Source organism: Engystomops pustulosus, chromosome 3 (genome assembly GCF_040894005.1).
Source record: "Engystomops pustulosus chromosome 3, aEngPut4.maternal, whole genome shotgun sequence".
Classification (NCBI taxonomy): domain Eukaryota; kingdom Metazoa; phylum Chordata; class Amphibia; order Anura; family Leptodactylidae; genus Engystomops; species Engystomops pustulosus.
This window is the reverse complement of record NC_092413.1, coordinates 3112487-3256665: the sequence shown is the minus strand read 5'-3', so window position 1 is coordinate 3256665 and position 144179 is coordinate 3112487. Positions and strand designations below refer to the sequence as shown.

General features: G+C 53.1%; 1 protein-coding gene across 3 annotated transcripts; it reads right to left on the bottom strand.

Annotated features, from left to right (window-relative positions):
* Positions 1 to 51980: 51980 nt before the first annotated feature.
* On the bottom strand, positions 51981 to 140500 carry KIF6 (kinesin family member 6). Of its 3 annotated transcripts, none has more exons than XM_072139759.1 (22): positions 140403 to 140500; positions 139577 to 139686; positions 139023 to 139097; positions 131498 to 131645; positions 131317 to 131426; positions 129485 to 129614; positions 128317 to 128523; positions 126242 to 126385; positions 126042 to 126128; positions 125860 to 125963; positions 125368 to 125473; positions 123815 to 123938; positions 121007 to 121150; positions 118551 to 118650; positions 105657 to 105712; positions 101946 to 101996; positions 99672 to 99756; positions 99428 to 99563; positions 55035 to 55149; positions 53730 to 53896; positions 53386 to 53551; positions 51981 to 52680 (listed from the first exon to the last, which is right to left on the bottom strand). In XM_072139759.1, the coding sequence occupies exons 1-22, from the start codon at positions 140421 to 140423 to the stop codon at positions 52478 to 52480; spliced, it is 2589 nt and encodes an 862-aa protein (XP_071995860.1). In that variant the 5' UTR covers positions 140424 to 140500; the 3' UTR covers positions 51981 to 52477. The 3 variants fall into 3 exon arrangements, with proteins under 3 accessions (XP_071995860.1, XP_071995859.1, XP_071995861.1); XM_072139758.1 differs by lacking the exon at positions 140403 to 140500 and adding an exon at positions 140282 to 140395; XM_072139760.1 differs by lacking the exons at positions 51981 to 52680; positions 53386 to 53551; positions 53730 to 53896; positions 55035 to 55149; positions 140403 to 140500 and adding exons at positions 95259 to 95504; positions 96056 to 96147; positions 96284 to 96346; positions 96429 to 96487; positions 140282 to 140395.
* Positions 140501 to 144179: the final 3679 nt, after the last annotated feature.

The window sequence follows — 144179 nt, the reverse complement described above, 5'->3', positions numbered from 1 at the left end:
ATGAGGGGGGGGGCTGTATATAATATAACACATGAGGAGCTGTATATAATATAACACATGAGGGGCTGTATATAATATAACACATGAGGAGCTGTATATAATATAACACATGGGGGGCTGTATATAATATAACACATGGGGGGCTGTATATAATATAACACATGGGGGGCTGTATATAATATAACACATGAGGGGCTGTATATAATATAACACATGAGGGGCTGTATATAATATAACACATGAGGAGCTGTATATAATATAACACATGAGGAGCTGTATATAATATAACACATGAGGGGCTGTATATAATATAACACATGGGGGGGGGGCTGTATATAATATAACACATGAGGGGCTGTATATAATATAACACATGAGGGGCTGTATATAATATAACACAGGAGGGGCTGTATATAATATAACACATGAGGGGCTGTATATAATATAACACATGAGGGGCTGTATATAATATAACACATGGGGGGCTGTATATAATATAACACATGAGGGGCTGTATATAATATAACACATGAGGGGCTGTATATAATATAACACATGAGGGGCTGTATATAATATAACACATGAGGGGCTGTATATAATATAACACATGAGGAGCTGTATATAATATAACACATGAGGGGCTGTATATAATATAACACATGAGGGGCTGTATATAATATAACACATGAGGGGCTGTATATAATATAACACATGAGGGGCTGTATATAATATAACACATGAGGGGCTGTATATAATATAACACATGAGGGGCTGTATATAATATAACACATGAGGGGCTGTATAAAATATAACACATGAGGGGCTGTATATAATATAACACATGGGGGGCTGTATATAATATAACACATGGGGGCTGTATATAATATAACACATGGGGGGCTGTATATAATATAACACATGGGAGGCTGTATATAATATAACACATGAGGGGCTGTATATAATATAACACATGAGGGGCTGTATATAATATAACACATGAGGGGCTGTATATAATATAACACATGGGGGGCTGTATATAATATAACACATGAGGAGCTGTATATAATATAACACATAGGGGGGCTGTATATAATATAACACATGAGGGGGCTGTATATAATATAACACATGAGGGGCTGTATATAATATAACACATGGGGGGGCTGTATATAATATAACACATGAGGGGCTGTATATAATATAACACATGGGGGGCTGTATATAATATAACACATGAGGGGCTGTATATAATATAACACATGAGGAGCTGTATATAATATAACACATGAGGGGCTGTATATAATATAACACATGAGGGGCTGTATATAATATAACACATGAGGGGCTGTATATAATATAACACATGAGGGGCTGTATATATGTAACACATGAGGGGCTGTATATAATATAACACATGAGGAGCTGTATATAATATAACACATGAGGGGCTGTATATAATATAACACATGAGGAGCTGTATATAATATAACACATGAGGGGCTGTATATAATATAACACATGAGGGGCTGTATATAATATAACACATGGGGGGCTGTATATAATATAACACACGAGGAGCTGTATATAATATAACACACGAGGGGCTGTATATAATATAACACATGAGGGGCTGTATATAATATAACACATGAGGGGCTGTATATAATATAACACATGAGGGGCTGTATATAATATAACACATGAGGGGCTGTATATAATATAACACATGAGGGGCTGTATATAATATAACACATGAGGGGCTGTATATAATATAACACATGAGGGGCTGTATATAATATAACACATGAGGGGCTGTATATAATATAACACATGAGGGGCTGTATATAATATAACACATGAGGGGCTGTATATAATATAACACATGGGAGGCTGTATATAATATAACACATGAGGGGCTGTATATAATATAACACATGAGGGGCTGTATATAATATAACACATGGGGGGCTGTATATAATATAACACATGGGGGGCTGTATATAATATAACACATGGGGGGCTGTATATAATATAACACATGGGGGGCTGTATATAATATAACACATGGGGGGCTGTATATAATATAACACATGGGGGGCTGTATATAATATAACACATGAGGGGCTGTATATAATATAACACATGAGGAGCTGTATATAATATAACACATGGGGGGCTGTATATAATATAACACATGAGGGGCTGTATATAATATAACACATGAGGGGATGTATATAATATAACACATGAGGGGCTGTATATAATATAACACATGAGGGGCTGTATATAATATAACACATGGGGTGCTGTATATAATATAACACATGAGGGGCTGTATATAATATAACACATGAGGGGCTGTATATAATATAACACATGAGGGGCTGTATATAATATAACACATGAGGGGCTGTATATAATATAACACATGAGGGGGCTGTATATAATATAACACATGAGGAGCTGTATATAATATAACACATGAGGAGCTGTATATAATATAACACATGGGGGGCTGTATATAATATAACACATGAGGGGCTGTATATAATATAACACATGAGGGGCTGTATATAATATAACACATGAGGGGCTGTATATAATATAACACATGGGGGGCTGTATATAATATAACACATGAGGGGGCTGTATATAATATAACACATGAGGGGCTGTATATAATATAACACATGAGGGGGCTGTATATAATATAACACATGAGGGGCTGTATATAATATAACACATGAGGGGCTGTATATAATATAACACATGGGGGGCTGTATATAATATAACACATGAGGAGCTGTATATAATATAACACATGAGGGGCTGTATATAATATAACACATGAGGGGCTGTATATAATATAACACATGAGGAGCTGTATATAATATAACACATGGGGGGCTGTATATAATATAACACATGAGGAGCTGTATATAATATAACACATGAGGGGCTGTATATAATATAACACATGGAGGGCTGTATATAATATAACACATGAGGGGCTGTATATAATATAACACATGAGGGGCTGTATATAATATAACACATGAGGAGCTGTATATAATATAACACATGAGGGGCTGTATATAATATAACACATGAGGAGCTGTATATAATATAACACATGAGGGGGGGCTGTATATAATATAACACATGAGGGGCTGTGTATAATATAACACATGAGGGGCTGTATATAATATAACACATGAGGGGGGGGGCTGTATATAATATAACACATGAGGAGCTGTATATAATATAACACATGAGGGGGGGCTGTATATAATATAACACATGAGGGGCTGTATATAATATAACACATGAGGGGGGGGGCTGTATATAATATAACACATGAGGGGCTGTATATAATATAACACATGGGAGGGGCTGTATATAATATAACACATGGGGGGCTGTATATAATATAACACATGAGGAGCTGTATATAATATAACACATGAGGGGGGGCTGTATATAATATAACCATGAGGGGGCTGTATATAATATAACACATGAGGGGCTGTATATATGTAACACATGAGGGGCTGTATATAACACATGAGGGGCTGTATATATGTAACGCATGAGGGGCTGTATATAACACTTGAGGGGCTGTATATATGTAACACATGAGGGGCTGTATATATGTAACACATGAGGGGCTGTATATAACACATGAGGGGCTGTATATAACACATGAGGGGCTGTATATAATATAACACATGAGGGGCTGTATATAACACATGAGGGGCTGTATATAATATAACACATGAGGGGCTGTATATAACACATGAGGGGCTGTATATATATAACACATGAGGGGCTGTATATAACACATGAGGGGCTGTATATAACACATGAGGGGCTGTATATATGTAACACATGAGGGGCTGTATATAATATAACACATGAGGGGCTGTATAAAACACATGAGGGGCTGTATATATGTAACACATGAGGGGCTGTATATATGTAACACATGAGGGGCTGTATATAACACATGAGGGGCTGTATATATGTAACACATGAGGGGCTGTATATAACACATGAGGGGCTGTATATATGTAACACATGAGGGGCTGTATATAACACATGAGGGGCTGTATATATGTAACGCATGAGGGGCTGTATATATGTAACACATGAGGGGCTGTATATAACACATGAGGGGCTGTATATATGTAACACATGAGGGGCTGTATATAACACATGAGGGGCTGTATATAACACATGAGGGGCTGTATATATATAACACATGAGGGGCTGTATATAACACATGAGGGGCTGTATATAACACATGAGGGGCTGTATATATGTAACACATGAGGGGCTGTATATAATATAACACATGAGGGGCTGTATATAACACATGAGGGGCTGTATATATGTGACACATGAGGGGCTGTATATAACACATGAGGGGCTGTATATAACACATGAGGGGCTGTATATATGTAACACATGAGGGGCTGTATATATGTAACACATGAGGGGCTGTATATAACACATGATGGGCTGTATATATATAACACATGAGGGGCTGTATATAATATAACACATGAGGGGCTGTATATAATATAACACATGAGGGGCTGTATATAATATAACACATGAGGGGCTGTATATAATATAACACATGAGGGGCTGTATATAATATAACCATGAGGGGCTGTATATAATATAACACATGGGGGGCTGTATATAATATAACACATGAGGGGCTGTATATAATATAACACATGAGGGGCTGTATATATGTAACATATGAGGGGCTGTATATAATATAACCATGAGGGGCTGTATATAATATAACACATGGGGGGCTGTATATAATATAACACATGAGGGGCTGTATATATGTAACACATGAGGGGCTGTATATAACACATGAGGGGCTGTATATATGTAACACATGAGGGGCTGTATATATGTAACACATGAGGGGCTGTATATAACACATGAGCGGCTGTATATATGTAACACATGAGGGGCTGTATATAATATAACACATGAGGGGGCTGTATATAATATAACACATGAGGGGCTGTATATAATATAACACATGAGGGGGCTGTATATAATATAACACATGAGGGGCTGTATATAATATAACACATGAGGAGCTGTATATAATATAACACATGAGGGGCTGTATATATATAACACATGATGGGCTGTATATAACACATGAGGGGCTGTATATATGTAACACATGAGGGGCTGTATATATGTAACACATGAGGGGCTGTATATAACACATGAGCGGCTGTATATATGTAACACATGAGGGGCTGTATATAACACACGAGGGGCTGTATATATGTAACACATGAGGGGCTGTATATATGTAACACATGAGGGGCTGTATATAACACATGAGGGGCTGTATATATGTAACACATGAGGGGCTGTATATAACACATGAGGGGCTGTATATATATAACACATGATGGGCTGTATATAACACATGAGGGGCTGTATATATGTAACACATGAGGGGCTGTATATATGTAACACATGAGGGGCTGAATATATGTAACACATGAGGGGCTGTATATAACACATGAGCGGCTGTATATATGTAACACATGAGGGGCTGTATATAACACATGAGGGGCTGTATATATGTAACACATGAGGGGCTGTATATAATATAACACATGAGGGGCTGTATATAACACATGAGGGGCTGTATATATGTAACACATGAGGGGCTGTATATAACACATGAGGGGCTGTATATATGTAACACATGAGGGGCTGTATATAACACATGAGGGGCTGTATATATGTAACACATGATGGGCTGTATATAACACATGAGGGGCTGTGTATATGTAACACATGAGGGGTTGTATATATGTAACACATGAGGGGCTGTATATAACAAATGAGGGGCTGTATATATATAACACATGAGGGGCTGTATATAACACATGAGGGGCTGTATATATGTAACACATGAGGGGCTGTATATAACACATGAGGGGCTGTATATATGTAACACATGATGGGCTGTATATAACACATGAGGGGCTGTGTATATGTAACACATGAGGGGCTGTATATATGTAACACATGAGGGGCTGTATATAACAAATGAGGGGCTGTGTATATGTAACACATGAGGGGCTGTATATATGTAACACATGAGGGGCTGTATATAACAAATGAGGGGCTGTATATATATAACACATGAGGGGCTGTATATAACACATGAGGGGCTGTATATAACACATGAGGGGCTGTATATATGTTACACATGAGGGGCTGTATATATGTAACACATGAGGGGCTGTATATAACACATGAGGGGCTGTATATATGTAACACATGAGGGGCTGTATATAACACATGAGGGGCTGTATATATGTAACACATGATGGGCTGTATATAACACATGAGGGGCTGTGTATATGTAACACATGAGGGGTTGTATATATGTAACACATGAGGGGCTGTATATAACAAATGAGGGGCTGTATATATATAACACATGAGGGGCTGTATATAACACATGAGGGGCTGTATATATGTAACACATGAGGGGCTGTATATAACACATGAGGGGCTGTATATATGTAACACATGATGGGCTGTATATAACACATGAGGGGCTGTGTATATGTAACACATGAGGGGCTGTATATATGTAACACATGAGGGGCTGTATATAACAAATGAGGGGCTGTGTATATGTAACACATGAGGGGCTGTATATATGTAACACATGAGGGGCTGTATATAACAAATGAGGGGCTGTATATATATAACACATGAGGGGCTGTATATAACACATGAGGGGCTGTATATAACACATGAGGGGCTGTATATATGTTACACATGAGGGGCTGTATATAACACATGAGGGGCTGTATATATGTAACACATGAGGGGCTGTATATATGTAACACATGAGGGGCTGTATATAACACATGAGCGGCTGTATATATGTAACACATGAGGGGCTGTATATAACACATGAGGGGCTGTATATATGTAACACATGAGGGGCTGTATATAATATAACACATGAGGGGCTGTATATAACACATGAGGGGCTGTATATATGTAACACATGAGGGGCTGTATATAACACATGAGGGGCTGTATATATGTAACACATGATGGGCTGTATATAACACATGAGGGGCTGTATATATGTAACACATGAGGGGCTGTATATAATATAACACATGAGGGGCTGTATATAATATAACACACGAGGGGCTGTATATAATATAACACATGAGGGGCTGTATATATGTAACACATGAGGGGCTGTATATATGTAACACATGAGGGGCTGTATATAACACATGAGGGGCTGTATATAATATAACACATGAGGGGCTGTATATAACACATGAGGGGCTGTATATATGTAACACATGAGGCGCTGTATATAACACATGAGGGGCTGTATATATGTAACACATGAGGGGCTGTATATAACACATGAGGGGCTGTATATATGTAACACATGAGGCGCTGTATATAACACATGAGGGGCTGTATATATGTTACACATGATGGGCTGCATGCTGATGGTCCTGATAACTTCTAATGTGATTACCAGGAATGGTCACGCACTCGGCTCTGCTACATCTGAACCTTCCGAAGGAAAGTGATGGAAGTTTTCTTGTTGCTGCTCCGGCTCTTCCAGGTAGGTCTTCCAGGTAGGTCACTGCTGTGGCCACACAATGGGGGATCTGTGCGCTGTGTGGTAGTTTGTTCTGATCTGTCAATAAGCTCATTGTGTGGGGATTATCCTTCCCGGCCTTAGGTGATAGATGGAACCTGTGGTGCGGGAGATGCCCCCGGCGTTGGCCCGATCCCCAACCAATCATCTCCAGGGACAATGGCCCGAAATATCTGCACAAACCCATCATCTCCCAGCACCCGGACCGGAACCAGACACAGAGGAAGAGTATGGAGGAAACTGGGGGGCACCAAGCATAACCCAAAAACACATGTACTACAAGGGGGGAGGGAGCCAACTAACCCCCCCAAGACTACAAGACCCCTAACCTCCTCCTCCAGACCCCCCATCCTGCTCTTCCCCCAGACCCCTCTGTCCTCCTCCTCCTCCAGACCCCCATCCTCCTCCTCCTCCAGACTCCTCTGTCCTCCTCCTCCCCAAGACTCTTCTATCCTCCTCCTTCTCCAGATCCCCCATCCTCCTCCTCCTCCAGACACATCTGTCCTCCTCCTCCTCCATAAACTTCTATCCTCCTCCTCCAGACTCCACTGTCCTCCTCCAAATCCCTCTATACACCACCTCCTCCGGAATCCGCTGTCCTCCTCCAGACTCCTCTATCCTCTTCCTCCTCCTCTAGACTCCTCTGTCCGCCTCCTCCAGACCCCTCTGTCCTCCTCCTCCAGACTCATCTGTCCTCCCCCAGACTCCTCTGTCCTCCTCCTCTAGACTCCTCTATCCTCCTCCAGACTCCTCTTTCCTCCTCCTCCTCCAGACTCCTCTGTCCTCCTCCCCCTCCTCCAGACTCCTCTGTCCTCCTCCTCCAGACTCCTCTGTCCTCCTCCAGCCTCCACTGTCCTCCTTCTCTTCCAGACTCCTCTGTCCTCATCCAGACTCATCAGTGCTCCTCCTCCTCCAGACTCCTCTGTCCTCCTCCTCCAGACTCATCTGTCCTCCTCCAGACTCCTCTGTCCTCCTCCTCTAGACTCCTCTATCCTCCTCCTCCTCCAGACTCCTCTTTCCTCCTCCTCCTCCAGACTCCTCTATCCTCCTCCAGACTCCTCTATCCTCCTCCTCCTCCTCCTCTGTCCTCCTCCTCCTCCAGACTACTCTGTCCTCCTACAGATCCTTCTATCCTCCTCCTCCTCCAGACTACTCTGTCCTCCTGCTCCTCCAGACTACTCTGTCCTCCTCCTCCTCCTGAATCCACTGCCCTCCTCTTCCAGACCCCTCTATTCTCCTCCTCTTCCAGACTCCTCTTTCCTCCTCCAGCCTCCTCTGTCCTCCTTCTCTTCCAGACTCCTCTGTCCTCATCCAGACTCATCAGTGCTCCTCCTCCTCCAGACTCCTCTGTCCTCCTCCAGACTCATCTGTCCTCCTCCAAACTCCTCTGTCCTTCTCCTCTAGACTCCTCTATCCTCCTCTCCCTCCAGACTCCTCTTTCCTCCTCCTCCTCCAGACTCCTCTACCCTCCTCCTCCTCCAGACTCCTCTGTCCTCCTCCCCCTCCTCCAGACTCCTCTGTCCTCCTCCTCCTCCAGACTCCTCTGTCCTCCTCCCCCTCCTCCAGACTCCTCAGTCCTCCTCCTCCTCCAGACTCCTCTGTCCTCCTGCTCCTCCTCCAGACTCCTCTATCCTACTCCAGACTCCTCTATCCTCCTCCTCCTCCAGACTCCAATGTCCTCCTCCAGACTCCTCTGTCCTCCTCCTCCTCCAGACTCCTCTATTCTCCTCCTCCTCCAGACTCCTCTATCCTCTAACTCATCCAGACTCCTCTGTCCTCCTGCTCCTCCTCCAGACTCCTCTGTCCTCCTCCTCCTCCAGATCCTTCTATACCCCTCCATATCCCTGTATCCACCAACTCCTCTAGACTCCTCTGTCCTCCTCCTCCTCCAGACTCCTCAGTCATCCTCCTCCTCCAGACTCCTTTGTCCTCCTCCTCCTCCAGACTACTCTGTCCTCCTCCTCCAAACCCCTCTGTCCTCCTCCTCCTCCAGACTCTACTGTCCTCCTCCAGATCCATCTATCCTCCACTTCCTTCAGACTCCACTGTCCTCCTTCTCCAGACTCCTCTATCCTCCTCCTCCACAAGACTCTTCTATCCTCCTCCTCCTCCAGACCCCCCATCCTCCTCCAGACCCCCCATCCTCCTCCTCCTCCTCCAGAATCATCTGTCCTCCTCCTCCTCCAGACTCCACTGTCCTCCTCCAAATCCCTCTATGCTCCACCTCCTCCAGAATCCGCTGTCCTCCTCCAAACTTCTCTGTCCTCCTCCAGACTCCTCTGTCCTCCTCCTCCAGACCCCTCTGTCCTCCTCCTCCAGATTCTACTGTCCTCCAGATCCTTCTATCCTCCACCTCCTTCAGAATCCGCTGTCCTCCTCCAGATCCTTCTATCCTCCACCTCCTTCAGACTCCGCTGTCCTCCTCCTCCTCCAGACTCCTCTATCCTCCTCCCCCCCAAGACTCTTCTATCCACCTCCTCCTCCAGACTCCTCTGTCCTCCTCCATACATTTATATCCTCCTCCTCCAGACTCGACTGTCCTCCTCCAGATCCCTGTATCCTCCACCTCCTCCAGAATCCGCTGTCCTTCTCCTCCTCCAGACTCCTCTTTCCTCCTCCTCCAGACTCGTCTGTCCTCCTCCTCCTCCTCTAGACTCCACTGTCATCCTCCTCCAGACTCCTCTGTCCTCCTCCACAGACCCTTCTATCCTCCTCCTTCTCCTCCAGACTCCACTGTTCTCCTCCAGATCCCTCTATCCTCCACCTCCTCAAGACTCTGCTGTCCTACTCCTCCTCCAGACTACTCTGTCCTCCTCCTCCTCCTCCAGACTCCTCTATCCTCCTCCTCCTCCAGACTCCTCTATCCTCCTCCAGACTCCACTTTCCTCCTCCAGACTCCACTGTCCTCCCCCGGATCCCTCTATCCTCCTCCTCCTCCAGACTCCTCTGTCCTCCTCCAGACTTCTCTGACCTCTTCCTCCAGACTTCTCTGTCCTCCTCCTCCTCCAGACTCCTCTATCCTCCTCCTCCAGACTCCTCTATCCCCCTCCTCCAGACTCCTCTATCCTCCTCCAGACTCCTCTATGCCCCTCCCCCTCCAGACTCCTCTGTCCTCCTCCTACAGACTCTCTGTCCTCCTCCTCCAGACTCCTCTGTCCTCCTCTAGATCCATCTATCCTCCTCCTCCAGACTCCTCTGTCCTCCTCCTCCTAAAGACTCCTATGACCTCCTCCTCCAAACTCCTCTGTTGTCCTCCTCCTCCAGACTCCTCTGTCCTCCTCCTCCTACAGATTCCTCTTCTTCCTCCTCCAGACTCCTCTGTCCTCTTCCTCCAGACTCCTCTGTCCTCTTCCCCCAGACTCCTCTGTCCTTCTCCTCCAGACTCCTCTGTCCTCCTCCTCCTCCAGACTCCTCTGTCCTCCTCCTCCAGACTCCTCTGTACTCCCCCTCCACACTCTTCTGTCCTCCTCATCCAGACTCCTCTGTGCTCCTCCTCCTCCAGACTCCTCTGTCCGTCTCCTCCAGACTCCTCTGTCCTCCTCCTCCTCCAGACCCCTCTGTCCTCCTCCTCCTCCAGACTCCTCTGTCCTCCTCCTCCTCCTCCTCCAGACTCCTCTGTCCTTCTCCTCCAGACTCCTCTGTCCTCCCCCTCCACACTCTTCTGTCCTCCTCATCCAGACTCCTCTGTGCTTCTCCTCCTCCAGACTCCTCTGTCCTCCTCCTCCTCCAGACTCCTCTCTCCTCCTCCAGACTCCTCTGTCCTCCTCCTCCTCCAGGCAGGTCAGAGCGTCTGTCTTGTGGTACCTTTCAATTATACGGTGACCTTGCTTGAACTGTTCATTCTGAGCCTCCTGGTTCACAGATAAGTGCAGACACCAGTGTCACTTGTGGAGTGAGAGGGCATGGAGTAGACAGTGACCCGCTGACCCCTCATCAGCTGTGTGCAGTGCTCTGACCTCACTGACAGGCGGGTCACTGGAGCTGGATCCTGATTGGCTGCTGTCCCGAGAGGGGGGGGGATTCAGGCCAGGACCAATTTATCCAGGAGATGTAAAGGGTTAATGATTATAAGGTGGGGAAACTCCTGCCAGAATAACAAAACATACGACCTGTATCAGCTCCACACAGAGCATGCCCACTACAATCTCTCCTACTCCAGAGAGCGCACCTTCACCAGGGGGGAGAGGACAGACTAAGGGACACTAAGGAGAGAGGTCCTCCCTGTACCCAGCCTCTCATACTCCAGAGAGCGCACCTTCAACAGGAGGGGAGAGGACAGACTAAGTGACACTAAGGAGAGAGGTCCTCCCCGTGCCCAGCCTCTCATACTCCAGAGAGCGCACCTTCACCAGGAGAGGAGAGGACAGACTAAGGGGCACTAAGGAGAGAGGCCCTCCCCGTGCCCAGCCTCTCATACTCCAGAGAGCGCACCTTCACCAGGAGGGGAGAGGACAGACTAAGGGACACTAAGGAGAGAGGCCCTCCCCGTGCCCAGCCTCTCATACTCCAGAGAGCGCACCTTCACCAGGAGGGGAGAGGACAGACTAAGGAACACTAAGGAGAGAGGCCCTCCCCGTGCCCAGCCTCTCATACTCCAGAGAGCGCACCTTCACCAGGAGGGAGAGGAAAGAATAAGGGGCACTAAAGAGAGAGGTCCTCCCCGTGCCCAGCCTCTCATACTCCAGAGAGCGCACCTTCACCAGGGGGTAGAGGACAGACTAAGGGACACTAAGGAGATAGGCCCTCCCCGTGCCTAGCCTCTCATACTCCAGAGAGCGCACCTTCACCAGGAGGGGAGAGGACAGACTAAGGGACACTAAGGAGAGAGGCCCTCCCCGTGCCCAGCCTCTCATACTCCAGAGAGCGCACCTTCACCAGGAGGGGAGAGGACAGACTAAGGAACACTAAGGAGAGAGGCCCTCCCCGTGCCCAGCCTCTCATACTCCAGAGAGCGCACCTTCACCAGGAGGGAGAGGAAAGAATAAGGGGCACTAAAGAGAGAGGTCCTCCCCGTGCCCAGCCTCTCATACTCCAGAGAGCGCACCTTCACCAGGGGGTAGAGGACAGACTAAGGGACACTAAGGAGAGAGGCCCTCCCCGTGCCCAGCCTCTCATACTCCAGAGAACGCACCTTCACCAGGAGGGGAGAGGACATACTAAGGGACACTAAGGAGAGAGGTCCTCCCCGTGCCCAGCCTCTCATACTCCAGAGAGCGCACCTTCACCAGGGGGGAGAGGACAGACTAAGGGACACTAAGGAGAGAGGTCCTCCCCGTGCCCAGCCTCTCATACTCCAGAGAGCGCACCTTCACCAGGAGGGAGAGGAAAGAATAAGGGGCACTAAAGAGAGAGGTCCTCCCCGTGCCCAGCCTCTCATACTCCAGAGAGCGCACCTTCACCAGGAGGAGAGAGGACAGACTAAGGGACACTAAGGAGAGAGGTCCTCCCCGTGCCCAGCCTCTCATACTCCAGAGAGCGCACCTTCACCAGGGGGTAGAGGACAGACTAAGGGACACTAAGGAGAGAGGCCCTCCCCGTGCCTAGCCTCTCATACTCCAGAGAGCGCACCTTCACCAGGGGGGAGAGGACAGACTAAGGGACACTAAGGAGAGAGGTCCTCCCCGTGCCCAGCCTCTCATACTCCAGAGAGAGCACCTTCACCAGGAGGAGAGAGGACAGACTAAGGGACACTAAGGAGAGAGGTCCTCTCCGTGCCCAGCCTCTCATACTCCAGAGAGCGCACTTTCACCAGAAGGGAGAGGACAGACTAAGGGACACTAAGGAGAGAGGCCCTCCCCGTGCCCAGCCTCTCATACTCCAGAGAACGCACCTTCACCAGGGGGGAGAGGACATACTAAGGGACACTAAGGAGAGAGGTCCTCCCCGTGCCCAGCCTCTCATACTCCAGAGAGCGCACCTTCACCAGGAGGGAGAGGACAGACTAAGGGACACTAAGGAGAGAGGCCCTCCCCGTGCCCAGCCTCTCATACTCCAGAGAGCGCTCCTTCACCAGAAGGCAGAGAGGACAGACTAAGGGACACTAAGGAGAGAGGTCCTCTCCGTGCCCAGCCTCTCATACTCCAGAGAGCGCACTTTCACCAGAAGGGAGAGGACAGACTAAGGGACACTAAGGAGAGAGGCCCTCCCCGTGGCCAGCCTCTCATACTCCAGAGAGCGCACCTTCACCAGGAGGGAGAGGACAGACTAAGGGACACTAAGGAGAGAGGCCCTCCCCGTGCCCAGCCTCTCATACTCCAGAGAGCGCACCTTCACCAGGAGGGAGAGTACAGACTAAGGGACACTAAGGAGAGAGGCCCTCCCCGTGCCCAGCCTCTCATACTCCAAAGAGCGCAACTTCACCAGGTCGAAGAGGACAGACTAAGGGACACTAAGGAGAGAGGTCCTCCCCGTGCCCAGCCTCTCATACTCCAGAGAGCGCACCTTCACCAGGAGGAGAGAGGACAGACTAAGGGACACTAAGAAGAGAGGTCCTCCCCGTGCCCAGCCTCTCATACTCCAGAGAGCGCACCTTCACCAGGAGGGAGAGGACAGAATAAGGGGCACTAAGGAGAGAGGCCCTCCCCGTGCCGAGCCTCTCATACTCCAGAGAGCGCACCTTCACCAGGAGGGGAGAGGACAGACTAAGGGACACTAAGGAAAGAGGCCCTCCCCGTGCACAGCCTCTCATACTCCAGAGAGCGCACCTTCACCAGGAGGGAGAGGACAGACTAAGGGGCACTAAGGAGAGAGGCCCTCCCCGTGCCGAGCCTCTCATACTCCAGAGAGCGCACCTTCACCAGGAGGGGAGAGGACAGACTAAGGGACACTAAGGAAAGAGGCCCTCCCCGTGCCCAGCCTCTCATACTCCAGGGAGCGCACCTTCACCAGGAGGGGAGAGGACAGACTAAGGGACACTAAGGAAAGAGGCCCTCCCCGTGCCCAGCCTCTCATACTCCAGAGAGCGCACCTTCACCAGGAGGGAGAGGACAGACTAAGGGACACTAAGGAGAGAGGCCCTCCCCGTGCCCAGCCTCTCATACTCCAGAGAGCGCTCCTTCACCAGAAGGCAGAGAGGACAGACTAAGGGACACTAAGGAGAGAGGTCCTCTCCGTGCCCAGCCTCTCATACTCCAGAGAGCGCACTTTCACCAGAAGGGAGAGGACAGACTAAGGGACACTAAGGAGAGAGGCCCTCCCCGTGGCCAGCCTCTCATACTCCAGAGAGCGCACCTTCACCAGGAGGGAGAGGACAGACTAAGGGACACTAAGGAGAGAGGCCCTCCCCGTGCCCAGCCTCTCATACTCCAGAGAGCGCACCTTCACCAGGAGGGAGAGTACAGACTAAGGGACACTAAGGAGAGAGGGCCTCCCCGTGCCCAGCCTCTCATACTCCAAAGAGCGCAACTTCACTAGGTCGAAGAGGACAGACTAAGGGACACTAAGGAGAGAGGTCCTCCCCGTGCCCAGCCTCTCATACTCCAGAGAGCGCACCTTCACCAGGAGGAGAGAGGACAGACTAAGGGACACTAAGAAGAGAGGTCCTCCCCGTGCCCAGCCTCTCATACTCCAGAGAGCGCACCTTCACCATGAGGGAGAGGACAGACTAAGGGACACTAAGGAGAGAGGCCCTCCCCGTGCCCAGCCTCTCATACTCCAGAGAGCGCACCTTCACCAGGAGGGAGAGGACAGACTATGGGACACTAAGGAGAGAGGCCCTCCCCGTGCCCAGCCTCTCATACTCCAGAGAGCGCACCTTCACCAGGAGGAGAGAGGACAGACTAAGGGACACTAAGGAGAGAAGTCCTCTCCGTGCCCAGCCTCTCATACTCCAGAGAGCGCACCTTCACCAGGAGGGGAGAGGACAGACTAAGGGGCACTAAGGAGAGAGGCCCACCCCGTGCCCAGCCTCTCATACTCCAGAGAGCGCACCTTCACCAGGAGGGAGAGGACAGACTAAGGGACACTAAGGAGAGAGGCCCTCCCCGTGCACAGCCTCTCATACTCCAGAGAGCGCACTTTCACCAGGAGGAGAAAGGACAGACTAAGGGACACTAAGGAGAGAGGCCCTCCCCGTGCCCAGCCCCTCATACTCCAGAGAGTGCACCTTCACTAGGAGGGAGAGGACAGACTAAGGGACACTAAGGAGAGAGGTCCTCCCCGTGCCCAGCCTCTCATACTCCAGAGAGCGCACCCTCACCAGGAGGGGAGAGAACAGATTAAGGGACACTAAGAAGAGAGGTCCTCCCCGTGCCCAGCCTCTCATAATCCAGAGAGCGCACCTTCACCAGGAGGGAGAGGACAGACTAAGGGACACTAAGGAGAGAGGCCCTCCCCGTGCCCAGCCTCTCATACTCCAGAGAGCGCACCTTCACCAGGAGGGAGAGGACAGACTAAGGGACACTAAGGAGAGAGGCCCTCCCCGTGCCCAGCCTCTCATACTCCAGAGAGCGCACCTTCACCAGGAGGGAGAGGACAAACTAAGGGACACTATGGAGCATGAGAGGCTGGGCACGGGGAGGACCTCTCTCCTTAGTGTCCCTTAGTTTGTCCTCTCCCTCCTGGTGAAGGTGCGCTCTCTGGAGTATGAGAGGCTGGGCACGGGGAGGACCTCTCTCCTGAGAGCGCACCCTCACCAGGAGGGGAGAGGACAGACTAAGGGACACTAAGGAGAGAGGTCCTCCCCGTGCCCAGCCTCTCATACTCCAGAGAGCGCACCTTCACCAGGAGGAGAGAGGACAGACTAAGGGACACTAAGAAGAGAGGTCCTCCCCGTGCCCAGCCTCTCATACTCCAGAGAGCGCACCTTCACCAGGAGGGAGAGGACAGAATAAGGGGCACTAAGGAGAGAGGCCCTCCCCGTGCCGAGCCTCTCATACTCCAGAGAGCGCACCTTCACCAGGAGGGGAGAGGACAGACTAAGGGACACTAAGGAAAGAGGCCCTCCCCGTGCACAGCCTCTCATACTCCAGAGAGCGCACCTTCACCAGGAGGGAGAGGACAGACTAAGGGGCACTAAGGAGAGAGGCCCTCCCCGTGCCGAGCCTCTCATACTCCAGAGAGCGCACCTTCACCAGGAGGGGAGAGGACAGACTAAGGGACACTAAGGAAAGAGGCCCTCCCCGTGCACAGCCTCTCATACTCCAGAGAGCGTACTTTCACCAGAAGGGAGAGGACAGACTAAGGGACACTAAGGAGAGAGGCCCTCCCCGTGGCCAGCCTCTCATACTCCAGAGAGCGCACCTTCACCAGGAGGGAGAGGACAGACTAAGGGACACTAAGGAGAGAGGCCCTCCCCATGTCCAGCCTCTCATACTCCAGAGAGCGCACCTTCACCAGGAGGAGAGAGGCCCTACCCGTGCCCAGCCTCTCATACTCCACAGAGCGCACCTTCACCAGGAAAGAAGAAGACAGACTAAGGGACACTAAGGAGAGAGGCCCTACCCGTGCCCAGCCTCTCATACTCCAGAGAGCGCACCTTCACCAGGAGGGAGAGGACAGACTAAGGGACACTAAGGAGAGAGGCCCTCCCCGTGCCCAGCCTCTCATACTCCAGAGAGCGCAACTTCACCAGGAGGGAGAGGACAGACTAAGGGACACTAAGGAGAGAGGTCCTCCCCGTGCCCAGCCTCTCATACTCCAGAGAGCGCACCTTCACCAGGAGGAGAGAGGACAGACTAAGGAACACTAAGGAGAGAGGTCCTCTCCGTGCCCAGCCTCTCATACTCCAGAGAGCGCAAGCTTCACCAGGAGGAAGAGTACAGACTAAGGGACACTAAGGAGAGAGGCCCTCCCCGTGCCCAGCCTCTCATACTCCAGAGAGCGCAACTTCACCAGGAGGGAGAGAACAGACTAAGGGACACTAAGGAGAGAGGTCCTCCCCGTGCCCAGCCTCTCATACTCCAGAGAGCGCACCTTCACCAGGAGGAGAGAGGACAGACTAAGGGACACTAAGGAGAGAGGTCCTCTCCGTGCCCAGCCTCTCATACTCCAGAAAGTGCACCTTCACCAGGAGAGGAGAGGACAGACTAAGGGATACTAAGGAGAGAGGTCCTCCCCGTGCCCAGCCTCTCATACTCCAGAGAGCTCAGCTTCACCAGGGGGGAGAGGACAGACTAAGGGGCACTAAGGAGAGAGGCCCTCCCCGTGCCCAGCCTCTCATACTCCAGAGAGCGCACCTTCACCAGGAGGGAGAGGACAGACAAAGGGACACTAAGGAGAGAGGTCCTCCCCATGCCCAGCCTCTCATACTCCAGAGAGCGCACCTTCACCAGGGGGGAGAGGACAGACTAAGGGACACTAAGGAGAGAGGTCCTCCCCGTGCCCAGCCTCTCATACTCCAGAGAGCGCACCTTCACCAGGGGGGAGAGGACAGACTAAGGGACACTAAGGAGAGAGGTCCTCCCCGTGCCCAGCCTCTCATACTCCAGAGAGCGCACCTTCACCAGGAGGGAGAGGAAAGAATAAGGGGCACTAAAGAGAGAGGTCCTCCCCGTGCCCAGCCTCTCATACTCCAGAGAGCGCACCTTCACCAGGAGGAGAGAGGACAGACTAAGGGACACTAAGGAGAGAGGTCCTCCCCGTGCCCAGCCTCTCATACTCCAGAGAGCGCACCTTCACCAGGGGGTAGAGGACAGACTAAGGGACACTAAGGAGAGAGGCCCTCCCCGTGCCTAGCCTCTCATACTCCAGAGAGCGCACCTTCACCAGGGGGGAGAGGACAGACTAAGGGACACTAAGGAGAGAGGTCCTCCCCGTGCCCAGCCTCTCATACTCCAGAGAGAGCACCTTCACCAGGAGGAGAGAGGACAGACTAAGGGACACTAAGGAGAGAGGTCCTCTCCGTGCCCAGCCTCTCATACTCCAGAGAGCGCACTTTCACCAGAAGGGAGAGGACAGACTAAGGGACACTAAGGAGAGAGGCCCTCCCCGTGCCCAGCCTCTCATACTCCAGAGAACGCACCTTCACCAGGGGGGAGAGGACATACTAAGGGACACTAAGGAGAGAGGTCCTACCCGTGCCCAGCCTCTCATACTCCAGAGAGCGCACCTTCACCAGGAGGGAGAGGACAGACTAAGGGACACTAAGGAGAGAGGCCCTCCCCGTGCCCAGCCTCTCATACTCCAGAGAGCGCTCCTTCACCAGAAGGCAGAGAGGACAGACTAAGGGACACTAAGGAGAGAGGTCCTCTCCGTGCCCAGCCTCTCATACTCCAGAGAGCGCACTTTCACCAGAAGGGAGAGGACAGACTAAGGGACACTAAGGAGAGAGGCCCTCCCCGTGGCCAGCCTCTCATACTCCAGAGAGCGCACCTTCACCAGGAGGGAGAGGACAGACTAAGGGACACTAAGGAGAGAGGCCCTCCCCGTGCCCAGCCTCTCATACTCCAGAGAGCGCACCTTCACCAGGAGGGAGAGTACAGACTAAGGGACACTAAGGAGAGAGGCCCTCCCCGTGCCCAGCCTCTCATACTCCAAAGAGCGCAACTTCACTAGGTCGAAGAGGACAGACTAAGGGACACTAAGGAGAGAGGTCCTCCCCGTGCCCAGCCTCTCATACTCCAGAGAGCGCACCTTCACCAGGAGGAGAGAGGACAGACTAAGGGACACTAAGAAGAGAGGTCCTCCCCGTGCCCAGCCTCTCATACTCCAGAGAGCGCACCTTCACCATGAGGGAGAGGACAGACTAAGGGACACTAAGGAGAGAGGCCCTCCCCGTGCCCAGCCTCTCATACTCCAGAGAGCGCACCTTCACCAGGAGGGAGAGGACAGACTAAGGGACACTAAGGAGAGAGGCCCTCCCCGTGCCCAGCCTCTCATACTCCAGAGAGCGCACCTTCACCAGGAGGAGAGAGGACAGACTAAGGGACACTAAGGAGAGAAGTCCTCTCCGTGCCCAGCCTCTCATACTCCAGAGAGCGCACCTTCACCAGGAGGGGAGAGGACAGACTAAGGGGCACTAAGGAGAGAGGCCCACCCCGTGCCCAGCCTCTCATACTCCAGAGAGCGCACCTTCACCAGGAGGGAGAGGACAGACTAAGGGACACTAAGGAGAGAGGCCCTCCCCGTGCACAGCCTCTCATACTCCAGAGAGCGCACTTTCACCAGGAGGAGAAAGGACAGACTAAGGGACACTAAGGAGAGAGGCCCACCCCGTGCCCAGCCTCTCATACTCCAGAGAGTGCACCTTCACTAGGAGGGAGAGGACAGACTAAGGGACACTAAGGAGAGAGGTCCTCCCCGTGCCCAGCCTCTCATACTCCAGAGAGCGCACCCTCACCAGGAGGGGAGAGAACAGATTAAGGGACACTAAGAAGAGAGGTCCTCCCCGTGCCCAGCCTCTCATAATCCAGAGAGCGCACCTTCACCAGGAGGGAGAGGACAGACTAAGGGACACTAAGGAGAGAGGCCCTCCCCGTGCCCAGCCTCTCATACTCCAGAGAGCGCACCTTCACCAGGAGGGAGAGGACAGACTAAGGGACACTAAGGAGAGAGGCCCTCCCCGTGCCCAGCCTCTCATACTCCAGAGAGCGCACCTTCACCAGGAGGGAGAGGACAAACTAAGGGACACTATGGAGCATGAGAGGCTGGGCACGGGGAGAACCTCTCTCCTTAGTGTCCCTTAGTTTGTCCTCTCCCTCCTGGTGAAGGTGCGCTCTCTGGAGTATGAGAGGCTGGGCACGGGGAGGACCTCTCTCCTGAGAGCGCACCCTCACCAGGAGGGGAGAGGACAGACTAAGGGACACTAAGGAGAGAGGTCCTCCCCGTGCCCAGCCTCTCATACTCCAGAGAGCGCACCTTCACCAGGAGAGGACAGACTAAGGGACACTAAGGAGAGAGGCCCTCCCCGTGCCCAGCCTCTCATACTCCCGAGAGCGCACCTTCACCAGGAGGTGAGAGGACAGACTAAGGGACACTAAGGAGAGAGGTCCTCCCCGTGCCCAGCCTCTCATACTCCAGAGAGCGCACCTTCACCAGGAGGGAGAGGACAGACTAAGGGACACTAAGGAGAGAGGCCCTCCCCGTGCCCAGCCTCTCATACTCCAGAGAGGGCACCTTCACCAGGGGGGAGAGGACAGACTAAGGGGCACTAAGGGGAGAGGCCCTCCCCGTGCCCAGCCTCTCGTACTCCAGAGAGCGCACCTTCACCAGGAGGGGAAAGGACAGACTAAGGGGCACTAAGGAGAGAGATCCTCCCCGTGCCCTGCCTCTCATACTCCAGAGAGCGCACCTTCACCAGGAGGAGAGAGGACAGACTAAGGGACACTAAGGAGAGAGGTCCTCCCCGTGCCCAGCCTCTCATACTCCACAGAGCGCACCTTCACCAGGAGGGAGAGGACAGACTAAGGGACACTAAGGAGAGAGGCCCTCCCCGTGCCCAGCCTCTCATACTCCAGAGAGCGCACCTTCACCAGGAGGGAGAGGACAGACTAAGGGACACTAAGGAGAGAGGTCCTCCCCGTTCCCAGCCTCTCATACTCCAGAGAGCACACCTTCACCAAGAGGGAGAGGACAGACTAAGGGGCACTAAGGAGAGAGGCCCTCCCCGTGCCCAGCCTCTCATACTCCAGAGAGCGCACCTTCACCAGGAGGGAGAGGACAGACTAAGGGACACTAAGGAGAGAGGCCCTCCCTGTGCCCAGCCTCTCATACTCCAGAGAACGCACCTTCACCAGGAGGGAGAGGACAGACTAAGGGACACTAAGGAGAGAGGTCCTCCCCGTTCCCAGCCTCTCATATTTCAGAGAGCACACCTTCACCAAGAGGGAGAGGACAGACTAAGGAGCACTAAGGAGAGAGGCCCTCCCCGTGCCCAGCCTCTCATACTCCAGAGAGCGCACCTTCACCAGGAGGGGAGAGGACAGACTAAGGGACACTAAGGAGAGAGGCCCTCCTCGTGCCCAGCCTCTCATACTCCAGAGAGCGCACCTTCACCAGGAGGGAGAGAACAGACTAAGGGACACTAAGGATAGAGGCCCTCCCCGTGCCCAGCCTCTCCTACTTCAGAGAGCGCACCTTCACCAGGAGGGAGAGGACAGAGTAAGGGACACTAAGGAGAGAGGTCCTCCCCGTGCCCAGCCTCTCATACTCCAGAGAGCGCACCTTCACCAGGAGGGAGAGGACAGACTAAGGGACACTAAGGAGAGAGGTCCTCCCCGTGCCCAGCCTCTCATACTCCAGAGAGCGCACCTTCACCAGGAGGGAGAGGACAGACTAAGGGGCACTAAGGAGAGAGGCCCTCCCCGTGCCCAGCCTCTCATACTCCAGAGAGCGCACCTTCACCAGGAGGGGAGAGGCCAGACTAAGAGACACTAAGGAGAGAGGCCCTCCCCGTGCCCAGCCTCTCATACTTCAGAGAGCGCTCCTTCACCAGGAGGTGAGAGGACAGACTAAGGGACACTAAGGAGAGAGGCCCTCCCCGTGCCCAGCCCCTTATACTCCAGAGAGCGCACCTTCACCAGGAGGGATAGGACAGACTAAGGGACACTAAGGAGAGAGGCCCTCCCCGTGCCCAGCCTCTCATACTCCAGAGAGCGCACCTTCACCAGGAGGGAGAGGACAAACTAAGGGACACTATGGAGTATGAGATGCTGGGCACGGGGAGGACCTCTCTCCTTAGTGTCCCTTAGTTTGTCCTCTCCCTCCTGGTAAAGGTGCACTCTCTGGAGTATGAGAGGCTGGGCACGGGGAGGACCTCTCTCCTGAGAGCGCACCCTCACCAGGAGGGGAGAGGACAGACTAAGGGACACTAAGGAGAGAGGTCCTCCCCGTGCCCAGCCTCTCATACTCCAGAGAGCGCACCTTCACCAGGAGAGGACAGACTAAGGGACACTAAGGAGAGAGGCCCTCCCCGTGCCCAGCCTCTCATACTCCGGAGAGCGCACCTTCACCAGGAGGGGAGAGGACAGACTAAGGGACACTAAGGAGAGAGGTCCTCCCCGTGCCCAGCCTCTCATACTCCAGAGAGCGCACCTTCACCAGGAGGGAGAGGACAGACTAAGGGATACTAAGGAGAGAGGTCCTCCCCGTGCCCAGCCTCTCATACTCCAGAGAGCGCACCTTCACCAGGGGGAGAGGACAGACAAAGGGACACTAAGGAGAGAGGCCCTCCCCATGCCCAGCCTCTCATACTCCAGAGAGCGCACCTTCACCAGGAGGGAGAGGAAAGACTAAGGGACACTAAGGAGAGAGGTCCTCCCCATGCCCAGCCTCTCATACTCCAGAGAGCGCACCTTCACCAGGAGGGAGAGGAAAGACTAAGGGACACTAAGGAGAGAGGCCCTCCCCGTGCCCAGCCTCTCATACTCCAGAGAGCGCACCTTCACCAGGAGGGAGAGGACAGACTAAGGGACAATAAGGAGAGAGGCCCTCCCCGTGCCCAGCCTCTCATACTCCAGAGAGCGCACCTTCACCAGGAGGGAGAGGACAGACTAAGGGACACTAAGGAGAGAGGTCCTCCCCGTGCCCAGCCTCTCATACTCCAGAGAGCGCACCTTCATCAGGAGGGAGAGGACAGACTAAGGGACACTAAGGAGAGAGGCCCTCCCCGTGCCCAGCCTCTCATACTCCAGAGAGCGCACCTTCACTAGGGGGGAGAGGACAGACTAAGGGGCACTAAGGGGAGAGGCCCTCCCCATGCCCAGCCTCTCATACTCCAGAGAGCGCACCTTCACCAGGAGGGGAGAGGACAGACTAAGGGGCACTAAGGAGAGAGATCCTCCCCGTGCCCTGCCTCTCATACTCCAGAGAGCGCACCTTTACCAGGAGGGGAGAGGAGAGACTAAGCGACACTAAGTAGAGAGGTCCTCCCCGTGCCCAGCCTCTCATACTCCAGAGAGCGCACCTTCACCAGGAGGAGAGAGGAAAGAATAAGAGGCACTAAAGAGAGAGGTCCTCCCCGTGCCCAGCCTCTCATACTCCAGAGAGCGCACCTTCACCAGGAGGAGAGAGGACAAACTAAGGGACACTAAGGAGAGAGGTCCTCCCCGTGCCCAGCCTCTCATACTCCAGAGAGCGCACCGTCACCAGGAGGGAGAGGACAGACTAAGGGACACTAAGGAGAGAGGCCCTCCCCGTGCCCAGCCTCTCATACTCAAGAGAGCGCACCATTACCAGGAGGGAGAGGACAGACTAAGGGACACTAAGGAGAGAGGTCCTCCCCGTGCCCAGCCTCTCATACTCCAGAGAGCGCACCTTCACCAGGAGGGAGAGGACAGACTAAGGGACACTAAGGAGAGAGGCCCTCCCCGTGCCCAGCCTCTCATACTCCAGAGAACGCACCTTCACCAGGAGGGAGAGGACAGACTAAGGGACACTAAGGAGAGAGGTCCTCCCCGTGCCCAGCCTCTCATACTCCAGAGAGCACACCTTCACCAGGAGGGAGAGGACAGACTAAGGGGCACTAAGGAGAGAGGCCCTCCCCGTGCCCAGCCTCTCATACTCCAGAGAGCGCACCTTCACCAGGAGGGAGAGGACAGACTAAGGGGCACTAAGGAGAGAGGCCCTCCCCGTGCCCAGCCTCTCATACTCCAGAGAGCGCACCTTCACTAGGAGGGGAGAGGACAGACTAAGGGATACAAAGGAGAGAGGCCCTCCCCGTGCACAGCCTCTCATACTCCAGAGAGAGCACCTTCACCAGGAGGAGAGAGAACAGACTAAGGGACACTAAAGAGAGAGGCCCTCCCCGTGCCCAGCCCCTCATACTCCAGAGAGTGCACCTTCACCAGGAGGGAGAGGACAGACTAAGGGACACTAAGGAGAGAGGTCCTCCCCGTGACCAGCCTCTCATACTCCAGAGAGCGCACCCTCACCAGGAGGGGAGAGGACAGATTAAAAGACACTAAGAAGAGAGGTCCTCCCTGTGCCCAGCCTCTCATACTCCAGAGAGCGCAACTTCACCAGGAGGGAGAGGACAGACTAAGGGACACTAAGGAGAGAGGCCCTCCCCGTGCCCAGCCTCTCATACTCCAGAGAGCGCAACTTCACCAGGAGGGAGTGGACAGACTAAGGGACACTAAGGAGAGAGGTCCTCCCCGTGCCCAGCCTCTCATACTCCAGAGAGCGCACCTTCACCAGGAGGGAGAGGACAGACTAAGGGGCACTAAGGAGAGAGGCCCTCCCCGTGCCCAGCCTCTCATACTCCAGAGAGCGCACCTTCACCAGGAGGGGAGAGGACAGACTAAGGGACACTAAGGAGAGAGGCCCTCCCCGTGCCCAGCCTCTCATACTCCAGAGAGCGCACCTTCACCAGGAGGGGAGAGGACAGACTAAGGGACACTAAGGAGAGAGGCCCTCTCCGTGCCCAGCCTCTCATACTCCTCAGAGCGCACCTTCACCAGGAAAGGAGAAGACAGACTAAGGGACACTAAGGAGAGAGGCCCTCCCCGTGCCCAGCCTCTCATACTCCAGAGAGCGCAACTTCACCAGGAGGGAGAGGACAGACTAAGGGACACTAAGGAGAGAGGTCCGCCCCGTGCCCAGCCTCTCATACTCCAGAGAGCGCACCTTCACCAGGAGGAGAGAGGACAGACTAAGGGACACTAAGGAGAGAGGCCCTCCCCGTGCCCAGCCTCTCATACTCCAGAGAGCGCACCTTCACCAGGAGGGAGAGGACAGACTAAGGGACACTAAGGAGAGAGGTCCTCCCCGTGCCCAGCCTCTCATACTCCAGAGAGCGCACCTTCACCAGGAGGGAGAGGACAGACTAAGGGGCACTAAGGAGAGAGGCCCTCCCCGGGCCCAGCCTCTCATACTCCAGAGAGCGCACCTTCACCAGGAGGGAGAGGACAGACTAAGGGACACTAAGGAGAGAGGCCCTCCCCATGCCCAGCCTCTCATACTCCAGAGAGCGCACCTTCACCAGGAGGAAGAGTACAGACTAAGGGACACTAAGGAGAGAGGCCCTCCCCGTGCCCAGCCTCTCATACTCCAGAGAGCGCACCTTTACCAGGAGGGAGAGGACAGACTAAGGGACACCAAGGAGAGAGGTCCTCCCCGTGCCCAGCCTCTCATACTCCAGAGAGCGCACCTTCACCAGGAGGAGAGAGGACAGACTAAGGGACACTAAGGAGAGAGGCCCTCCCCGTGCCCAGCCCCTCATACTCTAGAGAGCGCACCTTCACCAGGAGGGAGAGGACAGACTAAGGGACACTAAGGAGAGAGGTCCTCCCCGTGCCCAGCCTCTCATACTCCAGAGAGCGCACCTTCACCAGGAGGGAGAGGACAAACTAAGGGACACTATGGAGTATGAGAGGCTGGGCACGGGGAGGACCTCTCTCCTTAGTGTCCCTTAGTTTGTCCTCTCCCTCCTGGTGAAGGTGAACTCTCTGGAGTATGAGAGGTTGGGCTCGGGGAGGACCTCTCTCCTGAGAGCGCACCCTCACCAGGAGGGGAGAGGACAGACAAAGGGACACTAAGGAGAGAGGTCCTCCCCGTGCCCAGCCTCTCATACTCCAGAGAGCGCACCTTCACCAGGGGGGAGAGGACAGACTAAGGGGCACTAAGGGGAGAGACCCTCCCCGTGCCCAGCCTCTCATACTCCAGAGAGCGCACCTTCACCAGGAGGGGAGAGGACAGACTAAGGGGCACTAAGGAGAGAGATCCTCCCCGTGCCCTGCCTCTCATACTCCAGAGAGCGCACCTTCACCAGGAGGGGAGAGGAGAGACTAAGGGACACTAAGGAGAGAGGTCCTCCCCGTGCCCAGCCTCTCATACTCCAGAGAGCGCACCTTCACCAGGAGGGAGAGGAAAGAATAAGGGGCACTAAAGAGAGAGGTCCTCCCCGTGCCCAGCCTCTCATACTCCAGAGAGCGCACCTTCACCAGGAGGAGAGAGGACAGAATAAGGGACACTAAGGAGAGAGGTCCTCCCCGTGCCCAGCCTCTCATACTCCAGAGAGCGCACTTTCACCAGGAGGGAGAGGACAGACTAAGGGACACTAAGGAGAGAGGCCCTCCCCGTGCCCAGCCTCTCATACTCCAGAGAGCGCACCTTCACCAGGAGGGAGAGGACAGTCTAAGGGACAATAAGGAGAGAGGCCCTCCCCGTGCCCAGCCTCTCATACTCCAGAGAGCGCACCTTCACCAGGAGGGAGAGGACAGACTAAGGGACACTAAGGAGAGAGGCCCTCCCCGTGCCCAGCCCCTCATACTCCAGAGAACGCACCTTCACCAGGAGGGAGAGGACAGACTAAGGGACACTAAGGAGAGAGGCCCTCCCCGTGCCCAGCCTCTCATACTCCAGAGAGCGCACCTTCACCAGGAGGGAAAGGACAGACTAAGGGACACTAAGGAGAGAGGCCCACCCCGTGCCCAGCCTCTCATACTCCAGAGAGCACACCTTCACCAGGAGGGAAAGGACAGACTAAGGGACACTAAGGAGAGAGGTCCTCCCCGTGCCCAGCCTCTCATACTCCAGAGAGCACACCTTCACCAGGAGGGAGAGGACAGACTAAGGGGCACTAAGGAGAGAGGCCCTCCCCGTGCCCAGCCTCTCATACTCCAGAGAGCGCACCTTCACCAGGAGGGGAGAGGACAGACTAAGGGACACTAAGGAGAGAGGCCCTCCTCATGCCCAGCCTCTCATACTCCAGAGAGCGCACCTTCACCAGGAGGGAGAGGACAGACTAAGGGACACTAAGGAGAGAGGCCCTCCCCGTGCCCAGCCTCTCATACTCCACAGAGCGCACTTTCACCGGGAGGGGAGAGGACAGACTAAGGGACACTAAGGAGAGAGGCCCCCCTCCCCCCCCCCGTGCCCAGCCTCTCATACTCCAGAGAGCGCACCTTCACCAGGAGGGAGAGGACAGACTAAGGGACACTAAGGAGAGAGGCCCTCCCCATGCCCAACCTCTCATACTCCAGAGAGCGCAACTTCACCAGGAGGGAGAGGACAGACTAAGGGACACTAAGGAGAGAGGCCCTCTCCGTGCCCAGCCTCTCATACTCCAGAGAGCGCACCTTCACCAGGAGGAGAGAGGACAGACTAAGGGACACTAAGGAGAGAGGTCCTCCCCGTGCCCAGCCTCTCATACTCTAGAGAGCGCACCTTCACCAGGAGGGAGAGGACAGACTAAGGGACACTAAGGAGAGAGGTCCTCCCCGTGCCCAGCCTCTCATACTCCAGAGAGCGCACCTTCACCAGGAGGGAGAGGACAGACTAAGGGACACTAAGGAGAGAGGTCCTCCCCGTGCCCAGCCTCTCATACTCCAGAGAGCGCACCTTCACCTGGAGGGAGAGGACAGACTAAGGGGCACTAAGGAGAGGCCCGCCCCGTGCCCAGCCTCTCATACTCCAGAGAGCGCACCTTCACCAGGAGGAGAGAGGACAGACTAAGGGGCACTAAGGAGAGAGGCCCTCCCCGTGCCCAGCCCCTCATACTCCAGAGAGCGCACCTTCACCAGGAGTGAGAGGACAAACTAAGGGACACTAAGGAGAGAGGCCCTCCCCGTGCCCAGCCTCTCATACTCCAGAGAGCGCACCTTCACCAGGGGGGAGAGGACAGACTAAGGGGCACTAAGGGGAGAGGCCCTCCCCGTGCCCAGCCTCTCATACTCCAGAGAGCGCACCTTCACCAGGAGGGGAATGGAGAGACTAAGGGACACTAAGGAGAGAGGTCCTCCCCGTGCCCAGCCTCTCATACTCCAGAGAGCGCACCTTCACCAGGAGGGAGAGGACAGGATAAGGGGCACTAAAGAGAGAGGTCCTCCCCGTGCCCAGCCTCTCATACTCCAGAGAGCGCACCTTCACCAGGAGGGAGAGGACAGACTAAGGGACACTAAGGAGAGAGGTCCTCCCCGTGCCCAGCCTCTCATACTCCAGAGAGCGCACCTTCACCAGGAGGGAGAGGACAGACTAAGGGACACTAAGGAGAGAGGCCCTCCCCGTGCACAGCCTCTCATACTCCAGAGAGCGCACCTTCACCAGGAGGGGAATGGAGAGACTAAGGGACACTAAGGAGAGAGGTCCTCCCCGTGCCCAGCCTCTCATACTCCAGAGAGCGCACCTTCACCAAGAGGGAGAGGACAGGATAAGGGGCACTAAAGAGAGAGGTCCTCCCCGTGCCCAGCCTCTTATACTCCGGAGAGCGCACCTTCACCAGGAGGGGAGAGGACAGACTAAGGGACACTAAGGAGAGAGGTCCTCCCCGTGCCCAGCCTCTCATACTCCAGAGAGCGCACCTTCACCAGGAGGGAGAGGGCAGACTAAGGGACACTAAGGAGAGAGGTCCTCCCCGTGCCCAGCCTCTCATACTCCAGAGAGCGCACCTTCACCAGGAGGGGAGAGGACAGACTAAGGGACACTAAGGAGAGAGATCCTCCCCGTGCCCAGCCTCTCATACTCCAGAGAGCGCACCTTCACCAGGAGGGGAGAGGAGAGACTAAGGGACACTAAGGAGAGAGGTCCTCCCCGTGCCCAGCCTCTCATACTCCAGAGAGCGCACCTTCACCAGGAGGGAGAGGACAGACTAAGGGACACTAAGGAGAGAGGTCCTCCCCGTGCCCAGCCTCTCATACTCCAGAGAGCGCACCGTCATTAGGAGGGAGAGGACAGACTAAGGGACACTAAGGAGAGAGGCCCTCCCCATGCCCAGCCTCTCATACTCAAGAGAGCGCACCTTCACCAGGAGGGAGAGGACAGACTAAGGGACACTAAGGAGAGAGGCCCTCCCCGTGCCCAGCCTCTCATACTCCAGAGAGCGCACCTTCACCAGGAGGGGAGAGGACAGACTAAGGGACACTAAGGAGAGAGGCCCTCCCCGTGCCCTGCCTCTCATACTCCACAGAGCATACCTTCACCAGGAGGGAGAAGACAGACTAAGGGACACTAAGGAGAGAGGTCCTCCCCGTGCCCAGCCTCTCATACTCCAGAGAGCGCACCTTCACCAGGAGAGGAGAGGACAGACTAAGGAGCACTAAGGACAGAGGCCCTCCCCGTGCCCAGCCCCTCATACTCCAGAGAGCGCACCTTCACCAGGAAGGAGAGGACAGACTAAGGGACACTAAGGAGAGAGGTCCTCCCCGTGCCCAGCCTCTCATACTCCAGAGAGCGCACCTTCACCAGGAGAGGAGAGGACAGACTAAGGGGCACTAAGGAGAGAGGCCCTCCCCGTGCCCAGCCCCTCATACTCCAGAGAGCGCACCTGCACCAGGGGGGAGAGGACAGACTAAGGGACACTAAGGAGAGAGGCCCTCCCCGTGCCCAGCCTCTCATACTCCAGAGAGCGCACCTTCACCAGGAGGGAGAGGACAGACTAAGGGACACTAAGAAGAGAGGTCATCCCTGTGCCCAGCCTCTCATACTCCAGAGAGCGCACCTTCACCAGGAGGGAGAGCACACACTAAGGGGCACTAAGGAGAGAGGCCCTCCCAATGCCCAGCCTCTCATACTCCAGAGAGCGCACCTTCACCAGGAGGGGAGAGGACAGACTAAGGGACACTAAGGAGAGAGGTCCTCCCCGTGCCCAGCCTCTCATACTCCAGAGATCGCACCTTCACCAGGAGGGAGAGCACAGACTAAGGGACACTTAGGAGAGAGGCCCTCCCCGTGCCCAGCCTCTCATACTCCAGAGAGCGCACCTTCACCAGGAGGGAGAGGACAGACTAAGGGACACTAAGGAGAGAGGCCCTCCCTGTGCCCTGCCTCTCATACTCCAGAGAGCGCACCTTCACCAGGAGGGAGAGGACAGACTAAGGGGCACCAAGGAGAGAGGCCCTACCCGTGCCCAGCCTCTCATACTCCAGAGAGCGCACCTTCACCAGGAGGGAGAGGACAGACTAAGGGACACTAGGGAGAGAGGCCCTCCCTGTGCTCTGCCTCTCATACTCCAGAGAGCGCACCTTCACCAGGAGGGAGAGGACAGACTAAGGGGCACCAAGGAGAGAGGCCCTACCCGTGCCCAGCCTCTCATACTCCAGAGAGCGCACCTTCACCAGGGGGGAGAGGACAGACTAAGGATCACTAAGGAGAGAGGTCCTCCCCGTGCCCAGCCTCTCATACTCCAGAGAGTGCACCTTCACCAGGAGGGGAGAGGACAGACTAAGGGACACTAAGGAGAGAGGCCCTCCCCGTGCCCCGCCTCTCATACCCCAGAGAGCGCACCTTCACCAGGGGGGAGAGGACAGACTAAGGGACACTAAGGAGAGAGGTCCTCCCCGTGTCCAGCCTCTCATACTCCAGAGAGCGCACCTTCACCAGGAGGGGAGAGGACAGACTAAGGGACACTAAGGAGAGAGGTCCTCCCCGTGCCCAGCCTCTCATACTCCACAGAGCGCACCTTCACCGGGAGGGGAGAGGACAGACTAAGGGACACTAAGGAGAGAGGCCCTCCCCGTGCCCCGCCTCTCATACCCAAGAGAGCGCACCTTCACCAGGAGGGGAGAGGACAGACTAAGGGACACTAAGGAGAGAGGTCCTCCCCGTGCCCAGCCTCTCATACTCCAGAGAGCGCACCTTCACCAGGAGGGAGAGGACAGACTAAGGGACACTAAGGAGAGAGGTCCTCCCCGTGCCCTGCCTCTCATACTCCAGAGAGCGCACCTTCACCAGGAGGGAGAGGACAGACTAAGGGACACCTAGAGAGGCCCTCCCCGTGCCCACCCTCTCATACTCGAGAGAGCGCACCTTCACCAGGTCACCCAGAATGTTCCTAACCACCTCATCCACCGGGAGGATTTTACGCTGCGTCGATACTAAACACCGTGCGTTCCACGTGTGGTACCTGACCACTAGGCTAACTAGGAATAACGTGCAGCGGTCCCGGCCACCCAGGCCTCTGAATGCTCCATAGGCCCACTCCGCATAGGAGAGACCGGCCAACCCGGGCCAATGGATGGAAGCGCCCACCCGGTTGTACACCTCTGTGTTATAGGGACACTGAAGCAGGAAGTGGTCCATGCTCTCCAGCAGGCCACCGCACTCCTCCCGGGGACAACCCCTTTCCTCAGAGCTCCTACACTTCAGATTGTCCCTCACACACAGCTTTCCATGGAAGCCCTTTAACAGGAGCCACTGGGGGAGCAACCGGACCAACCCCTGCACCCACCACATTAACACTACCCACCTCCATGCCACCCGCACCACCAGTCCCTCCATCACTCATCCCGATAACTTGTAACGGTTCTGCACCACTCAATCCACTCACATTATCCACCACAACATTACTGACACCACTCACACAGGCTGGACCAGCACCAACATCAGGGGACATGACCACCTCTGCAAATTATCGACACAAAACAGAACGTTATGTTTGGGTGGTGCGGAGCCCTCAGCCCATCCAGACTGCCGCCCCATAATCATGATATGCCGGTAGGAGGATCACAGAGATCACAGAGGGTGTGGAGTAGTCACGTCATGTATCCTCAGCTCCGTCTATTCCGCGCCCCAGGAGCCTCTTAGGACAAGGACCTTAGTGAATGAGCCCCGGGTCTTGTAGTCTGCACATGGATACTGCACGGCGCCACAAAACTCTGCACTTAAATGAAGTGGCTGCAAATATTGGGGGTTATTTATCATACATGTGCGCAGACGTGGGGACAGGAGCCACGCCCCCCCCCCCTTTACGCCCCACTGGGGTGAAGGTCCGGGATTGGGGAGAATAATCACCAGTCCTAGTTATAAGCATTTGCAGTTATTTCTGGGCCCCTGATAAATGCCCCCCAGTGACTGCGCTACTACTGATAGATCTGCAAAAGTGTGTGAGACAGGACAATACTGCCACCCGGTGCACAGAGCGAGAACTGCATCAGGATCAGGAGGGAAGTGCAGGAAATCCAGAGCCACACACTCACAGCCAGCCCCTGTACCCCAAACATAGCCAGCCCCTGTACCCCAAACATAGCCAAGCCCTGTACCCCAAACATAGCCAGCCCCTGTACCCCAAACATAGCCAGCCCCTGTACCCCAAACATAGCCAAGCCCTGTACCCCAAACATAGCCAGCCCCTGTACCCCAAACATAGCCAGCCCCTGTACCCCAAACATAGCCAAGCCCTGTACCCCAAACATAGCCAAGCCATGTACCCCAAACATAGCCAGGCCATGTACCCCAAACATAGCCAGCCCCTGTACCCCAAACATAGCCAGCCCCTGTACCCCAAACATAGCCAGCCCCTGTACCCAAAACATAGCCAAGCCCTGTACCCCAAACATAGCCAGCCCCTGTACCCCAAACATAGCCAAGCCCTGTACCCCAAACATAGCCAAGCCATGTACCCCAAACATAGCTAGGCCATGTACCCCAAACATAGCTAGCCCCTGTACACCAAACATAGCCAGGCTCTGTACCCAAAACATAGCCAGTCCCTGTACCCCAAACATAGCCAGCCCCTGTACCCCAAACATAGCCAAGCCCTGTACCCCAAACATAGCCAAGCCATGTACCCCAAACATAGCCAGGCCATGTACCCCAAACATAGCCAGCCCCTGTACCCCAAACATAGCCAAGCCCTGTACCCCAAACATAGCCAGTCCCTGTACCCCAAACATAGCCAGCCCCTGTACCCCAAACATAGCCAAGCCCTGTACCCCAAACATAGCCAAGCCATGTACCCCAAACATAGCCAGGCCATGTACCCCAAACATAGCCAGCCCCTGTACACCAAACATAGCCAGGCTCTGTACCCCAAACATAGCCAGGCTCTGTACCCCAAACATAGCCAGCCCCTGTACCCCAAACATAGCCAGCCCATGTACTCCAAACATAACCAGGCCATGTACCCCAAACATAGCCAGCCCCTGTACCCCAAACATAGCCAGCCCCTGTACCCCAAACATACCCAGGCCCTGTACCCCAAACATAGCCAGGCTCTGTACCCCAAACATAGCCAGGCCCTGTGCCCCAAACAATGCCAGGCCCTGTACACAACAACATAGCCAGGCCCTGTACCCCAAACATAGCAAGGACCTATAACCCAAAGATAGCCAGGCTCTGTACCCCAAAAAAGAGCCAGTCCCAATAGGACCACAACATAGCCAGGCCCGTACCCCACTACAGAGCCTGTAGTTGTAGTAGATGCCCCCTGTCTATGGTGATGGTAGAACCTCCTCTCCTCTAGGTGTAGAGGATGCCCCCTGTCTATGGTGATGGTAGAACCTCCTCTCCTCTAGGTGTAGAGGATGCCCCCTGTCTATGGTGATGGTAGAACCTCCTCTCCTCTAGGTGTAGAGGATGCCCCCTGTCTATGGTGATGGTAGAACCTCCTCTCCTCTAGATGTAGAGGATGTCCCCTGTCTATGGTGATGGTAGAACCTCCTCTCCTCTAGGTGTAGAGGATGCCCCCTGTCTATGGTGATGGTATAACCTCCTCTCCTCTAGGTGTAGAGGATGCCCCCTGTCTATGGTGATGGTAGAACCTCCTCTCCTCTAGGTGTAGAGGATGCCCCCTGTCTATGGTGATGGTAGAACCTCCTCTCCTCTAGGTGTAGAGGATGCCCCCTGTCTATGGTGATGGTAGAACCTCCTCTCCTCTAGGTGTAGAGGATGTCCCCTGTCTATGGTGATGGTAGAACCTCCTCTCCTCTAGGTGTAGAGGATGCCCACTGTCTATGGTGATGGTAGAACCGCCTCTCCTCTAGGTGTAGAGGATGCCCCCTGTCTATGGTGATGGTAGAACCTCCTCTTCTCTAGGTGTAGAGGATGTCCCCTGTCTATGGTGATGGTAGAACCTCCTCTCCTCTAGGTCTAGAGGATATCATCTGTCTATGGTGATGGTAGAACATCCTCTCCTCTAGATGTAGAGGATGCCCCCTGTCTATGGTGATGGTAGAACCTCCTCTCCTCTAGGTGTAGAGGATGCCCCCTGTCTATGGTGATGGTAGAACCTCCTCTCCTCTAGGTGTAGAGGATGTCCCCTGTCTATGGTGATGTAGAACCTCCTCTCCTCTAGGTGTAGAGGACGTCCTCTGTCTATGGTGATGGTAGAACCTCCTCTCCTTTAGGTGTAGAGGATGCCCCCTGTCTATGGTGATGGTAGATCCTCCTCTCCTCTAGATGTAGAGGATGTCCCCTGTCTATGGTGATGGTAGAACCTCCTCTCCTCTAGGTGTAGAGGATGCCCCCTGTCTATGGTGATGGTAGAACCTCCTCTCCTCTAGGTGTAGAGGATGTCCCCTGTCTATGGTGATGGTAGAACCTCCTCTCCTCTAGGTGTAGAGGATGTCCCCTGTCTATGGTGATGGTAGAACCTCCTCTCCTCTAGGTGTAGAGGATGCCTCCTGTCTATGGTGATGGTAGAACCTCCTCTCCTCTAGGTGTAGAGGATGCCCCCTGTCTATGGTGATGATAGAACCTCCTCTCCTCTAGATGTAGAGGATGCCCCCTGTCTATTATGATGGTAGAACCTCCTCTCCTCTAGGTGTAGAGGATACCCCTGTCTATGGTGATGGTAGAATCTCCTCTACTCTAGATGTAGAGGATGTCCCCTGTCTATGGTGATGGTAGAACCTCCTCTCCTCTAGGTGTAGAGGATGCCCCTGTCTATGGTGATGGTAGAACCTCCTCTCCTCTAGGTGTAGAGGATGTCCCCTGTCTATGGTGATGGTAGAACCTCCTCTCCTCTAGATGTAGAGGATGTCCCCTGTCTATGGTGATGGTAGAACCTCCTCTCCTCTAGATGTAGAGGATGTCCCCTGTCTATGGTGATGGTAGAACCTCCTCTCCTCTAGGTGTAGAGGATGCCCCCGGTCTATGGTGATGGTAGAACCTCCTCTTCTCTAGGTGTAGAGGATGTCCCCTGTCTATGGTGATGGTAGAACCTCCTCTCCTCTAGGTCTAGAGGATGTCCCCTGTCTATGGTGATGGTAGAACATCCTCTCCTCTAGATGTAGAGGATGCCCCCTGTCTATGGTGATGGTAGAACCTCCTCTCCTCTAGGTCTAGAGGATATCCCCTGTCTATGGTGATGGTAGAACATCCTCTCCTCTAGATGTAGAGGATGTCCCCTGTCTATGGTGATGGTAGAACCTCCTCTCCTCTAGGTCTAGAGGATATCCCCTGTCTATGGTGATGGTAGAACATCCTCTCCTCTAGATGTAGAGGATGCCCCCTGTCTATGGGGATGGTAGAACCTCCTCTCCTCTAGGTGTAGAGGATGCCCCTGTCTATGGTGATGGTAGAACATCATCTCCTCTAGATGTAGAGGATGCCCCCTGTCTATGGTGATGGTAGAACCTTCTCTCCTCTAGGTGTAGAGGATGTCCCCTGTCTATGGTGATGGTAGATCCTCCTCTCCTCTAGGTGTAGAGGATGTCCCCTGTCTATGGTGATGGTAGATCCTCCTCTCCTCTAGGTGTAGAGGATACCCCCTGTCTATAGTGATGGTAGAACCTCCTCTCCTCTAGGTGTAGAGGATGTCCCCTGTCTATGGTGATGGTAGAACCTCCTCTCCTCTAGATGTAGAGGATGTCCCCTGTCTATGGTGATGGTAGAACCTCCTCTCCTCTAGGTGTAGAGGATGCCCCCTGTCTATGGTGATGGTAGAACCTCCTCTCCTCTAGATGTAGAGGATGTCCCCTGTCTATGGTGATGGTAGAACCTCCTCTCCTCTAGGTGTAGAGGATGCCCCCTGTCTATGGTGATGGTAGAACCTCCTCTTCTCTAGGTGTAGAGGATGCCTCCTGTCTATGGTGATGGTAGAACCTCCTCTCCTCTAGGTGTAGAGGATGTCCCCTGTCTATGGTGATGGTAGAACCTCCTCTCCTCTAGGTGTAGAGGATGCCCCCTGTCTATGGTGATGGTAGAACCTCCTCTCCTCTAGGTGTAGAGGATGCCCCCTGTCTATGGTGATGATAGAACCTCCTCTCCTCTAGATGTAGAGGATGCCCCCTGTCTATGGTGATGATAGAACCTCCTCTCCTCTAGGTGTAGAGGATGCCCCCTGTCTATGGTGATGGTAGAATCTCCTCTACTCTAGATGTAGAGGATGCCCCCTGTCTATGGTGATGGTAGAACCTCCTCTCCTCTAGGTGTAGAGGATGTCCCCTGTCTATAGTGATGGTAGAACCTCCTCTCCTCTAGATGTAGAGGATGTCCCCTGTCTATGGTGATGGTAGAACCTCCTCTCCTCTAGATGTAGAGGATGTCCCCTGTCTATGGTGATGGTAGAACCTCCTCTCCTCTAGGTGTAGAGGATGCCCCCTGTCTATGGTGATGGTAGAACCTCCTCTTCTCTAGGTGTAGAGGATGTCCCCTGTCTATGGTGATGGTAGAACCTCCTCTCCTCTAGGTCTAGAGGATATCCCCTGTCTATGGTGATGGTAGAACATCCTCTCCTCTAGATGTAGAGGATGCCCCCTGTCTATGGTGATGGTAGAACCTCCTCTCCTCTAGGTGTAGAGGATGCCCCCTGTCTATGGTGATGATAGAACCTCCTCTCCTCTAGATGTAGAGGATGCCCCCTGTCTATGGTGATGGTAGAACCTCCTCTCCTCTAGGTGTAGAGGATGCCCCCTGTCTATGGTGATGGTAGAATCTCCTCTCCTCTAGATGTAGAGGATGCCCCCTGTCTATGGTGATGTAGAACCTCCTCTCCTCTAGGTGTAGAGGATGTCCCCTGTCTATGGTGATGGTAGAACCTCCTCTCCTCTAGATGTAGAGGATGTCCCCTGTCTATGGTGATGGTAGAACCTCCTCTCCTCTAGATGTAGAGGATGCCCCCTGTCTATGGTGATGGTAGAACCTCCTCTCCTCTAGGTGTAGAGGATGTCCCCTGTCTATGGTGATGGTAGAACCTCCTCTCCTCTAGATGTAGAGGATGCCCCCTGTCTATGGTGATGGTAGAACCTCCTCTCCTCTAGGTGTAGAGGATATCCCCTGTCTATGGTGATGGTAGAACCTCCTCTCCTCTAGATGTAGAGGATGTCCCCTGTCTATGGTGATGGTAGAACCTCCTCTCCTCTAGGTGTAGAGGATGCCCCCTGTCTATAGTGATGGTAGAACCTCCTCTCCTCTAGGTGTAGAGGATGCCCCCTGTCTATGGTGATGGTAGAACCTCCTCTCCTCTAGGTGTAGAGGATGTCCCCTGTCTATGGTGATGGTAGAACCTCCTCTCCTCTAGGTGTAGAGGATGTCCCCTGTCTATGGTGATGGTAGAACCTCCTCTCCTCTAGGTGTAGAGGATGTCCCCTGTCTATGGTGATGGTAGAACCTCCCCTCCTCTAGGTGTAGATCATGTCCCCTGTCTATGGTGATGGTAGAACCTCCTCTCCTCTAGGTGTAGAGGATGCCCCCTGTCTATGGTGATGGTAGAACCTCCTCTCCTCTAGATGTAGAGGATGTCCCCTGTCTATGGTGATGGTAGAACCTCCTCTCCTCTAGGTGTAGAGGATGCCCCCTGTCTATGGTGATGGTAGAACCTCCTCTCCTCTAGGTGTAGAGGATGCCCCCTGTCTATGGTGATGGTAGAACCTCCTCTCCTCTAGGTGTAGAGGATGTCCCCTGTCTATGGTGATGGTAGAACCTCCTCTCCTCTAGGTGTAGAGGATGTCCCCTGTCTATGGTGATGGTAGAACCTCCTCTCCTCTAGATGTAGAGGATGTCCCCTGTCTATGGTGATGGTAGAACCTCCTCTCCTCTAGGTGTAGAGGATGTCCCCTGTCTATGGTGATGGTAGAACCTCCTCTCCTCTAGGTGTAGAGGATGTCCCCTGTCTATGGTGATGGAAGAACCTCCTCTCCTCTAGATGTAGAGGATGCCCCTGTCTATGGTGATGGTAGAACCTCCTCTCCTCTAGGTGTAGAGGATGCCCCCTGTCTATGGTGATGGTAGAACCTCCTCTCCTCTAGGTGTAGAGGATGCCCCCTGTCTTTGGTGATGGTAGAACCTCCTCTCCTCTAGGTGTAGAGGATACCCCCTGTCTATGGTGATGTTAGAACCTCCTCTCCTCTAGGTGTAGAGGATGCCCCCTGTCTATGGTGATGGTAGAACCTCCTCTCCTCTAGGTGTAGAGGATGCCTCCTGTCTATGGTGATGGTAGAACCTCCTCTCCTTTAGGTGTAGGGGATGCCCCCTGTCTATGGTGATGGTAGAACCTCCTCTCCTCTAGGTGTAGGGGATGCCCTCTGTCTATGGTGATGGTAGAACCTCCTCTCCTCTAGGTGTAGGGGATGCCCCCTGTCTATGGTGATGGAAGAACCTCCTCTCCTCTAGGTGTAGAGGATGCCCCCTGTCTATGGTGAGGGTAGAGCCTCCTCTCCTCTAGGTGTAGAGGATGTCCCCTGTCTATGGTGATGGTAGAGCCTCCTCTCCTCTAGGTGTAGAGGATGCCTCCTGTCTATGGTGATGGTAGAACCTCCTCTCCTCTAGGTGTAGAGGATGCCCCCTGTCTATGGTGATGGTAGATCCTCCTCTCATCCAGGTGTAGAGGATGCCCCCTGTCTATGGTGATGGTAGAACCTCCTCTCCTCCAGGTGTAGAGGATGCCCCCTGTCTATGGTGATGGTAGAACCTCCTCTCCTCTAGGTGTAGAGGATGCCCCCTGTCTATGGTGATGGTAGAACCTCCTCTCCTCTAGGTGTAGAGGATGCCTCCTGTCTATGGTGATGGTAGAACCTCCTCTCCTCTAGGTGTAGAGGATGTCCCCTGTCTATGGTGATGGTAGAACCTCCTCTCCTCTAGGTGTAGAGGATGCCCCCTGTCTATGGTGATGGTAGAACCTCCTCTCCTCTAGGTGTAGAGGATGCCTCCTGTCTATGGTGATGGTAGAACCTCCTCTCCTCTAGGTGTAGAGGATGTCCCCTGTCTATGGTGATGGTAGAACCTACTCTCCTCTAGGTGTAGAGGATGCCCCCTGTCTATGGTGATGGTAGAACCTCCTCTCCTCTAGGTGTAGAGTATGCCCCCTGTCTATGGTGATGGTAGAACCTCCTCTCCTCTAGGTGTAGAGGATGCCCCCTGTCTATGGTGATGGTAGAACCTCCTCTCCTCTAGGTGTAGAGGATGTCCCCTGTCTATGGTGATGGTAGAACCTACTCTCCTCTAGGTGTAGAAGATGCCCCCTGTCTATGGTGATGGTAGAACCTCCTCTCCTCTAGGTGTAGAGGATGCCCCCTGTCTATGGTGATTGGAGAACCTCCTCTCCTCTAGGTGTAGAGGATGTCCCCTGTCTATGGTGATGGTAGAACCTCCTCTCCTCTAGGTGTAGAGGATGCCCCCTGTCCTTGGTGATGGTAGAACCTCCTCTCCTCTAGGTGTAGAGGATGCCCCCTGTCTATGGTGATGGTAGAACCTCCTCTCCTCTAGGTGTAGAGGATGCCCCCTGTCTATGGTGATGATAGAACCTCCACTCCTCTAGGTGTAGAGGATGTCCCCTGTCTATGGTGATGGTAGAGTCTCCTCTCCTCTAGGTGTAGAGGATGCCCCCTGTCTATGGTGATGGTAGAACCTCCTCTCCTCTAGGTGTAGAGGATGCCCCCTGTCTATGGTGATGGTAGAACCTCCTCTCCTCTAGGTGTAGAGGATGCCCCCTGTCTATGGTGATGATAGAACCTCCACTCCTCTAGGTGTAGAGGATGTCCCCTGTCTATGGTGATGGTAGAGCCTCCTCTCCTCTAGGTGTAGAGGATGTCCCCTGTCTATGGTGATTGTAGAACCTCCTCTCCTCTAGGTGTAGAGGATGCCCCCTGTCTATGGTGATGGTAGAACCTCCTCTCCTCTAGGTGTAGAGGATGCCCCCTGTCTATGGTGATTGTAGAACCTCCTCTCCTCTAGGTGTAGAGGATGTCCCCTGTCTATGGTGATGGTAGAACCTCCTCTCCTCTAGGTGTAGAGGATGCCCCCTGTCCTTGGTGATGGTAGAACCTCCTCTTCTCTAGGTGTAGAGGATGCCCCCTGTCTATGGTGATGGTAGAACCTCCTCTTCTCTAGGTGTAGAGGATGCCCCCTGTCTATGGTGATGATAGAACCTCCTCTCCTCTAGGCGTAGAGGATGCCCCCTGTCTCTGGTGATGGTAGAACCTCCTCTCCTCTAGGCGTAGAGGATGCCCCCTGTCTATGGTGATGGTAGAACCTCCTCTCCTCTAGGTGTAGAGGATGCCTCCTGTCTATGGTGATGATAGAACCTCCTCTCCTCTAGGTGTATAGGATGCCCCCTGTCTATGGTGATGGTAGAACCTCCTCTCCTCTAGGTGTATAGGATGCCCCCTGTCTATGGTGATGGTAGAACCTCCTCTCCTCTAGGTGTAGAGGATGCCCCTGTCTATGGTGATGGTAGAACCTCCTCTCCTCTAGGTGTAGAGGATGCCTCCTGTCTATGGTGATGATAGAACCTCCTCTCCTCTAGGTGTAGAGGATGCCTCCTGTCTATGGTGATGGTAGAACCTCCTCTCCTCTAGGTGTAGAGGATGCCTCCTGTCTATGCTGATGGTAGAACCTCCTCTCCTCTAGGTGTAGAGGATGCCCCCTGTCTATGGTGATGGTAGAACCTCCTCTCCTCTAGGTGTAGAGGATGCCCCTGTCTATGGTGATGGTAGAGCCTCCTCTCCTCTAGGTGTAGAGGATGCCCCCTGTCTATGGTGATGGTAGAACCTCCTCTCCTCCAGGTGTAGAGGATGCCCCCTGTCTATGGTGATGGTAGAACCTCCTCTCCTCTAGGTGTAGAGGATGCCCCCTGTCTATGGTGATGGTAGAGCCTCCTCTCCTCTAGGTGTAGAGGATGTCCCCTGTCTATGGTGATTGTAGAACCTCCTCTCCTCTAGGTGTAGAGGATGCCCCCTGTCTATGGTGATGGTAGAACCTCCTCTCCTCTAGGTGTAGAGGATGCCCCCTGTCTATGGTGATTGTAGAACCTCCTCTCCTCTAGGTGTAGAGGATGCCCCCTGTCTATGGTGATGGTAGAACCTCCTCTCCTCTAGGTGTAGAGGATGCCCCCTGTCTATGGTGATGGTAGAACCTCCTCTTCTCTAGGTGTAGAGGATGCCCCCTGTCTATGGTGATGGTAGAACCTCCTCTTCTCTAGGTGTAGAGGATGCCCCCTGTCTATGGTGATGATAGAACCTCCTCTCCTCTAGGCGTAGAGGATGCCCCCTGTCTCTGGTGATGGTAGAACCTCCTCTCCTCTAGGTGTAGAGGATGCCCCCTGTCTATGGTGATGATAGAACCTCCTCTCCTCTAGGTGTAGAGGATGCCTCCTGTCTATGGTGATGGTAGAACCTCCTCTCCTCTAGGTGTAGAGGATGCCTCCTGTCTATGGTGATGGTAGAACCTCCTCTCCTCTAGGTGTAGAGGATGCCCCCTGTCTATGGTGATGGTAGAACCTCCTCTCCTCTAGGTGTAGAGGATGTCCCCTGTCTATGGTGATGGTAGAACCTCCTCTCCTCTAGGTGTAGAGGATGCCCCCTGTCTATGGTGATGGTAGAACCTCCTCTCCTTTAGGTGTAGGGGATGCCCCCTGTCTATGGTGATGGTAGAACCTCCTCTCCTCTAGGTGTAGAGGATGCCCCCTGTCTATGGTGATGATAGAACCTCCTCTCCTCTAGGTGTAGAGGATGCCTCCTGTCTATGGTGATGGTAGAACCTCCTCTCCTCTAGGTGTAGAGGATGCCCCTGTCTATGGTGATGATAGATCCTCCTCTCCTCTAGGTGTAGAGGATGTCCCCTGTCTATGCTGATGGTAGAACCTCCTCTCCTCTAGGTGTAGAGGATGTCCACTGTCTATGGTGATGGTAGAACCTCCTCTCCTCTAGGTGTAGAGGATGTCCCCTGTCTATGCTGATGGTAGAACCTCCTCTCCTCTAGGTGTAGAGGATGTCCCCTGTCTATGGTGATGGTAGAACCTCCTCTCCTCTAGGTGTAGAGGATGTCCCCTGTCTATGCTGATGGTAGAACCTCCTCTCCTCTAGGTGTAGAGGATGCCCCCTGTCTATGGTGATGGTAGAACCTCCTCTCCTCTAGGTGTAGAGGATGCCCCTGTCTATGGTGATGGTAGAGCCTCCTCTCCTCTAGGTGTAGAGGATGCCCCCTGTCTATGGTGATGGTAGAACCTCCTCTCCTCCAGGTGTAGAGGATGCCCCCTGTCTATGGTGATGGTAGAGCCTCCTCTCCTCTAGGTGTAGAGGATGTCCCCTGTCTATGGTGATTGTAGAACCTCCTCTCCTCTAGGTGTAGAGGATGCCCCCTGTCTATGGTGATGGTAGAACCTCCTCTCCTCTAGGTGTAGAGGATGCCCCCTGTCTATGGTGATTGTAGAACCTCCTCTCCTCTAGGTGTAGAGGATGCCCCCTGTCTATGGTGATGGTAGAACCTCCTCTCCTCTAGGTGTAGAGGATGCCCCCTGTCTATGGTGATGGTAGAACCTCCTCTTCTCTAGGTGTAGAGGATGCCCCCTGTCTATGGTGATGGTAGAACCTCCTCTTCTCTAGGTGTAGAGGATGCCCCCTGTCTATGGTGATGATAGAACCTCCTCTCCTCTAGGCGTAGAGGATGCCCCCTGTCTCTGGTGATGGTAGAACCTCCTCTCCTCTAGGTGTAGAGGATGCCTCCTGTCTATGGTGATGGTAGAACCTCCTCTCCTCTAGGTGTAGAGGATGCCTCCTGTCTATGGTGATGGTAGAACCTCCTCTCCTCTAGGTGTAGAGGATGCCCCCTGTCTATGGTGATGGTAGAACCTCCTCTCCTCTAGGTGTAGAGGATGTCCCCTGTCTATGGTGATGGTAGAACCTCCTCTCCTCTAGGTGTAGAGGATGCCCCCTGTCTATGGTGATGGTAGAACCTCCTCTCCTTTAGGTGTAGGGGATGCCCCCTGTCTATGGTGATGGTAGAACCTCCTCTCCTCTAGGTGTAGAGGATGCCCCTGTCTATGGTGATGGTAGATCCTCCTCTCCTGTAGGTGTAGAGGATGCCCCCTGTCTATGGTGATGGTAGAACCTCCTCTCCTCTAGGTGTAGAGGATGCCCCCTGTCTATGGTGATGGTAGAACCTCATCTCCTCTAGGTGTAGAGGATGCCCCCTGTCTATGGTGATGGTAGAACCTCCTCTCCTCTAGGTGTAGAGGATGTCCCCTGTCTATGGTGATGGTAGAACCTCCTCTCCTCTAGGTGTAGAGGATGCCCCCTGTCTATGGTGATGGTAGAACCTCCTCTCCTCTAGGTGTAGAGGATGTCCCCTGTCTATGGTGATGGTAGAACCTCCTCTCCTCTAGGTGTAGAGGATGCCCCCTGTCTATGGTGATGGTAGGACCTCCTCTCCTCTAGGTGTAGAGGATGTCCCCTGTCTATGGTGATGGTAGAACCTCCTCTCCTCTAGGTGTAGAGGATGCCCCCTGTCTATGGTGATGGTAGAACCTCCTCTCCTCTAGGTGTAGAGGATGTCCCCTGTCTATGGTGATGGTAGAACCTCCTCTCCTCTAGGTGTAGAGGATGCCCCCTGTCTATGGTGATGGTAGGACCTCCTCTCCTCTAGGCGTAGAGGATGTCCCCTGTCTATGGTGATGGTAGAACATCCTCTCCTCTAGGTGTAGAGGATACCCCCTGTCTATGGTGATGGTAGAACCTCCTCTCCTCTAGGTGTAGAGGATGCCCCCTGTCTATGGTGATGGTAGAACCTCCTCTCCTCTAGGTGTAGAGGATGCCCCCTGTCTATGGTGATGGTAGAACCTCCTCTCCTCTAGGTGTAGAGGATGCCCCCTGTCTATGGTGATGGTAGAACCTCCTCTCCTCTAGGTGTAGAGGATGCCCCCTGTCTATGGTGATGGTAGAACCTCCTCTCCTCTAGGTGTAGAGGATGTGCCCTGTCTATGGTGATGGTAGAACCTCCTCTCCTCTAGGTGTAGAGGATGTCCCCTGTCTATGGTGATGGTAGAACCTTCCCTCCTCCAGGTGTAGAGGATGCCCCCTGTCTATGGTGATGGTAGAACCTCCTCTCCTCTAGGTGTAGAGGATGCCCCTGTCTATGGTGATGGTAGAACCTTCTCTCCTCTAGGTGTAGAGGATGTTCCCTGTCTATGGTGATGGTAGAACCTCCTCTCCTCTAGGTGTAGAGGATGCCCCCTGTCTTTGTTGATGGTAGAACCTCCTCTCCTCTAGGTGTAGAGGATGCCCCCTGTCTATGGTGATGGTAGAAACTCCTCTCCTCTAGGTGTAGAGGATGCCCCCTGTCTATGGTGATGGTAGAAACTCCTCTCCTCTAGGTGTAGAGGATGCCCCCTGTCTATGGTGATGGTAGAACCTCCTCTCCTCTAGGTGTAGAGGATGCCCCCTGTCTATGGTGATGGTAGAACCTCCTTTCCTCTAGGTGTAGAGGATGTGCCCTGTCTATGGTGATGGTAGAACCTCCTCTCCTCTAGGTGTAGAGGATGTCCCCTGTCTATGGTGATGGTAGAACCTTCCCTCCTCCAGGTGTAGAGGATGCCCCCTGTCTATGGTGATGGTAGAACCTCCTCTCCTCTGGGTGTAGAGGATGCCCCTGTCTATGGTGATGGTAGAACCTTCTCTCCTCTAGGTGTAGAGGATGCCCCTGTCTATGGTGATGGTAGAACCTCCTCTCCTCTAGGTGTAGAGGATGTGCCCTGTCTATGGTGATGGTAGAACCTTCCCTCCTCCAGGTGTAGAGGATGCCCCCTGTCTATGGTGATGGTAGAACCTCCTCTCCCCCAGGTGTAGAGGATGCCCCTGTCTATGGTGATGGTAGAACCTTCTCTCCTCTAGGTGTAGAGGATGCCCCTGTCTATGGTGATGGTAGAACCTCCTCTCCTCTAGGTGTAGAGGATGTCCCCTGTCTATGGTGATGGTAGAGCCTCCTCCCCTCTAGGTGTAGAGGATGCCCCCTGTCTATGGTGATGGTAGAACCTCCTCTCCTCTAGATGTAGAGGATGTCCCCTGTCTATGGTGATGGTAGAACCTCCTCTCCTCTAGGTGTAGAGGATGCCCCCTGTCTATGGTGATGGTAGATCCTCTTATCCTTTAGGTGCATAGGATGCCCCCTGTCTATGGTGATGGTAGAACCTCCTCTCCTCTAGGTGTAGAGGATGCCCCTGTCTATGGTGATGGTAGAACCTCCTCTCCTCTAGGTGTAGAGGATCCCCCCTGTCTATGGTGATGGTAGAACCTCCTCTCCTCTAGGTGTAGAGGATGCCCCTGTCTATGGTGATGGTAGAACCTCCTCTCCTCTAGGTGTAGAAGATGCCTCCTGTCTATGGTGATGGTATAATTGCTTCTCCTCTAGGTGTAGAGGATGCCCCCTGTTTATGGTGATGGTAGAACCTCCTCTCCTCTAGGTGTAGAGGATGCCCCTGTCTATGGTGATGGTAGAACCCCCTCTCCTCTAGGTGTAGAGGATGCCCCCTGTCTATGGTGATGGTAGACCCTCCTCTCCTCTAGGTGTAGGGGATGCCCCCTGTCTATGGTGATGGTAGAACCTCCTCTCCTCTAGGTGTAGAGGATGCCCCTGTCTATGGTGATGGTAGAACCTCCTCTCCTCTAGGTGTAGAGGATGCCTCCTGTCTATGGTGATGGTAGAACCTCCTCTCCTCTAGGTGTAGAGGATACCCCCTGTCTATGGTGATGGTAGAGCCTCCTCTCCTCTAGGTGTAGAGGATGCCCCCTGTCTATGGTGATGGTAGAACCTCCTCTCCTCTAGGTGTAGAGGATGCCCCCTGTCTATGGTGATGGTAGAACCTCCTCTCCTCTAGGTGTAGAGGATGCCCCCTGTCTATGGTGATGGTAGAACCTCCTCTCCTCTAGGTGTAGAGGATGCCCCCTGTCTATGGTGATGGTAGAACCTCCTCTCCTCTAGGCGTAGAGGATTCCACTGTCTATGGTGATGGTAGAACCTCCTCTCCTCTAGTTGTAGAGGATGCCCCTGTCTATGGTGATGGTAGATCCTCCTCTCCTCTAGGTGTAGAGGATTCCACTGTCTATGGTGATGGTAGAACCTCCTCTCCTCTAGGTGTAGAGGATTCCCCTGTCTATGGTGATGGCAGAACCTCCTCTCCTCTAGGTGTAGAGGATGCCCCCTGTCTATGGTGATGGTAGAACCTCCTCTCCTCTAGGTGTAGAGGATGCCCCCTGTCTATGGTGATGGTAGAACCCCCTCTCCTCCAGGTGTAGAGGATTCCCCTGTCTATGGTGATGGCAGAACCTCCTCTCCTCTAGGTGTAGAGGATGCCCCCTGTCTATGGTGATGGTAGAACCTCCTCTCCTCTAGGTGTAGAGGATGCCCCCTGTCTATGGTGATGGTAGAACCTCCTCTCCTCTAGGTGTAGAGGATGCCCCCTGCCTATGGTGATGGTAGAACCTCCTCTCCCCTAGGTGTAGAGGATGCCCCCTGTCTATGGTGATGGTAGAACCTCCTCTCCTCTAGGTGTAGAGGATGCCCCCTGTCTATGGTGATGGTAGAACTGCCTCTCCTCTAGGTGTAGAGGATGCCCCCTGTCTATGGTGATGGTAGAACCTCCTCTCTTCTAGGTGTAGAGGATGCCTCCTGTCTATGGTGATGGTAGAACTTCCTCTCCTCTAGGTGTAGAGAATGTCCCCTGTCTATGATGATGGTAGAACCTCCTCTCCTCTAGGTGTAGAGAATGTCCCCTGTCTATGGTGATGGTAGAACCTCCTCTCCTCTAGGTGTAGAGGATGCCGTCTGTCTATGGTGATGGTAGAACTTCCTCTCCTCTAGGTGTAGAGGATGTCTCCTGTCTATGGAGATGGTAGAACCTCCTCTCCTCTAGGTGTAGAGGATGTCCCTTTGTCCTGGTCATAGGCCTAGGTATAAAAAGATATTTGGAGAGTTCCTTAAGAGGTTTTGTAATCTGTCATTGTATTCTATTCCCCCCATTCCTCTAATCATCTTACAGGTGCCCAAAACTATCCACAATATTCCATGTGTGGTCTGACCAGGGATCTGTATAAAAGCAAAACTATGGGGCAGATTTACTTACCCGGTCCTGTCGCGATCCCGCGGTGCGTTGTCCATCGAGATTTTTTTTTAAATTCCGCGGTTTTTCCGGCAACGCCCCCCCATTTCTGTAGCATGCAAGCTGGCGCCGATGGGCCAAAATCCGATTGCATGCGCCAAAAACCCGGGGCAATTCGGAGCAAAACGGAAATCGTCGGGAAACCCAACGAAAGTACGACATTCTAACCCTTACTAAATGAGCCTGTATGTCTTTATCATGAGAATCTATTCCTCTCTTGATACATCCCATGATTATATTTGCTTTAGCAGCAGCCACCTGGCTCTGGTCACTAAAATTAAGTTTACCCTCCAACAATACCCCCAAGTCCTTTTCAGCTCCAGTTTTACCAATTGACCGTTTAGAACATAATTATACTTATTGTTTCCAGGGCCCAAGTGCATAACTTTACATTTATCTACATTAAACCTCATCAACCATTTCTCTGCCCACTCCTCAAGCTTCCACAAATCCCTCTGTTATGTTATACTATCCTTTCCCCCAAGTGTCAGCGTGTCCCTGTCCTGTACCCCCAAATTTCAGTGTGTTCGTGTCCTGTACCCCCAAGTTTCAGCGTGTCCCTGTCCTGTACCCCCAAGTGTCAGCGTGTCCCTGTCCTGTCCCCCCAAGTGTCAGCGTGTCCCTGTCCTGTCCCCCCAAGTGTCAGCGTGTCCTTGTCCTGTCCCACCAAGTGTCAGCGTGTCCCTGTCCTGTCCCCCCAAGTGTCAGCGTGTCCCTGTCCTGTCCCCCCAAGTGTCAGCGTGTCCTTGTCCTGTCCCACCAAGTGTCAGCGTGTCCCTGTCCTGTCCCCCCAAGTGTCAGCGTGTCCCTGCCCTGTCCCCCCAAGTGTCAGCGTGTCCCTGCCCTGTCCCCCCAAGTGTCAGCGTGTCCCTGCCCTGTCCCCCCAAGTGTCAGCGTGTCCCTGTCCTGTCCCCCCAAGTGTCAGCGTGTCCCTGTCCTGTCCCCCCAAGTGTCAGCGTGTCCCTGCCCTGTCCCCCCAAGTGTCAGCGTGTCCCTGCCCTGTCCCCCCAAGTGTCAGCGTGTCCCTGTCCTGTCCCCCCAAGTGTCAGCGTGTCCTTGTCCTGTCCCACCAAGTGTCAGCGTGTCCCTGTCCTGTCCCCCAAGTGTCAGCGTGTCCCTGTCCTGTCCCCCCAAGTGTCAGCGTGTCCCTGTCCTGTCCCCCAAGTGTCAGCGTGTCCCTGTCCTGTCCCCCCAAGTGTCAGCGTGTCCCTGCCCTGTCCCCCCAAGTGTCAGCGTGTCCCTGCCCTGTCCCCCCAAGTGTCAGCGTGTCCCTGTCCTGTCCCCCCAAGTGTCAGCGTGTCCCTGTCCTGTCCCCCAAGTGTCAGCGTGTGCCTGTCCTGTCCCCCAAGTGTCAGCGTGTCCCTGTCCTGTCCCCTAAGTGTCAGCGTGTCCCTGTCCTGTCCCCCAAGTGTCAGCGTGTCCCTGTCCTGTCCCCCAAGTGTCAGCGTGTCCCCGTACTGTCCCCCCAAGTGTCAGCGTGTCCCTGTCCCGTCCCCCCAAGTGTCAGCGTGTCCCTGTCCCGTCCCCCCAAGTGTCAGCGTGTCCCTGTCCCGTCCCCCCAAGTGTCAACGTGTCCCTATTCCGTCCCCCAAGTGTCAGCGTGTCCCTGTCCTGTCCCCCCAAGTGTCAGCGTGTCCCTGTCCCCCAAGTGTCAGCGTGTCCCTGTCCTGTCCCCCCAAGTGTCAACGTGTCCCTGTCCTGTCCCCCAAGTGTCAGCGTGTCCCTGTCCTGTCCCCCAAGTGTCAGCGTGTCCCTGTCCAGTCCCCCCAAGTGTCAACGTGTCCCTATCGTGTCCGCCAAGTGCCAGCGTGTCCCTGTCCTGTCCCCCAAGTGCCAGAGTGTCCCTGTCCTGTCCCCCCAAGTGTCAGCGTGTCCCTGTCCTGTCCCCCAAGTGCCAGAGTGTCCATGTCCTGTCCCCCAAGTGTCAGCGTGTCCCTGTCCTGTCCCCCAAGTGTCAGCGTGTCCCTGTCCTGTCCCCCAAGTGTCAGCGTGTCCCTGTCCTGTCCCCCAAGTGCCAGAGTGTCCCTGTCCTGTCCCCCAAGTGCCAGAGTGTCCCTGTCCTGTCCCCCCAAGTGTCAGCGTGTCCCTGTCCTGTCCCCCAAGTGCCAGAGTGTCCCTGTCCTGTCCCCCAGACTGCGGTGCAGGTGGTGCCCGTGTCCTCTGGGGGCGCTCTCCTCGCTGTCGCCTCCTCTGGTGATTGATGTCCGTAGCGTCTATTAATGGTGTGTAATGCAGGAAGGATAATTGTAATGAATGTGTTACAAGACAAATACAGGGAGCAGCGAGGCGCGGGGATTGCGGGGATCAGCAGATGTTTAGTGATGTTTGTCTCCCGTTATCTCCCAGCAGATGCTTTACATTTCCATTCACTTCTCAGGCTGAGCTTTAACCTCTTCTGCTCCGCATTGGTCACAGTGGTGATGTATAAGGTGCTGGTGACACGAGTGTAAGGAGACAGCGAGGCCGATCATCTGCTGCGTGTAAAGAGACAGCGAGGCCGATCATCTGCTGCGTGTAAGGGGACAGCGAGGCCGATCATCTGCTTCGTGTAAGGGGACGGCGAGGCCGATCATCTGCTGCGTGTAAGGAGACAGCGAGGCCGATCGTCTGCTCCGTGTAAGGGGACGGGGAGGCCGATCATCTGCTGCGTGTAAGGGGACAGCGAGGCCGATCATCTGCTGCGTGTAAGGGGACGGGGAGGCCGATCATCTGCTGCGTGTAAGGGGACAGCGAGGCCGATCATCTGCTGCGTGTAAGGGGACAGCGAGGCCGATCATCTGCTGCGTGTAAGGGGACAGCGAGGCAGATCATCTGCTGCGTGTAAGGGGACAGCGAGGCCGATCATCTGCTGCGTGTAAGGGGACAGCGAGGCAGATCATCTGCTGCGTGTAAGGAGACAGAGAGGCCGATCATCTGCTGCGTGTAAGGAGACGGCGAGGCCGATCATCTGCTGCGTGTAAGGGGACAGCGAGGCCGATCATCTGCTGCGTCTAAGGGGACGGCGAGGCCGATCATCTGCTGCGTGTAAGGAGACAGCGAGGCCGATCATCTGCTGCGTGTAAGGGGACGGGGAGGCCGATCATCTGCTTCGTGTAAGGAGAAAACGAGGCCAATCGTCTGCTGCGTGTAAGGGGACAGCGAGGCCGATCATCTGCTGCGTGTAAGGAGAAAACGAGGCCAATCGTCTGCTGCGTGTAAGGGGACAGCGAGGCCGATCATCTGCTCCGTGTAAGGAGACAGAGAGGCCGATCATCTGCTGCGTGTAAGGAGACGGCGAGGCCGATCATCTTCTGCGTGTAAGGGGACAGCGAGGCCGATCATCTGCTGCGTGTAAGGGGACAGCGAGGCCGATCATCTGCTGCGTGTAAGGAGACAGCGAGGCCGATCATCTGCTCCGTGAAAGGGGATGGCGAGGCCGATCATCTGCTTCGTGTAAGGGGACAGCGAGGCCGATCATCTGCTTCGTGTAAGGGGACAGCGAGGCCGATCATCTGCTGCGTGTAAGGGGACAGCGAGGCCGATCATCTGCTTCGTGTAAGGGGACAGCGAGGCCGATCATCTGCTGCGTGTAAGGGGACAGCGAGGCCGATCATCTTCTGCGTGTAAGGGGACAGCGAGGCCGATCATCTGCTGCGTGTAAGGGGACAGCGAGGCCGATCATCTGCTGCGTGTAAGGAGACAGCGAGGCCGATCATCTGCTCCGTGAAAGGGGACGGCGAGGCCGATCATCTGCTTCGTGTAAGGGGACAGCGAGGCCGATCATCTGCTTCGTGTAAGGGGACAGCGAGGCCGATCATCTGCTGCGTGTAAGGAGACAGCGAGGCCGATCATCTGCTGCGTGTAAGGAGACAGCGAGGCCGATCATCTGCTGCGTGTAAGGAGACAGCGAGGCCGATCATCTGCTGCGTGTAAGGGGACGGCGAGGCCGATCATCTGCTCCGTGAAAGGGGACAGCGAGGCCGATCATCTGCTGCGTGTAAGGGGACGGCGAGGCCGATCATCTGCTTCGTGAAAGGGGACGGCGAGGCCGATCATCTGCTGCGTGTAAGGGGACAGCGAGGCCGATCATCTGCTCCGTATAAGGGGACGGCGAGGCCGATCATCTGCTCCGTGAAAGGGGACAGCGAGGCCGATCATCTGCTCCGTGAAAGGGGACGGCGAGGCCGATCGTCTGCTCCGTGAAAGGGGACGGCGAGGCCGATCATCTGCTGCGTGTAAGGGGACAGAGAGGCCGATCATCTGCTGCGCTATAGAGAAGAGGATAGACAACAATGACCATAGGTGATGTCTGTATTCAGATCTCTGCCCCCTAGTGGCTGAAATTACACTGAAAGGAGGAGATAGGAAAAGTTTTATTAATGAGAAGGTGATGAGACGTCTCCGAGTCAGAACTACAACTAGAAAGAAAAGTCCAGAAATCCTGGACACAGAGAAGGAACAGATACTCCCACCCGGTGCAAATGTACTATAACCCCCAACCCTATGCTGTACAATAAACATATAGACCGTGACATAGGGAGGTCCTGTCATGTGGACATGTTTGGGGGAAGCCTCCTGTCCCTCTGCCCCGTGATGTATTTTGTCTGATGGGACCAGTGTGGGGTCTTCTCCTCCCCACAGGGTTGTCCTGCAGCAGTGGCCTCCAGATAAAGTGTTCATCTCCGCTGTCTGGTGACATGTGAGGGGTCTCCTAGAGCAATGCGGTGATGTCACTGGATGCGGCAGTGATATCCTTCTGAAGAAAGCTGGACATGTGTCAGCACATCTGATGACATCTATGAGGGGCTTCTTGGCGCTTTGGCCTCGGTGTCTCCTAAGTTTAGGAAAGTCATGTGACCTTATAAGTGAGCGGATTGTGTCCCTCGCGGGGCCTAGATGCGGACCCTCCGCTCCTCTGTCTTCACAGCCGCCTCCTCCCTCATGACATGAGCTTTGTGCATCCGCAGTTGGACGAGCTTCTCCACCATCTCTGCCACCAGATTGAAGACCATGGCGAGCCAGGCCAGGCCGAAGATGATCCACAGCGCCGCCAGACTGCGGTAGATGGAGATGTAATGCTTGTTAGGATCCGTACCTGGTGACAGCAGGAGAACAAGTACAATACATCACTCCTCTAGTCACAACCAAACCTGCAATTCTAATTCTTCCCCAACTTTCCCACACAACCAAAGGCTCAGCCACAAGACACCTTTGTTCTCCATCAGACTCCCCTGTCCCTCCTCCTCCTCGTCCAGACTCCCCTGTCCCTCCTCCTCCTCGTCCAGACTCCCCTGTCCCTCCTCCTCCTCGTCCAGACTCCCCTGTCCCTCCTCCTCCTCGTCCAGACTCCCCTGTCCCTCCTCCTCCTCGTCCAGACTCCCCTGTCCCTCCTCCTCCTCCCCGTCCAGACTCCCCTGTCCCTCCTCCTCCTCCCCCAGACTCCCCTGTCCCTCCTCCTCCTCCCCCAGACTCCCCTGTCCCTCCTCCTCCTCCCCCAGACTCCTCTGTCCTCCCCCTCCTCCAGACTCCTCTGTCCTCCTCCTCCTCCAGACTCCTCTGTCCTCCTCCTCCTCCAGACCCCTCTGTCCTCCTCCTCCTCCAGACTCCTCTGTCCTCCTCCTCCAGACTCCTCTGTCCTCCTTCCATCTTTTGGATAATGATATGTCTACACTCTTCTATCCTTCCATGTGACACATGGAAAGGTTTGGGTCCTAGTGAAGGGACATCCAGGACCCGCTCGGAGGCTTTTGTGAAGTTCTCCTCTTCTGTCACTTGTAGCAGGAGCTCAGCTGATTCTTACCCAGGACGTAATCTCCAAAGCCGATGGTGCTGAGTGTGATGAAGGCGAAGTAGAATCCCTCTCCGTAGCTCCAGCCCTCCACGTAGCTGAAGATCATGGGGGGGAAGACGAGGAAGAGGAGCGAGCCGGTGGTGAGGAACAGGCCCATGATCATCACCTTCATCACCTGGGGGGGCAGAAACTTATGGTCAGGATAGAGCAGGATGCATCTACTACTATGTGCACAGTTCTGGCCAAGGCTGTGTGTTTCCATGGTTACAGACTACAGCCGGATATGTATAGTGTCTGCAGCTCCGGTGCAGAGCAATGTTCCCTCACATCCCATGATAGAGCAGAATAATTACCCCGGAGCCTTCGGGTTCCTGCGAGCAGCGGCCCAGGGCGAGGAGATGAGCGTTCAATCCTTTACCAATCTGGTTGAGGAAGGCGACATTCAGGGGGATCCCGAAGAGGGCGTAGAAGACGCAGAACACCTGACCCCCCATCGTGCTGGGGTAGAGGTTACCGTAACCTGAGGACCAAGAGGAAAGTGCAAGATCAACGGGGATCGGGGCATGATATGACCTCTGATGGGTGTATGATACTATGATGATACTATGACCTCTGATGGGTGTGTGACACTATGATGATACTATGACCTCTGATGGGTGTATGATACTATGATGATACTATGACCTCTGATGGGTGTATGATACTATGATGACACTATGACCTCTGATGGGTGTGTGATACTATGATGACACTATGACCTCTGATGGGTGTGTGATACTATGATGATACTATGACCTCTGATGGGTGTGTGACACTATGATGATACTATGACCTCTGATGGGTGTGTGACACTATGATGATACTATGACCTCTGATGGGTGTATGACACTATGATGACACTATGACCTCTGATGGGTGTATGATACTATGATGACACTATGACCTCTGATGGGTGTATGATACTATGATGATACTATGACCTCTGATGGGTGTATGATACTATGATGACACTATGACCTCTGATGGGTGTATGATACTATGATGATACTATGACCTCTGATGGGTGTATGATACTATGATGACACTATGACCTCTGATGGGTGTATGATACTATGATGACACTATGACCTCTGATGGGTGTATGATACTATGATGACACTATGACCTCTGATGGGTGTATGATACTATGATGATACTATGACCTCTGATGGGTGTATGATACTATGATGACACTATGACCTCTGATGGGTGTATGATACTATGATGACACTATGACCTCTGATGGGTGTGTGATACTATGATGATACTATGACCTCTGATGGGTGTATGATACTATGATGACACTATGACCTCTGATGGGTGTATGATACTATGATGACACTATGACCTCTGATGGGTGTATGATACTATGATGATACTATGACCTCTGATGGGTGTATGATACTATGATGACACTATGACCTCTGACCTCTCATTACTTACATTTAACTGAAACCTTAAAGTCTAAAACATTCGACTAACTAGAAACCATCAGTGAGTAGGGATCTTCTGCCGCTGCTGATGAATCTGTTTTTGGTGTCTTTCCTGTAATGACTCGTTTGGCTTCGCCAGGTCACCGCTTCCTCAGACTCCATAGGTGACCGCCATCAGGTACTTACCTATAGTAGTGATAACAGTCCCAGCAAAGAAGAAGGAGTTGCTGAAATCCCAGTTACTGGGGTTTGTGGCGTTGCCTTTAGGGTTCAGCCCCTTCTCCCAGGCCTCCATTATAATCTGTAAGGAAAAGGAGTCACAGGATGAGATCTGTCTCTGTAAAGAACACATGGAAATCATAAACCAATACAAAATCTTATCGGAGGCCAAATCCAATCTCCTACCCTCACACCCCTGCTCTCTCTTCCCTATCCTCACACCCCTGCTCTCTCATCCCTATCCTCTCACACCCCTGCTCTCTCTTCCCTATCCTCACACCCCTGCTCTCTCATCCCTATCCTCTCACACCCCTGCTCTCTCATCCCTATCCTCTCACACCCCTGCTCTCTCATCCCTATCCTCACACCCCTGCTCTCTCATCCCTATCCTCTCACACCCCTGCTCTCTCATCCCTATCCTCACACCCCTGCTCTCTCATCCCTATCCTCTCACACCCCTGCTCTCTCATCCCTATCCTCTCACACCCCTGCTCTCTCATCCCTATCCTCTCACACCCCTGCTTTTTCATCCCTATCCTCACACGGATGCATTTCCACTTTACAAAGTCTCAGTCATGGTGTGAGGGGAGAGGAATATACATCCAGTATATACACTCACCGGCCACTTTATTAGGTCCACCATGCTAGTAACGGGTTGGACCCCCTTTTGCCTTCAGAACTGCCTCAATTCTTCGTGGCATAGATACAACAAGGTGCTGGAAGCTCCTCAGAGATTTTGCTCCATAGTGACATGATGGCATCACACAGTTGCCGCAGATTTGTCGGCTGCACATCCATGATGCGAATCTCCCGTTCCACCACATCCCAAAGATGCTCTATTGGATTGAGATCTGGTGACTGTGGAGCCATTTGTGTCCAGTGACCTCATTGTCATGTTCAAGAAACCAGTCTGAGATGATTCCAGCTTTATGACCTGGCGCATTATTCTGCTGAAAGTTACCATCAGATGTTACAGGGTACATTGTGCTCATAAAGGGATGGACATGGTCAGCAACAACACCATGACACCAGCACCACCAGCCTGAGCTGCTGATACAAGGCAGGATGGATCCATGACACCACCACCACCAGCCTGACCCGCTGATACAAGGCAGGATGGATCCATGACACCAGCACCACCAGCCTGACCCGCTGATACAAGGCAGGATGGATCCATGACACCAGCACCACCAGCCTGACCCGCTGATACAAGGCAGGATGGATCCATGACACCACCACCACCAGCCTGAGCCGCTGATACAAGGCAGGATGGATCCATGACACCACCACCACCAGCCTGAGCCGCTGATACAAGGCAAGATGGATCCATGACACCACCACCACCAGCCTGACCCGCTGATACAAGGCAGGATGGATCCATGACACCACCACCACCAGCCTGACCCGCTGATACAAGGCAGGATGGATCCATGACACCACCACCACCAGCCTGAGCCGCTGATACAAGGCAGGATGGATCCATGACACCACCACCACCAGCCTGAGCCGCTGATACAAGGCAGGATGGATCCATGACACCACCACCACCAGCCTGAGCCGCTGATACAAGGCAAGATGGATCCATGACACCACCACCACCAGCCTGACCGCTGATACAAGGCAGGATGGATCCATGACACCAGCACCACCAGCCTGACCCGCTGATACAAGGCAGGATGGATCCATGACACCACCACCACCAGCCTGAGCCGCTGATACAAGGCAGGATGGATCCATGACACCACCACCACCAGCCTGAGCCGCTGATACAAGGCAGGATGGATCCATGACACCACCACCACCAGCCTGAGCCGCTGATACAAGGCAGGATGGATCCATGACACCACCACCACCAGCCTGAGCCGCTGATACAAGGCAGGATGGATCCATGACACCACCACCAGCCTGAGCCGCTGATACAAGGCAGGATGGATCCATGACACCACCACCACCAGCCTGACCCGCTGATACAAGGCAGGATGGATCCATGACACCACCACCACCAGCCTGAGCCGCTGATACAAGGCAGGATGGATCCATGACACCACCACCACCAGCCTGAGCCGCTGATACAAGGCAGGATGGATCCATGACACCACCACCACCAGCCTGAGCCGCTGATACAAGGCAAGATGGATCCATGACACCACCACCACCAGCCTGACCCGCTGATACAAGGCAGGATGGATCCATGACACCACCACCACCAGCCTGAGCCGCTGATACAAGGCAGGATGGATCCATGACACCACCACCACCAGCCTGAGCCGCTGATACAAGGCAGGATGGATCCATGACACCACCAGCACCAGCCTGACCCGCTGATACAAGGCAGGATGGATCCATGACACCACCACCACCAGCCTGACCCGCTGATACAAGGCAGGATGGATCCATGACACCACCAGCACCAGCCTGAGCCGCTGATACAAGGCAGGATGGATCCATGACACCAGCACCACCAGCCTGAGCCGCTGATACAAGGCAGGATGGATCCATGACACCACCACCACCAGCCTGAGCCGCTGATACAAGGCAGGATGGATCCATGACACCAGCACCACCAGCCTGAGCCGCTGATACAAGGCAGGATGGATCCATGACACCAGCACCACCAGCCTGAGCCGCTGATACAAGGCAGGATGGATCCATGACACCACCACCACCAGCCTGAGCCGCTGATACAAGGCAGGATGGATCCATGACACCAGCACCACCAGCCTGAGCCGCTGATACAAGGCAGGATGGATCCATGACACCAGCACCACCAGCCTAAGCCGCTGATACAAGGCAGGATGGATCCATGACACCAGCACCACCAGCCTGAGCCGCTGATACAAGGCAGGATGGATCCATGACACCACCACCACCAGCCTGAGCCGCTGATACAAGGCAGGATGGATCCATGACACCAGCACCACCAGCCTGAGCCGCTGATACAAGGCAGGATGGATCCATGACACCAGCACCACCAGCCTGAGCCGCTGATACAAGGCAGGATGGATCCATGACACCACCACCACCAGCCTGAGCCGCTGATACAAGGCAGGATGGATCCATGACACCACCACCACCAGCCTGAGCCGCTGATACAAGGCAGGATGGATCCATGACACCACCACCACCAGCCTGAGCCGCTGATACAAGGCAGGATGGATCCATGACACCACCACCACCAGCCTGAGCCGCTGATACAAGGCAGGATGGATCCATGACACCACCAGCACCAGCCTGAGCCGCTGATACAAGGCAGGATGGATCCATGACAGCACCACCACCAGCCTGAGCCGCTGATACAAGGCAGGATGGATCCATGACACCACCACCACCAGCCTGAGCCGCTGATACAAGGCAGGATGGATCCATGACACCACCACCACCAGCCTGAGCCGCTGATACAAGACAGGATGGATCCATGACACCACCACCACCAGCCTGAGCCGCTGATACAAGGCAGGATGGATCCATGACACCATCACCACCAGCCTGAGCCGCTGATACAAGGCAGGATGGATCCATGACCCCACCACCACCAGCCTGAGCCGCTGATACAGGGCAGGATGGATCCATGACACCACCACCAGCCTGAGCCGCCGATACAATGCAGGATGGATCCATGACACCAGCACCACCAGCCTGAGCCGCTGATACAAGGCAGGATGGATCCATGACACCAGCACCACCAGCCTGAGCCGCTGATACAAGGCAGGATGGATCCATGACACCACCACCACCAGCCTGAGCCGCTGATACAAGGCAGGATGGATCCATGACACCACCACCAGCCTGAGCCGCTGATACAAGGCAGGATGGATCCATGACACCACCACCACCAGCCTGAGCCGCTGATACAAGGCAGGATGGATCCATGACACCAGCACCACCAGCCTGAGCCGCTGATACAAGGCAGTATGGATCCATGACACCACCACCACCAGCCTGACCCGCTGATACAAGGCAGGATGGATCCATGACACCAGCACCAGCCTGAGCCGCTGATACAAGGCAGGATGGATCCATGACACCACCACCACCAGCCTGAGCCGCTGATACAAGGCAGGATGGATCCATGACACCACCACCACCAGCCTGAGCCGCTGATACAAGGCAGGATGGATCCATGACACCACCACCACCAGCCTGAGCCGCTGATACAAGGCAGGATGGATTCATGACACCACCACCACCAGCCTGACCCGCTGATACAAGGCAGGATGGATCCATGACACCAGCACCACCCGCCTGACCCGCTGATACAAGGCAGGATGGATCCATGACACCACCACCAGTCTGACCCGCTGATACAAGGCAGGATGGATCCATGACACCACCACCACCAGCCTGACCCGCTGATACAAGGCAGGATGGATCCATGACACCACCACCAGTCTGACCCGCTGATACAAGGCAGGATGGATCCATGACACCACCACCACCAGCCTGACCCGCTGATACAAGGCAGGATGGATCCATGACACCACCACCACCAGCCTGAGCCGCTGATACAAGGCAGGATGGATCCATGGCACCACCACCACCAGCCTGAGCCGCTGATACAAGGCAGGATGGATCCATGACACCACCACCACCAGCCTGAGCCGCTGATACAAGGCAGGATGGATCCATGACACCACCACCACCAGCCTGAGCCGCTGATACAAGGCAGGATGGATCCATGACACCACCACCACCAGCCTGAGCCGCTGATACAAGGCATGCTTTCATGTTCTGACCCTACCATCCGAATGTCACAGCAGAAATCGAGACTCATCAGACCAGGCAACGTTTTTCCAATCTTCTTCTGTCCAATTTCGATGAGCTTGTGCAAATTGTAGCCTCAGTTTCCTGTTCTTAGCTGAAAGGACTGGCACCCGGTGTGGTCTTCTGCTGCTGTAGCCCATCTGCCTCAAAGTTGGACGTACTGTGCGTTCAGAGATGCTCTTCTGCCTACCTTGGTTGTAACGGGGGGCGATTTCAGTCACTGTTGCCTTTCTATCAGCTGGAACCAGTCTGCCCATTCTCCTCTGACCTCTGGCATCAACAAGGCATTTCCGCCCACAGAACTGCTGCTCACTGGATGTTTTTTCTTTTTCGGACCATTCTCTGTAAACCCTAGAGATGGTTGTGCGTGAAAATCCCAGTAGATCAGCAGTTTCTGAAATACTCAGACCAGCCCTTCTGCCACCAACAACCATGCCACGTTCACAGGCCACAAATCACCTTTCTTCCCCATACTGATGCTCGGGAGAACTGCAGGAGATTGTCTTGACCATGTCTACATGCCTAAATGCACTGCCGCCATGTGATTGGCTGATTAGAAATTAAGTGTTAATGAGCAGTTGGACAGGTGGACCTAATAAAGTGGCCGGTGAGTGTATATATATATATATATATATATATATATATATATATATATATATATAGTACATCCTCCTCCTCCTTGTAGCTCATCACATTCACATGGAAGAGGGACATTTAACCCATTAGGGTAGGAACAACAATATAAAACATCAGATGGTTAGAAAAATCTTCACTCATAAATATATCCGCTCTAGATCCACCGTATAAGAGCAGTAACCCTAACCCAAAAAACTTGCGAGGGAAGCGCGGAGGCTGCGATGTGAGGAATCAGGTCCCGCCGCTCCTCCCCCAGCAAGTTGTGCCGCCTGAGGCTCTGTAGCTCTAGGGGTTAGCCGGCTCCTGGCTCTGATACATGATCCGGTGCGCTGCGGATTCGGATATCAGCGTCACTGGTAATGCCAGCGCAGGAGCGTCCTGGGGTCTAGCCGGCTCTCTATACCATTGGTCGCCATGTGCGGAGACAGGCGGTAACGGAGAATCGGTGGAGGATCCGCGGCAGTGACGCCCTGTCTGGTACAAGGTCGGCACTACAGTCATATGTGACGGTCCGGTCCAGATCCGCATCCTGAAGGGGAGGTGACTGAAAGTGTCGCTTGAGGAATTAATAAGGAAAGGATCGGGAGCTGTGACGCAGTGGGAGAGGAGCCTCGGCACGGCGCCCCCTGCATGTGCTCAGGGGAGGCTCCACGTGGAAGATCAGCGGCGCCATCGTGAGGAGGAGGATGGTGTAGCTGCTCCTTGTCCTCTCTCTCGCGCTAGAACTACTGTCACCTTTGTGGTAAATCTGGCGGCTCGTACGACTTTCGCTGATCCTAAACCCGGGAGATATCGCTTTACTGCCGGACTCCTGCACTAACCCTGCAGAAACGCTTCCACGTACAAAGCGAGAATCAGCACAGGATCCACGTATCTCTAGCCACTAACACAAAACTTAATCCTGGCGAATCGGAAGGAAACCCTGGCGAGCGCCCCTGCGCATGCATGGCATGCGAACCCTTTGTTCCTCTTGTGCTTTGTGAATGTGGTGGTGGTTACACAGCTATTGTTGCCCTGAAGCCTGGATGATAAGCTACTCGTGCCGTACAACATTCAGCTTAGCGGTAATAATCTTTTTGGCATGAACTAAACATCTGCTGTAAGGAACTGGACCTCAGGGTCCAGATATGTGGCTTTACACGGAGCGGAGGCCCCCCCAAGATACCAGTGGTGGGCGCAGGCCTCCCGGGGGGGGGGGGGGGGGGAGGTCTTAAGGTCTTTTTCCTTTTCTCTCCCTTTTTTTTGAACCACAAATGGTGGTCAGGATTATATCCAGGGATATTCGTGGATTAAGAGATTGAATAGAAACATCTCCCAGCCCTTCACGAAGGGAAGAGGAGATTGGGGGGGGGGGGAGGGGGGGGTATCACTCACTGCAGAGAGGAGACCCGATTATTCATCAGAATGGGGAGGTTGATTGATTTACAAGGCAGATATGTCTTCCTTTCTGTGATTTAGGGGGACATGGGGTCATTATAGCCTCTGGTTACATCCCTCCTCCTCTTCTTTCACTGTTTGTCTCATATAAAAAGGAATTCCCGGTCCTGTTTATTGGGGATTTGGTATTGGACCTAAAGCTGGACAGGACTGGAGGAGTGACACTCACAGATCCTGACAGGCAGACCCTCGTATAGAGTTATGGTGGATGGAGGAATAAGCGTGGCCAGAGGAGAGGGAATCCCGTGGCACATGGGAATTCCCATAGAATTGATTTGCGTTTGGTGATCCGACTCTTTATCCCTTTGATCCCCTCGGACCACGCGCCACCTCGGCTCCATCCTGGGGTTGGACGCCATTAAATCGTTCGATACGAAGGAGTGGGGGCTTCTCTGGAAAGTGTTGGAACGGTTCGGTTTTGGTCCAGGGTTTATTTGGTGGGTCCGATGATTGTATGAAGCTCCAAGGGCAAAAATATTGCTGAAAGGAATCCAATGGATGTGAGTTATCTAGGATGGGGAGGATGTGGGGGAGACGATAGCGATAGTATGTTTATATACGGAGGATACAATATTGTATATTGGAGACGCCCCGCGCTCTATACCAAGGGTGATCGAGGAATATGGAAAACCGCCAGGTCTGCAGAATAACTGGGAAAAGACTCCGATTCTTCCCCTGGATAAAGAAGGAGCTAGAAATATAGATCCGACAAAGTGTAAGATGTGCGAGGACAGTTTACCAGATCTCGGGATTAGGATTTCCGCTCAGTCGGATGAATTTGTCTCCATTGATAGAGGCCATGAGGGAGAATGTTCATGTTTGGTGTCGGCTCCTCCTGTCCAGGGCTGATAGAACCGGAGTCGGGTAAAGAAGGTTCTGCTCCCCAGATTACGGTTTGTCTTCACCTCTGTCTTTAGGTTAATAAACTCCAATATAAAGGATTCAATTTGGGACGTAAGAAAGTCAGGATGAAGATGAAATCAGTGCAGTAACCTCTGGGGGGGGTTTGGGCTCCTCTTCTGCTTTGGATACTTTATAGCAGCTCAGATAAGTAGGTTCATATGTTGGGGTATAAACAGGTGATATGAATGTTTGGGGACAATTTTTGAGGTCTTGGAAAGTGGAGATTTCTTACAGTCACAGTATAAGATGTCGGTGATTTGTGACACAGATCTTGGGAAGCGCTGAAACAATTTTTGAACATGAAAGGAGAGGCGATGGACACACATTATGGTATAATAGGCATTTGCCTGGTCTCTGGGGTCTGCCGGACCCTCCTTCTGGAGCGAACAGGGGTTCCGACGCGTTTCACAGATCTGGGAGGATGGCAGGATGAAAACATTTGGGGATATCTCAGAGGTAACGGGGATTTTCTTAGATTTTTCCAGGTGGCTCTCTCATTGACAGCGATAAATGTTCAGAGGAGTTTGAAGATCGAAAGTCACAAATGTATTTATTATCTGCACATATCAACGAATTCACAAAGAGATTTCTAAAGTGTGAAGGGTTAAACTAGTGATATTCTGCAGAAATGAAATAGCGGAGGTTGGGGCGCACGCTGCTCCTGTAACTGGAGTCATAGGATAATACAACAGACGGTAATATAGTTGGGATTAGGGAGGTAAGCGGGGGCTCAGGTATATCTGTGTATGAATTGATGTGACAGTTCTCCAGGGCTGTGTGACGCCGACTTCTATTAAATATTCCATAACAACAATACAGATAAAGAACATGTGGGACGCGCTACACGCTCCTCTCACCGCGTGGGACGCGCTACACGCTCCTCTCACCGCGTGGTACGCGCTACACGCTCCTCTCACCATGTGGGACGCGCTACACGGTCCTCTCACCATGTGGGACGCGCTACACGCTCCTCTCACCGCGTGGGACGCGCTACACGCTCCTCTCACCGCGTGGTACGCGCTACACGCTCCTCTCACCATGTGGGACGCGCTACACGGTCCTCTCACCATGTGGGACGCGCTACACGGTCCTCTCACCATGTGGGACACGCTACACGGTCCTCTCACCATGTGGGACGCGCTACACGGTCCTCTCACCATGTGGGACGCGCTACACGGTCCTCTCACCATGTGGGACGCGCTACACGGTCCTCTCACCATGTGGGACGCGCTACACGGTCCTCTCACCATGTGGGACGCACTACACGGTCCTCTCACCATGTGGGACGCGCTACACGGTCCTCTCACCATGTGGGACACGCTACACGGTCCTCTCACCATGTGGGACACGCTACACGGTCCTCTCACCATGTGGGATGCGCTACACGCTCCTCTCACCGCGTGGGACGCGCTACACGCTCCTCTCACCATGTGGGACACGCTACACGGTCCTCTCACCATGTGGGACACGCTACACGGTCCTCTCACCATGTGGTACACGCTACACGGTCCTCTCACCATGTGGGACACGCTACACGGTCCTCTCACCATGTGGGACACGCTACACGGTCCTCTCACCATGTGGGACACGCTACACGGTCCTCTCACCATGTGGTACACGCTACACGGTCCTCTCACCATGTGGTACACGCTATATCACTACTTTGTCTCTTACACTCCTCAAAACCTCATCTAGAAATGCAGGGAGATCTCAGGTAATCTGCAGCTGTAGCCTCTGCCTGGACAGACAATAGTTAAATAGTGTAAGATGTTATCCAATCAGTTGGCTGCATTGTAAACTGGAGTGTGATTGGAGAGGAGCTACCACCTGACCAGGGGGAGTCTAAAACCTTGTGCAGGGGGAGTACATGTGGTCCAGTCTGCAGAGTCTTAGCTGCTCTGTCCAGACCACATGATCTAAGTGAACAGAGAGTGAGTGTGGAGCACACCTTCAGTGCTGACACAGAAACCAATCCCAGGACCTGAGTCAGGAGACTCTAATCCAGAGCTTCAGCTTCCACCGTTTGGACTCAGCTCCATCTCCATTATCCCAACCTGCATCTACTACCGGGCTGCATCTACTACCGGGCTGCATCTACTACCGGGCTGGTGCCTTATCCTGTGGACCACTCTCCTCGACTACTCCAGTACCAGAACCTGCTGTTATCCGTTTAGGCCCATAGTCTGCTGTTGTTCAATAAACAGCAGTAAGTTAATTTGCAAAACGTTGCCTCAGTGTGATCCCTGGATATGGCTGTTATTACCACGGGCTCCCCATCCATTAAAGACACTCAGGGGTTGCCCCAGGGAGAACCAGTACATCAGCCTCTCCCTCCATATTTCTTGCACACCCCACCTGCTGGACAGCTGCCAGGCTGTAGGACAGCCCTCCGGTCCCTACACCAAGCACCGTGCCTTATACTGGTACTATAGACAGTTTATATTGTAGAACACAATCACTTGGGCCTTAACCCGGATGGCAGCAGGGTTAAAAAAAAGGACTGTTATATCCTAGCCACGTGCTGTTGAGAACTGCTCCAGCACCCAGGAGGTTAATCCCTGCAAAAGATCTCTGTCGGCTCTGCTACATCCGCAATTGCAGTGGCCAAAGCATTAACCTCTGGCAGTCTGTGTGGCGCAGCAAAGAGCTCCAGTCCGCCAAAATCCTCACTGATGGGAAATTCCGGCTACTCGCTAAGCTCCGCCAATGCCCAAATGGCGCGAACCCCACCTGATAGCTCTGTGGCACAAGAGGAAATAAAGCCGGTCACAACCCCTGGCGGGAAGGACTTTGCTCCATGTGGTACACACACAGGTGTTCTGTGTTAAGATGGGGCACCAGAGGGCAAAGAGATCATTGGCAGCAGGTTGGGCCCCAGACCTCTACCTCTCGCTGAGGGAATGGAGTTCCTCAAAGCCCTTGAGACGGTGATCGTTGTATCTGCTCAGCCCATCCAACAACCCTCCGCTGTACATCGGCTGCATCGAGGTATGACCCGGGCCTCCGCCATGCAGACGCATCTCAGGTCCGTGACGGTGCGCAATACCTGTTGCCTCTCCCCGCTACTATGCTGGAGCTAAGAGCCCGCACAATTGCGCCCCGAGAGGAGGCCCCGATCCCTGCTCCTGAACTGGTGCCCGGGCCTACTGCAGCCGAGGAGGTAACATGCTCACTCTGCCTATACTCCCACTGAATGGCTGAATGGGTAGCAATTCTGCCTTGCAGCGCTGGAGTCCCGGGTTCTAGTCCCACCCAGGACAACATCTGCAAAGAGTTTGTATGTTCTCTCCGTGTTTGTGTGCGTTTCCTCCGGGTACTCCGGTTTCCTCCCACACTCCAAAACATACTAGTAGGTTGTTAAAATTGTGAGCCCCACGGGGACAGGGACCGATTTGCATGCTTTGTGCGGCGCTGTGTCATCTGTGTGCGCTATATAAATAAAGAATTATTAATATTCTTGTACATATGACTTTTTGATTTCTTTACTCCCAGTTGGGCTGCACCCATCATCCCTACCGAGCCTGGGACGCTTTATTTGTTTAAAAGTCAGAAACTTTCCTGAACTTTTCCCGTTTCCCCCCTCGGCTGCCCGCAGAACTACGTGTACTCAGAGGACTGTGTCCCTCACCTCCAGAAGAGATGTATCAGGATTTTTCTTCTTTTTCCTGCCTCAAGAATTGTGCCCAGAGAATGGACTCTCCCTACCAGAGCTCTGGGAGACCATGGTTACTCCAGGAAAACGTTATTATTTATTGTACATCATGGCATCTATTACAGGAAAGAGACAATGGGGGTCATTTACTTTGGGTAACACGTCGGGAAAACATGAATCGGGCCCTAACATTTCCGATTTGGGCTGATTTCCCCTGAATTGCCCCAGGATTTTGGCACAAGCGATCGGATTACGGCGCATCGGCGCCGGCATGCACGCAACGGAAATCGGGGGGCGTGGACGAACGAAAACCCAACGGATTCGAAAAAAAAAGCCGCATTTTAGAAAAAGAAAGTTTCACAGAGCTTGCACTTACCTTCACTAGGTATAGGGTTGAACTTCAGGGCATTCCAGTGCGCCTCGGGGAACTTCAGCGCAGCAGCGACACCTGGTGGACGGCAGAGGAACTGCCTTAATGAATCCCGCCCGGACCCGGATCCACTGCACAGAACGCGCTGCTGGATCGCGAATGGACCGGGTAAGTAACTCTGCCCCAGTGTGTAGTGCCTATTGAGCGCCTTTTCTTTCTTCAGGAAATGGACATCCTATTCTACTGCTGCCAGGGGTCGCCATGCTGCTTCTGGTTATGTAATGTGCCAAGCCGTCTACCCATCGGGCTGCGAAAGCCAATGTGACTATTGTTTTGCACAACTATAGCATTAATTGTTAGTTAGTTTGCATTATAACCTTAGGCTTTGCAGGTATGTAGCTAAATGAATGTAGTTCCTGTCAAATCCTGACTGCAGGCTTACACCTCAAATCAGAGCTCCGTAATTGTGTGGCCTCTGTAAACCGCGGGTCCTTAGGGGACAAGGGGTGTTTAAATAGTGACACCTAGATATCATGCACTGGGGTATCACCGTCAGACAGCCGGTATACCCCATGTACTACACGTACCAATCATGTTTATGTTTATGACCTCGGTGACGTGTGACAAGTTTTCAGGCCTTTGTGCAAGTTGTGGATTACAGGACATGACACCACTGTCACCCTTGCACTGCACTTACCTTAAAATGCACCTTACCATCCGCACCCCTATACCCTGTAGTGTTCATGGACCACCTGGAGGCCATATGCTGCTGGTCATCTTTAGCCTACTTTCTGAATCCGGTCCATAGCCGAGCCGTGGGCGGCTCTTTCAATTACCACGGGGGTATGCAACACCCCTGCCAATACATGGTAACTGCAAATAGCGCCTTCTCCAGGTTACGGGTAAGGGTGATGCCACACATGGCGTTTTAACACGTTTTGGGGCCGTTTATGAGCAGTCCATTAAAAACCGGATGCGATTTCTACGATCTTAATAAAGGCACTAACTAAAAACGGCCTAAAAATGCCACGTGTCTTGAGTCTAAGAGTGTCATGAACTCTCTAGTAAGTTTCTATCACTGAGAGATTATGTAATTGCTGCTGTAGCCTCTGCCTGGAAAGGCAGCAGTTAAATGGTATAAAGTGTTATCCAATCAGTTGATTGGAGAGGTGCTACCACCTTACCAGGGGAAGTACAAAACCCCTGTGCAGGGGGAGCACATGGTCCAGTCCAGACTACAGGAGTCAGAGAGTGAACAGAGAGTCAGTGTGGAGCACACCTTCAGTGCTGTCACAGAAACCAATCCCAGGAACTGAGTCTGGAGACTCTAACCCAGACTACTACCAGGCTGGTGCCTTATCCCGAGGACCCTCTCCACGACCACTCCAGCACCAGAACCACAATCTTCTGATGACAGTTTAGACCCGTTGCCTTCATCTGATCCCTGGATACGGCTGTAGCCACCACGAGCCACCCATATCTTACAGACACTCTGATGTACTGGTTCTCCCTGGGGCAACCCCTGCCTCTCCCTCCATATTTCTTGCACACACCACCTGCTGGAGACCTGCCAGGCTGTAGGACAGCCCTCCGCTCCCCATACCAAGCACCGTGATCGCCAGCCACTCCGGTATTCTGGGCCCCGGCTGCCTCCAGGCCCCAAGAAAAGGCCCCGTGGGGATACTGCACTTAATTCTGTAGCATTGATGTGATGCTTACTAAACCAGACCCCGATTTCGTGATGGGTAGTATCGCTGCTCCTCTTTTCTTTCCCCATTCCACGATGTCTGCACATAACCATAGTCTGCAGGGCGTTTTTTGATCCTATAGTCTGATTCCCTACTGGCACCTGATGGCTCCTGGGGTTACCCGATGGCTCCTGCGGTTACCCGATGGCTCCTGGGGTTACCCAATGGCTCCTGGGGTTACCCAATGGCTCCTGGGGTTACCCAATGGCTCCTGGGGTTACCCAATGGCTCCTGGGGTTACCCAATGGCTCCTGGGGTTACCCAATGGCTCCTGGGGTTACCCAATGGCTCCTGGGGTTACCCAATGGCTCCTGGGGTTACCCAATGGCTCCTGGGGTTACCCGATGGCTCCTGGGGTTACCCAATGGCTCCTGGGGTTACCCAATGGCTCCTGGGGTTACCCAATGGCTCCTGGGGTTACCCAATGGCTCCTGGGGTTACCCGATGGCTCCTGATACACATCACATTCATTAGATCTCGTCTCTAGAGAACACGGATAAATCTATTGTGTAGTGAATATAATTTGTGCTGATGAAAGTTTTTGTATAATCAGTTACTGCTCTTATACGGTGGATCCGGAGCGGATATATTTATGAGTGAAGATTTTTCTAATCATCTAATATATTCCTCTCCCCTCGCGTCGGTCTGAGGGTTTCTACGGATCTGCACCTGGAATATTATGTCCCTACTGGTGGACGGATCACACTGTGGCACCTGCTTCGGGCTGTAGGTGCACGCTCCGGATGTGGGTGGGGATCAGGTGAGCCGGGTATATGGACTTACTTAGTAATTAGGATTGTCCCCGGGGGCATACTGGACCCCACACACTGGGGGTACTGACCCCCGGACGGGGCTGATAGCAGGACTCCGCTCTGACTCTTTATCGCCTCTGGATTCTTATTTGTCTTCAGTGTTTACAGATTTTTGGCGGGTAAATATCTCCTGGCACCGGGGAGCGGCTGCAGCCATGATACCCCGTTATCTCAGCGACCTTTGTGAGAACTGCACAAGGAAATGTCACCCGGACAGACAGGAACCTCATGTGCCAGGAAAAAGCCTCCCATCACATAATAAGGAGGGGACATTATTATCTATAGGTCACCAGTAATTCCCTCGTACTGTACAATCAGTAAGGGGGTCACATACATTACATAGAGGAGAGTCAGAGGAGAAGCCAGGAGACAGAGGGATGAACCGGGCAGCAGAGAGGAGAGGCAGAGGAGAAGCCGGGCAGCAGAGAGGAGAAGCCAGGAGACAGAGGGATGAGCCGCGCAGGAGAGAGGAGAGGCAGACGAGAAGCCAGGAGACAGATGGATGAGCCGGGCAGCAGAGAGGAGAAGCAGAGGAGAGGCAGAGGAATGAGCCGGGCAGCAGAGAGAAGAGGCAGAGGAGAAGCCAGGAGACAGAGGGATGAGCCGGGCAGCAGAGAGGAGAGGCAGAGGAATGAGCCGGGCAGCAGAGAGAAGAGGCAGAGAGAAGAGGCAGAGGAGAAGCCAGGAGACAGAGGGATGAGCCGGGCAGCAGAGAGGAGAGGCAGAGGAGAAGCCAGGAGACAGAGGGATGAGCCGGGCAGCAGAGAGGAGAGGCAGAGGAGAAGCAGAGGAGAGGCAGAGGAATGAGCTGGGCAGCAGAGAGAAGAGGCAGAGGAGAAGCCAGGAGACAGAGGGATGAGCCGGGCAGCAGAGAGGAGAGGCAGAGGAATGAGCCGGGCAGCAGAGAGAAGAGGCAGAGAGAAGAGGCAGAGGAGAAGCCAGGAGACAGAGGGATGAGCCGGGCAGCAGAGAGGAGAGGCAGAGGAGAAGCCAGGAGACAGAGGGATGAGCCGGGCAGCAGAGAGGAGAGGTAGAGGAGAAGCCAGGAGACAGAGGGATGAGCCGGGCAGCAGAGAGGAGAAGCCGAGTAGCAGAGAGGAGAGGCAGAGGAGAAGCCAGGAGACAGAGGGATGAGCCGAGTAGCAGAGAGGAGAGGCAGAGGAGAAGCCAGGAGACAGAGGGATGAGCCGGGCAGCAGAGAGGAGAGGCAGAGGAATGAGCCGGGCAGCAGAGAGAAGAGGCAGAGTAGAAGCAGGGGAGACAGAGGGATGAGCCGGGCAGCAGAGAGGAGAGGCAGAGGAGAACCCAGGAGACAAAGGGATGAGCCGGGCAGCAAAGAGGAGAGGCAGAGGAGAAGCCAGGAGACTGCTGCCCGGCTCATCCATCTGTCTCCTGGCTTCTCCTCTGCCTCTCCTCTCTGCTGCCCGGCTCATCCCTCTGTCTCTTGGCTTCTCCTCTGCCTCTCCTCTCTGCTGCCCGGCTCATCCCTCTGTCTCCTGGCTTCTCCTCTGCCTCTCCTCTCTGCTGCCCGGCTCATCCCTCTGTTTCCTGGCTTCTCCTCTGCTTCTCCTCTGTGCTGCCCGGCTCATCCATCTGTCTCCTGGCTTCTCCTCTGCCTCTCCTCTCTGCTGCCCGGCTCATCCATCTGAGAGGAGAGGCAGAGGAGAAGCCAGGAGATGAGGGATAAGCCGGGGAGCAGAGAGGAGAAGCCAGGAGACAGAGGGATGAGCCGGGCAGCAGAGAGGAGAGGCAGACGAGGAGCCTGGAGACAGAGGGATGAGTCGGGCAGCAGAGAGGAGAGGCAGAGGAGAAGCCAGGAGACAGAGGGATGAGCCGGGCAGCAGAGAGGAGAGGCAGAGGAGAAGCCAGGAGACAGAGGGATGAGCCGGGCAGGAGAGAGGAGAGGCAGAGGAGAAGCCAGGAGACAGATGGATGAGCCGGGCAGCAGAGAGGAGAGGCAGAGGAGAAGCCAGGAGACAGAGGGATGAGCCGAGTAGCAGAGAGGAGAGGCAGAGGAGAAGCCAGGAGACAGAGGGATGAGCCGGGCAGCAGAGAGGAGAGGCAGAGGAATGAGCCGGGCAGCAGAGAGGAGAGGCAGAGGAGAACCCAGGAGACAAAGGGATGAGCCGGGCAGCAAAGAGGAGAGGCAGAGGAGAAGACAGGAGACAGAGGGATGAGACGGGCAGCAGAGAGGCAGAGGAGAAGCCAGGAGACTGCTGCCCGGCTCATCCATCTGTCTCCTGGCTTCTCCTCTGCCTCTCCTCTCTGCTGCCCGGCTCATCCATCTGAGAGGAGAGGCAGAGGAGAAGCCAGGAGATGAGGGATAAGCCGGGGAGCAGAGAGGAGAAGCAGAGGAGAAGCCAGGAGACAGAGGGATGAGCCGGGCAGCAGAGAGGAGAGGCAGACGAGGAGCCTGGAGACAGAGGGATGAGCCGGGCAGCAGAGAGGAGAGGCAGAGGAGAAGCCAAGAGACAGAGGGATGAGCCGGGCAGCAGAGAGGAGAGGCAGACGAGGAGCCTGGAGACAGAGGGATGAGCCGGGCAGCAGAGAGGAGAGGCAGAGGAGAAGCCAGGAGACAGAGGGATGAGCCGGGCAGCAGAGAGGAGAGGCAGAGGAGAAGCCAGGAGACAGAGGGATGAGCCGGGCAGGAGAGAGGAGAAGCCAGGAGACAGAGGGATGAGCTGGGCAGCAGAGAGGAGAGGCAGAGGAGAAGCCAGGAGACAGAGCGATGGGCCGGGCAGCAGAGAGGAGAAGCCGGGAGACAGAGGGATGAGCCTCGCAGGAGAGAGGAGAGGCAGACGAGAAGCCAGGAGAGAGAAGCCAGGAGACGAGAGCAGAGGAGAGGCAGAGGAATGAGCCGGGCAGCAGAGAGAAGAGGCAGAGAGAAGAGGCAGAGGAGAAGCCAGGAGACAGATGGATGAGCCGGGCAGCAGAGAGGAGAAGCAGAGGAGACAGAGGAATGAGCCGGGCAGCAGAGAGGAGAGGCAGAGGAGAATCCAGGAGACAGATGGATGAGCCGGGCAGCAGAGAGGAGAGGCAGAGGAGAAGCAGGGGAGACAGAGGGATGAGCCGGGCAGCAGAGAGGAGAGGTAGAGGAATGAGCCGGGCAGCAGAGAGAAAAGGAAGAGAGAAGAAGCAGAGGAGAAGCCAGGAGACAGATGGATGAGCCGGGGAGCAGAGAGGAGAAGCCAGGAAACAGAGGGATGAGCCGAGTAGCAGAGAGGAGAGGCAGAGGAGAACCCAGGAGACAGATGGATGAGCCGGGCAGCAGAGAGGAGAGGCAGAGGAGAAGCCAGGAGACAGAGGGATGAGCCGGGCAGCAGAGAGGAGAGGCAGAGGAATGAGCCGGGCAGCAGAGAGAAGAGGCAGAGGAGAAGCAGGGGAGACAGAGGGATGAGCCGGGCAGCAGAGAGGAGAGGCAGAGGGATGAGCCGCGCAGGAGAGAGGAGAGGCAGACGAGAAGCCAGGAGACAGATGGATGAGCCGGGCAGCAGAGAGGAGAAGCAGAGGAGAGGCAGAGGAATGAGCCGGGCAGCAGAGAGAAGAGGCAGAGAATAGAAGCAGAGGAGAAGCCAGGAGACAGATGGATGAGCCGGGCAGCAGAGAGGAGAGGTAGAGGAGAAGTCAGGAGACAGAGGGATGAGCCGGGGAGCAGAGAGGAGAAGCCAGGAGACAGAGGGATGAGCCGGGGAGCAGAGAGGAGAAGGCAGGAAACAGAGGGATGAGCCGAGTAGCAGAGAGGAGAGGCAGAGGAGAAGCCAGGAGACAGAGGGATGAGCCGGGCAGCAGAGAGGAGAGGCAGAGGAGAAGCCAGGAGACAGAGGGATGAGCCGGGCAGCAGAGAGGAGAGGCAGAGGAGAAGCAGGGGAGACAGAGGGATGAGCCGGGCAGCAGAGAGGAGAGGCAGAGGAGAATCCAGGAGACAGATGAGCCGGGCAGCAGAGAGGCAGAGGAGAGGCAGAGGAGACAGAGAGAAGAGCCGGGCAGCAGCGAGGAGAGGCAGAGGAGACAGAGGGATGAGCCGGGCAGCAGAGAGGAGAGGTAGAGGAGAAGCCAGGAGACAGATAGATGAGCCGGGCAGCAGAGAGGAGAGGCAGAGGAGAATCCAGGAGACAGATGGATGAGCCGGGCAGCAGTGAGGAGAGGCAGAGGAGAAGCCAGGAGACAGATAGATGAGCCTGGCAGCAGAGAGGAGAGGCAGAGGAGACAGAGGGATGAGCCGGGCAGCAGAGAGGAGAGGCAGAGGAGACAGAGGGATGAGCCGGGCAGCAGAGAGGCAGAGGAGACAGAGGGAAGAGCCGGGCAGCAGCGAGGAGAGGCAGAGGAGACAGAGGGAAGAGCCGGGCAGCAGAGAGGAGAGGCAGAGGAGAAGCCAGGAGACAGAGGGATGAGCCGGGCAGCAGAGAGGAGAGGCAGAGGATTGAGCCGGGCAGCAGAGAGAAGAGGCAGAGGAGAAGCCAGGAGACAGAAGGATGAGCCGGGCAGCAGAGAGGAGAGGCAGAGGAGAAGCCAGGAGACAGAGGGATGAACCGAGTAGCAGAGAGGAGAAGCCAGGAGACAGAGGGATGAGCCGGGCAGCAGAGAGGAGAGGCAGAGAAATGAGCCGGGCAGCAGAGAGGAGAGGTAGAGGAGAAGCCAGGATACAGAGGGATGAGCCGGGCAGCAGAGAGGAGAAGCAGGGGAGAACCCAGGAGACAGAGGGATGAGCCGGGCAGCAGAGAGGAGAGGTAGAGGAGAAGCCTGGAGACAGAGGGATGAGCCGGGCAGCAGAGAGGAGAGGCAGAGGAGAAGCAGAGGAGACAAAGGGATGAGCCGGGGGAGAAGCCAGGAAACAGAGGAATGAGCCGGGCAGCAGAGAGGAGAGGCAGAGGAGAGGCAGAGGAGAAGCCAGGAGACAGAGGGATGAGCCGGGGAGCAGAGAGGAGAGGCAGAGGAGAAGCAGAGGAGACAAAGGGATGAGCCGGGGGAGAAGCCAGGAAACAGAGGAATGAGCCGGGCAGCAGAGAGGAGAGGCAGAGGAGAGGCAGAGGAGAAGCCAGGAGACAGAGGGATGAGCCGGGCAGCATAGTTGAGGATAGATTGGAGGGGTGTTAGAGAGTTAGTCGGGAGACCACAGAGAAGAATGTTGTAGTAATCGAAGCGGGAGATGATGAGGGCATGGACTAGTAATTTTGTAGACTCTGGATTGAGGAAGGGCGGGATATGAGAGATGTTCTTGACATGGAGGCGGCAGGTTGTAGTAAGGACCTGTATAGGAGGCTTAAAGGACAAGGCAAAGGTGGCTCCAAGGCAGCGGGATACAGGGACCGGGGAGAGTCTGGAGCCATGGATTGTCTGGTCTGGTGGGAGGGATGTGCGAGGTGGAGGAAAGATTATGAATTCTGTTTTATCCATGTTTAGTTTTAGAAAACGGGAAGAGAAGGAGGAAGATATGGCTCATGGATACTCCGGAATCCTGGCCAGGAAAGAGGAGACATTGGACCAGAACTATAGATCTGTGTCATCTGCATAGGACTGATATTAGAAGCCATGGGACTCACAAGTCCCAGACCATGAGGGACGTCAACAATGGGTTTCATCCTTTATAATAAAAGGATCAAAAATGGCCATGAAAGAGTCCTGAGAAAGAGTCACCTGAGCCGAAAGGTCGGCACTTTATGTAATAAAAATCCAGAATTTTCTAAAGCCGGACCTGTTGGAGCGCTGCTGTTTTTTCTCCAATCATGAAGGAGTCTGGATGTCCTCATGCCCCATAAAACACCTCAACAAAAATTGTGTCTGGAAACCTGGAGTTCATAAGCAACAACGTAGCTCAGTAACCAAGAAGGATCCAACCTCCTCCATCATCCTACCATCAGTGGTAGAGGGAAAATCCAACCACAAACCGACCATCCGAATGGAAGAACATCCCACATAGAAGACACGAGGATGTACACGGTCTATCTACTACTAGACACTCCCCGTCTGTACATTACAACGCGCCATAGACGCTACTGCAACAACCCTGCCAATGCATAAGCTAGGTGGTGGTTGAGGTCAGGAGCTATATGCTGTAGTGATGGGAAGTCCATCTCTTCTTAGTGATTTGGCTCATTACGCTCCGCTCGCTAAGAAGAGCTGGCTCTTCTGGCTCCTGAACGACTCCCTATTAATATATATTAGGGAGCCGCAGGCCAGTCAGTCACCCCACCCCTTTTAACTCGATTTTATCGGGTTAAAGGGGGTGTGGAGAGTCGGCTCTTTGTGCTGGCTTGTTCACAAACGAACCATCACTAATCTGGTGACTCTGCGCAACTCATCCAGAAGCCTTCTCTAGGAGAACTTAGTGATTGCAGCTGTAGCTACTGTCTGGTAAGGCAAGAGTTAACAATGTGATATAGGATTGTCCAATGATGTGTCTGTAATACAAGCTGGAAGGTGATTGGAGAGGAGCTGCCACCTGACCAGGGAGTATATAAACCCCTGCTGGGCGGGAGCACAGAGTCTTCTAGAACCAGACCTCATGGTCTGTCTGCCACAGCCAGTGTCCCAATTTCAGGACTACAGATGCCTCAGGCCATCACCGAGCACCCAGGCCGAGTCCAGAGACTTCCAGACCATCACCTAGCACCCAGGGCAAGTCCAGAGACTTCCAGGCCATCACCTAGCACCCAGGGCAAGTCCAGAGACTTCCAGGCCATCACCTAGCACCCAGGGCAAGTCCAGAGACTTCCAGGTGCCTCAGGCCATCACCGAGCACCCAGGACAAGTCCAGAGACTTCCAGGCCATCAGCTAGCACCCAGGCCGAGTCCAGAGACTTCCAGGCCATCACCTAGCACCGAGGGCGAGTGCAGAGATTTCCAGACCATCACCTAACACCCAGGGCGAGTCCAGAGACTTCCAGACCATCACCTAGCACCCAGGGCGAGTCCCGAGACTTCCAGGCCATCACCTAGCACCCAGGCCGAGTCCAGAGACTTCCAGGCCATCACCTAGCACCCAGGGCAAGTCCAGAGACTTCCAGGCCATCACCTAGCACCCAGGGCAAGTCCAGAGACTTCCAGGCCATCACCTAGCACCCAGGGCAAGTCCAGAGACTTCCAGGCCATCACCGAGCACCCAGGGCAAGTCCAGAGACTTCCAGGCCATCACCGAGCACCCAGGGCAAGTCCAGAGACTTCCAGGCCATCACCGAGCACCCAGGGCAAGTTCAGAGACTTCCAGGCCATCACCTAGCACCCAGGGCAAGTTCAGAGACTTCCAGGCCATCACCTAGCACCCAGGGCAAGTTCAGAGACTTCCAGGCCATCACCTAGCACCCAGGGCAAGTCCAGAGACTTCCAGGCCATCACCCAGCACCCAGGGCAAGTCCCGAGACTTCCAGGCCATCACCGAGCAACCAGGGCAAGTCCAGACTTTAAGTGGATTTCCTACAGTCACACAGCAGAGACAGACAGAAACTCCGCTCCACGATCTCACACAAAAATCTTAGATGGACGCCACCCGACCCTAACTCAGAAGTTATAAGGTCGTGCGTGTATAGGGGCAACTGAAATTGTGTTCAGCAGGACTGATAGAGACAGGTTGGACTTATATCTGTGAAATGCTGCATTTTTGTTAATAGCAGGGAATTAGAGAATGTGATATTTTCTTATGCTGAGGACATAGAAGAAACTTAGCTCTGGGCTTAAAGGGGTTTTCCTCCCACAGAGATAAGCTCCACTACCTGGACTCTGTTCCATCTGCACCAGCCCAGCCTGAACCTACTACCAGGCTGTGTGTAACCTTCCTCTGGACCGGCTCTCCATGACTCTTTCAGCCTGAGAATCTGCTGTTAACCGTTTAGGCCGTTGCCTGTTGTTCAATAAAGAACTGTGAGTTGACTTGCACAATGTTGCCTCCGTCTGATCCCTGGATACGGCTGTTACCACCAAGGGCTCCCCATCCATCATCCAGAGACAGATCTTACAGACACTTAGGGGCAGATTTATCAAGTGTCTGAAAGTTAGAATCTTTCCAGTTGCCCATGGCAACCAATCACAGCTCAGCTTTCATTTTACCAGTGCTCATGAATATTTTAAAGGGGAGCTGTGATTGGTTGCTATGGGCAACTGGAAATATTCTGACTTTCAGACACTTGATAAATCTGCCCCTTAGGGTTACCCCAGGGAGATCCAGTATATCAGCCTCTCCCTCCATATTTCTTGCACTTACCACCTGCCAGGCTGTAGGACAGTCCTCCGGTCCCCATACCAAGGACCGTGACCATAGTGTGCCCTAGGCCTCAACCGCCAGCCACTCCGGTATTCTGGACCCCATGCCCCAAGAAAAGGACAGGCCCCGGTGGGGGGTGTTGCATTACTGCTCCATATCTGGTGAGAACCAGAAGAACTTAGGATTTGTTCTATTGTTTTACTTTCACCATTATTTGTGCTATAGATTGTCTTATTAGAAGAAGTGACTGGGTTCAGGGGGCTGTGGGGGACCGATCTGTGGCTTGAGAACATGTTGTGTGTGTTTTACTCTCCACTAGACTTTTCCCAGACGGAGTCACTGGTGAAGACTATTAATAATGGAATTCCCATAAAGATGTGAGCGCACGACCTCATCCACTCTACCTTTTTTCTGCTACAAACACAGGGGTGAGTGAAACTTGAGAAAACCGTGTGTCCAGATGGACCATCAGTGGGCACAGGGGTAGAAGCTCTTGTATCTGTGGTCGGGATAGTCCCCCGGTGGTTACAGGGATAGACCTTCTGTCATATGTGAGATGTGCCAGAACTGGGAGACTCCCAAAATCAAAAAGAAGAATTCTAGAGGAGAACACGACTGCAACTCGAGATCATGAACTTTCCTCTACGATCCTGACCCCACAGGATCTGCAGCATCCTGGGGTCACGGGGTCCAAGCCCGGTATGAAGCTTTACACCTCTCGCCCTCCTGTAAAAACTGCTGCGTCTCCAAGAGAACTGCAGCTCCTGAGATCATTCACTTTCCAGCATTACCTAGAGAGCTGGTCCCAAAATGTGTCCCCCCTGCCACCCCCTCATCTACAGCAGGTTTACAAGTGAGAATTGGGAAAATCTATCTATGAAGCTGCAGGAGCTAGTGACATACTGGCCAGGGGGTACATACTTCTCCACCCAGCTAATTGTGCTCCTCATACCTGTACAAATTGTTCAATGGCTCCGGCGTCCAGGCAGGTGTAATTCTGGAGGAACCCCAGCTTGGCCAGCTGGAACTTATCTCTGGAGTTGGCCTCCGCTTGTTTCTCCAGTAGCTGGAACATCATCGCTCCTAGAAACAAGTACATGAAATATCCCAAGGACAAGGCGGCTGCCAGGAGGGTCTGCCGGCTGCAGCGGAAGGGCTGAGACATGGCTGCCGACTGGTCACCACCACCAGGAGCTAGAGAACCATCCTCCAGTCTAATGAGGCAGGAATCCTAAAGAACGTCTCCTATCCAAGTATCCAAAGCTTCCACTTTAGGAGTTGTCATAGAAGCCAAAAAGCTCCATCAATACAATCTTCAAGGTCTCCCAATGGAACATTGTTTCCAGGTCCTGTGTTTGCTACCTCAGCAGTGGTGCCATGTGCAGGCGGAGGTCCTTTATGATTGCCTGGTTTGTAAGTCAGAAGACCTCAACCTACACACCTGCAAAGCACTAGAGGACCCTGACACTTGCCTGGCATAAGAATCAAGGTCTTCTTCTTGCCTGGTGTATGGGTCTAAGTATTGTTCTTCTTGCCTGGTGTATGGGTCTAGGTATTTTTCCGCTTGCCTGGTGTGTGGGTTGAGGTTGTCTACTGCTTGCCCCCAGTGCTGGTCTTGGTCCTCTTCTCCTTGCCTGGAGAGTGCATTGAGGACTACTGCTTGCCTGCCGTGCAGGTTGTGGTCTTCTGCTTGTCTGGCGTGTGTGAGGTGGTCTTCTGCTTGTCTGGCGTGTGTGAGGTGGTCTTCTGCTTGTCTGGCGTGTGTGAGGTGGTCTTCTGCTTGTCTGGCGTGTGTGAGGTGGTCTTCTGCTTGTCTGGCGTGTGTGAGGTGGTCTTCTGCTTGTCTGGCGTGTGTGAGGTGGTCTTCTGCTTGTCTGGCGTGTGTGAGGTGGTCTTCTGCTTGTCTGGCGTGTGTGAGGTGGTCTTCTTGCCTCGTTTGCTGATCAGAATCCTCTTTTGCTTGCCTGGCTTGTTGGCTGAGGTCTTGGTCTTCTTGCTTGGCATGCAGGGTTGAGGTCTTCTGCTTGCCTGGTGTGTGCCGAGGTCTCGGTCTTCTGCTTGCCTGGTGTGTGCCGAGGTCTCGGTCTTCTGCTTGCCTGGTGTGTGCCGAGGTCTCGGTCTTCTGCTTGCCTGGTGTGTGCCGAGGTCTCGGTCTTCTGCTTGCCTGGTGTGTGCCGAGGTCTCGGTCTTCTGCTTGCCTGGTGTGTGCCGAGGTCTCGGTCTTCTGCTTGCCTGGTGTGTGCCGAGGTCTCGGTCTTCTGCTTGCCTGGTGTGTGCCGAGGTCTCGGTCTTCTGCTTGCCTGGTGTGTGCCGAGGTCTCGGTCTTCTGCTTGCCTGGTGTGTGCCGAGGTCTCGGTCTTCTGCTTGCCTGGTGTGTGCCGAGGTCTCGGTCTTCTGCTTGCCTGGATTCATAAGTTCTGCTGATAAAGGGGAGAATCATCTGCCGGGGAGATAAGAGACCTCCTCCCGCATCTTTCTGCCAGGAAGTTGCTGGTTAATCTTTAGCTATTGGAAGTTGTGGCATATAGATCAGCATTGGCCAGGTGGTCACTCCATAGATAAAGGGGGACTCCAGCCAGAGGTGGGGGACATGACTGTATGACGGGAGCCAGGACCAAGCGTATTGGGCAACACAGAAATAACCTGCCCCTCACACACAATCATATCCCCCCACTCACCATCTGAGCATGTCTACCACTAGTTGGTGCTGTGCAGACTGATGCGTTTCCTAGCTCCTCCTCCTCCTCCTGCCTCTCCCTCCTCCTCCTCCTCCTCCTGCCTCTCCCTCCTCCTCCTCCTCCTCCTCCTCCTGCCTCTCCCTCCTCCTCCTCCTCCTCCTCCTCCTCCTCCTGCCTCTCCCTCCTCCTCCTCCTCCTCCTCCTCCTGCCTCTCCCTCCTCCTCCTCCTCCTCCTCCTCCTGCCTCTCCCTCCTCCTCCTCCCTCCTCCTCCTCCTCCTCCTCCTGCCTCTCCCTCCTCCTCCTCCTCCTCCTCCTGCCTCTCCCTCCTCCTCCTCCTCCTCCTCCTGCCTCTCCCTCCTCCTCCTCCTCCTCCTGCCTCTCCCTCCTCCTCCTCCTCCTCCTGCCTCTCCCTCCTCCTCCTCCTCCTCCTCCTCCTCCTGCCTCTCCCTCCTCCTCCTCCCTCTCCCTCCTCCTCCTCCTCCCTCTCCCTCCTCCTCCTCCTCCTGCCTCTCCCTCCTCCTCCTCCTCCTGCCTCTCCCTCCTCCTCCTGCCTCTCCCTCCTCCTGCCTCTCCCTCCTCCTCCTCCTCCTCCTGCCTCTCCCTCCTCCTGCCTCTCCCTCCTCCTCCTCCTCCTCCTCCTCCTGCCTCTCCCTCCTCCTCCTCCCTCCTCCTCCTCCTCCTGCCTCTCCCTCCTCCTGCCTCTCCCTCCTCCTGCCTCTCCCTCCTCCTGCCTCTCCCTTCTCCTCCTCCTCCTGCCTCTCCCTCCTCCTCCTCCTCCTGCCTCTCCCTCCTCCTCCTCCTGCCTCTCCCTCCTCCTGCCTCTCCCTCCTCCTGCCTCTCCCTCCTCCTGCCTCTCCCTCCTCCTGCCTCTCCCTCCTCCTGCCTCTCCCTCCTCCTGCCTCTCCCTCCTCCTGCCTCTCCCTCCTCCTGCCTCTCCCTCCTCCTCCTCCTGCCTCTCCCTCCTCCTGCCTCTCCCTCCTCCTCCTCCTGCCTCTCCCTCCTCCTCCTCCTGCCTCTCCCTCCTCCTCCTCCTGCCTCTCCCTCCTCCTCCTCCTGCCTCTCCCTCCTCCTCCTCCTGCCTCTCCCTCCTCCTCCTCCTGCCTCTCCCTCCTCCTCCTCCTGCCTCTCCCTCCTCCTCCTCCTGCCTCTCCCTCCTCCTCCTCCTGCCTCTCCCTCCTCCTCCTCCTGCCTCTCCCTCCTCCTCCTCCTGCCTCTCCCTCCTCCTCCTCCTGCCTCTCCCTCCTCCTCCTCCTGCCTCTCCCTCCTCCTCCTCCTGCCTCTCCCTCCTCCTCCTCCTGCCTCTCCTCCTCCTCCTCCTGCCTCTCCCTCCTCCTCCTCCTGCCTCTCCCTCCTCCTGCCTCTCCCTCCTCCTCCTCCTGCCTCTCCCTCCTCCTCCTCCTGCCTCTCCCTCCTCCTCCTCCTGCCTCTCCCTCCTCCTCCTCCTGCCTCTCCCTCCTCCTCCTCCTGCCTCTCCCTCCTCCTCCTCCTGCCTCTCCCTCCTCCTCCTCCTGCCTCTCCCTCCCTCCTCCTCCTGCCTCTCCCTCCTCCTCCTGCCTCTCCTCCTCCTCCTGCCTCTCCCTCCTCCTGCCTCTCCCTCCTCCTGCCTCTCCCTTCTCCTCCTCCTCCTGCCTCTCCCTCCTCCTCCTCCTGCCTCTCCCTCCTCCTCCTGCCTCTCCCTCCTCCTCCTGCCTCTCCCTCCTCCTCCTCCTCCTGCCTCTCCTCCTCCTCCTGCCTCTCCCTCCTCCTCCTGCCTCTCCCTCCTCCTCCTGCCTCTCCCTCCTCCTCCTCCTCCTGCCTCTCCCTCCTCCTCCTCCTCCTGCCTCTCCCTCCTCATCCTCCTCCTGCCTCTCCCTCCTCCTCCCTCTCCCTCCCTCTCCCTCCTCCTCCCTCTCCCTCCCTCTCCCTCCTCCTCCCTCTCCCTCCCTCTCCCTCCTCCTCCCTCTCCCTCCCTCTCCCTCCTCCTCCTGCTGCCTCTCCCTCTCCTCCTGCTGCCTCTCCCTCCTCCTCCTGCCTCTCCCTCCTCCTCCTCCTCCTGCCTCTCCCTCCTCCTCCTGCCTCTCCCTCCTCCTCCTCCTGCCTCTCCCTCCTCCTCCTCCTGCCTCTCCCTCCTCCTCCTCCTGCCTCTCCCTCCTCCTCCTCCTGCCTCTCCCTCCTCCTCCTCCTGCCTCTCCCTCCCCCTCCTCCTGCCTCTCCCTCCTCCTGCCTCTCCCCTCCTCCTGCCTCTCCCTCCTCCTGCCTCTCCCTCCTCCTGCCTCTCCCTCCTCCTGCCTCTCCCTCCTCCTGCCTCTCCCTCCTCCTGCCTCTCCCTCCTCCTGCCTCTCCCTCCTCCTGCCTCTCCCTCCTCCTCCTCCTGCCTCTCCCTCCTCCTGCCTCTCCCTCCTCCTGCCTCTCCCTCCCTCCTCCTCCTGCCTCTCCCTCCTCCTCCTCCTGCCTCTCCCTCCTCCTCCTCCTGCCTCTCCCTCCTCCTCCTCCTGCCTCTCCCTCCTCCTCCTCCTGCCTCTCCCTCCTCCTCCTCCTGCCTCTCCCTCCTCCTCCTCCTGCCTCTCCCTCCTCCTCCTCCTGCCTCTCCCTCCTCCTCCTCCTGCCTCTCCCTCCTACTCCTCCTGCCTCTCCCTCCTCCTCCTCCTGCCTCTCCCTCCTCCTCCTCCTGCCTCTCCCTCCTCCTCCTCCTGCCTCTCCCTCCTCCTCCTCCTGCCTCTCCCTCCTCCTCCTCCTGCCTCTCCCTCCTCCTCCTCCTGCCTCTCCCTCCTCCTCCTCCTGCCTCTCCCTCCTCCTCCTCCTGCCTCTCCCTCCTCCTCCTCCTGCCTCTCCCTCCTCCTCCTCCTGCCTCTCCCTCCTCCTCCTCCTGCCTCTCCCTCCTCCTCCTCCTGCCTCTCCCTCCTCCTCCTGCCTCTCTGGTTACCTCGTAGTTTCAGTGTTCGTTAAAAAACTAAATAACTTCTGTTAAAAACAACTTAGATCCCGACTACATCAGATTCCTTATTTGATGATAAGAAATAGGAAGACAAATACAAAAGCATTGTTTATATGTCCCGTCTTCTTCTCTCTTTCCTTGTATTTCACTTTCCTGGAACTATAGGCTTTTACTTATGAGAACTACATATAACACACAATGCCTGTGCCGATTCCAAATATGTGTCATCTGTAGATAATTGTGGAAGCGCCGTCATACTGTGCCACTGCTAATAGCTGTGCAATCCCTGTCCTAGGAGCGCGGTCATACTGTGCCACTGCTATTAGCTGTGCGATCCCTGTCCTAGGAGCGCGGTCATACTGTGCCACTGCTATTAGCTGTGCGATCACTGTCCTAGGAGCGCGGTCATACTGTGCCACTGCTATTAGCTGTGCGATCACTGTCCTAGGAGCGCGGTCATACTGTGCCACTGCTATTAGCTGTGCGATCACTGTCCTAGGAGCGCGGTCATACTGTGCCACTGCTAATAGCTGTGCGATCACTGTCCTAGGAGCGCCGTCATACTGTGCCGCTGCTAATAGCTGTGCGATCACTGTCCTAGGAGCGCGGTCATACTGTGCCACTGCTATTAGCTGTGCGATCACTGTCCTAGGAGCGCCGTCATACTGTGCCACTGCTATTAGCTGTGCAATCCCTGTCCTAGGAGCGCCATCATACTGTGCCACTGCTATTAGCTGTGCGATCACTGTCCTAGGAGCGCGGTCATACTGTGCCACTGCTATTAGCTGTGCGATCACTGTCCTAGGAGCACGGTCATACTGTGCCACTGCTATTAGCTGTGCGATCCCTGTCCTAGGAGCGCGGTCATACTGTGTCACTGCTATTAGCTGTGCGATCACTGTCCTAGGAGCGCGGTCATACTGTGCCACTGCTATTAGCTGTGCGATCACTGTCCTAGGAGCGCCGTCATACTGTGCCACTGCTAATAGCTGTGCAATCCCTGTCCTAGGAGCGCCGTCATACTGTGCCACTGCTATTAGCTGTGCGATCACTGTCCTAGGAGCGCGGTCATACTGTGCCACTGCTATTAGCTGTGCGATCACTGTCCTAGGAGCGCGGTCATACTGTGCCACTGCTATTAGCTGTGCGATCACTGTCCTAGGAGCGCGGTCATACTGTGCCACTGCTATTAGCTGTGCGATCACTGTCCTAGGAGCGCGGTCATACTGTGCCACTGCTATTAGCTGTGCGATCCCTGTCCTAGGAGCGCGGTCATACTGTGCCACTGCTATTAGCTGTGCGATCCCTGTCCTAGGAGCGCGGTCATACTGTGCCACTGCTATTAGCTGTGCGATCCCTGTCCTAGGAGCGCGGTCATACTGTGCCACTGCTATTAGCTGTGCGATCCCTGTCCTAGGAGCGTGGTCATACTGTGCCACTGCTATTAGCTGTGCGATCCCTGTCCTAGGAGCGCCATCATACTGTGCCACTGCTATTAGCTGTGCGATCACTGTCCTAGGAGCGCGGTCATACTGTGCCACTGCTATTAGCTGTGCGATCACTGTCCTAGGAGCGCGGTCATACTGTGCCACTGCTATTAGCTGTGCGATCCCTGTCTAGGAGCGCGGTCATACTGTGTCACTGCTATTAGCTGTGCGATCACTGTCCTAGGAGCGCGGTCATACTGTGCCACTGCTATTAGCTGTGCGATCACTGTCTAGGAGCGCCGTCATACTGTGCCACTGCTAATAGCTGTGCAATCCCTGTCCTAGGAGCGCCGTCATACTGTGCCACTGCTATTAGCTGTGCGATCCCTGTCCTAGGAGCGCGGTCATACTGTGCCACTGCTATTAGCTGTGCGATCCCTGTCCTAGGAGCGCGGTCATACTGTGCCACTGCTATTAGCTGTGCGATCCCTGTCCTAGGAGCGCGGTCATACTGTGCCACTGCTATTAGCTGTGCGATCCCTGTCCTAGGAGCGTGGTCATACTGTGCCACTGCTATTAGCTGTGCGATCCCTGTCCTAGGAGCGCGGTCATACTGTGCCACTGCTATTAGCTGTGTGATCACTGTCCTAGGAGCGCGGTCACACTGTTCCACTGCTATTAGCTGTGTGATCCCTGTCCTAGGAGCGCGGTCATACTTGTGCCACTGCTAATAGCTGTGTGATCACTGTCCTAGGAGCGCGGTCATACTGTGCCACTGCTATTAGCTGTGTGATCACTGTCCTAGGAGCGCTGTCTCAGGCTACCAGCTCTGGCTAATGACGCACAGGCTGCCTGTGCTGGACGGAGCGCTAGTAGTAGACTATGTCCCATTGCATTCGAATTCTTTCCCTGGTAACAACGGGGCACAGACGCTGCGCATGCGCTGGTCATCTCTTACTTCAGAAACCAGCACCTTGGGCAAAAGTAACCCTCAGCAATAGTAAACCCCGGCTCTCTGGATAAGGGGGAACCTGTACAATCTGGTTATAGCGCCATCCTAGGGACCCCCATGGTAAGAGGACACCCTGGAGTGTACATACATTATTGTGGTCACCGGATCGGGAGCGTTATGATGTCGTTACCTCTTATGGATTACCAGCCGCAGCACTTAATACATGTATTGAGGTGAGAGATCCAGATCCTCTCCAGCTCCTAGCAGCGGTCCCTCGGTATCTGCTCCATGGCATGGACTTCTCAATGTCCCCCGTCACCAGCAGGTATTGTCCGGCTACATTCCAGGTGGTTTCTTACTGCACGAGTCAGTGTTTCCTCTGAGCATTTCTTGAAGGATATGGATGTCCCCTTGGTGACTTATTTTTAGGTCTTCTTGTCCTTCCCAGACATCTGATGACATGCGCTACGAGCGTGCTCTTACAGCTGATATAACGTTGTATTCGCTGGTCCCTTCGCTGTTACTTTTGGGTTATTTTTACACCTTTGTCCCCCACATTTATAAAAACCCTTGTATTTTACCCAAGAATCAGTTTTCTTCTTATTTCTGGAGACAATAACTTGGTGAGACTTTATTCCCCATCGTGGCCGATCTTCTAGACGATACCCGACACCCATTGTGGAGATTTCACTGCTCGTCTTCCAGTAATACCGGCACAATGTGTGGACTAGGTTTTAGATTTCCATGAATTGGTTCCTGTAATGAAGTACCGGGTCCGGGGTTTTGTTGTGTTTTATTAGGTTTTGTTGTTTTTTACACATCCTCTCTGTTTTGTCTTCTGGCTGTTTCGCACCCATTGCGGGTCACGCCTCTGCTTTGTGCGGTTTCTTTATTGTAATGACTGGTTTCATTCCTTTCTGCCCTCATTTCTCCCCAGGTACGGCTTGTATCGGGTGTTTTGGACGGGATCTTCTAGCATGTAGATACTATTACCCCCTGTGCTCTTTATGTGTCGAGGTTTGGATACATTTTCCCTCCTTTGCCCGTAACAGCAAATCCAAACACTGTCCCTGCGCACCGCAAGTGAATCTGAGATTTATACAGTTATTGTTGAGATAAATTCTGGTACGGCCGGCACGACCCCGACCACACGATCACACGATCACTATGCCGAGTATCCAGAAGAGGGTCGCTCTCTGTGTATGGTAGACTCCTCCCACCACGCCAGGACCACGCTGGCCGGAGAACGTGGCCCCCAGGACACTCCTGATGTCTGTAAATAATACTTATTGTCAGAGGGATAACAGTTGTGGTTTAGTAAGTACCATGAAGCTCCGCAATGTAGGTTTTCCTCATCATTTCCATAGCCGCTGTATTAGTTGAAGTGATGACCGCCGGCTCTAGAGCTCCCAGCAGGGGATGGATGTGTCCAGGTTATGTTCTGCATGATTCTGAGGACGTCGCTTGTGTGCGGAGGATAACCGGGGATACGTTTCACCAGAGGTCGCAGATCTAACCATTCACCCAGCGAACCTACCCCTGATACTAAAATCACATGGGGGGGGGGGGGGGGGGTGTTTGCTAAGCCCTGAAATAGTCTGTGGGATTACCTGGAAGTCGTCTATATGTGGAGGCGTCACCCAGTGGCTCTTTGGACATAACATTGATGGTGCCCCCTTATCCGCCATTCTGATTATTGGGTTGTCATCCTGGTGTAGCTATTAATGCTGCAATCTGTGTCATTCACATTGGACTTTGTTCTGATAATATTTTGGGAGCTCTCCATGGCCCTGGACTCAATAGGGTAAAAGCCCAAAACTCACAAATCGCTTTCTCTATAAATGGTCGCACGAGTCTCATCTAAACTTCGCATTGCTTTCGGAAGACTTATACGACTCCTGGAGAGACTTACATGCCGCAGAAAAAGACTAAACCTTCTACTCTATACCCCACAGCTCATACTCCAGAATAGACCTGATATTAGTGGACAAATGGCTACTACAAAAAGTAACATCAGTAAGCATTGGCCAGATTACATGGTCTGACCACGCCCCACTGACCACGCCCCACTGACCATTACCGTTTCCCACTCATCATGTCGCCAAGCAACATTTGGGTTTGAAATTAAATAATTGTTAATTCTCCATACAAACATCACCCAAACCCTAGAAGGAAAACTATCAGAATTTCTAAAATTCAACAACACCCCAGACACCTCAGACGCCAACCTATGGTGCGCGCAAAAATACTTCATAAGAGGCTTACTCATCCAACAAGCAGCCACAAGCGCTTCTCTTAGAGACCTAATAACGATCTTCCCCTCTCAAACCCAAGAACTGAGATCTGAGCTCCATCAACTAAACCAAAACCAAACAATTCAATAGGAGGAGATGCAAAGCGAAATAGGAAAGCGAGCGGCAAAGTCCTGGCTAACAAAGGGTAAAAGGTCCCCTACATCTCCAACCAGAAAAATATCAAAGTTATAAAGAAATAGCCGACACCTTCAGTGACTATAACCTTATAGACGACCCCTCCACCCCCCCCAGCCATCAGAAAGCTTAATAATTATCCCGTACACCACTCTCCAAATTCTCTGAACAACAAATCCAAACACTAAACCAGCCAATCAGCAGCCAAGAACTCGACCCAATAACAATAAAGCCCCAGACGACCTCACACATGAATATTATAAATCCCTTTCTCCTGAAGACTCCATAACAGAGAACAAGAAATCCCGGAGGAAATGCTCCAATCACTAATTATAACCCTCCCTAAACCCGGGAAATGTCCCGACAGGACAATGAACTTCAGGCCAATCTAAACGGAGACCCCAAAATAACAGCCAATAGACTCCTCCCTCCTGCCACACGTAATACACAGACCAGAAGGATCCTACACATAGAAGCAGCCGCAGCCCGGCGGACGCCTCCTCCGCTCCACTCCATGGGAGGCCTTCCATCGGATCCGCGGCCCGGCGGACGCCTCCTCCGCTCCACTCCATGGGAGCCCTTCCATCGGATCCGCGGCCCGGCGGACGCCTCCTCCGCTCCACTCCATGGGAGCCCTTCCATCGGATCCGCGGCCCGGCGGACGCCTCGTCCGCTCCTCTCCATGGGAGGCCTTCCATCGGATCCGCAGCCCGGCGAACGCCTCCTCCGCTCCTCTCCATGGGAGGCCTTCCATCGGATCCGCTGCCCGGCGAACGCCTCCTCCGCTCCACTCCATGGGAGGCCTTCCATCGGGTCCGCGGCCCGGCGGACGCCTCCTCCGCTCCTCTCCATGGGAGGCCTTCCATCGGATCCGCAGCCCGGCGGACGCCTCCTCCGCTCCACTCCATGGGAGGCCTTCCATCGGATCCGCGGCCCGGCGGACGCCTCCTCCGCTCCTCTCCATGGGAGGCCTTCCATCGGGTCCGCGGCCCGGCGGACGCCTCCTCCGCTCCTCTCCATGGGAGGCCTTCCATCGGATCCGCGGCCCGGCGGACGCCTCCTCCGCTCCTCTCCATGGGAGGCCTTCCATCGGGTCCAGTGGAGATTTATGAGGCAGCGCTGGAGAAGTCTGGACTCAAAGGGAACATTTTACATCGCATAATGTTACTCTACTCCAAGCACGAGTGTACACATCAGGCTTCATGTCAGGAAAGCAGAACAAATGGCACCAGACAGGGGCCCCCTCTCCCCGATAATATGTATCATGACCATCGGACCCCCAGCAGAACTAACAAATGGCACCAGACAGGGGCCCCTCTCCCCGATAATATGTATAATGACCATCGGACCCCCAGCAGAACTAACAAATGGCACCAGACAGGGGCCCCTCTCCCCGATAATATGTATAATGACCATCGGACCCCCAGCAGAACTAACAAAGGGCACCAGACAGGGGCCCCTCTCCCCGATAATATGTATAATGACCATCAGACCCCCAGCAGAACTAACAAAGGGCACCAGACGGGGGCCCCTCTCCCCGATAATATGTATCATGACCATCGGACCCCCAGCAGAACTAACAAATGGCACCAGACGGGGCCCCCTCTCCCCGATAATATGTATCATGACCATCAGACCCCCAGCAGAACTAACAAATGGCACCAGACAGGGCCCCCTCTCCCCGATAATATGTATCATGACCATCAGACCCCCAGCAGAACTAACAAATGGCACCAGACAGGGGCCCCTCTCCCCGATAATATGTATCATGACCATCAGACCCCCAGCAGAACTAACAAATGGCACCAGACAGGGGCCCCTCTCCCCGATAATATGTATCATGACCATCGGACCCCCAGCAGAACTAACAAATGGCACCAGACAGAGGCGCCTCCCCGATAATATGTATCATGACCATCGGACCCCCAGCAGAACTAACAAATGGCACCAGACAGGGGCCCCTCTCCCCGATAATATGTATAATGACCATCGGACCCCCAGCAGAACTAACAAATGGCACCAGACAGGGGCCCCTCTCCCCAATAATATGTATCATGACCATCAGACCCCCAGCAGAACTAATAAGAAGCGACACAAAAATTTTAGGCATTGAAATAGGAGACGAGGACCATGAAATAGGAGACGAGGACCATGAAATAGGAGACGAGGACCATGAAATAGGAGACGAGGACCATGAAATAGGAGACGAGGACCATGAAATAGGAGACGAGGGCCATGAAATAGGAGACGAGGGCCATGAAATAGGAGACGAGGGCCATGAAATAGTCCTGTGTGTGGACGACACCTTCCTAATTCTCTCAAACCCCTCCAAATCCTTACCGGCCGCAATGAAAATTATCCAAGAATATAATCGAGTCTCATACTACAAATTAAACTCCTCAAAGTGCTAAACATGGGCCCAACCTCTAATAGTCAAACCCCTTAATATATAAGTTCCAATGGGAAACGTCTAGTATCACTCCCCTAGGTATAAAATTAGTTTCTCCACATAAAGAAACGCTCAACATTAACTACAAACATTTACTAAGTAACATAAAAAAGGATTTAGAAAAAGTCAACAAGTTTGGGAGGAAAACCACAGCCAAAATGTGCAACTCACCCATCCCAACCCCCCTGGAAACCCTCCAATCACTCCTATGGTCCTACACCTGGAAACACAAGATCCCTGGCATAGGACTAGGCTGCCCCGGGTCACACAGGACTACAAGGCCGGCAGACGAGACAGACTAAAGCTCTACTGGTCCTCTGACCACTGGACCACCATAGGAAGCAGCCAGGTCCCTTCTAACGACATTATAGCGCATCTATACAGCCCATACATCTTCACCCCACACCCCCCTTATAGAGCATAGCCGCAATGCTCGATATATGGACAAACCTCTCCAAATCCCAGACCCCAAGCATAACCCCACAAGATGTCCCGATCAGCAGCCTGTCTGCAGGTATACACAATCCTGGCCCTATATCCTGGCTACCAGGAGACTCAGGAAACCTGCGAGATATTACATCACAAAATGGGAAACTAAAAACAATAGAATCCCAAACGCAGTGCATAGCCAGCAGTGCATAGCCAGCAGTGCATAGCCAGCAGTGCATAGCCAGCAGTGCATAGCCAGCAGTGCATAGCCAGCAGTGCATAGCCAGCAGTGCATAGCCAGCAGTGCATAGCCAGCAGCGCATAGCCAGCAGCGCATAGCCAGCAGTGCATAGCCAGCAGCGCATAGCCAGCAGCGCATAGCCAGCAGCGCATAGCCAGCAGCGTATAGCCAGCAGCGTATAGCCAGCAGCGTATAGCCAGCAGTGTATAGCCAGCAGCGCATAGCCAGCAGCGCATAGCCAGCAGCGCATAGCCAGCAGCGTATAGCCAGCAGCGTATAGCCAGCAGCGTATAGCCAGCAGCGTATAGCCAGCAGTGTATAGCCATGCAATGTTTATACAGCCACTAGAATTCATTGTACATCCAAATGTGTACCAAGTTTATGTTCTCTCTTTATGCTTCTCCGTTCTACATTGTTTTATTGAACATGTATATATCATTAGAAGAAGGAGAAGGAGGAGAAGGAGAAGGAGAAGAAGGAGAAGGAGGAGAAGAAGGAGAAGGAGGAGTAGGAGGAGGAGCGATGCTATTAAGATAAAGCCATACAGCCCTTATAATGCCTGTGCCTTCGGTGAGGAGGAACGTGTAGTGCGCTGGAAACGCGTCGCTGATTATACAATTCGTAAACTGTAAACGTGGATCAAAATCTGGAAATAAAGCCGGAGATGTTACTACGTCAGCAGTGAGTCCTGTACATAAGGCGAGGGCACTGTGCTCCAGTCCAGGAGGATTCCCAGCACGGATCGGGCCGCACACGCCAGCACCGGGAGCGGAGGGTTCCCCAGCACGGATCGGGCCGCACACGCCAGCACCGGGAGCCGACCCTTCTCACTACTGAGGATTTGTTACAGTCTGCAGGACACAACGTGCACTTCTCACTACTGAGGATTTGTTACAGTCTGCAGGACACAACGTGCACTTCTCACTACTGAGGATTTGTTACAGTCTGCAGGACACACCGTGCACTTCTCACTACTGAGGATTTGTTACAGTCTGCAGGACACACCGTGCACTTCTCACTACTGAGGATTTGTTACAGTCTGCAGGACACACCGTGCACTTCTCACTACTGAGGATTTGTTACAGTCTGCAGGACACACCGTGCACTTCTCACTACTGAGGATTTGTTACAGTCTGCAGGGTGTGAACAGCATCTGGATACAAAGTGATAATGAAAACGGGAGAATGTACGGAAAAGTTTCCCCGACAGATGGTCCTGTACAATATCTGACGCTTCATGAGGGACGGGCGGGATCACTGGGATCACACACAAGGGTAAGGCGGGAGAGGGTAACGGGCCCTCACCCATGTTATCGCTCACGGGTCCCGGAGACATTTGTTATATGCAGAGCCCTGGAGGAGACGAGAACTCAGCTCTTCTTACTTTATTGTACATCGAGGGTTAATGTGCATTAATCTATAGAGTTCTGTACAGATACAATAATAACCAGAATGTACAGACCAGTACGAAGGGTTAATGAGAGACACTGACTGTAATTCTCTATCCATAGCAGAAGAATAACTTGTTACCAGACACCTGACCGCTAGAGTGACAGGTGATGTCTGGAGACTTGTTTACCAGACACCTGACCGCTAGAGTGACAGGTGCTGTGGCTGGAGACTTGTTACCAGACACCTGACCTCCAGAGTGACAGGTGATGTCTGGAGACTTGTTTACCAGACACCTGACCGCTAGAGTGACAGGTGATGTCTGGAGACTTGTTTACCAGACACCTGACCGCTAGAGTGACAGGTGATGTCTGGAGACTTGTTTACCAGACACCTGACCGCTAGAGTGACAGGAGATGCCTGGAGACTTGTTACCAGACACCTGACCGCTAGAGTGACAGGTGCTGTGTCTGGAGACTTGTTTACCAGACACTTGACCGCTAGAGTGACTGGTAAACAAGTCTCCAGACATCACCTGTCACTCTGGTAAACAAGTCTCCAGACATCACCTGTCACTCTGGTAAACAAGTCTCCAGACATCACCTGACACCTGACCGCTAGAGTGACAGGTGCTGTGTCTGGAGACTTGTTTACCAGACACCTGACCGATAGAGTGACAGGTGCTGTGTCTGGAGACTTGTTTACCAGACACCTGACCGCTAGAGTGACAGGTGATGTCTGGAGACTTGTTTACCAGACACCTGACCGCTAGAGTGACAGGTGCTGTGTCTGGAGACTTGTTTACCAGACACTTGACCGCTAGAGTGACAGGTGCTGTGTCTGGAGACTTGTTTACCAGACACTTGACCGCTAGAGTGACAGGTGCTGTGTCTGGAGACTTGTTTACCAGACACTTGACCGCTAGAGTGACAGGTGATGTCTGGAGACTTGTTTACCAGACACCTGACCGCTAGAGTGACAGGTGATATCTGGAGACTTGTTTAGCAGACACCTGACCGCTAGAGTGACAGGAGATGTCTGGAGACTTGTTTACCAGACACCTGACCGCTAGAGTGACAGGTGCTGTGGCTGGAGACTTGTTACCAGACACCTGACCTCCAGAGTGACAGGTGATGTCTGGAGACTTGTTTACCAGACACCTGATGGCTAGAGTGACAGGTGATGTCTGGAGACTTGTTTACCAGACACCTGATGGCTAGAGTGACAGGTGCTGTCTGGAGACATGTTTACCAGACACCTGACCGCTAGAGTGACAGGTGCTGTGGCTGGAGACTTGTTACCAGACACCTGACCTCCAGAGTGACAGGTGATGTCTGGAGACTTGTTTACCAGACACCTGATGGCTAGAGTGACAGGTGATGTCTGGAGACTTGTTTACCAGACACCTGACCGCTAGAGTGACAGGAGATGTCTGGAGACTTGTTTACCAGACACCTGATCGCTAGAGTGACAGGTGATGTCTGGAGACTTGTTTACCAGACACCTGATCGCTAGAGTGACAGGTGCTGTGGCTGGAGACTTGTTACCAGACACCTGACCTCCAGAGTGACAGGTGATGTCTGGAGACTTGTTTACCAGACACCTGACCGCTAGAGTGACATGTGATGTCTGGAGACTTGTTACCAGACACCTGACCTCCAGAGTGACAGGTGATGTCTGGAGACTTGTTTACCAGACACCTGATGGCTAGAGTGACAGGTGCTGTCTGGAGACATGTTTACCAGACACCTGACCGCTAGAGTGACAGGTGCTGTGGCTGGAGACTTGTTACCAGACACCTGACCTCCAGAGTGACAGGTGATGTCTGGAGACTTGTTTACCAGACACCTGATGGCTAGAGTGACAGGTGATGTCTGGAGACTTGTTTACCAGACACCTGACCGCTAGAGTGACAGGAGATGTCTGGAGACTTGTTTACCAGACACCTGATCGCTAGAGTGACAGGTGCTGTGTCTGGAGACTTGTTTAACAGACACCTGACCGCTAGAGTGACAGGAGATGTCTGGAGACTTGTTTACCAGACACCTGACCGCTAGAGTGACAGGTGCTGTGTCTGGAGACTTGTTTACCAGAGTGACTGGTGATATCTGGAGACTTGTTTACCAGACACCTGACCGCTAGAGTGACAGGTGCTGTGTCTGGAGACTTGTTTACCATATACCTGACCGCTAGAGTGACAGGTGCTGTGTCTGGAGACTTGTTTACCAGACACCTGACCGCTAGAGTGACAGGGGCTGTGTCTGGAGACTTGTTTACCAGACACCTGACCGCTAGAGTGACAGGTGCTGTGTCTGGAGACTTGTTTACCAGACACCTGACCGCTAGAGTGACAGGTGCTGTGTCTGGAGACTTGTTTACCAGACACCTGACCGCTAGAGTGACAGGAGATGCCTGGAGACTTGTTTACCAGACACCTGACTGCTAGCGTGACAGTGACCCCGTGCTCTAGCCTCCTGATAGAGAGGGGCTGTTCTCAGTATTAACCCTTCTTCTGCCAGGGAGGGGAGTGGAGGGTCAGGCCTGTGATTTGCTTTGTACCTGAATTTCTTCAGTACAGGAGGAAACCGTTCCCTGCAGCCCCGGACTCTCTGGACCTATCACCCATTGGGGTGCAGTGCCCCTCCCCTCCGGAGAGCAGCGACACCTGGTGACACCTCAGCGGTGCATGGCGGACCCCGCGTAGGATCCCAATTCAGTCACAGCCCATGGTCCTGCTGCTACTTACAACCCCCCCCCCCCCCCGCCCCCCCCAAGTTTACTGTGCAGTCCCATGGTTTCCCGGCTTGGGGTGTAGGTACCCCAGGATCAGGTGCAGGATCCATGCACTCGCCCTGTGATGCGTCTCCAGCAGCTCCTCTGAGTGATGGAGGTTTTGGGGTGTGCTGCCCCCTTAGGTCCACATGACGTCTGCCGCTGCAGATCTTCACAGCTGGACTCATTGGTGTTGGTCTGCGGTGTGGATACAGGACGTTGTGACATCACTGATGGGCGGAGCCTGCAGAGGAGAGCGGCACATGATCAGCATCAGAGACCATCCAAATGTGTAATAATTGCAGAGGAGACCCTCAAACTTGTCACATGACCTCACACCCCCTCCCCCCCACTGCTGCAGGGACATGGGAGCAGAATACTGCAGTACTATAGGTAGATAGGTGTCACCCAGCTCTTCCAGGCTGCTGCAGGGACATGGGAGCAGAATACTGCAGTACTATAGGTAGATAGGTGTCACCCAGCTCTTCCAGGCTGCTGCAGGGACATGGGAGCAGAATACTGCAGTACTATAGGTAGATAGGTGTCACCCAGCTCTTCCAGGATGCTGCAGGGACATGGGAGCAGAATACTGCAGTACTATAGGTAGATAGGTGTCACCCAGCTCTTCCAGGCTGCTGCAGGGACATGGGAGCAGAATACTGCAGTACTATAGGTAGATAGGCGTCACCCAGCTCTTCCAGGCTGCTGCAGGGACATGGGAGCAGAATACTGCAGTACTATAGGTAGATAGGTGTCACCCAGCTTTCCCACACCCAGAGCGGGAGATCTCATCACCTTTTCTGCTGAGCAGGTTGTGCCGCGCTCTGACAAAGGCCAAGATGTCTGCGTCCGTCTGACTGTCCCCCGTCAGAGGTATCGGGGTGTCCCTGTAATACAGACAGTGTTATAGACTCCACTGTGTCCTCACACTGCTGTGCTCTGTGCCCCTCCACTGTGTGTGACCGCAGGAGTGCACAGAGCACAGCAGTGTCAGGACAGCAGGGGCAGGGGGTAAAGAGTTACCTGGATACCGATCCCACCCTCTGCTCACTGCTCGTGGTGACCCAATGCTCCTCATCTGAAACACTAAAAACACGGGACAGTCAGTGGAGAGACCCCCCAGGACCCCCACAGGACGGAGAGAACCCCCCTCCACTGTATACATTACCTGTGGGTGCGCCCCCCCGAGGAGGATGGAGAACTGTGCACATTCACCTCCCCCCGACCCTACAGGAGAGAGACAACATATCCATCACTAGAGAGCAGCGGCGCCATCACTGAGAATACAGCCTCTCCATCACTAGAGAGCAGCGGTGCCATCACTGAGAATACAGCCTATCCATCACTAGAGAGCAGCGGTGCCATCACTGAGAATACAGCCTATCCATCACTAGAGAGCAGCGGCGCCATCACTGAGAATACAGCCTATCCATCACTAGAGAGCAGCGGTGCCATCACTGAGAATACAGCCTATCCATCACTAGAGAGCAGCGGCGCCATCACTGAGAATACAGCCTCTCCATCACTAGAGAGCAGCGGTGTCATCACTGAGAATACAGCCTATCCATCACTAGAGAGCAGCGGTGCCATCACTGAGAATACAGCCTATCCATCACTAGAGAGCAGCGGTGCCATCACTGAGAATACAGCCTATCCATCACTAGAGAGCAGCGGTGCCATCACTGAGAATACAACCTATCCATCACTAGAGAGCAGCGGTGCCATCACTGAGAATACAGCCTATCCATCACTAGAGAGCAGCGGTGCCATCACTGAGAATACAGCCTATCCATCACTAGAGAGCAGCGGTGCCATCACTGAGAATACAACCTATCCATCACTAGAGAGCAGCGGTGCCATCACTGAGAATACAGCCTCTCCATCACTAGAGAGCAGCGGTGTCATCACTGAGAATACAGCCTATCCATCACTAGAGAGCAGCGGTGCCATCACTGAGAATACAGCCTATCCATCACTAGAGAGCAGCGGTGCCATCACTGAGAATACAGCCTATCCATCACTAGAGAGCAGCGGTGCCATCACTGAGAATACAACCTATCCATCACTAGAGAGCAGCGGCGCCATCACTGAGAATACAGCCTCTCCATCACTAGAGAGCAGCGGTGCCATCACTGAGAATACAGCCTATCCATCACTAGAGAGCAGCGGTGTCATCACTGAGAATACAGCCTATCCATCACTAGAGAGTAGCGGTGCCATCACTGAGAATACAGCCTATCCATCACTAGAGAGCAGCGGTGTCATCACTGAGAATACAGCCTATCCATCACTAGAGAGCAGAGGCGCCATCACTGAGAATACAGCCTATCCATCACTAGAGAGCAGTGGTGTCATCACTGAGAATACAGCCTATCCATCACTAGAGAGCAGCGGTGTCATCACTGAGAATACAGCCTATCCATCACTAGAGAGCAGCGGTGTCATCACTGAGAATACAGCCTATCCATCACTAGAGAGCAGCGGTGCCATCACTGAGAATACAGCCTATCCATCACTAGAGAGCAGCGGTGCCATCACTGAGAATACAGCCTATCCATCACTAGAGAGCAGCGGTGACATCACTGAGAATACAGCCTATCCATCACTAGAGAGCAGCCTATCCATCACTGAGAATACAACCTATCCATCACTAGAGAGCAGCGGTGCCATCACTGAGAATACAGCCTATCCATCACTAGAGAGCAGCGGTGCCATCACTGAGAATACAGCCTATCCATCACTAGAGAGCAGCGGTGCCATCACTGAGAATACAACCTATCCATCACTAGAGAGCAGCGGTGCCATCACTGAGAATACAGCCTCTCCATCACTAGAGAGCAGCGGTGTCATCACTGAGAATACAGCCTATCCATCACTAGAGAGCAGCGGTGCCATCACTGAGAATACAGCCTATCCATCACTAGAGAGCAGCGGTGCCATCACTGAGAATACAACCTATCCATCACTAGAGAGCAGCGGCGCCATCACTGAGAATACAGCCTCTCCATCACTAGAGAGCAGCGGTGCCATCACTGAGAATACAGCCTATCCATCACTAGAGAGCAGCGGTGCCATCACTGAGAATACAGCCTATCCATCACTAGAGAGCAGCGGTGTCATCACTGAGAATACAGCCTATCCATCACTAGAGAGTAGCGGTGCCATCACTGAGAATACAGCCTATCCATCACTAGAGAGCAGAGGCGCCATCACTGAGAATACAGCCTATCCATCACTAGAGAGCAGTGGTGTCATCACTGAGAATACAGCCTATCCATCACTAGAGAGCAGCGGTGTCATCACTGAGAATACAGCCTATCCATCACTAGAGAGCAGCGGTGTCATCACTGAGAATACAGCCTATCCATCACTAGAGAGCAGCGGTGTCATCACTGAGAATACAGCCTATCCATCACTAGAGAGCAGCGGTGCCATCACTGAGAATACAGCCTATCCATCACTAGAGAGCAGCGGTGCCATCACTGAGAATACAGCCTATCCATCACTAGAGAGCAGCCTATCCATCACTGAGAATACAACCTATCCATCACTAGAGAGCAGCGGTGCCATCACTGAGAATACAGCCTATCCATCACTAGAGAGCAGCGGCGCCATCACTGAGAATACAGCCTATCCATCACTAGAGAGCAGCGGCGCCATCACTGAGAATACAGCCTATCCATCACTAGAGAGCAGCGGCGCCATCACTGAGAATACAGCCTATCCATCACTAGAGAGTAGCGGCGCCATCACTGAGAGTACAGCCTATCCATCACTAGAGAGCAGCGGCGCCATCACTGAGAATACAGCCTATCCATCACTAGAGAGCAGCGGCGCCATCACTGAGAGTACAGCCTATCCATCACTAGAGAGCTGCGGTGCCATCACTGGGAATACAGCCTATCCATCACTAGAGAGCAGCGGTGTCATCACTGAGAATACAGCCTATCCATCACTAGAGAGCAGCGGCGCCATCACTGAGAATACAGCCTATCCATCACTAGAGAGCTGCGGTGCCATCACTGGGAATACAGCCTATCCATCACTAGAAAGCAGCGGTGCCATCACTGAGAATACAGCCTATCCCTCACTAGAGAGCAGCGGTGTCATCACTGAGAATACAGCCTATCCCGCACTAGAGAGCAGCGGCGCCTCCTCCTCTCCCACCTGTAGGCTGCAGGTCTCCTGCGTCCACCACTCCTGGAATTCCTTCTGCAGTCGGATCTTGGATTTCTCCAGGAGGAGCTGCAGATGCTCGATCTCGGTCTTGAGGCTCTTGAGTCGGGTGAATCGCTCTTTATATCTAGGACATAAGGGGGGGGGGGTTACATTCAGGGCGGGGCTGCTGGGGATGTGTCAGTGACATTATGCATCATACAGAGGTTCTGCAGCAGCTGTGCCCGGCTCCTACCTCTTCTTTTCAGCCTCCATCTGAGCCCGCAGCTCCTCCTCCTCCGGGTCGCACTCGTTGGCTTCTTGGATGATGCTGGAAACACCTAGGGGAGGTCAGAGGAGCAGGAAGTGACCCCTGACATGGCTGAGAGGTCACCCCTGGGAGGTACAGACGCTATAGGAGGGTCTTAAGGGCAGTGCAGCTAAGGGGGAGTCTGATCAGCGCTCCCCATTATTACACTATAGAGACGTCCGAGGGGCAGAAACTACACCTGGGAGGGGGGGCTTCTGGCTCATTGCCTTAGGGGCGCTGACATTCAGTGGTTACCAGCAGGGGGCGCTATGTACAGTATGACAGCCCCTACCAGTGGTTACCAGCAGGGGGCGCTATGTACAGTATGACAGCCCCTACCAGTGGTTACCGGCAGGGGGCGCTATGTACAGTATGACAGCCCCTACCAGTGGTTACCGGCAGGGGGCGCTATGTACAGTATGACAGCCCCTACCAGTGGTTACCAGCAGGGGGCGCTATGTACAGTATGACAGCCCCTACCAGTGGTTACCAGCAGGGGGCGCTATGTACAGTATGACAGCCCCTACCAGTGGTTACCGGCAGGGGGCGCTATGTACAGTATGACAGCCCCTACCAGTGGTTACCGGCAGGGGGCGCTATGTACAGTATGACAGCCCCTACCAGTGGTTACCGGCAGGGGGCGCTATGTACAGTATGACAGCCCCTACCAGTGGTTACCAGCAGGGGGCGCTATGTACAGTATGACAGCCCCTACCAGTGGTTACCAGCAGGGGGCGCTATGTACAGTATGACAGCCCCTACCAGTGGTTACCAGCAGGGGGCGCTATGTACAGTATGACAGCCCCTACCAGTGGTTACCAGCAGGGGGCGCTATGTACAGTATGACAGCCCCTACCAGTGGTTACCAGCAGGGGGCGCTATGTACAGTATGACAGCCCCTACCAGTGGTTACCAGCAGGGGGCGCTATGTACAGTATGACAGCCCCTACCAGTGGTTACCAGCAGGGGGAGCCATGTACAGTATGACAGCCCCTATCAGTGGTTACCAGCAGGGGGGAGCTATGTACAGTATGACAGCCCCTACCAGTGGTTACCAGCAGGGGGGGCTATGTACAGTATGACAGCCCCTACCAGTGGTTACCAGCAGGGGGCGCTATGTACAGTATGACAGCCCCTACCAGTGGTTACCAGCAGGGGGCGCTATGTACAGTATGACAGCCCCTACCAGTGGTTACCAGCAGGGGGCGCTATGTACAGTATGACAGCCCCTACCAGTGGTTACCAGCAGGGGGCGCTATGTACAGTATGACAGCCCCTACCAGTGGTTACCAGCAGGGGGCGCTATGTACAGTATGACAGCCCCTACCAGTGGTTACCGGCAGGGGGCGCTATGTACAGTATGACAGCCCCTATCAGTGGTTACCGGCAGGGGGCGCTATGTACAGTATGACAGCCCCTACCAGTGGTTACCGGCAGGGGGCGCTATGTACAGTATGACAGCCCCTACCAGTGGTTACCGGCAGGGGGCGCTATGTACAGTATGACAGCCCCTACCAGTGGTTACCGGCAGGGGGCGCTATGTACAGTATGACAGCCCCTATCAGTGGTTACCAGCAGGGGGCGCTATGTACAGTATGACAGCCCCTACCAGTGGTTACCAGCAGGGGGCGCTATGTACAGTATGACAGCCCCTATCAGTGGTTACCAGCAGGGGGAGCTATGTACAGTATGACAGCCCCTACCAGTGGTTACCAGCAGGGGGCGCTATGTACAGTATGACAGCCCCTACCAGTGGTTACCGGCAGGGGGCGCTATGTACAGTATGACAGCCCCTACCAGTGGTTACCAGCAGGGGGCGCTATGTACAGTATGACAGCCCCTACCAGTGGTTACCGGCAGGGGGCGCTATGTACAGTATGACAGCCCCTACCAGTGGTTACCAGCAGGGGGCGCTATGTACAGTATGACAGCCCCTACCAGTGGTTACCAGCAGGGGGCGCTATGTACAGTATGACAGCCCCTACCAGTGGTTACCAGCAGGGGGCGCTATGTACAGTATGACAGCCCCTACCAGTGGTTACCAGCAGGGGGCGCTATGTACAGTATGACAGCACCTACCAGTGGTTACCAGCAGGGGGCGCTATGTACAGTATGACAGCCCCTACCAGTGGTTACCAGCAGGGGGCGCTATGTACAGTATGACAGCCCCTATCAGTGGTTACCAGCAGGGGGCGCTATGTACAGTATGACAGCACTTACCTCTTGCCGCCTGCTGCATCCTCCGCTGCTCCACTGCCGCCTTCAGCTCATCTGTCAGGGGAGACACAGGGAGGGAAATCATGACCCCACATGTATCACCCCACAGGACCCCCTCATCTGGGATCTAGGGGTTTCCCAACATATCTGCAGGGGCTGACACATGGTTCACCCCAACATTACTGACTGGTGATTTCTGCTTTACATAATCTCTAATAATTCATATTACTCGACTTACAGAAGAAGTGGCAACATCACCTCCAGAATACAGCACCACAGAGCTCCCCCTAGTGGTGGTGTATAATCTGTATGTAGTGAGCCCCCCCTAGTGGTGGTGTATAATGTGTATGTAGTGATCTCCCCCTAGTGGTGGTGTATAATGTGTATGTAGTGATCTCCCCCTAGTGGTGGTGTATAATGTGTATGTAGTGATCTCCCCCTAGTGGTGGTGTATAATGTGTATGTAGTGATCTCCTCCTAGTGGTGGTGTATAATGTGTATGTAGTGATCTCCCCCTAGTGGTGGTGTATAATCTGTATGTAGTGATCTCCCCCTAGTGGTGGTGTATAATGTGTATGTAGTGATCTCCCCCTAGTGGTGGTGTATAATGTGTATGTAGTGATCTCCCCCTAGTGGTGGTGTATAATCTGTATGTAGTGATCTCCCCCTAGTGGTGGTGTATAATGTGTATGTAGTGATCTCCTCCTAGTGGTGGTGTATAATGTGTATGTAGTGATCTCCCCCTAGTGGTGGTGTATAATGTGTATGTAGTGATCTCCCCCTAGTGGTGGTGTATAATGTGTATGTAGTGATCTCCTCCTAGTGGTGGTGTATAATGTGTATGTAGTGATCTCCTCCTAGTGGTGGTGTATAATGTGTATGTAGTGATCTCCCCCTAGTGGTGGTATATAATGTGTATGTAGTGAGCTCCCCCTAGTGGTGGTGTATAATGTGTATGTAGTGATCTCATCCTAGTGGTCGTGTATAATCTGTATGTAGTGATCTCCCCCTAGTGGTGGTGTATAATCTGTATGTAGTGATCTCCCCCTAGTGGTGGTGTATAATCTGTATGTAGTGATCTCCCCCTAGTGGTGGTGTATAATCTGTATGTAGTGATCTCCCCCTAGTGGTGGTGTATAATCTGTATGTAGTGATCTCCTCCTAGTGGTGGTGTATAATGTGTATGTAGTGATCTCCTCCTAGTGGTGATGTATAATCTGTATGTAGTGATCTCCCCCTAGTGGTGGTGTATAATCTGTATGTAGTGATCTCCCCCTAGTGGTGGTGTATAATCTGTATGTAGTGATCTCCTCCTAGTGGTGGTGTATAATGTGTATGTAGTGATCTCCTCCTAGTGGTGGTGTATAATGTGTATGTAGTGATCTCCTCCTAGTGGTGGTGTATAATGTGTATGTAGTGATCTCCCCCTAGTGGTGGTGTATAATGTGTATGTAGTGATCTCCCCCTAGTGGTGGTGTATAATGTGTATGTAGTGATCTCCTCCTAGTGGTGGTGTGTAATGTGTATGTAGTGATCTCCTCCTAGTGGTGCTCTATAATGTGTATGTAGTGAGCTCCCCCTAGTGGTGGTGTATAATGTGTATGTAGTGATCTCCTCCTAGTGGTGGTGTATAATGTGTATGTAGTGATCTCCTCCTAGTGGTGGTGTATAATGTGTATGTAGTGATCTCCTCCTAGTGGTGGTGTATAATGTGTATGTAGTGATCTCCTCCTAGTGGTGGTGTATAATGTGTATGTAGTGATCTCCCCCTAGTGGTGGTGTATAATCTGTATGTAGTGATCTCCCCCTAGTGGTGGTGTATAATGTGTATGTAGTGATCTCCCCCTAGTGGTGGTGTATAATGTGTATGTAGTAATCACCTCCTAGTGGTGGTGTATAATGTGTATGTAGTGAGCTCCCCCTAGTGGTGGTGTATAATGTGTATGTAGTGATCTCCTCCTAGTGGTGGTGTATAATGTGTATGTAGTGATCTCCTCCTAGTGGTGGTGTATAATGTGTATGTAGTGATCTCCTCCTAGTGGTGGTGTATAATGTGTATGTAGTGATCTCCTCCTAGTGGTGGTGTATAATGTGTATGTAGTGATCTCCTCCTAGTGGTGGTGTATAATGTGTATGTAGTGATCTCCTCCTAGTGGTGGTGTATAATGTGTATGTAGTGATCTCCCCCTAGTGGTGGTGTATAATGTGTATGTAGTGATCTCCCCCTAGTGGTGGTGTATAATCTGTATGTAGTGATCTCCCCCTAGTGGTGGTGTATAATGTGTATGTAGTGATCTCCTCCTAGTGGTGGTGTATAATGTGTATGTAGTGAGCTCCCCCTAGTGGTGGTGTATAATGTGTATGTAGTGAGCTCCCCCTAGTGGTGGTGTATAATGTGTATGTAGTGATCTCCCCCTAGTGGTGGTGTATAATCTGTATGTAGTGAGCTCCTCCTAGTGGTGGTGTATAATCTGTATGTAGTGATCTCCTCCTAGTGGTGGTGTATAATGTGTATGTAGTGATCTCCTCCTAGTGGTGGTGTATAATGTGTATGTAGTGATCTCCTCCTAGTGGTGGTGTATAATGTGTATGTAGTGATCTCCCCCTAGTGGTGGTGTATAATATGTATGTAGTGATCTCCTCCTAGTGGTGGTGTATAATGTGTATGTAGTGATCTCCTCCTAGTGGTGGTGTATAATGTGTATGTAGTGATCTCCTCCTAGTGGTGGTGTATAATGTGTATGTAGTGATCTCCCCCTAGTGGTGGTGTATAATGTGTATGTAGTGATCTCCCCCTAGTGGTGGTGTATAATCTGTATGTAGTGATCTCCTCCTAGTGGTGGTGTATAATGTGTATGTAGTGAGCTCCCCCTAGTGGTGGTGTATAATGTGTATGTAGTGATCTCCCCCTAGTGGTGGTGTATAATGTGTATGTAGTGATCTCCTCCTAGTGGTGGTGTATAATGTGTATGTAGTGATCTCCTCCTAGTGGTGGTGTATAATGTGTATGTAGTGATCTCCCCCTAGTGGTGGTGTATAATCTGTATGTAGTGATCTCCCCCTAGTGGTGGTGTATAATCTGTATGTAGTGATCTCCTCCTAGTGGTGGTGTATAATGTGTATGTAGTGATCCCCTCCTAGTGGTGGTGTATAATGTGTATGTAGTGATCCCCTCCTAGTGGTGATGTATAATCTGTATGTAGTGATCTCCTCCTAGTGGTGGTGTATAATCTGTATGTAGTGATCTCCTCCTAGTGGTGGTGTATAATGTGTATGTAGTGATCTCCTCCTAGTGGTGGTGTATAATGTGTATGTAGTGATCTCCTCCTAGTGGTGGTGTATAATGTGTATGTAGTGATCTCCCCCTAGTGGTGGTGTATAATCTGTATGCAGTGATCTCCTCCTAGTGGTGGTGTATAATGTGTATGTAGTGATCTCCCCCTAGTGGTGGTGTATAATATGTATGTAGTGATCTCCTCCTAGTGGTGGTGTATAATGTGTATGTAGTGAGCTCTGTGGTAGTTGGAGCTGAGATCACAGGATGAGCCCGGGCAGCGCTATCCTGACATATGAGCCAAGAGCACAGAGCCAAGCAGTGTGAGGATACCCCCTGTGCACAGCCCTACAGACTAACTACAAAGACACTTTTTTGGCAAAAATTGTACTGAGTTTTATAATCTTATAGGCCACACCCCCCAAGATCCCTCTACTCACTGATTCGCCGTCTGACGTTATTCACTTCTTCTCCGAGAGATTTGGCTTCGGCAAATCTACAAAAAGGAAAACTGTTTGGTCAGGAACCAGAAGACCACAATACATAACACTGGCTGCAGAGAGCACAGAGCACAGCAGTGTGAGGTCTGATTACACATCTCTCCAGGGACAATACATAACACTGGCTGCAGAGAGCACAGAGCACAGCAGTGTGAGGTCTGATTACACATCTCTCCAGGGACAATACATAACACTGGCTGCAGAGAGCACAGAGCACAGCAGTGTGAGGTCTGATTACACATCTCTCCAGGGACAATACATAACACTGGCTGCAGAGAGCACAGAGCACAGCAGTGTGAGGTCTGATTACACATCTCTCCAGGGACAATACATAACACTGGCTGCAGAGAGCACAGAGCACAGCAGTGTGAGGTCTCCACATCTCTCCAGGGACAATACATAACACTGGCTGCAGAGAGCACAGAGCACAGCAGTGTGAGGTCTGATTACACATCTCTCCAGGGACAATACATAACACTGGCTGCAGAGAGCACAGAGCACAGCAGTGTGAGGTCTGATTACACATCTCTCCAGGGACAATACATAACACTGGCTGCAGAGAGCACAGAGCACAGCAGTGTGAGGTCTGATTACACATCTCTCCAGGGATAATACATAACACTGGCTGCAGAGAGCACAGAGCACAGCAGTGTGAGCTCTGATTACACATCTCTCCAGGGATAATACATAACACTGGCTGCAGAGAGCACAGAGCACAGCAGTGTGAGGTCTGATTACACATCTCTCCAGGGACCTAGAGTTGCCCCCAATCGTCATCCAAGATTGGCCGTCCCTCCCAACCCTCCCTCCAGGGGGAAGAGGGGTTCTACCCCCTCATCCCCAAAGAAACCCTCGTGGCCGTTTCGGAGGGCGCCGGGGAAGAAGAGGAGGCCCCCGGGGTCGGCCCAGCAACCTGAGGGCGTTTGATTAAATTGAATCTTGTAACTGCCTGAGTCTCCTGCACCCCTTCTCGCCGGGGCTGAAACCCTCGCCAACTCCCCCGGGACAGGATCCTTCCCATAACCCTGTCCCTTGACCTGTACACTGCTCCCGCTGGACCCCACTAGTGGGGGTCGTGGAGTAATTACTCAAACAAATTGTGAACTAGTGGGTCAGGTCAGCGCTACCATGGGGAGGGGGCGAGACTTACATGTTCACCATTATCAGTGCATGTGTTTACTTCGGGTCGCCGTACGCTTAAAGGGGTATTCTCGTCTGGGCGATCACATTCAGTTTCATTAATCTGCCATATGCAAACATTTCTTCCATTGGATGTTATTAAAAAAAAATGTTCCTGTGTGAAGATAATTTCTCATAAATTATCCTGTTGTAACCCTGTTGTTCCTTAGAAACGATAGCTTCCTCGGATACGGCCACGTCTGATACATTGAGTGCAGAAAGAAACAAAAGGTTATTGTATATAAAATGTCCGGGAGTTACTGCATGACCCCCAGCCGTCCTGTGGTAATGATTGCTGAATCCTGGTGGTCCGGCAGGACTCTATAGTGCAAGTCTGGCCACTGCTGCCAGAGTGTGAGGTGGTCGTATCCGAGGAATCTCGTTTCTAAGGGACAGAATAACTACATTTATGAGAAATTATCTTCACACAGGAACATTTTTTATAATAACATCCAATTGAAGAAATGATTACATATGGCAAATTAATTTAATTAAATGTAAATGCCCAGATGGGAAAACCCCTTTAAGTGACTGTTTATTAACCTAATGTAACTTCATGTCATTCCAGTCTCTTCCCTCTTGGGGGCGCTTTCCCATTGTTACTAAGGATTAACAGGTTTGATGCTTTTGTTCCGATGCCTATGACTTACATAACTCACTGTGTCTTCTTATACATGCAACATATGTGGGGGGGGAGCTTTACAACATCGAGGGCCAGTATAACGATATGACCCCGGAACAACTCCAGGACAAAATTACCACATACATTACAGACACGGCACTCCCTGGCCTGGGTGAGGAGGATAGGGGGGCTCCTGAGGAGGACATTACTGAGCAGGAGCTCTCAGAGCTGACCCCGGCCGGGAAATCCCCGGGACCCAACGGGTTTACCCCCCAGATTTATAAAACCCTCAGATAAGAAGTGGTCCCCTTCCTTACCAGGGTCTCACTGCGCACTCCCTTTACATGCCAATCCCTTAAGGCTAATATCTCAGTTATCCCCAAACCAGGGAAAGATCATACAGTGTGTGCCAACGATCGCCCCATATCAGTGATCAACGTAGATGTAAAGTTGTACTCAAAACTCCTGGCTAACCGTCTGGGGGCCATCCTTCCCTCCAGCATACACAAAGACCAGGTGGGCTTCCTCCGCGGGAGGGAGGCCCGGGATAACACCAATAAGACCTTGCTGCTGATATCCCGGGCTAAGACTGCCAAACAACCGCTATGCCTGTTGTCAGTAGACGCGGAAAAATCGTTCGACCGTGTGCACTGGGGTTTCCTGTGGGCGGCCTTAGAGCAAATTGGGGTGGGCCCTAGGTTTCTGAATATGATTAAAGCTCTATATTCAGCTCCCACGGCTCAAGTAAGAATAAATGGAACCTCCTCCAAGCCGTTCTCGATTAAGAATGGAACCCGCCAGGGCTGCCCCCTCTCCCCACTATTGTATATTATTGTCATGGAACACCTAGCGGTGGCGCTTCGTGGCAGCCCCAGTGTGCACGGCCTCCAGGTTGGATCTAAACAATACAAGACCGCCATGTATGCGGATGACCTGCTCTTGTATGTGTCACAGCCCCAGGTCTCCCTCCCGTCCATCTTAGCAGAGTTTTCCAGCTTTGGCCTCCTTAGCAACTTCAAGGTTAACCTATCAAAATCAGAAGCCCTGAACATCTCCCTCCCCGAGGGTGAAGTATCCCACCTAGCATCCCAATTTCCATTCAAGTGGCAGAGATCTCATATTCACTACTAAGGAATTGACATCCCAGCAGACCTTTCACGCCTCTACAACCTCAACTATAAAACCCTCCTGGACCGCACAATACGGGACCTGGCCAAATACCGTAGCAGTAGCCTATCATGATTTGGCCGGATCAATGTCCTGAAAATGGACGTAATGCCCCGGGTCTTATACTTATTTCAAACCCTACCGATACGCCCCCCGAGCTCTTTCTTTACAAGCCTCAAAGCGGCTTTCCGGAGATTATTTGTGGGGGGGGGGGGGGGGGGGGACAAGCAGGATCAGCTACGCCACACTGGCTAGACCCAAAATTGCGGGTGGAGTGGGTCTTCCTGACCCCAAACTTTACCGCTCCGCATCGTTGCTCATACGCATAGTAGACTGGCATTATCATAGAGCAACCAAGCAATGGGCGTCTCTGGAAACAGACCTCTCACCCCCACTTGCGCACAATTCCATGGATACGGCCGGCCCAATGGCCAGAGAGCTTCACACAGTCACTCTTCTCCCCATACTTCCTCTGAGAATGGGACAGACTGGCTTCTCAGGACACCCCAGTTACACTACAGGGCCCCCTCACTCCCCTATTTAACAATCCAGCATTCCCCCCAGGAATGGGGAGAGGGAGATTCCTGTGTTGGGAGGTGGGAGCGGATACATGTATGGGCCAGGTAGTGTCTGGAGACACCCTGCCCTCCTGGGACTCAGAGCCTCCAACCCTCCACTATCCTGGCTAACCGTCTAGGGGCCATCCTTCCCTCCAGCATACACAAAGACCAGGGGAGATTCCTGTGTTGGGAGGTGGGAGCGGATACATGTATGGGCCAGGTAGTGTCTGGAGACACCCTGCCCTCCTGGGACTCAGAGCCTCCAACCCTCCACTATCCTGGCTGGAGTACCAACAGCTAGCCTCATACGTAAGCTCGGACATCCCTAACTGGGCTTGAGGCAGTACTTAGACCTGCATCACCCCCAGCCCACGTCTGGTCTCAGCTATATGCTATACTGCTGGCTGAGTCCTCCCGGGGGAACCCAGGGTATGTGTCAGCGTGGGAGACGGACCCATCAACCACACTCACGGAGGCAGAATGGGACAAAGCCTTTTTATTCTCCCATAAACTCCCTCTGCCGTGCAGCGCTCAGGAGAGGAGCTATAAGATCTTATCACGCTGGTACAGGAGCCCCTCACGCTCCATAGGATCTACCCTGGAGTCTCGGAGCTCTGCTGGAGGTGGGATCCATTCTTCACATTTGGTGGAGGACTTCTGGTGGATGGTGTCTGACACCTATAGCAGAGTGTCTGGTAAGACTACACAGTTTAGCCCACAGGTTGCCCTCCTTTCCATACTACCGGGCACCATCTCCTCCATCACAAAAGGACTCGTCCGCCACGCTCTCACGGCGGCAAGGACAGTGATCCCTCGACACTAAGAGCCCTCATCCACCCTCGGCTGTGCAGTGGATACAGGAGCTCCGCTACAGATGGAGGATGGAGGAGCTGGTGGCCGAGGACATGCCCGACCCGAGTAAGAACATAAACAGTACTAGGTGTAGTCTCTAATACAGATTCTGCTTCAGCTCTTGTAATTGTCTCCCTTTCCTCATCAGATAATCCGGTCCAAATTATTATTTATTTCAATGTCAGACAAATAAACCTTTGTTTTATACAACTCCTCAAAATAAGTAGCAAAGCATCCAATGTGCCCCCCGAATCTGTTACCACGGCAGCCTTTCCTTCTACAATTACAACTATAAAGTGCCTTTCTTTTGGACTTTTTACCATATTCTTGCCCGGGCGTTACCCTCCATACACAATCTCTGACTGTACTGATATTTTCCTACCAGTGTGGAGGTAAAACACATCAAGATAAATAGACTGGAGGTTTCCCATTCCCACTCATTATTTCTTGTTGGTTCCTTTTGTTTCACCCTAATCTCTAATTCTTCTATATATATATATATTTCCGCTTTATATGTTCCTCTCATGAAGGCCTTTCCCGCCGTCCCAGGATTTATTCTTGGATTCTCTCCTTGAGCTGCTGATTGGACGTGATCAGTGAGAGCCATACGGACGCCATCTTAGGTCCAGCTTACGACACGCCCCCTTATTACCATATTCTACCCTTATTACATATTCACAGCCCCTGCTATCTGTGAATACCATATCAAGTCTTGTTGCTACTTTGTGAGATTTTGAGTAACAAGAAAGTTCTCCCTTCTCCCCATGAAAATGTCTCCAAATTTCAATCCAACCCAATTCCCCTGTAACATCAGCTAATCTACTGTATTTATAGAAGTGTACATACCCAACGCATCAATATTGTGGTTCATTACTGCGTAATCATTAATAGTGGGGGGTTACCCACCGTACCCACAAATTCAAATAATGGCGGTGGAATATACACATTTGCTATAACCCAGACACGCCCCTAATCTTACAGTGCAAAAATATGTATCTACCTTCTATATCATATTTTACCCCAATTTCTTGAAAATCTAGATCTTTGTGAATAATAAGTGATACCCCCTAGGGCAGTGATGGCGAACCTTTTGGAGACAGAGTGCCCAAGCTACAACCAAAACCCACTTGTATGTCGCACAGTGCCAACATGATGATTTAAGCAGTAACTTACTGATCCCTGCTGGGTCACAGGTTTTAATCGTATTGGCCTCCTGAGTTCACCTATACAACAGAAAGATGATTGTATTGGTTTTGGATTGTAACTTCCTTCCCGGGTCCCATGAAGTGGAAGAATCAAGGGACCCAGAACAGGAGCTCAAACGACAATCCATCTCTATCCACACCTTCTCGCTCCTCCTGTATCCCTGGCAGCAAAGCATGTGTCGCTTTAAAATGGCGCTGAGCATGGCACGTCCTGGGCTGTACTGGACCGCAGGAGGAAGCCTTGAGTCAGATCTGGCAAACTCTGTGTTGGTGTGAAGGCCTGGGTGCCCACAGAAAGGGCTCTGAGTGCCACCTCCAGCACCCGTGCCACAGGTTCACCACTACTGCCCTAGAGTATGTAGAATAACATGCACGGTAAACTGGACCAAACCAGTTCTAAATGTTGATTCTTTATTCATGTGGGTCTCTTGAATTGCAACTATACCATAATACTTTCTGTTGAACAGATCCAATACAGCAGCTCTTTCCATTCGGGATCTCAAGGGGGGAACCCAGGGGGTGAGAGTAAGAAGAGAGAGAGGAAGATGACATGCTACTCTCTGGGGAGTCATAGATCCAATATGTATTAGAAAAGAGGATTATCAAGGGGGGAACCCAGGGGGTGAGAGTAAGAAGAGAGAGAGGAAGATGACATGCTACTCTCTGGGGAGTCATAGATCCAATATGTATTAGAAAAGAGGATTATCAAGGGGGGAACCCAGGGGGTGAGAGTAAGAAGAGAGAGAGGAAGATGACATGCTACTCTCTGGGGAGTCATAGATCCATTATGTATTAGAAAAGAGGATTATCAAGGGGGGAACCCAGGGGGTGAGAGTAAGAAGAGAGAGGGGAAGATGACATGCTACTCTCTGGGGAGTCATAGATCCAATATGTATTAGAAAAGAGGATTATCAAGGGGGGAACCCAGGGGGTGAGAGTAAGAAGAGAGAGGGGAAGATGACATGCTACTCTCTGGGGAGTCATAGATCCAATATGTATTAGAAAAGAGGATTATCAAGGGGGGAACCCAGGGGGTGAGAGTAAGAAGAGAGAGAGGAAGATGACATGCTACTCTCTGGGGAGTCATAGATCCATTATGTATTAGAAAAGAGGATTATCAAGGGGGGAACCCAGGGGGTGAGAGTAAGAAGAGAGAGGAAGATGACATGCTACTCTCTGGGGAGTCATAGATCCATTATGTATTAGAAAAGAGGATTATCAAGGGGGGAACCCAGGGGGTGAGAGTAAGAAGAGAGAGGGGAAGATGACATGCTACTCTCTGGGGAGTCATAGATCCAATATGTATTAGAAAAGAGGATTATCAAGGGGGGAACCCAGGGGGTGAGAGTAAGAAGAGAGAGAGGAAGATGACATGCTACTCTCTGGGGAGTCATAGATCCATTATGTATTAGAAAAGAGGATTATCAAGGGGGGAACCCAGGGGGTGAGAGTAAGAAGAGAGAGGGGAAGATGACATGCTACTCTCTGGGGAGTCATAGATCCAATATGTATTAGAAAAGAGGATTATCAAGGGGGGAACCCAGGGGGTGAGAGTAAGAAGAGAGAGGGGAAGATGACATGCTACTCTCTGGGGAGTCATAGATCCAATATGTATTAGAAAAGAGGATTATCAAGGGGGGAACCCAGGGGGTGAGAGTAAGAAGAGAGAGAGGAAGATGACATGCTACTCTCTGGGGAGTCATAGATCCAATATGTATTAGAAAAGAGGATTATCAAGGGGGGAACCCAGGGGGTGAGAGTAAGAAGAGAGAGAGGAAGATGACATGCTACTCTCTGGGGAGTCATAGATCCATTATGTATTAGAAAAGAGGATTATCAAGGGGGGAACCCAGGGGGTGAGAGTAAGAAGAGAGAGGAAGATGACATGCTACTCTCTGGGGAGTCATAGATCCATTATGTATTAGAAAAGAGGATTATCAAGGGGGGAACCCAGGGGGTGAGAGTAAGGAGAGAGAGGAGGATGACATGCTACTCTCTGGGGAGTCATAGATCCATTATCTATTAGAAAAGAGGATTATCAAGGGGGGAACCCAGGGGGTGAGAGTAAGAAGAGAGAGGAAGATGACATGTTACTCTCTGGGGAGTCATAGATCCATTATGTATTAGAAAAGAGGATTATCAAGGGGGGAACCCAGGGGGTGAGAGGAAGAAGAGAGAGGAAGATGACATGCTACTCTCTGGGGAGTCATAGATCCATTATGTATTAGAAAAGAGGACTATCAAGGGGGGAACCCAGGGGGTGAGAGTAAGAAGAGAGAGAGGAAGATGATATGCTACTCTCTGGGGAGTCATAGATCCATTATGTATTAGAAAAGAGGATTATCAAGGGGGGAACCCAGGGGGTGAGAGTAAGAAGAGAGAGGAAGATGACATGCTACTCTCTGGGGAGTCATAGATCCATTATGTATTAGAAAAGAGGATTATCAAGGGGGGAACCCAGGGGGTGAGAGTAAGAAGAGAGAGAGGAAGATGATATGCTACTCTCTGGGGAGTCATAGATCCATTATGTATTAGAAAAGGGGATTATCAAGGGGGGAACCCAGGGGGTGAGAGTAAGAAGAGAGAGAGGAAGATGACATGCTACTCTCTGGGGAGTCATAGATCCATTCCCAGGGTGTTGGAAGTCTCTGATACTTTTGGCCCGGCTTCTGGACTATATATTATCGGGAAGAAATCTGCATGTATTCCCTTAGATCCTTTGGGAGATAATAAACCCCACGATTTAGAACTTATTACAGGGGGCCAGAAAATAAAGTACTTAGCTGTATATACATATATCAACCACAATATCCGATTTTATCAAGTTGAATATCATTCCTTTAATTGTAACATTAAGAGAAAAGGTAAAAACCTGGAAAAAAACTCTCCCTTAATACATATTAATTTAGGAAGAAGAAGCATTTTGAGAAGGGCTGTTCTGCCGAATATGTGAAGTGCATCACCTATATATATTCCTAATAAAAATGTTTAAGTTAGTTTAGAGTCTATTTAAAGATGTAGTATGGCGAGGGAAACGTCCAAGAATTAAGAGGAGCGCCATGAAATTACCGGATATCCGTTTGTATTATTCTGCGGCCCAACTTAAATACGTCCTGAATTGGGGAAAGCTGTCTCTCTGTTCTTACTTTAGAGATAGTTGGGGCTATATATATATATATATAGACAATATAATATTTTACAGATAATAGAATGTGGACTATTTGGGAAGGGCCCTAGCACAGAGAAATGTTACATAAGATAGGGCTTATAATTGTGGAATATAGATAGAAGGGTTTTTTAGGTCCACTCCACTTGGGGGCATCTAGATCTTGGCTTGATTATAAATTCTGGGGATTGAAAGGACTGATTAGACAAGCACAGATAACAAGGATGGAACCATCAAAAAACTTTTGATGAAATGAAAATGGATTTTGAAAGAAACCGATAAGTTATGATATATGCAAATTAGACAAGCTGTACTGAAAAAAGGAAAGCAGAAGTGTATCTCTCAGGAGAGTCCAAATATTAGGAATATAATTATTTGTTCCACTAGTAACACGGAAAAAAGAAAGATGTCTGAATTTTATATGTTGGAACAGAAAATTAACTCCAGTGGAATAAAAGATAAATGGACCCGAGAAATAAACCCGTTAAGTCCTACTCAATGGGCACAAATACAAAGGGATAAAAACATTCCCAAGATCCCATCACAGAGGTGCCCAGCTATACGTAGAGCACTATGTAATCCATGCTATGGGATGGAAGCAGACCATATACACTTGTTATGCTATTGTCCCAAGATAAAGGTTTTATGGATTCATGTTATCAAGGAAATAGAAAAACTGACAGCTACGCATGGGCGATATTCATTCAAGTGTGTATTATAGGGTTGGTGGAAGATGTATCAATACAGACCCAAAACTAATACTTAATAAACTATTGCCATATGCAAGATTCTGCATCATTAAGAAATGGATTGTACCAATATGTGGATTAGAATATCTAACCCGTCTCTACAAGGAGAATGGTACAATCTAAAGACGGTCTCAGATAAGAAAGATGTGCAATTAAAAAGATGTGGAAAAATTGGATAGAAAATAACTTTACAGTGGAAGAGAAAAAGAGAAAGGAAATAAGGGAAGGGTCTTGGTGGGGAGATCTGGGGTGGGAGAGACAGAGATGGGGTTGTTTTTTGTTTTCTTTTTTGGGGGGTTAGGGGGGGTGCAAATAAAAAAATAATAAATAAAAGTATTATATGACAAATAGAGTAGGAAAGTAGGAGAAAGACTTTTGTATACTGTGCTTAATACAGGAAATTTACATCAATCTCCTAGGTTACGGAAAAGTAAACTTCCCGGAGGGGAGTGCGGAGTCACAACACGTGCACATAGTATTCCTGATGATGCAGTTTAGCACGATACAATGTATGTACTTCATCACAAGAACATGAAACAATGTAACTGGGTAGGCAGCACAGAAATAACATGTGTGGTTGTGACCCAGGTTAGACAGCCAGTGTGTGCACCCCGTGGGAGGGATTCCAGCTAACCCCGGCCTTTGCTTAAAATAATGAGGTCTCTAGGTGAATTTGTAACCTTTCAGGACCCTTGCATTGTAAATAGGCGATAGCCATAACATGACACAGAGGCCGTCCCTAACCCCAGAGAGCTATGCCCTTCTCATCCATGTCTTGTACTGTCTACCCCTGTTCGTATGTTTGTCTGGGCGGACCCCACAGATCTCTACCTCAGTATAATCCCACAGTCTGCTGCCCGTCACTGTGTGACATGATGTAATATGTATGGTAACGCAGGGGTCCTGCCAGACCCCCCCTCCCCGCACAGCTATGCCCTTCTCATCCATGTCTTGTACTGTCTACCCCTGTTCGTATGTTTGTCTGGGCGGACCCCACAGATCTCTACCTCAGTATAATCCCACAGTCTGCTGCCCGTCACTGTGTGACATGATGTAATATGTATGGTAACGCAGGGGTCCTGCCAGACCCCCCTCCCCGCACAGCTATGCCCTTCTCATCCATGTCTTGTACTGTCTACCCCCTGTTCGTATGTTTGTCTGGGCGGACCCCGCAGATCTCTACCTCAGTATAATCCCACAGTCTGCTGCCCGTCACTGTGTGACATGATGTAATATGTATCGTAACGCAGGGGTCCTGCCAGACCCCCCCTCCCCGCACAGCTATGCCCTTCTCATCCATGTCTTGTACTGTCTACCCCCTGTTCGTATGTTTGTCTGGGCGGACCCCGCAGATCTCTACCTCAGTATAATCCCACAGTCTGCTGCCCGTCACTGTGTGACATGATGTAATATGTATCGTAACGCAGGGGTCCCGCCAGACCCCCCCTCCCCGCACAGCTATGCCCTTCTCATCCATGTCTTGTACTGTCTACCCCCTGTTCGTATGTTTGTCTGGGCGGACCCCGCAGATCTCTACCTCAGTATAATCCCACAGTCTGCTGCCCGTCACTGTGTGACATGATGTAATATGTATGGTAACACAGGGGTCCTGCCAGACCCCCCTCCCCGCCCAGCTATGCCCTTCTCATCCATGTCTTGTACTGTCTACCCCTGTTCGTATGTTTGTCTGGGCGGACCCCGCAGATCTCTACCTCAGTATAATCCCACAGTCTGCTGCCCGTCACTGTGTGACATGATGTAATATGTATCGTAACGCAGGGGTCCTGCCAGACCACCCCTCCCCGCACAGCTATGCCCTTCTCATCCATGTCTTGTACTGTCTACCCCCTGTTCGTATGTTTGTCTGGGCGGACCCCGCAGATCTCTACCTCAGTATAATCCCACAGTCTGCTGCCCGTCACTGTGTGACATGATGTAATATGTATCGTAACGCAGGGGTCCCGCCAGACCCCCCCTCCCCGCACAGCTATGCCCTTCTCATCCATGTCTTGTACTGTCTACCCCCTGTTCGTATGTTTGTCTGGGCGGACCCCGCAGATCTCTACCTCAGTATAATCCCACAGTCTGCTGCCCGTCACTGTGTGACATGATGTAATATGTATGGTAACACAGGGGTCCTGCCAGACCCCCCTCCCCGCCCAGCTATGCCCTTCTCATCCATGTCTTGTACTGTCTACCCCTGTTCGTATGTTTGTCTGGGCGGACCCCGCAGATCTCTACCTCAGTATAATCCCACAGTCTGCTGCCCGTCACTGTGTGACATGATGTAATATGTATCGTAACGCAGGGGTCCTGCCAGACCACCCCTCCCCGCACAGCTATGCCCTTCTCATCCATGTCTTGTACTGTCTACCCCCTGTTCGTATGTTTGTCTGGGCGGACCCCCGCAGATCTCTACCTCAGTATAATCCCACAGTCTGCTGCCCGTCACTGTGTGATGTGATGTAATATGTATGGTAACACAGGGGTCCTGCCAGACCCCCCTCCCCGCCCAGCTATGCCCTTCTCATCCATGTCTTGTACTGTCTACCCCCTGTTCGTATGTTTGTCTGGGCGGACCCCCGCAGATCTCTACCTCAGTATAATCCCACAGTCTGCTGCCCGTCACTGTGTGACATGATGTAATATGTATGGTAACACAGGGGTCCTGCCAGACCACCCCTCCCCGCACAGCTATGCCCTTCTCATCCATGTCTTGTACTGTCTACCCCCTGTTCGTATGTTTGTCTGGGCGGACCCCGCAGATCTCTACCTCAGTATAATCCCACAGTCTGCTGCCCGTCACTGTGTGACATGATGTAATATGTATCGTAACGCAGGGGTCCTGCCAGACCACCCTTCATGCCTTGGGAATTGCAATTGTTACTCTTTTTCATCAATAAATGTTGCTTGACTATAAAAACGTCCTGTATTGTGGAGAAGACTTACAGGGAGACCAGCCGTGGCAGAGGGGCCTCCCCAATCATCATATACATACATATATGGCCCTCCATACACCCTAGAGGGGATACGGGGATCACAGCAGCCCCCCGACACTCATGTCACTATATACACTACAGCACTTACTCTACCATAACCCCATGTAACATCTGCTTGCTGTCAGGGAATGAATTCATACTGAAGCCAGAACAGACACAGAGGATCCCCACACAACCTCCTCTACAGGAACAAGGACTGGAGACACATCTATAGCATCACCCCGTATCACTAACCGGGTGCAAGTATTATCTTATATGTCATAAGACACGGGAGGGGACAAGCTCCACCCACTTACAGACCACAACAAGGTCATGTACCACCTCACACCACCTACCTCTGCTTCAGCAGCACCTTGTTATCTTCAATATGGACTCTGCCTGGATAATCTCTCTTGAAAATCTCAAACGCTTCTTGGCGACCAAGTGACATCTCCTCTGCAGGAAGATAAGCAGGGAATATAATACTGCCCCCTATGTACAGGAATATAACTACTATAATACTGCCCCCTATGTACAGGAATATAACTACTATAATACTGCCCCCTATGTACAAGAATATAACTACTATAATACTGCCCCCTATGTACAAGAATATAACTACTATAATACTGCCTCCTATGTACAAGAATATAACTACTATAATCCTGCCCCCTATGTACAAGAATATAACTACTATAATACTGCCCCCTATGTACAAGAATATAACTACTATAATACTGCCCCCTATGTACAAGAATATAACTACTATAATACTGCCCCCTATGTACAGGAATATAACTACTATAATACTGCCCCCTATGTACAGGAATATAACTACTATAATACTGCTCCCTATGTACAAGAATATAACTACTATAACACTGCCCCCTATGTACAAGAATATAACTACTATAACACTGCCCCCTATGTACTAGAATATAACTACTATAACACTGCCCCCTATGTACAAGAATATAACTACTATAATACTGCCCCCTATGTACAAGAATATAACTACTATAATACTGCCCCCTATGTACAAGAATATAACTACTATAACACTGCCCCCTATGTACAGGGATATAACTACTATAATACTGCCCCCTATGTACAGGAATATAACTACTATAATACTGCCCCCTATGTACAAGAATATAACTACTATAATACTGCCCCCTGTGTACAGGAATATAACTACTATAATACTGCCCCCTGTGTACAAGAATATAACTACTATAATACTGCCCCCTATGTACAGGAATATAACTACTATAATACTGCCCCCTATGTACAGGAATATAACTGCTATAATACTGCCCCCTATGTACAAGAATATAACTACTATAATACTGCCCCCTATGTACAGGAATATAACTACTATAATACTGCCCCCTATGTACAGGAATATAACTACTATAATACTGCTCCCTATGTACAGGAATATAACTACTATAATACTGCCCCCTATGTACAGGAATATAACTACTATAATACTGCCCCCTATGTACAAGAATATAACTACTATAATACTGCCCCCTATGTACAGGAATATAACTACTATAATACTGCCCCCTATGTACAGGAATATAACTACTATAATACTGCCCCCTATGTACAGGAATATAACTACTATAATACTGCCCCCTATGTACAGGAATATAACTACTATAACACTGCCCCCTATGTACAGGGATATAACTACTATAATCCTGCCCCCTATGTACAGGGATATAACTACTATAATCCTGCCCCCTATGTACAGGAATATAACTACTATAATACTGCCTCCTATGTACAGGAATATAACTACTATAATACTGCCCCCTATGTACAGGAATATAACTACTATAATACTGCCCCTATGTACAAGAATATAACTACTATAATACTGCCCCCTATGTACAAGAATATAACTACTATAATACTGCCCCTATGTACAAGAATATAACTACTATAATACTGCCCCTATGTACAGGAATATAACTACTATAATACTGCCCCCTATGTACAGGAATATAACTACTATAATACTGCCCTCTATGTACAGGAATATAACTACTATAATACTGCCCCCTATGTACAGGAATATAACTACTATAATACTGCCCTCTATGTACAGGAATATAACTACTATAATACTGCCCCCTATGTACAGGAATATAACTACTATAATACTGCCCCCTATGTACAGGGATATAACTACTATAATACTGCCGTCTATGTACAGGAATATAACTACTATAATACTGCCCCCTATGTACAAGAATATAACTACTATAATACTGCCCCCTATGTACAGGAATATAACTACTATAATACTGCCCCCTATGTACAAGAATATAACTACTATAATACTGCCGTCTATGTACAGGAATATAACTACTATAATACTGCCCCCTATGTACAGGAATATAACTACTATAATACTGCCCCCTATGTACAAGAATATAACTACTATAATACTGCCCCCTATGTACAGGAATATAACTACTATAACACTGCCCCCTATGTACAGGAATATAACTACTATAATACTGCCCCCTATGTACAGGAATATAACTACTATAATACCGCCCCCTATGTACAGGAATATAACTACTATAATACTGCCCCCTATGTACAAGAATATAACTACTATAATACTGTCCCCCTATGTACAGGAATATAACTACTATAATACTGCCCCCTATGTACAGGAATATAACTACTATAATACTGCCCCCTATGTACAGGGATATTACAGCTATAATACAGCTTGTGGTGTATACAGGTGATGTATAGGAGATCTGTGCTCCTGGTGTACGTTCCTCACCCGTCTTCCTGTGGAGGGCGCTGGTGCGGGTGGCAGTGGGAGGAGTTGAGGAGTGTGGGTCCCTCTCGGTGGGATGTTGGGGGTTGTGGTACTTCATGTCCTGGTTGCGTTTCTTCTCCTTCTTCAGCATAGACACCAAGATATCTGGGATCATCAATAGGAGGAAACAAATACCCCCTCGGGGGAGAAGGGGGGGGGGGCTGGGGTAGCTGCACCGCTGAGAACCCACCGCTGTGGGCATATACAGTCTCGGGCACCAGACAGTCCTGGATTTTGGGAGCCTTCATGGTGCCCCCTGGACCCGCTCCTTAGACTCCAGCCTCAGAGTCGGTAGTGGTCGTCCCCGGCAGCCTGAGGTACAGCCGCATCCCAGTGACACCCCAGTCACAGCGGGGCCCCCCCAAAACACCACACGGGAGCCACCAGTCCCTGAAGAGGAGAGGCTCAAAGTGCGGCCTGCTGGGCCTCAGAAGCCTGGGACTAGATTTGTACTGACACCAGCCTCCTGAACACCTGGGGCAGAGACCCCCATTACACAGACACCAGGGTGGTCTCCTGGGCTGGTGCGCTGATACAGCACCATGTGGATCAGAGGACACCCCCCAGTGGCTGGCGAGTCTGCCCCTAGGACCCTCCACGAGGACCTGTATGTATGCCTGCCTGTATGCCTGCCTGCCTGCCTGCCTGCATGTATGCCTGCCTGCCTGCCTGCCTGCCTGCCTGCCTGTATGTATGCCTGCCTGCCTGTATGTATGCCTGCCTGCCTGTATGTATGCCTGCCTGCCTGTATGTATGCCTGCCTGCCTGTATGTATGCCTGCCTGCCTGTATGTATGCCTGCCTGCCTGTATGTATGCCTGCCTGCCTGCATGTATGCCTGCCTGCCTGCATGTATGCCTGCCTGCCTGCATGTATGCCTGCCTGCCTGCCTGTATGCCTGCCTGCCTGCATGTATGCCTGCCTGCCTGTATGTATGCCTGCCTGCCTGTATGTATGCCTGCCTGCCTGTATGTATGCCTGCCTGCCTGCCTGTATGTATGCCTGCCTGCCTGTATGTATGCCTGCCTGCCTGCCTGCCTGCCTGTATGTATGCCTGCCTGCCTGTATGTATGCCTGCCTGCCTGCCTGCATGTATGCCTGTATGTATGCCTGTATGTATGCCTGCCTGCCTGTATGTATGCCTGCCTGCCTGTATGTATGCCTGCCTGCCTGCCTGCCTGCCTGTATGTATGCCTGCCTGCCTGTATGTATGCCTGCCTGCCTGCCTGTATGTATGCCTGCCTGCCTGTATGTATGCCTGCCTGCCTGCCTGCCTGCCTGTATGTATGCCTGCCTGCCTGTATGTATGCCTGCCTGCCTGCCTGCATGTATGCCTGTATGTATGCCTGTATGTATGCCTGCCTGCCTGTATGTATGCCTGCCTGCCTGTATGTATGCCTGCCTGCCTGCATGTATGCCTGCCTGCCTGCATGTATGCCTGCCTGCCTGCATGTATGCCTGCCTGCATGTATGTATGCCTGCCTGCATGTATGTATGCCTGCCTGCCTGCATGTATGCCTGCCTGCCTGCCTGTATGTATGTATGCCTGCCTGTATGTATGTATGCCTGCCTGTATGTATGCCTGCCTGTATGTATGCCTGCCTGCCTGCCTGCATGTATGCCTGCCTGTATGTATGCCTGCCTGTATGCCTGCCTGCCTGCCTGCCTGCATGTATGCCTGCCTGTATGTATGCCTGCCTGCCTGTATGTATGCCTGCCTGCATGTATGTATGCCTGCCTGCCTGCATGTATGCCTGCCTGCATGTATGTATGCCTGCCTGCATGTATGTATGTATGCCTGCCTGCCTGCCTGCATGTATGTATGCCTGCCTGCCTGCATGTATGTATGCCTGCCTGCCTGCCTGCATGTATGCCTGCCTGCCTGCATGTATGTATGCCTGCCTGCATGTATGCCTGCCTGCATGCATGCCTGCATGTATGCCTGCCTGCATGTATGCCTGCATGTATGCCTGCCTGTATGTATGCCTGCCTGCCTGCCTGCCTGTATGCCTGCCTGCCTGTATGTCTGCCTGCCTGCCTGCCTGTATGCCTGCCTGCCTGCCTGCCTGTATGTCTGCCTGCCTGCCTGCCTGCCTGCATGTCTGCCTGCCTGCCTGCCTGTATGTATGCCTGTCTGCCTGCCTGCATGTATGCCTGTCTGCCTGCATGTATGCCTGCCTGCCTGCCTGCCTGCATGTATGCCTGCCTGCCTGCATGTATGTATGTATGCCTGCCTGCCTGCATGTATGCCTGCCTGCCTGCCTGCATGTATGCATGTATGCCTGCCTGCATGTATGCCTGCCTGCCTGCATGCCTGCCTGCCTGCCTGTATGCCTGCCTGCCTGTATGCCTGCCTGCCTGCATGTATGCCTGCCTGCCTGTATGCCTGCCTGCCTGCCTCCCTGCATGTATGCATGTATGCCTGCCTGCCTGCCTGCCTGCCTGCATGTATGTATGCCTGCCTGCCTGCCTGCATGTATGTATGCCTGCCTGCCTGTATGCATGCCTGCCTGTATGCCTGCCTGCCTGCCTGTATGCCTGCCTGCCTGTATGTATGTATGTATGCCTGCCTGCCTGCATGTATGCCTGTATGTATGCCTGTCTGTCTGTCTGCCTGTATGCCTGCCTGCCTGTATGTCTGTATGTCTGTATGTATCTCCCGCTAATCCCCATATTACCTGCAGAGGGGAAGGAGCAGTCATCTCCCTCTTACACGTAGATGTCAAGCTCTATGGACAAGGCCAGACACCTGCGCGAGCTGTAAGGATACTGATCTCACTGTCTCTCTGCTGCAGGAGGTCTCGCAGCTTCTTCATCTCCCCGGGAGGGGCCGAGGGGGGTCTCTCGGGGTCCCGGACGCTCTCTCTCATCTCCGCCTGGTCATGGAGAAGTCTCTGCAGCAAAGAAAGCACATAACACTTTCCCCCGCCACTGATACTGCGCCCTGATAGGCCACGCTGCGTCACATGACTTATACTCCACCAATCAACACCACATGAGAACTGTCTACACTCAGGGTTTGTTACAGTGTGTCAGCTAGATGTGCTCAAGGTGGCATTGAAAGCGAGAGTGCAAGAAGCCTGCCAAACATGAGGCGCTCAATGCAGAGAGCACAGAGCACAGCAGTGTGAGGTCCGATTACACATCTCTCCAGGGACCATACATAACACTGGCTGCAGAGAGCACAGAGCACAGCAGTGTGAGGTCCGATTACACATCTCTCCAGGGACAATACATAACACTGGCTGCAGAGAGCACAGAGCACAGCAGTGTGAGGTCCGATTACACATCTCTCCAGGGACAGTACATAACACTGGCTGCAGAGAGCACAGAGCACAGCAGTGTGAGGTCTGATTACACATCTCTCCAGGGACAATACATAACACTGGCTGCACAGAGCACAGCAGTGTGAGGTCTGATTACACATCTCTCCAGGGACAATACATAACACTGGCTGCACAGAGCACAGCAGTGTGAGGTCTGATTACACATCTCTCCAGGGACAATACATAACACTGGCTGCAGAGAGCACAGAGCACAGCAGTGTGAGGTGTGATTACACATCTCTCCAGGGACAATACATAACACTGGCTGCAGAGAGCACAGAGCACAGCAGTGTGAGGTCTAATTACACATCTCTCCAGGACAATACATAACACTGGCTGCAGAGAGTACAGAGCACAGCAGTGTGAGGTCTGATTACACATCTCTCCAGGGACAATACATCACACTGGCTGCACAGAGCACAGCAGTGTGAGGTCTGATTACACACCTCTCCAGGGACAATACATAACGCTGGCTGCAGAGAGCACAGAGCACAGCAGTGTGAGGTCTAATTACACATCTCTCCAGGACAATACATAACACTGGCTGCAGAGAGTACAGAGCACAGCAGTGTGAGGTCTAATTACACATCTCTCCAGGGACAATACATAACACTGGCTGAAGAGAGCACAGAGCACAGCAGTGTGAGGTCTGATTACACATCCCTCCAGGGACAATACATAACACTGGCTGCAGAGAGCACAGAGCACAGCAGTGTGAGGTCTGATTACACATCTCCCCAGGGACAATACATAACACTGGCTGCAGAGAGCACAGAGCACAGCAGTGTGAGGTCTGATTACACACCTCTCCAGGGACAATATATAACACTGGCTGCAGAGAGCACAGAGCACAGCAGTGTGAGGTCTGATTACACATCTCTCCAGGGACAATACATAACACTGGCTGCAGAGAGCACAGGGCACAGCAGTGTGAGGTCTGATATTGCTGCTCGGAGCGTTTTCTCTCATTTCCTTCTATGTTACTGCAGGTTGTTACCTTAAAGTAAGTGAAGCAGTAATGGATCTTCCTCATGTCAGCGCCCACATCCAGGAGCTGCTCCGGGTCAGAATCTTCCAGAAAATTGCGGAGCTGCTCCTGGAGCCTAGAAAGAAGGGCAACCGAGTGATCATGATGTGAGGAGGCGCAGGATGCACCCCCTCCTTATACCCCCATAACAGCAGATCTGGGGGTCCCTGCTGCCATATAATATAATGCACTCGGCCTGGTGACCCCCTCTTACACACATCCCTGCAGCCCCGGGACCCCCAGTCATGGGCAGCTGTGGCCACACAGGAACCTCGGAGGTGAGGAGACGATCCCTGGTGGGCCTCCGCCCTGCACCATACACAGATATTGGTCATAAATGTACAGGAGGAGATGGGGAGAGACAGAGGTCATAGGAAGCTTCTATCTCCCCCTCAGTACCGGTCACTGCTGCTCTATAATGTCCTGTATGATCCTGCTGCTGCAGATAGTAGTGAGTGTTACCTCTGGGTCTCCTCGGGGGTTAGCTCCGCCGTCCTCTGCTCCCCGGAGAGGAGGGCGATCTCATCTTTAAGTGCCTGAACCTCTTTCTTCAGCCGCCCAATCATCTGAGAAACAACAAGATGATGAATATCCTGCGTGTGCTCCGGACCGCAGCAGCACAGAGGATTTCAGCGCCCTCTTACCAGCTGCGGGTCCACCTCCTCGTTCAGGACAGCTTCGTTCTTGATGAGTGCGACCCTCTGGGCAAAGCGGCAGGTGGAGATGGACTCCTGCAGGACACAACGAGGTCACAGCGAGGCAGGAGAGGAGACAACCTCTGCCAATAGCGTCTCCCCCAGGTAACCACAAGGGGGCAGCAGCGAGACGCCAGACAGACACCTACATCAATGTTCCTCTTCTCCATGGACAGAGTAGCGATCATCGTGGTCATACAGTTCCCTCCCAGACTATCCCGCAGCACCGAGGTCATCATGGAGTTTCTGTACGGAATGTGCGAGCGATTCTTCTCTGCCAGAGCGATAATCACCTGGAGGAAGAGCAGACACATATTATACCCCAGAGCTGCACTCACTATTCTGCTGCTGGTGCAGTCACTGTGTACATACATGACATTACTTATCCTGTACTGATCCTGAGTTACATCCTGTATTATACCCCAGAGCTGCACTCACTATTCTGCTGCTGGTGCAGTCACTGTGTACATACATGACATTACTTATCCTGTACTGATCCTGAGTTACATCCTGTATTATACTCCAGAGCTGCACTCACTATTCTGCTGCTGGTGCAGTCACTGTGTACATACATGACATTACTTATCCTGTACTGATCCTGAGTTACATCCTGTATTATACTCCAGAGCTGCACTCACTATTCTGCTGCTGGTGCAGTCACTGTGTACATACCTGACATTACTTATCCTGTACTGATCCTGAGTTACATCCTGTATTATACTCCAGAGCTGCACTCACTATTCTGCTGCTGGTGCAGTCACTGTGTACATACATGACATTACTTATCCTGTACTGATCCTGAGTTACATCCTGTATTATACTCCAGAGCTGCACTCACTATTCTGCTGCTGGTGCAGTCACTGTGTACATACCTGACATTACTTATCCTGTACTGATCCTGAGTTACATCCTGTATTATACTCCAGAGCTGCACTCACTATTCTGCTGCTGGTGCAATCACTGTACATACATGACATTACTTATCCTGTACTGATCCTGAGTTACATCCTGTATTATACCCCAGAGCTACACTCACTATTCTGCTGCTGGTGCAGTCACTGTGTACATACATGACATTACTTATCCTGTACTGATCCTGAGTTACATCCTGTATTATACCCCAGAGCTGCACTCACTATTCTGCTGCTGGTGCAGTCACTGTGTACATACATGACATTACTTATCCTGTACTGATCCTGAGTTACATCCTGTATTATACTCCAGAGCTGCACTCACTATTCTGCTGCTGGTGCAGTCACTGTACATACATGACATTACTTATCCTGTACTGATCCTGAGTTACATCCTGTATTATACTCCAGAGCTGCACTCACTATTCTGCTGCTGGTGCAGTCACTGTGTACATACATGACATTACTTATCCTGTACTGATCCTGAGTTACATCCTGTATTATACTCCAGAGCTGCACTCACTATTCTGCTGCTGGTGCAGTCACTGTGTACATACATGACATTACTTATCCTGTACTGATCCTGAGTTACATCCTGTATTATACTCCAGAGCTGCACTCACTATCTGCTGCTGGTGCAGTCACTGTGTACATACATGACATTACTTATCCTGTACTGATCCTGAGTTACATCCTGTATTATACTCCAGAGCTGCACTCACTATTCTGCTGCTGGTGCAGTCACTGTACATACATGACATTACTTATCCTGTACTGATCCTGAGTTACATCCTGTATTATACTCCAGAGCTGTACTCACTATTCTGCTGCTGGTGCAGTCACTGTGTACATACATGACATTACTTATCCTGTACTGATCCTGAGTTACATCCTGTATTATACTCCAGAGCTGCACTCACTATTCTGCTGCTGGTGCAGTCACTGTACATACATGACATTACTTATCCTGTACTGATCCTGAGTTACATCCAGTATTATACCCCAGAGATGCACTCACTATTCTGCTGCTGGTGCAATCACTGTGTACATAGGTGACATTACTTATCCTGTACTGATCCTGAGTTACATCCTGTATTATACCCCAGAGCTGCACTCACTATTCTGCTGCTGGTGCAGTCACTGTGTACATACATGACATTACTTATCCTGTACTGATCCTGAGTTACATCCTGTATTATACCCCAGAGCTGCACTCACTATTCTGCTGCTGGTGCAGTCACTGTGTACATACATGACATTACTGATCCCCCAGAGCTGCACTCACTATTCTGCAGTGTAGTGTGTGTTCTCACCTGCTCAAGGTAGTGCAGGGACAGGTTGATGTACTTGGCCTCGGTGAGCAGTTGTCCCCCTACTCCGGTCTTGGCCACGCGCTCGGATCCCGCCAGGTCCACGAGGTGCAGCTTGGATCGGCGCACGGTGGCGGAGCCGGGCTCCTTGCTGGAGATGTGGATGGTGAAGATGCAGTGCGAGCGGGTGGAGGCCTGGTTCATCGGAGTCTGGAGGGATACAGACAGCATCACAAGACCTCTGCTTGCTGACAAGAATAGGAAACTTCACACCCACAGATTATTATTGTCCCATCACTTCTTGTATCAGCAGCGCCACTCAGGTCTCCACTCACTGACAGCCAGCAGAGGTCTGTACTACAATGAAGAGGATGTGCAGACTACAAAAAAAACATTGGCTGAAAGCCACTCACCTCACAGCAGAGGTTTCGTTACAATGGTGTTGACTACAACCTCCACTATAGATGCTGAACATTGTCTGCAGAGAGCACAGAGCACAGCAGTGTGAGGTCTGATTACACATCTCTCCAGGGACAATGCATAACACTGGCTGCACAGAGCACAGCAGTGTGAGGTCTGATTACACATCTCACCAGGGACAGTACATAACACTGGCTGCAGAGAGCACAGAGCACAGCAGTGTGAGGTCTGATTACACATCTCTCCAGGGACAATACATAACACTGGCTGCAGACAGCACAGAGCACAGCAGTGTGAGGTCTGATTACACATCTCTCCAGGGACCATACATAACACTGGCTGCAGGGAGCACAGAGCACAGCAGTGTGAGGTCTGATTACACATCTCTCCAGGGACAGTACATAACACTGGCTGTAGAGAGCACAGAGCACAGCAGTGTGAGGTATAATTACACATCTCTCCAGGGACAGTACATAACACTGGCTGCAGAGAGCACAGAGCACAGCAGTGTGAGGTCTGATTACACATCTCTCCAGGGACAGTACATAACACTGGCTGCAGAGAGCACAGAGCACAGCAGTGTGAGGTCTGATTACACATCTCTCCAGGGACAGTACATAACACTGGCTGCAGAGAGCACAGGGCACAGCAGTGTGAGGTCTGATTACACATCTCTCCAGGGACAATACATAACACTGGCTGCAGAGAGCACAGCACATAGCGGGGGCACACTGCTGCGGGCCCCCCTCACCTCTGCGATCATGCGGTTGGTGTCCCCCAGGAAGAGCAGGTTTAGCGCCTCCTCCTCGCTGGTGGCTGGCTGCAGGGACAGGTTCTTTAGGTGAATGTTCTGGTCAGGATCTTCCATGATGGTCACCTTCCTACAGAGAGGAGAGGAATCAGATGCTAAGAGGATATGTGTGAATGGGGAGAGCCGAGGTCAGTGCGGGGGCACCTTAGTGCGGGTGCTGACCGGGAGCGGGGGACCCCGCCACATGCACTGACCGGGAGCGGGGGACCCCGCCACATGCACCGACCGGGAGCGGGGGACCCCGCCACATGCACCGACCGGGAGCGGGGGACCCCGCCACATGCACCGACCGGGAGCGGGGGACCCCGCCACATGCACCGACCGGGAGCGGGGGACCCCGCCACATGCGCCGACCGGGAGCGGGGGACCCCGCCACATGCGCCGACCGGGAGCGGGGGACCCCGCCACATGCGCCGACCGGGAGCGGGGGACCCCGCCACATGCGCCGACCGGGAGCGGGGGACCCCGCCACATGCGCCGACCGGGAGCGGGGGACCCCGCCACATGCGCCGACCGGGAGCGGGGGACCCCGCCACATGCGCCGACCGGGAGCGGGGGACCCCGCCACATGCGCCGACCGGGAGCGGGGGACCCCGCCACATGCGCCGACCGGGAGCGGGGGACCCCGCCACATGCGCCGACCGGGAGCGGGGGACCCCGCCACATGCGCCGACCGGGAGCGGGGGACCCCGCCACATGCGCCGACCGGGAGCGGGGGACCCCGCCACATGCACCGACCGGGAGCGGGGGACCCCGCCACATGCACCGACCGGGAGCGGGGGAATACATAATAAATTCTGGCAGTGTAAAAAGTAGGAAAGCAGGGCGGCACATAGCAGGAATAAAAGCTGAAAACTTTATAGCAGAAATAAATTCAGGACAGGTGGGGGGGTGCACGCCACCACTAGGCGAAGGGCCGTTTTGCGCACTAAGCGCTTTCTCGGAGCACCCGTCTCGTCGTGGCGTGCATCCCCCCCGTCCTGGATTTATTTCTCCAATAAAGTTTTCCCCTTTTATTCCGCTGAGTGCCGCTCTTCCTACTCCGTACACGGTGATTGTGCCCTGGCATCCAGTGTGCACCCGGGAGATCGTGGAGCCGCGAGTGGCTGGAGAGCGCTGGAGCCGGTCATCTGTGCTCTTATCATTAGGACATAATAATTCTCCTGTGGACCCGGCAGGATTTGGGAGACTCAGGACGGGGGGGGGTTTGGGGGGGGGGGTGACGCGGCTGAGTAGTAAATAAATCCGTCTGAATCCATTTATTTCCATAAAGTGACAATTAAGGGATCGGGCGTCACCAAGAAAGGCGACTGTAACCGGGACACATCCGGACGACAAATATAGGACGGACGCCTGTAATTTACAGCAACAGCGTCCTACACCAGGGAAGAGCAGAGACATGGGGACTGGGGGGCGCAGGGTGGGGGGGTCCGGGACACTGCACATCCGTACCTCACCCTCTGTGACCCCATATCTCTACATCATCCAGGAGACCCCCTCCCCCCCATATACGTGTCCATCATCCAGGAGACCCCCCCCTCCCCCCATATACGTGTCCATCATCCAAGAGACCCCCCAGCCATGATTGACACTACACGTCCTTCCATTGCTCTGGGGGCTCCCGCTGCACCCACCTCCCCATCCGTTATATTCCCAGGCGTAGCAGCAGCACTACACTGTATCAGGACACCTCAGGGAGAGGACTGCAGATAAGGACCTCCCCAGGACGTGTCCCCTGATACAGTTCCCCCATCGCTGGTGCAGGGACTTACGGGAGGTCCTCCAGCTTGGAGGCTTCATGCCGGGGGTCCAGCAGGTCGTAGCCGCACTCGTTGTAGATCTCCAGGTAGGACACGTGGACCGTGTAGACTTTACTGACGTCCTGAATGAGAAGGAAGAGGTCAGGAAGGGTCCGGCGCCTCTCACCTCGTGGTCCTGGCGTGGACATCGCACCTTCTGCACCTCCTGGAAGATGTAGGACAAGGTGCGGGGGATGATCCCTCTGTCGCTGTAGCGCTCCGCTCCCCCGGTGATGGTGAAGGTCTTACCGCTGCCCGTCTGCCCGTAGGCGAACACCGTCCCGTTATACCCGGCCAGGACCCTGCAAGAGAACCCACCAGCCACGTGTGTAAGAGCCACGGAGGAGGACAGACACCGCATCGACCCCTGTGCCACGCGTGTAAGAGCCACGGAGGAGGACAGACACCGCACCGACCCCTGTGCCACGCGTGTAAGAGCCACGGAGGAGGACAGACAGGACATACTGTAGGAGGAGCAGTGTTATAGCGCAGGACAGTCACTATGGAGGAGGAGCAGTGTTATAGAGCAGGACAGTCACTACGGAGGAGGAGCAGTGTTATAGCGCAGGACAGTCACTATGGAGGAGGAGGAGCAGTGTTATAGAGCAGGACAGTCACTATGGAGGAGGAGGAGCAGTGTTATAGAGCAGGACAGTCACTATGGAGGAGGAGCAGTGTTATAGAGCACAGGACAGTCACTACGGAGGAGGAGCAGTGTTATAGCGCAGGACAGTCACTATGGAGGAGGAGCAGTGTTATAGAGCACAGGACAGTCACTACGGAGGAGGAACAGTGTTATAGAGCACAGGACAGTCACTACGGAGGAGGAGCAGTGTTATAGAGCACAGGACAGTCACTATGGAGGAGGAGCAGTGTTATAGAGCACAGGACAGTCACTACGGAGGAGGAGCAGTGTTATAGAGCAGGACAGTCACTACGGAGGAGGAGCAGTGTTATAGAGCAGGACAGTCACTACGGAGGAGGAGCAGTGTTATAGAGCAGGACAGTCACTATGGAGGAGGAGCAGTGTTATAGAGCAGGACAGTCACTATGGAGGAGGAGCAGTGTTATAGAGCAGGACAGTCACTATGGGGGGTGCAGGGTATACGGGTCGGGGGGGGGCAGGGTATACGGGTCGGGGGGGGGCAGGGTATACGGGTCGGGGGGCAGGAGACGGTGCAGTAATGGGTTAATGTGGCGGTAACGTGCTCGGGAGATGAGTCATTATATGCAGCTCCTCTCTATATAAATCCTCGGTCCTGGATCAGGAAGCGGCCGTGGCCCCAGCCTTTGCTATAAATATCCGGGGATTCGGTCACGCTCCATGTGGAGGGGTCCTGGCGGATCGTTATTAGTCAGGATACGGCACGCGATCGCCTCTATAGCCCTGGCCATCCAAACAATCTGCGAGCTCCGGGTTATCATCAGACGAGCTCTGCAGAGATTTATTCCGATCACGCGAGGGCGCAATTATATCTTATGTATAAACGTATCAGCGAGGCCAGGACCATGATGCATTGCAGCAAGTCCTACATTCAGAGCAGGCCGCGTCCTGTGATAGACCACTGTTCACACATCCAGGACAGCGCAGCTTATACCGTGCCAGCACACACTCAGCTCTGCTAGGTTATGTTATACTGATGCTGTGGGCCGGGGCTCAGCACACACTCAGCTCTGCTAGGTTATGTTATACTGATGCTGTGGGCCGGGGCTCAGCGCGCACTCAGCTCTGCTAGGTTATGTTACACTGATGCTGTGGGCCGGGGCTCAGCACACACTCAGCTCTGCTAGGTTATGTTATACTGATGCTGTGGGCCGGGGCTCAGCGCACACTCAGCTCTGCTAGGTTATGTTATACTGATGCTGTTGGCCGGGGCTCAGCGCACACTCAGCTCTGCTAGGTTATGTTATACTGATGCTGTGGGCCGGGGCTCAGCGCACACTCAGCTCTGCTAGGTTATGTTATACTGATGCTGTGGGCCGGGGCTCAGCACACACTCAGCTCTGCTAGGTTATGTTATACTGATGCTGTGGGCCGGGGCTCAGCGCACACTCAGCTCTGCTAGGTTATGTTATACTGATGCTGTGCCCCGGGGCTCAGCACGCACTCAGCTCTGCTAGGTTATGTTATACTGATGCTGTGGGCCGGGGCTCAGCGCACACTCAGCTCTGCTAGGTTAGCGGCACGAGGGCCCCTCCAGGAGCAGCACTGATACATGACCAGCGCCCCATCAGACCGGACCCCCAGTAATGTTATACACAGTAACCAGCGCCCCATCAGACCGGACCCCCAGTAATGTTATACACAGTAACCAGCGCCCCATCAGACCGGACCCCCAGTAACCAGCGCCCCATCAGACCGGACCCCCAGTAACCAGCGCCCCATCAGACCGGACCCCCAGTAACGTTATACACAGTGACCGGTGCCCCATCAGACCGCACCCCCAGTAACGTTATACACAGTGACCGGTGCCCCATCAGACCGGACCCCCAGTAATGTTATACACAGTAACCAGCGTCCCATCAGACCGGACCCCCAGTAATGTTATACACAGTAACCAGCGCCCCATCAGACCGGACCCCCAGTAACCAGCGCCCCATCAGACCGGACCCCCAGTAACCAGCGCCCCATCAGACCGGACCCCCAGTAACCAGCGCCCCATCAGACCGCACCCCCAGTAACCAGCGCCCCATCAGACCGCACCCCCAGTAACGTTATACACAGTAACCAGCGCCCCATCAGACCGGACCCCCAGTAATGTTATACACAGTAACCAGCGCCCCATCAGACCGGACCCCCAGTAATGTTATACACAGTAACCAGCGCCCCATCAGACCGGCCCCCAGTAATGTTATACACAGTAACCGGCGTCCCATCAGACCGGCCCCCAGTAATGTTATACACAGTAACCAGCGCCCCATCAGACCGGACCCCCAGTAATGTTATACACAGTAACCGGCGCCCCATCAGACCGGACCCCCAGTAACGTTATACACAGTAACCGGCGCCCCATCAGACCGGACCCCCAGTAATGTTATACACAGTAACCGGCGTCCCATCAGACCGGACCCCCAGTAACGTTATACACAGTAACCGGCGCCCCATCAGACCGGACCCCCAGTAATGTTATACACAGTAACCGGCGCCCCATCAGACCGGACCCCCAGTAATGTTATACACAGTAACCAGCGCCCCATCAGACCGGACCCCCAGTAATGTTATACACAGTAACCGGCGCCCCATCAGACCGGACCCCCAGTAATGTTATACACAGTAACCGGCGTCCCATCAGACCGGACCCCCAGTAATGTTATACACAGTAACCAGCGCCCCATCAGACCGGACCCCCAGTAACGTTATACACAGTAACCAGCGTCCCATCAGACCGGACCCCCAGTAATGTTATACACAGTAACCAGCGCCCCATCAGACCGGACCCCCAGTAATGTTATACACAGTAACCAGCGCCCCGTCAGACCGGACCCCCAGTAATGTTATACACAGTAACCGGCGCCCCATCAGACCGGACCCCCAGTAATGTTATACACAGTAACCGGCGTCCCATCAGACCGGACCCCCAGTAATGTTATACACAGTAACCAGCGGCCCATCAGACCGGACCCCCAGTAATGTTATACACAGTAACCGGCGTCCCATCAGACCGCACCCCCAGTAATGTTATACACAGTAACCGGCGTCCCATCAGACCGGACCCCCAGTAATGTTATACACAGTAACCGGCGTCCCATCAGACCGGACCCCCAGTAATGTTATACACAGTAACCAGCGGCCCATCAGACCGGACCCCCAGTAATGTTATACACAGTAACCAGCGGCCCATCAGACCGGACCCCCAGTAATGTTATACACAGTAACCGGCGTCCCATCAGACCGGACCCCCAGTAATGTTATACACAGTAACCAGCGGCCCATCAGACCGGACCCCCAGTAATGTTATACACAGTAACCAGCGGCCCATCAGACCGGATCCCCAGTAACCAGCGCCCCATCAGACCGGACCCCCAGTAACCAGCGCCCCATCAGACCGGACCCCCAGTAACGTTATACACAGTAACCAGCGCCCCATCAGACCGCACCCCCAGTAACCAGCGCCCCATCAGACCGGACCCCCAGTAACGTTATACACAGTAACCAGCGTCCCATCAGACCGGACCCCCAGTAACCAGCGCCCCATCAGACCGGACCCCCAGTAACGTTATACACAGTGACCGGTGCCCCATCAGACCGGACCCCCAGTAATGTTATACACAGTAACCGGCGCCCCATCAGACCGGACCGCCAGTAACCAGCGCCCCATCAGACCGGACCGCCAGTAACCAGCGCCCCATCAGACCGGACCCCCAGTAATGTTATACACAGTGACCGGTGCCCCATCAGACCGGACCCCCAGTAATGTTATACACAGTAACCAGCGCCCCATCAGACCGGACCCCCAGTAACGTTATACACAGTAACCAGCGTCCCATCAGACCGGACCCCCAGTAACCAGCGCCCCATCAGACCGGACCCCCAGTAACGTTATACACAGTGACCGGTGCCCCATCAGACCGGACCCCCAGTAATGTTATACACAGTAACCGGCGCCCCATCAGACCGGACCGCCAGTAACCAGCGCCCCATCAGACCGGACCGCCAGTAACCAGCGCCCCATCAGACCGGACCCCCAGTAATGTTATACACAGTGACCGGTGCCCCATCAGACCGGACCCCCAGTAATGTTATACACAGTAACCGGCGCCCCATCAGACCGGACCCCCAGTAATGTTATACACAGTAACCAGCGCCCCATCAGACCGGACCCCCAGTAATGTTATACACAGTAACCAGCGCCCCATCAGACCGGACCCCCAGTAATGTTATACACAGTAACCAGCGCCCCATCAGACCGGACCCCCAGTAATGTTATACACAGTAACCAGCGTCCCATCAGACCGGACCCCCAGTAAATGTTATACACAGTAACCATCGTCCCATCAGACCGGACCCCCAGTAACGTTATACACAGTAACCAGCGCCCCATCAGACCGGACCCCCAGTAATGTTATACACAGTAACCGGCGCCCCATCAGACCGGACCCCCAGTAACGTTATACACAGTAACCGGCGCCCCATCAGACCGGACCCCCAGTAACCAGCGCCCCATCAGACCGGACCCCCAGTAACGTTATACACAGTAACCAGCGCCCCATCAGACCGGACCCCCAGTAATGTTATACACAGTAACCAGCGCCCCATCAGACCGGACCCCCAGTAATGTTATACACAGTAACCAGCGCCCCATCAGACCGGACCCCCAGTAATGTTATACACAGTAACCGGCGCCCCATCAGACCGGACCCCCAGTAATGTTATACACAGTAACCGGCGCCCCATCAGACCGGACCCCCAGTAATGTTATACACAGTAACCAGCGCCCCATCAGACCGGACCCCCAGTAATGTTATACACAGTAACCAGCGCCCCATCAGACCGGACCCCCAGTAATGTTATACACAGTAACCAGCGCCCCATCAGACCGGACCCCCAGTAACGTTATACACAGTAACCGGCGCCCCATCAGACCGGACCCCCAGTAACCAGCGCCCCATCAGACCGGACCCCCAGTAATGTTATACACAGTAACCAGCGCCCCATCAGACCGGACCCCCAGTAATGTTATACACAGTAACCAGCGCCCCATCAGACCGGACCCCCAGTAACGTTATACACAGTAACCAGCGCCCCATCAGACCGGACCCCCAGTAACCAGCGCCCCATCAGACCGGACCCCCAGTAATGTTATACACAGTAACCAGCGCCCCATCAGACCGGACCCCCAGTAATGTTATACACAGTAACCGGCGCCCCATCAGACCGGACCCCCAGTAATGTTATACACAGTAACCGGCGCCCCATCAGACCGGACCCCCAGTAACGTTATACACAGTAACCAGCGCCCCATCAGACCGGACCCCCAGTAATGTTATACACAGTAACCAGCGCCCCATCAGACCGGACCCCCAGTAATGTTATACACAGTAACCGGCGCCCCATCAGACCGGACCCCCAGTAACCAGCGCCCCATCAGACCGGACCCCCAGTAAATGTTATACACAGTAACCGGCGCCCCATCAGACCGGACCCCCAGTAATGTTATACACAGTAACCAGCGCCCCATCAGACCGGACCCCCAGTAATGTTATACACAGTAACCAGCGCCCCATCAGACCGGACCCCCAGTAATGTTATACACAGTAACCAGCGCCCCATCAGACCGGACCCCCAGTAATGTTATACACAGTAACCAGCGCCCCATCAGACCGGACCCCCAGTAACGTTATACACAGTAACCGGCGCCCCATCAGACCGGACCCCCAGTAACCAGCGCCCCATCAGACCGGACCCCCAGTAATGTTATACACAGTAACCAGCGTCCCATCAGACCGGACCCCCAGTAATGTTATACACAGTAACCAGCGCCCCATCAGACCGGACCCCCAGTAACGTTATACACAGTAACCGGCGCCCCATCAGACCGGACCCCCAGTAACGTTATACACAGTAACCGGCGCCCCATCAGACCGGACCCCCAGTAACCAGCGCCCCATCAGACCGGACCCCCAGTAACGTTATACACAGTAACCAGCGCCCCATCAGACCGGACCCCCAGTAACGTTATACACAGTAACCAGCGCCCCATCAGACCGGACCCCCAGTAATGTTATACACAGTAACCAGCGCCCCATCAGACCGGACCCCCAGTAACGTTATACACAGTGACCGGTGCCCCATCAGACCGGACCCCCAGTAACGTTATACACAGTAACCGGCGGCCCATCAGACCGGACCCCCAGTAACGTTATACACAGTAACCGGCGCCCCATCAGACCGGACCCCCAGTAACGTTATACACAGTAACCAGCGCCCCATCAGACCGGACCCCCAGTAACCAGCGCCCCATCAGACCGGACCCCCAGTAACCAGCGCCCCATCAGACCGGACCCCCAGTAACCAGCGCCCCATCAGACCGGACCCCCAGTAACGTTATACACAGTGACCGGTGCCCCATCAGACCGGACCCCCAGTAATGTTATACACAGTAACCAGCGCCCCATCAGACCGGACCCCCAGTAACGTTATACACAGTAACCAGCGCCCCATCAGACCGCACCCCCAGTAACGTTATACACAGTAACCAGCGCCCCATCAGACCGGACCCCCAGTAATGTTATACACAGTAACCAGCGCCCCATCAGACCGGACCCCCAGTAACGTTATACACAGTAACCGGCGTCCCATCAGACCGGCCCCCAGTAATGTTATACACAGTAACCAGCGCCCCATCAGACCGGACCCCCAGTAACGTTATACACAGTAACCAGCGCCCCATCAGACCGGACCCCCAGTAACGTTATACACAGTAACCAGCGCCCCATCAGACCGGACCCCCAGTAATGTTATACACAGTAACCGGCGCCCCATCAGACCGGACCCCCAGTAACGTTATACACAGTAACCGGCGCCCCATCAGACCGGACCCCCAGTAACCAGCGCCCCATCAGACCGGACTCCCAGTAATGTTATACACAGTAACCAGCGCCCCATCAGACCGGACCCCCAGTAACCAGCGCCCCATCAGACCGGACCCCCAGCTCGTAGACCCCCCGTCACCCCTCACCGTTCGGCCACTGGTCTGGCGATGCGCTCAAAGATGGCTTCCTGCTTTGTGTCTTGGTCAAAGGTCTCCAGAAACCTGCAAAATAACCAGAATGATGAGGCGGGAGGGGCCCGGGGTCACTCATGGCCATCAGGGGAGGGGACCGGGGTCACTCATGGTCATCAGGGGAGGGGCCCGGGGTCACTCATGGTCATCAGGGGAGGGGCCCGGGGTCACTCATGGTCATCAGGGGAGGGGCCCGGGGTCACTCATGGTCATCAGGGGAGGGGCCCGGGGTCACTCATGGCCATCAGGGGAGGGGCCCGGGGTCACTCATGGCCATCAGGGGAGGGGACCGGGGTCACTCATGGTCATCAGGGGAGGGGAAGGGGGGCTCCCACTACGGGGTCGGGGTACGGGGAGCAGCACCCCCAGACTCCCACCTGAAGACCCTGCAGGACCCCCCCTGCATCACTCTGGTGACAACAGAAACTCCCCCAAACCCTGGAGGACCCACAAGTAACCCCCCCAACCAGACCTCAGACACACCCCTGGTGGGTGGGGCCAGTACATACCTGAAGCGGTAAGTCTCCCTCTTATTGTTGACAAAGCCGTCAGCCAGATCCCGGGGGACAGTGATCTCCAGGGAGGACGCGGAGGCCCCGGCATTGTGAACCGCGTAGATCTGTACAACACAGGGGAGGGGGGTCAGATATTGGGGTGCAGGCAATATTTGTGGTCTCCCTCACCCCATGGCCGCAGTATCTCGGGGTGCAGGCAGTGTTTGGGGCCCCCCCTCACCCCCGGCCTCAGTATCTCGGGGGTCCCCTCACCCCCCGGCCTCAGTATCTCGGGGTGCCCCTCACCCCCGGCCTCAGTATCTCGGGGTGCAGGCAGTATTTGGGGTTCCCTCTCCCCTCGGCCTCAGTATCTCGGGGTCCCCCTCACCCCCGGCCTCAGTATCTCGGGGTGCCTGCAGTATTTGGGGTTCCCTCTCCCCTCGGCCTCAGTATCTCGGGGTGCAGGCAGTATTTGGGGCCCCTCTCACCCCCGGCCTCAGTATCTCGGGGTGCAGGCAGTATTTGGGGCCCCCCTCACCCCCGGCCTCAGTATCTCTGGGTGCAGGCAGTATTTGGGGCCCCCCTCACCCCCGGCCTCAGTATCTCGGGGTGCAGGCAGTATTTGGGGTCCCCCTCACCCCCGGCCTCAGTATCTCGGGGTGCCCCTCACCCCTGGCCTCAGTATCTCGGGGTGCAGGCAGTATTTGGGGTCCCCCTCACCCCCGGCCTCCTCCCGGCTGCGGCCCGGACTCTCGCGTAGATTTTGATGCTTTGCTTCTCCATGTTCCCGGCTCTCCGCGCTCAGGTATAGGCCCCTAGCAACCGTTACCAAGATCACTACCCAGAGTGCTGTGCGCCTCATCCCTGCATCTGATTGGCAGCCTGATGTGATTGACAGGCTCGATGTTCGGCAGGTGCAGAAGCTGGCACGCCCCTGGAAGTCACATGACGTCCCCAGGACTCCGCCCCCGGAGCGACGGCTGCCGCTGGCAGCGCAGGGTCGTCATAGTAACGCGCGTGTCAGTCACTGAGGGGGAGGGATGCACGGCCACGTGGTTATAAACGCGTCATTCTACACAGCAGAGCGTCCGTTACTATGTATCAGTGCAGGAAACAGCCTCTCCATCACTAGAGAGCAGCGGTGCCATCACTGAGAATACAGCCTATCCATCACTAGAGAGCAGCGGTGCCATCACTGAGAATACAGCCTATCCATCACTAGAGAGCAGCGGTGCCATCACTGAGAATACAGCCTATCCATCACTAGAGAGCAGCGGCGCCGTCACTGAGAATACAGCCTATCCATCACTAGAGAGCAGCGGTGCCATCACTGAGAATACAGCCTATCCATCACTAGAGAGCAGCGGTGCCATCACTGAGAATACAGCCTATCCATCACTAGAGAGCAGCGGTGCCATCACTGAGAATACAGCCTATCCATCACTAGAGAGCAGCGGTGCCATCACTGAGAATACAGCCTATCCATCACTAGAGAGCAGCGGTGTCATCACTGAGAATACAGCCTATCCATCACTAGAGAGCAGCGGTGACATCACTGAGAATACAGCCTATCCATCACTAGAGAGCAGCGGTGCCATCACTGAGAATACAGCCTATCCATCACTAGGGAGCAGCGGTGCCATCACTGAGAATACAGCCTATCCATCACTAGAGAGCAGCGGTGCCATCACTGAGAATACAGCCTATCCATCACTAGAGAGCAGCGGTGCCATCACTGAGAATACAGCCTATCCATCACTAGAGAGCAGCGGTGCCATCACTGAAAATACAGCCTATCCATCACTAGAGAGCAGCGGTGCCATCACTGAAAATACAGCCTATCCATCACTAGAGAGCAGCGGTGCCATCACTGAGAATACAGCCTATCCATCACTAGAGAGCAGCGGAGCCATCACTGAGAATACAGCCTATCCATCACTAGAGAGCAGCGGAGCCATCACTGAGAATACAGCCTATCCATTACTAGAGAGCAGCGGTGCCATCACTGAGAATACAGCCTATCCCTCACTAGAGAGCAGCGGTGCCATGACTGAGAATACAGCCTATCCATCACTAGAGAGCAGCGGCGCCATCACTGAGAATACAGCCTATCCATCACTAGAGAGCAGCGGTGCCATCACTGAGAATACAGCCTATCCATCACTAGAGAGCAGCGATGCCATCACTGAGAATACAGCCTATCCATCACTAGAGAGCAGCGGTGTCATCACTGAGAATACAGCCTATCCATCACTAGAGAGCAGCGGTGTCATCACTGAGAATACAGCCTATCCATCACTAGAGAGCAGCGGTGCCATCACTGAGAATACAGCCTATCCATCACTAGAGAGCAGCGGTGTCATCACTGAGAATACAGCCTATCCATCACTAGGGAGCAGCGGTGCCATCACTGAGAATACAGCCTATCCATCACTAGAGAGCAGCGGCGCCATCACTGAGTATACAGCCTATCCCTCACTAGAGAGCAGCGGTGCCATCACTGAGAATACAGCCTATCCCTCACTAGAGAGCAGCGGTGCCATCACTGAGAATACAGCCTATCCCTCACTAGAGAGCAGCGGTGACATCACTGAGAGTACAGCCTATCCATCACTAGAGAGCAGCGGCGCCATCACTGAGAATACAGCCTATCCATCACTAGAGAGCAGCGGTGTCATCACTGAGAATACAGCCTATCCATCACTAGAGAGCAGCGGTGTCATCACTGAGAATACAGCCTATCCCTCACTAGAGAGCAGCAGTGCCATCACTGAGAATACAGCCTATCCATCACTAGAGAGCAAGTTCTGATTACACATCTCTCCAGGGACAATACATAACACTGGATGCAGAGAGCACAGAGCACAGCAGTGTGAGGTCCGATTACACATCTCTCGAGGGACAATACATAACACTGGATGCAGAGAGCACAGAGCACAGCAGTGTGAGCTCTGATTACACATCTCTCCAGGGACAATACATAACACTGGCTGCAGAGAGCACAGCAGTGTGAGGTCTGATTACACATCTCTCCAGGGACAATACATAACACTGGCTGCAGAGAGCACAGAGCACAGCAGTGTGAGGTCTGATTACACATCTCTCCAGGGACAATACATAACACTGGCTGCAGAGAGCACAGAGCACAGCAGTGTGAGGTCTGATTACACATATCTCCAGGGACAATACAGAATACTGGCTGCAGAGAGCACAGCAGTGTGAGGTCTGATTACACATCTCTCCAGGGACAATACATAACACTGGCTGCAGAGAGCACAGAGCACAGCAGTGTGAGGTCTGATTACACATCTCTCCAGGGACAATACATAACACTGGCTGCAGAGAGCACAGCAGTGTGAGGTCTGATTACACATCTCTCCAGGGACAATACATAACACTGGCTGCAGAGAGCACAGAGCACAGCAGTGTGAGGTCTGATTACACATCTCTCCAGGGACAATACATAACACTGGCTGCAGAGAGCACAGAGCACAGCAGTGTGAGGTCTGATTACACATATCTCCAGGGACAATACAGAATACTGGCTGCAGAGAGCACAGCAGTGTGAGGTCTGATTACACATCTCTCCAGGGACAATACATAACACTGGCTGCAGAGAGCACAGAGCACAGCAGTGTGAGGTCTGATTACACATCTCTCCAGGGACAATACATAACACTGGCTGCAGAGAGCACAGAGCACAGCAGTGTGAGGTCTGATTACACATCTCTCCAGGGACAATACATAACACTGGTCACACCTGATGAGGGTCTCCCTGTATGGGGTCTTCTATAAGTGACATCCCCTGTACATTAGCCCCTCCCCATTGTCCCTCTTACTTCATCAGTATCCGTATCTGTGTAACATCAGCTCCTATACAGTCAGTATCCCACAATGCTTTGCTTTACAGCACTGGTGTAAATGACCCCCTGCAGCCCCATCACCAGCAACACTGGACCAGCAGAACCTCGGCCCAGAAGGCCCAGGCACCCGACTTCCCCACACTCCCCAGTGGCTATAGCCCTGCTGTGCAGGACCTGGGAAAGCTGGGTGACCGCCATGATGGGGTCTTACACAGATATAACGTAAACCATGTGAAGAGGAGAAGAGAAATCAGGGAGCAAAACACAACATCCAGCAAGGAACGCGCTCCAAAGAGGTGCGAGGCGTCCAGAGGGGCCTCATCCTCACGATGTAATACTGCAAGTGCCCTGTGGAGGCGCTGCTGCTGAGCGCAGTACAGGCATGGGCCCTGCTCACAACAGCTTACACTCTATAGGGGAGGGGGAGTCCCAGCTGTGCACATACAATGGCGGCTATTGATTGCTGACCCCTCCCGTGTCTAGCAAGTGCCTGGCGCTGACCTCTCGCATGTACTGCGCCACGCTATAGGGAGGGTGACTCAGACACAACAACTTTCATGTCTCTAGCACAGCTAGAGAAGTAGCTGGTGTATCACACCAGTATATATACAGCTAGAGAAGTAGTACTGTGCTCCTCCCCCATACATGTATCACACCAGTATATATACAGCTAGAGAAGTAGTACTGTGCTCCTCCCCATACATGTATCACACCAGTATATATACAGCTAGAGAAGTAGTACTGTGCTCCCCCCC

Coding starts and splice junctions, on each gene's coding strand:
- KIF6 (XM_072139758.1), bottom strand. CDS start 140,344: ATGGAGAAGCAAAGCATCAAAATCTACGCGAGAGTCCGGGCCGCAGCC. Junction 118,651..121,006: donor CGCCCTCCACAGGAAGACGG/GTGAGGAACGTA, acceptor ATCTTCCTGCAG/AGGAGATGTCACTTGGTCGC. Junction 53,897..55,034: donor GACTGTTATCACTACTATAG/GTAAGTACCTGA, acceptor CTTGGTCCTCAG/GTTACGGTAACCTCTACCCC.